Source organism: Buteo buteo, chromosome Z (genome assembly GCF_964188355.1).
Source record: "Buteo buteo chromosome Z, bButBut1.hap1.1, whole genome shotgun sequence".
In the NCBI taxonomy this organism is placed as follows: domain Eukaryota; kingdom Metazoa; phylum Chordata; class Aves; order Accipitriformes; family Accipitridae; genus Buteo; species Buteo buteo.
This window is the reverse complement of record NC_134204.1, coordinates 53,049,272-53,193,450: the sequence shown is the minus strand read 5'-3', so window position 1 is coordinate 53,193,450 and position 144,179 is coordinate 53,049,272. Positions and strand designations below refer to the sequence as shown.

Below are 144,179 nucleotides of genomic sequence, written 5' to 3'. Positions count from 1 at the left end.
CTTTATGAGAACCTATAGGAAGTACGTTATCTTTTAAAAAGGGTTTGTTATCAAAAACTGTTTTTCCCACTCACAGGCTACTACAAAGCATCACACCTTTTATTCATGAGGTAAGATTTCTGTCTACTAATTCTAAAATGTTATTTTATCAGTAAGACTATTAACTCACGTTCTTTTTCAGTACTCTTGTCCTCTTTGCAGCTCTTAACATTGTTTGCCATTTCAATAATGCTTCAAGAGAAATATACAGTATTTTCTTTTGCAGATGGGTGCAGAATCAATTAAGAGCCTTTTATAAAATCCTGTCCTCTGCTGAGCAGAGCAAATCCCATTAAAGTTGGAGTGGATGAGCAGTCATTTATTCCTAGATGGAATTTGGCCCTTTGTGAGATGCCATTTGGAATTAATACCCAAATCTCTTAAACCATGAGGAACTAAGCTTTAGGATTCCAAATATTCATGTGCAAGGCAGCCAATGGTGAGTGCAAAACAATTTTACAATGATCCAAGTAAAAATATTGCCCAGAAGAAAATTAACAGAGTACCTGAAACTTAGGAAGGTGTGACTGAAAAACACTGATTATCTCCTTGTCTTGCTTAGAGAAATTTCTAAAGGTAATGTAATTCTAAGTGTAATTTTTAGTGGTGATGTTGCCTCAAGCCTTCAAAAAAACTGATTAACAAGTAAGAAGGCCGTGATAGCTTAAAGAAAAAAAACCTAAAACATGAGAAGTGTGATATGCTTGCTATTCAAGGACTGTTTAGATTATGTGTACTTAAGGTAAAGCTTATCTAGTTTAAGATTCTGCTTGCAATAGAGGATGCTTAAGGAGTGTTTGGATAATAGTCAAGGCACCAGATAATGGACATTTCAGAGTCACAGACTTGCTAATTAAGGACCTACATCCTCCTTCGGCACTGAGAAATGAGGGGGTGGCAAGAGAAACAAAGACCCTGGTGTCCTCAGATGAGGCATGACCACAAAAGGACAAAAGGAGTAGGGGTATTCTTCCCCAAATGACCACCAAAGACCACCAGAGACCCCTACGCACGCGTAGAAGACTCTGGGATGATTGCTCAAGAGAACAACACGTCATGCTTGCTCAACATAATGAATACGCAATAGTTAGGTGGAACATACGTATTAGATAGGCGTGGTGTTTTAACTGCAGTGTATAAGTATGGACCGAAAACCTCAGTAGGTGTGCTCAATTTGTGGAAATCTTCCACCTTGCACCCTGCACAGAATAAAGCAATATCTCCTCTCCAAACATACTTTGTGAGTTTCAGGGGTTACTTTCTGATCAGGTACCAGTTAAGCAGGAAACACTGTTGTGGTACATGTAGGGTTTTTACATGCCACTAAGAACCACATGTACTCTCTGTGTACTCGGTCCAAAAACGAAACTGATTTGCAGAAATTAGTGCAAATGGTGCCTACACATTCGGGACTGCTACGGTCCAAATTCCCAATGAGACACACACACCAATCGTGATAGTCATAAATTCAGTGTTACTTGACAGAAAACAAAATACAGGAGCATGAATCTACAAGCATACATATAGGGCTCCTCGAAAACAGTTGCTGGTAAAAAAAAAAGTGATTCCCATTACTGAACAAACAATCCTATCCTCAATTTAGCAGCTGAGGGGAGTGGTGGATGGCTGCTTCTCCTGGGAACAAAGTGGAGGTTCCAGAGAGCCATTACCTTGGAAATCCGACCCAGAGCAGGAACATCAAGAGCTAACAGCTCTTCCTAGCTCTCTCCAAGTACTGGGAGTTGTCCACAGAGGAGACTGTATTGACCACGCCTGGAAGCAGATCTGCATGAAGATGCCTTTCCCTCCCGTGCCCACTGCAGGTATTGTGATCCCTGCGTTGGCATGGGAGAGTGTCCAGCTGATTCAGAAACATATGAAATTGACCAAGCTCATTCACTCTTCTTTCTTGCTAACAGCTCCTGCCCAACTAGGTATGGCTGCACAAACCTTACTGTTTAATCCCTGTGGCTTTGGATCTGACCTTCTGCTTCAGCCAGCATGGCTGCGAGTCAAGCCGATTGCCTGGACCCAAGCTGGGAGCTCTGCCTTACGGCAGGATCAGGCCCTGGGAGAAGGACACACGTGTGCGTAGGAGGATCAGATTTGTACTGTTGATTCTTGGTTTATTTCATCTTAATGCTTGTTCATGCTGGTGTAGTGAGCTGATTTTTCAGAGAACTTGCTTGCTGGATACTAGAGGCAAGAACAAAACATGATTTCAGTCACTGAAGCCAAATGGAAATAAACGATTCTTAATTTTCTGTAGTTAACTTTAGGCACTATTGCATCATTTAGTGTGGATGTCAATAAAGGGAAAACTTCAAGAAGGGTTATTTTATGAGCATCGTTATTCTGTGAAAGGCAGTTATTAACAAAAATTATAGGGTCAGATCACTCTTACTGAACTACAGAGGATCTGTACAATAAAGCTCTGTGTGCTAGTATAGGTCCTTCTTTCTGAATAATCTGTCCTGTACATACCAATGCAAACAAAGTGCATGTGGTTCTAGGAAGGTTCATCAGGAAGACGTTGCTGGTAAGAGACTCTTTATGTCCTCTTACTTTCTGCTGGCACACAAAAAAGACTGTTTTTAATGATGTTACTGGTAATTTCAAAGGTAGGAACCTGCTAGTAATTGCTGCACCTAGTTCAAGTTCTACTTCTATGCCCTTTCAATGCAAGAAGTAATTCTTAGTTCATAGTGAATTCTTGACCAGAAAGGTGTATTACCTATGTACACCTCAATACTAATTTTCTCAGCCAACAAAAATTGATATATTGTCATATATAATAATAGCCATTTATTACAACACATTTTTTGATGTACAACTCTTTGTTTGCATGTGGTGATAGATGTACACAGGGGTTCAGTGACTGCTAAAATCTCTACCAGCAATCCACTGGCTCACAGTAATGATTTCAGAGTGAGAAGGCCTACGTGGGCCCTGCTCCTGTGCTCCTGGGAAGATTGCCTCTTACCTCTGCTTCAGTACATGTAATGAAATTCATTGCAAACGGCTTCATACCCTGGTGAGGCACACCACCTCTACACTATTTAGAACCCACAACTCTGTGAATGAAAGGGTTTTCTGGAGTGCTGAGTTTGGCTTTGTTGTGTCAGCAACAGCGCTCCTCCGCTCCAAGTCCTCTGGCTCACGGACGTGTGCAGTCTTCACCGTTCAGACCTCTACATGCAGCTTAGCTGAGTGATGCAAGATACGCAGTCTTATGCGTCACTCTTCCACCAGCGCTTATCCAGAGGGTTAGAATCTGCATGCAGTTTGAGGTTTTTATTAGAATATAGCTCTGCCTATTAATTACCACTATGAGCCAGGTGAAATTAAACAATACTTCAAGTACTGGCAGAGTCTGCTTAGTAGAGTCAACATTTGACTTAAAGAATAATGAATAATAAAATAGTAAAATTTAGGAATATTTGTATCTGCGTTGCTTTCAGGAATTAAGCAGCGGCATGCCAAAATTAAATACAGCCGTAGTAAAAAAATAAAAACCTCTTAAACTTGCAGAGCTGAAATTCTTCTATACTCACTTGCAGTTACAGTGTGGTATTCATAGAGTCCCAGAACTAGAAACTTAGTAGCCAGAAAACATGCTGCAACTTCCTTCTGAAATTTTAGTGAATCTTTTATTTTGCTCTCAAAAGATTTTTTTTTAAATGGCTACTTAAGTGTTCATATAGTTTTCTTGGCATCCGTAATCCTTTCGGCTTCATAACTGAGGGCTACAAATAGCCGGGCTGTGAAAAGACACTGTTAAAACAGCTTTGAAGACTGCAATTTTTTCCTCTGCCAAGCAAGACTGGGAACAATTTGACAGATATAGCTAAAGCAACAGATAAAAACGGAAGCGGTAATCACTATCAACTTCAGGAGTCTAAAGCATGCCTCCCTTTTTCTGAATTTTCAGAAATATAAAAACCACATTGAATTTCCATTAGAGAGAGTACACTATCAGACAATATAACACAGCTAAGAAATTATGTTTATTTTGGATTCTGCTAGCTGCAATTATGACAGTGCAAGGAATCATAACTGGCAGAAGAATACTATTGCTGTTGTTGGATATATGTTTATGGATATATCTTGAAATCCTATATTTATCTCCCTCAATATCAGATCAGAAATACACAGTACTTCTCTGCACTTCCATGTATGCTAAAAAATATAGGACTTCAGATGAAATACTGAAAACTGTGTTTTCTATCGTAAATATGCGATTATCTGAGTGTAAGACAGTTTTAACATCACAATTTGTTGTCCTATGATTTGCAATATTTTTTTAGACTTTTGCCTGATACCAAGTTTTAATAGTCAAACGAACTAGTGCTCAGACTTACATTTTTCTAGCCTTGTATGTGAAATGAACACTGATTTTTTTCCATATTTTAATTATAATACTATTGCAGATTATAATAGTAATTCAATTGAGATTGTATCAATACACTAATTACACAAACACTAATAAAGCAAATCCAAAAACATTTCTGGGATAAGATTGTGATGTAACAATGCAATCTCTTTGTTATCCTGTTGGTCGGCCAGATTCTGCTGCTGTTGAACGTACTGGCTTCAACTGAAGAAAAAACGTGTTCTGGGGAAGAAAGAACTTACTATCTGATTTTATTTTCAGTGAATATCAAGTTTCTGTGTTGGATTTTTTTCCTTTGTATTGGGTTTTTGTGGCAAGGTGTCGCTAGCGGAGGGGTCAATATGGATAGCATATATGATAAGCTGCTAGAAGCTTCTCCTATGTCTGACGGAGCCAATGCCAGCCGGCTCCAAGATGGACACGCCGCTGGCCAAGGCTGAGCCCATCAGCGATGTGGTAGCACCTCTGGGATAACATATTTAAGAAGGGAAAAAAAAGTTGCTGTGGCACAGAAACTGCAGCCAGAGAGAGGAGTGAGAACATGGAAGAGAAACAAACCTGCAGACAGTGAGGTCAGTAAAGAAGGAAGGGGAGGAGGTGCTCTACACACTGGAGCAGAGATTCCCCTGCAGCCCGTGGTGAAGACCATGGTGAGGCAGGCTGTCCCCCTGCAGCCCATGGAGGACCCCACACCAGAGCAGGTCGATGCCCGAAGGAGGCTGTGATCCCATGGGAAGCCCACGCTGGAGCAGGGGACTGGCAGGACCTGCAGACCCATGGAGAGAGGAGCTCATGCTGGAGCAGGTTTGCTGGCAGGACTTGTGACCCTGTGGGCGACCCACGCTGGAGCAGTTCATGAAGGGCTGCAGCCCGTGGGAAGGAGTCACATTGGAGAATTTTGTGGAGGGCTGTCTCCTTTGGGAGTGACCCTGTGCTGGAGCAGAGGAAGAGTGAGGAGTCCTCCCCCAGAGGAGGGAGGAGCAGCAGAGACAAGGTGTGACGAACTGACCACAACCCCCATTCCCCGTCCTCCTGTGCCGCTGCGGGGGAGGAGGTAGAGAAAACTGGGAGTGAAGTTGAGCCCAGGAAGGATGGCTTCACATCCTTATAGAAAAATGCAAAATGCTTAGGAGGAAGACTAGCCAATTGCATTGAAATGGACTTGCAGTTCACCATATCTTCCCTATGCCAATACTCTATATTAGAAATCCCTTGACCTGTTAAGGTAATCACAGTGCCTAACTCTGAAACATAGTACAGTTTTTATAAGACTTCCTAATGAATAAGACTTTTAAAGAATAACTCTACAACCTAGGTGCCAAACTTTAAAATCATAATTACTACCTTGCTAATTTATTTTAAAAATTCTTAAGGCTTTCATATGCCTCTCTGTCCTCAAATGTATAGTGTGAAAACTGGTATTTCTAATACCTGTAACACCTTTAGAACAGATACTGACACTCCTCATCTTCCCAGCCACATAAAAGAGGCTACTGGTATAAAACTAAATATAAGGACATGTCTGCACCTGAAATCTGCTGCATGCTTATTATATTTGCACTGTCATCCACAGCAGCTACTGTAGGAGCAGGCAGACTGTCCATGTTCCAAGATTTCTGTATTTTCACTGAAGGTCTCAAAAAGCACTCTATTGTTACTCTATTGTTAGGGAGTCTGCAGCTAAGTTTCTGGTGGGAGCAAAGAAATCCTAATACTGTGCATCAGTCTGAGTCACTCTTCTTGATTAATCCCATCACCACTGTACATGGGTTTTGGTGTTTGGGTTTTCTTGTGGTTTTTTTTCTGTGAGCTAGCACTGTTGATCTTATGCTTAGGCGGTAAGGAGGAGCCAGTCTGGTGAGCAGGTGATTCATGGTGTCAGACATAGATATTTCTCCCATGGCTTTTCCAGGTGTTTATTCTCTTGAGGAAAAGAGCTCTGACTGGCAAGAGAGCAGTGTATGTGAGAGACAAATACGCTGTTAAAATCCAGTTTTCTGAAATTCTGTGCTAAACTTGCTTAGAGATATGGAGCACATCAACTACATAAGCACTCACCTTAATGCAGAGAAACGGGGAAACTCACTGTACCTAGTATTACCTGTCAGATACTAGTTTAGATTTAGAGGGAGTGTTTAATTTTCTTTAAGATGTTTAATTCTGCACTGACTCACACTTTCAACAATTTTTTTTTCTCTACATCTAAGGCGACAAGAATCTCTTAACTAAAACTTTGAGTTGTGATTAATCAGAGGAATTAATTTAATTAGTCTTTGGAAAAAAACACCTCAGCTTTTTAAAACCAATGACAAGGTCACAGAAGTTGGCAACAATTGATGTATTCTCTAACCATACCCTTACAAAGTGAAACAGAGGAGTTCTCTCACCAGCTACAGCAAAGCATTGTCATGTACTAGTAAGGTTAATACCTCTGTAATTTCTTGGCAAAAAGTTTTTCTCAAAACCTAGTACTTCTGTATAAGCTTAAGGCATCTGTGCTAATGATTGTATTCCTAGCAAGGAGATTCTGTATTTGTAATCTGGTTCATAGCCTGTTCTGCAGAAGTGCAATGTTTCTAGTTTTGCACAGTGGTTTTTGAAGTGAGCTTAATCAGATCTTCCTGTGGAGCCATATAATTATCTGTTCCTGCTTCCCCTATACCATCTGCAGTTTCTTTCCCTGTCCTTTGGGGTTTTGCAATCACTGTGGGAAGTGACTGTAACTACAACAAATTGTCGTATCGCTACATCTCCCCCTGTGGGTACCTCAGCACTGCGCGTAGACTATTCCCTGGACATTATCTCAGCCAAAATCAACCACCCACCCCCAAGTGTGCATGCATCCCCGCATAGTTTAGGATCTGCTTGAGCAAGGCAAACTGAAGAGCAGTGGTTTCAGTAATGAATACCGAGAAGCACTGCAGTTCTTGCGACGGTTCTTTTTGCTTCTGTCTTTCCTGCACTGCTTCTCCAGGCTACGTTCTCTTCTCCTCCCCCTGCTCTCATCCACCTTGCAGCCTGTCATAGACATGAGCCTACAGCGTGGCTGCATCCCAAATATGTTTATTCATCCTATTTTGGCTTCTGCTGGAGGAAGAGATCCCACAGAAACGAAATAAAGTTTTCTAAGAAAATTTTCAGTGTGAAAGATTCAGCAGAAGTGAAAAATTGAGTTTCTGTTGTACTTTAAACAGTAACTTAAAAGAAAAGCAGATTTTTTTTAAATTTCATTTGCATGCAGACAATATTGATAGCTCTGTTTGAATCCTGGTGAGATACAGTGTAGAATTAATATTTTTAAAGTATTTTTTAGGCATGGCTTCAAGTTATGCGTGAGGGTACCCATTAAGAGTAACGTAGTCATACTTGAGTTGCTACTATACAGAGCAGCAATTAGAAACACATGGATCATGCAGCACTTACAGTTATCTAACTGGCATTATTTTTGCATTCCTGAAGCCAAAAAACTACTATCCCATCTGCTCATGTGAGGACTCTCCAGGTTTTGCTGTCTTTCTAAGCAGCTGCAGACATGCCCGTGCTCTCCCCTCCTGCCATGGCAATACCTCAGGGGAAAAATAAAATAATAATCTATTTCCTAGCTGCTTTGTCCCCAGAAGTGGTCTCTAGTCAGCACTAGATAAGCACAGAAATTAACATTTTGGCTGACTTGCCAGAATTACATACTGTAGTATTTATGATGAACGAATGATAACACAGAAAAAAAGGGAATCTCCTGAAAGGGAGTTTTCTCAGCACTGAAGTGTAAACTTAATTGGACTTTAGATCAGGCCCTGGTATGGTGTCATGTATATGCAAGCTTGTTTCATGCTCTGACATTGTGAAAATACTGAAGTTTCACTTGTTTAACATTGAACATAGCTGACAGGAACGACAGCCCTGTTACATATTGCAGGACCGTAACTATTTTATCTGCAACTCTTGCTGTTACAGAAAAACATTTGCATTCATTTTTTGTTGTTTTGCTCTTCTTCTTGAAAGTGCAGATCACAGCATTTACTGTGACTCTTCTTTAGCAGACATTCCCCAAGCGGAAACAAACAGTATTTTCTGGTAAACAGATTAGGTAATATGAAGTTAAAATGTTTGTCCATTTCTTTTTTAGAAGAGTCATATTTGAATCCCTGACATAACTCTCAGAGTACTGACACATTTCCAGAATGTATTCACCGTGTTTCTTGTCCACTTTAAAAGTAAATATGGTATAAATACAAATTATTATATACCTTAAAAAAAAATAAATCTGTTTTAGCAATACAAAGTTGGCAACAGCAAGAATGGCCTATTTACCAGGAATTACACAATCTATGCCAATTTTCCACAAGCTTTTCCAGATTCTAGAAGTTTGTTTACTCAAATCCGTGTACAATGAAAACCTTTGCTGTTAAATGTTGGAAGGTTTGTCTTTAAAAATGGCTCAGTCAGTGAAATACCTTCCACATTCAGGGGAGGCGAGTCTAAATGTAGCATAGCCTGCTGTGTCTATAAGATGTGCACATGCCCATTATATGCAATTTATGCTGACTGTAAAGGTATTAAATTGTAGCTGTGGTGGTATTTTGAAGCTGTGCTGAAGTACTTGTGATGTACTTCAGACATCAGCTCTAAGAGCAGTAAAGTGTGTCAGAGTTATAAACTGAAAATGTTTTGAGTCAAGTTTGTCAGCCACATGGGTTAAACATCACATTCTTTTGTTTTGGTTTGGTTTTCTGAGGTAAAGAAAACATTCCTGGTTCCCTTGGGCAACAGACTGGAGGCATGGGAGTGTCAGTTCCCAGTCCTTCAGGGCTGCCTTGTGCCTCTGAGCAGTGACCTCTCTGGCTGATTTAATACTGGCACTTACAGGCTATCCTATACAGAGGAAGTATATCAGATGTGCATGCTGTATCAGGCCCAAGCTGCTAAGAGCAAAAACCAATGTTGACATTCAGTTTCACAAGTGTCTGACATCAGCTGAGGCACAGTTTGAAGGCCAATTCTTCTCTTACTTTCTTTTTCAGCCTAGTAGAGTAAGATGAATTCAATCACACAATTAGCAGCAAGAAATCTCAGCTGTAAGCAAATGGCAGGGAAATCTGATGGCATGATTACCGAAGATTAACTTGCTTTAATATGGAGGCTAATCTTGCCATTGAAACCACACAAAAGATTATCTTTTTAATAATGAGATTTTAATAGATTCAACTATCTTTTTTTAAAAAAATGTATATAGGAAATGCTACATCAATATTAACTTTTTAATTAGGTGGAAGCAACAACCTAAAAACACAGACTGGTGGAAAGTAAGCATGGAATTGGCAAGACATTTTGTTTTTCACTGGGCAATTAGAATAAGCAAACTCATCAGGCCAGCCCCTACTACTACAACACTTGTTTCTGCCTAATTTTTACTGTATTAGCAAACCTAGTCTGCTAAGTAAGCCCCATCTACTTTCATTTCATGTGATAGGCTGGGAAGCTAAAATGCAATAGTTTCAACAACAAAAAGTTAAAGCTTGAGGCTTCTAAGGAGAAAGGAAGGCCTCCTTACAAATAGTTTGGATTTTAAATACATCCTTTCAATTTGGGAGGTGAAATGAAACATATCCCACCCATAATTCTTTTGGCAAAAAAAAAATAAAAAATTAAAAATGCTTCGCTTCAAACACACTAACTGCAAAACTAATACTGGGGAGCAGGGAGGGAATAATGATATATATTTTTATAATGAAATGAAAACTCAGTGATTTAAAACCCAGCACTAAATTAAATCCTGGATGTAGACAGATTCAAAGTCAGCACTGAACACCTGCAGAAGGCTCAGTTTGTACAACAATAAAATCTCCCAAACTTTGTCTCTTGTACTGCCTCTGAATACAGATCAGTTCACTCTAGCACCAGCTGCAGTGTAAAACTACCTTGGGCTATAATCCTACTTTGTTGACAATATTCTGTTGCAGCAGGTGCTATAGAGTTGTTGGTTTTTTCCCCAGCTGCTACCACTCTTTTTAGCCAGCTTTGCGATTTTTCCAAAGAGCTGGAAAAGAGCAAACTGTAACAATGGGCAGAGAAGAAAAAAGGAGAAATGGCTTGTGTCAACAAAGGCACCGCATGGGAAAAAGCAGGAGCTCCCTGCTACGGCTAAATTACCTTTAGTTATACACACGCCTGTGACTGGAATACTTCTTTTTCTTCTTTGAGGGGATGCCACTTAACAGTGGAAATTTGCAAAAAATGTTGTCCTAAGCTAACTGAACAGAGAATGAACATCCAGGAACTGAGAAGGGGCACCCAGCTCCCATAGGGGCAATCTCATGTCCAGTGGAAAACTACTTGGTTTCTGGAATCTCATCATGGCTCATTTTAGAAGGAACCTTACTAAAAGACTGAGGAAATGTTAAGTAGGGGAAAATCTTAAGTGCCTTCCTGCTGACAAGCCCCCTCTACAGAAATTTCTGTGAGGACAGTTGGGTTTACAATCAAGACTTTGAACCATTCACTGTGTTCTCCTCTCCATTTTCTACTTTCTAACACCCAGCTAACAATGCCCAGTGGTCCTAATGTAAACCGACCTCCAGAAGATGCAGCCTACTTAATTGTTTGTGAAGGGATAGTGTTGATTTAAAAGCCATAAAAACCAGACCTTCAGCAGGTTCAGTTCCACACGGATGAATGTGGCTTTTTCGTCCTGCACTTGCAGCACCGAAGGATTCATGTTTTTCCTTGAAGTATTCAGGTTCAACTTGTAATTACAGACATGACATCTCACTCACAATAAACCTGCAGGAGCCAGACTAACATCAGATAAGGAATATTCAAACACTAACACCAAACCCGGGGCTGAGCTGAATCGGAATAATTGCGGTTTGCACACTGCAATGAGAGTACTCGTCTGCGGCAACTCGAAACCGGGTGCTCAGGCACTCCCCGGGTCGGGAGTCAAGCACAGCGTGCAGCCTACAGACGAGGGAAGAGTAAATTAGGGACAGAAAATGGCAGGCGCAGCAAAATCGCTTCTTTTCTCGCCGGCAGAAGCTGCACTGCCAAACGCGAGCATCTCCCCCGGGCCGGGCAGTGGCTGGCTGGCAGGCGGGCGGGCCGGCGGCGACGCCGGCGAGGCGAGGCGAGGGGACGCAAGCCGGCGGCCTTGGGGAACCCGCCCGGTACTGGAGGGGCTGCGGAGGGACGCCCGTCACTCCCCCACCCGCACCGACGCGGCTCCGGCTCCGGCTCCCTTTGTCCGCAGCCGGAGGCGGCAACAAAGGACGGGGCCGCGGCGCCCAGCCCGCCTCAGCCGCGCGGCGCGGGGCGGAGCGGCGGGGCGGGGCGGGGCGCGGCCTCCCCCCGCCTCGCGCGCCGGCTGACAGTTGCGGGCGGTGGCGGCGGGTTTTGAATTTAGTCTCCAGCCGGCGGCGGAGAGCGGCGCCCCGCCCTCCTCGGATCGCGATTGGCCGGCCGCCGGTCAGGTGGGCGGCGGAGCCGGAGGGTCGGGGGCGCCGGCCGGCGGGGCTGGGCGGGCGCCGGCCATATTGCATCGCGGCGCCGAGCCCGCCGGTGTCGGCGGAGGAGGTGTGGGTGTTGCACCGGGAGGCAGCAGCAGCGGCGGCGGCGACGGCTCGGGTCTCCTCCCCTCCCCTCCCGCCCCGCCGGTGCCGGCTTCGTTCTGCCGTTACTGCCGCGGCGTCTCCCGTCCGATCCCCCCTCCATCCCGCCCGCCTTTCTTTCCCCGTGGGTCGCGCTCGTCACTCCCGCTGCTCTGCCATGGCGGCCAGCATGTCGCTGGGGCCACGGAGCCGGAGCTGCGCGGCCGCCGCGGCGCACAGCACCAAGCGCCTCTCCCGGCTGCAGGAGAAGGAGGAGCTGCGGCAGCTGAACGACCGCCTGGCCGCCTACATCGACAAGGTGCGGAGCCTGGAGACGGAGAACAGCGCCCTGCAGCTGCAGGCCACCGAGCGGGAGGAGGTGCGCGGCCGCGAGGTCACCAGCCTGAAGTCGGTCTACGAGGCCGAGCTGGCCGACGCCCGCCGGACGCTGGACGACACGGCGCGGGAGCGGGCCAAGCTGCAGATCGAGCTGGGCAAGGTCCGCGCCGAGCACGAGCAGCTGCTGGGCAGGTGGGCGGCGACGCGGTCGGGGGCGCGCGGGACGCGGGCAGGCACGGATGGGGGGCGGAGGGGCCGGGACCCGTCGGGAGGGCGGCGAGAGGCCGGCGGCGGCCCCGGCGGCCCCGGTTTTGAATGAAGGAGCGCCAGGCAGCGGCGCTGCCCCGCCCCGCCCCGGCGGGAAGCGGCGGCCCGGCCCCCGCAGCGCCGCCCTGCGCCTGCCGCGCCGCTGCGGTCGTGGGGAGGGCGCCGGCGCGGGCTGGCGGCCCGTCGCTCCGCAGAGCAAGTGCGCTGGGGGATGCGGTGCTGGCGGCGCCCTCGAAGCTTCTCCCGAGCTCACCCTCGCATAAGTGAGTTTGGAGGGAGGGCTGCCGGGTTGGAGTCAGGATGCCCCTTCACCTCCCCCTTCTCCCCCCCCGCCCCGCTCCGTGCAGACAGATGACTCTGTCCGTGCGGCTTAAGCTGCTTCAGGATGAAAAATACAGAGTGATGACAGTTTGTATAGTGGCTGTTGCCGGTCTAGGCTTTCGATGTGTCCTTTCTGAAAGATGTTAACTCCATGATACGAAGCCACACGAGTGGATAGTAAGTAGGTTTACTTAACAAAAAAAAAAAACCAAAAAAACACCAACAACCCAAAAACTGGAATGCCTGTTCATTTTGTTGGATATTCAGATGTTATAAAAGGTAGATTTGTGACCAGATTCCCTCAAGATTGCAAACTTTATGGCATGGCGCCAAGGTCTCCCTCCCCTCTTGCAGCGAACTGATTTGTGCCACTAGATTTTGCAGCTTACACATTTGACTTGATTCAGTTGTTTATTTGCTTCCTTGTTTGTGTATATCTGGAATTTGATTTCTGACTGCTGTAGTCTTCCATTAGCAAAAAAGAATCTCCTGTTTGGGCTTTTTTTTGCTAGTTAGGCCCACTTACCATTCTAACTTCAGTCTTGGGATCACAAAGCTTGTCAGTGGATTGATGTTGGAAAAGAAGAAAGGGCAGAGTTGTTAATCTTGCTCTACCATTGTATAACCTGTTAATTTTGATTTTCAGTTAAATACACTTTCAGCCCTGATTTTTCATAATGAGAAAGATATTTCATGTGTGAACCAGCACATTGATGTTTTCATGTGTCTGCAGACAGCTCCAAGATCTTTCTGGCTCATGTTACTTAAAAAACAAAAACAAACCATGAGCTTGTAATTAGCAAGTCTAGTCATTCTTGTGGTTACTTCTTCGTGCCACATGAATGTCTTACATCAAAGAGATTATTGATAGTGACTGGGAAAGCAAGGTGTAGCTGCAGGTAGGCACCAAAATGACTTGAAAGTCAAACCAGGAATTTCCATCTCTTAGTGACTTTGTGGAGGAAGACGCACTCTTCTGTCAGCTTCTTAGAAGAGTGTATGTGGAGGATTGGGCTCAAGATGCAACTCGTAGCTGTTAATTTTAGGTAGAGTGCTCTTCCTACAACAGGGCGGCATGGCCTTGGCTGGGACTTCAGATTACTGCTGTCTATATGTTCTTTGAGAAAAGAACAGAACACACAATGCAGGCAAAGCAGTGAAAGATGTGATCCTTAGGCATTTCATAATGTCATCATTTAAGTAGCAGATAAAAGAGCAGAGCTCTGAATTGCTCCATCCCTCCAGCATCCTACAGACTGGATTAAGTTTCTGCTTTTGGGTGGAAGTGTATCATGCTTTCATCATTCGCAATAGCTGCAAACCAGGGAGAACTGTAGAGCCAAGATGGTGGAGGAAAAATCCTGATGTGTAACTTGAGCAATTAATGTAACAATGGTTTGCATTGTGAAGTTCGACACAATTGTGTTAACAGTGGTGTTGAACAAGGGCAGTTCAGTAAGTCAGGTTCACTGTTACTGTTGTGTTACTTGGTCTGCTTATGGATCAAGTTTGGGGATAGATTTCCACTGGTGGGGTGAATGTTCATTATGGAGACTTATTTAAGTGTACAGCAGGTCAAAATCCCTAGCTGGACTTGTCTGTATTCTGATTTGTCATGTGAGGTAATGATGTTGTTTAGGAAGCATGAGCTGGTGTTAATGTTAGTTCATTTAGGAAACTCCCTGTTTACACTTGTCTTTGGCAGGCTGAGATTTCACTGTGGCATTTTACCAATGCTGAAGTAACATCTGCTCTCCTGTAAAAGGAAACAATGTGGTAAAAGTTAACTTTGAAGGAAATTATGTGTTTTATTGAAGATATTGGTGAAGGATATAATGGTCATTAATTATCATCAAGTGTTACAGAGTGCAAGTGTTAGTAGTAAATGTAATTGTGGCAAGGAACTAGTGTTATGCATTTTTAATATATAAGAGATTATTTCTCTGGCTCTCTTGCTTTGTATCTTCAATTGGTCTTCTCATCTATATTATGAAATGAATTTCTGCAGTGAGATTAGGCAGTAAAATAAACATCAGTAATAGCTTGGTATCAGCCTACGGCTTGAATTACTGTGCAAGTGTGTGGCACCTTGCACTTGGTACCCTGAACAACTACTCAGAAGAACCAGGGTGTGTTGATGTGAGCAAAGTTTTAACAGCTGTTCCAGGGCTTCCCTGTGGTGCACATGTGGTGTGCTGTAATGAGCTAGAGGAAATGCTCTGAGGAAGCTGACTTGAAACTTTTCAAAGCATATTTTCATTATTGTAGCTGATCTCGGGAAGTGAGGTGAAGATTGGTGGCTGGGGAACTGCTGAGCTTTAATCTGAAAACTATCACTGTTGTGTACTGTAGAGAGACTACCCAGAGAAGTAAGGAAGGAAGTGATTAACTTGTTGCACAATAATTTAAATGATTGAAATGTAAGAATATAACTTAAGTTATCTAAGAGTATCTTCCATGCAGTGTAGGATGTAACAATGTAAGGAATGATTTGCTGTAGGGTTAAATGTGGTCTCAAATATATGTGGACATGTAAGGATAACACGGTAACAGGCAGTGACTTGACATGTATGCAGTGCATGGGTAAAGGTTCTGCCTAGATTGCTGGTTAGAGTTGTGGGATTCACATGGTTGACAGAGCTCTTGAGGAACAGCTGCTGTTAAGCAGTAAGTGGCTAGAGATGATGTATATTTAGGGTTGATTTCAAACACTCAGCAACTCTCTCCAGTTAAATAAAATGGGTGACATGAGACAAGTTGAAACCAAGTTACATATATTTATTTACAGGAAAGGCAAGCTTGTCCAATTATGCTTATTGTCAAAAACCTGAATGCTTTTAGACAGATGGTTCTTATCTTACTGTAAATCACTTCCTTGCAAAACATAGCCTTACTGTTGTGCCTGCCATAGGGTAAAATAATATGGACAACTGACTGCTAGCTAAACAAAACATAAATTGTTAATGACTATAGTTTTTTTTTATTTTCATATTTCTCTACAACTGGAGTGGAAAACCAGCTCAATGTGCAGTACCATGTAATTTTATATGGGTGTAAATATAGGCTGCATTATCATGAATTACAACACTTGCATAGCTGTGTCGTGAATTGGCTGAAAACCAATGTTTTTCAAGGAGGATTTGGCTAATGTTGGTAATGCTTAGCTTTGTGGTCTGACTCTAAGTACTGGCAGAAGGGAGTGGGTGGGTGTGAGAGGTGAAAAAAAATCACCTGTAGGGTGATTCACTTGGTCAGTTTCAAAGGAACTTTAAATTATACTTGAGATCTACCTACAGACTGAAAGGAGCAGTCTTCCTGCTTACCTTGCATTAGCTTTGTGGTTTGTCTGGCTCCGGAAGGCCAGTTCAACTTACTAAACTGGTAGAAAATTATTTTTATCTTTTCTCCTTTGTGGCTTTTCTACTACATTACCAAGAAATTTAACAAGATTGGTAAATTCTAGGTTATTTCATGAACCTCAGGGCTGAAGGAAGAAGGGTGATTGCTTGCACAACAGCATGAAGAAGGAGCCTGCCACTTTCAGTGGGCTATTTAGTGACTTGGCCATTTTACTTAACTGCAAACCAAGCAATCCGGGTAATGTCACCAAAGCAGTGACTGCCCCTTGATATCTGTATTTCAGAGCTTTGGATTAGCTTTAAGTGAGCTAGTGCAGGTAACCAGACACAACTTAACCACAGTACCTTATAGTTGTGTGTGAGTTGATTTACTCTGCTTTACAGGTTATTAAGTTTTGGGAATGGTGAGCAAGTTAACCTGCTTAGAAACCTGTGCCTCAGCTAGACTGCATCTGGTATGAGAAATTAGCTTGCTTAATGGTGAGCTGGCCATAGGTACTGCAGCTGTCAGGGTTATTTGTACTCCAGAGAGTGGCACTGTGGAATGCTTACTGCTGCCAGGTTGCTTGAGTGGTTGGAGTGTATTGGGGAAAACTGATTGCATTATTTTGTGTGTGCTGAGCTGTTTCTAAAGTATACATGGCTGCAACTCCTTTACTGAGAGCTGTGCTGGTTATATTAGGTAGGAGTGAGACCGAGTTCTTCATACTCGGTAGTGTCTATGGGAGTTAATTGTTGTGGGTTAAATTTCTGAAGTGCAAGTTTTCCTTGAAGTACGGTGAAAATTAATGGGAACTGGCTCTTTTCTGGGCAGATCCTACTTCCACACTATTTTAAAATAAATTACAGTTCCATAGATAAGAAGACCCACATGCTTTGAAGTCAAAAGAGAGAAAAACAAGCTGCTGCTTTGAAGAAGATGCAACTCAGCAACTATTTCTTTGCTTTTATTTTTCTTTCATGAGCCAAACAACTTGAAGGAGTACAGTTCTGGCTAATTTCTGAACACTACAACAGGAAGCTGTTTGAGATTTTTTTTATTTGTTGTTTTGAGATGTAGCTGTGGCTTTCTGTGGAGGAAAAAGCTAGCTATTGTTGAGAGGCTCAAGTTCTTCCCAGTAAAAATTACTAGGTGTAAGGATGAAGTGTATGTTGTATACATTTGGTGTATGTTTTTATAATTCACAGAGGTTTTTCTGATCTTGCTTCACTTCTTTCCCACATTCCTTTAGGGCTGCGATGACACTGCTGAGTTGCTGAGATTTCATCTGGCTTTCAGTGTTTGATTTGTTGAGCTCCAGTTTCTGTTTTCTTTCCAAGAATGTGTTCGGATGAGCTGTCTCCGACAACTCATAACACTAACAACTGAGAGTGCTTAATTTTAATTCTTTTTTTCCCCCCTTCTGTGACTTCAGTTGCACTAAATTATACGATGGCTTCACAGCCAATCTTGTTGCAAACAAGCAAGGAAGGTCCTTCAGGTATTACATCAGTCTTAGTTTAGTGGTACAGGTAGTGTATTGGGTTTTAATCATATTGTTGTTGCTAGTCCATGTTGTATATCTTTTTCTCTGCCGCTCCCAATTGCAAGAGCTCTCTTCTCAGCTGCCTTCCAATATGTAATTGGTAGAGGTATTTGCATTAAAAAATTAAAAAAACCAAAGTAACTTTAGGGTATGTGGGGAGTCTTCCTGTTTTCAGAGTCCAGGATAATTGAGGGTGGAGTAGGGGGCGGCACGCCATGGCCCTGTGTATGCGCAACTTTCAGGATCCAATTTGATAGGCTTGGTTTCAGCATGAAGTCTTGTGAGAGAGCCTGGGTGAAACAGTTTGTCCATGTTTTGAATAAAGCTTTCTCCAGCAATGATCAAACAACAGAGGCTTGGTGTAGGCCCTTATACTTCCCAATAGGTGATGGAGAGATTTTTATTACAGATGAACCATAGCAAGACACCTTTCCTTCCCTCTTTTTCCTTGTTTGCCATACAGCTTCCTTGCATGCTGAAGTTCCTATGGACCTGGATGGGAGGGGAGGGACGGGACAGGACAGAGGCCTCCAGTGAATAATGAAGAGAGCTGGAAGTAGGTACCTATGTGGCCAAAACCTAAATTCTGTGCTTTTGTCTGAGCTGTGGACCCAACTGCTGTGAACTGTTGAGTCTAAGAAATGGTATGTAAAATCCCAAGGAGGGACTGGATAGCGCTGAGCAGCAGAAATGAAAAAAATAGTTGAGTATAGAAGAGTCAGTGTGTGTCACAGGCTCTGGCAGTCTCCAACTTTGGTTAACTGTGGTGTTACCCAAAAGGAGCAGGATTAGCTAGTGTTAAGTCTGTTATGTAAAGCCTGCCATCTTCTGGCTGTAATGCTATGACATCCAAACATTAATGTTATTTCTACAGATTTTTTTTGCAAGCCTCTGTGCACACATCTCTTTTGAGCATGATGTTAACTGTATATGTCTGCATGTAATCTTGGAAAAGCATCTTTTAAATTTGAGAGTCTCTCCTTTTATAAGTGTGTGTTGATTTACGTTAGTCTCATTTTGCTGAGAAGCATTGCTATTGTTTCTTAGAAGCAGTACAGTAATTAAAAAGTAGTGAATGTATTAAGGCTTTAACACTTTTAAATCTTGTTCTTAAGAATCTTTATCCAGTTTTCAGTTTTCAGTCTCCTCAGTTTAGCGTTGTGAATTCTGATTTTTTCACTTTTGCAGAGAGAAGCATGAAAACTGAAGAACGTGCTAGCTGTTGTCTTACTGAGCCTGAATCTGTCCATTCCTGTAAAATGTTCATAGTTTGATTATAAACATCTAGAACTTCTCTAAGCTACTGCCCTTACTAGACAAATGTGGGTATCCCAGAAAGAAAAGGAATCAACTTGAAGGTGGAAGAGCTTGTGTTACACATTTAAACACAGATGCTTTTGCCAACTGAAAGTCAACAGTAATTTTGATTCCTGACTATGCTTTTCCTTTCCCCTATTTTTGATAGTGGCTTGTTGTAGCATTATTTGTGAGTAATTAATTTAGGCTGAAGAGTGTGGGTTTGTGTTTATGTGGCATTACTTTATTTTTCTCATTTGATGTCTTTGTTTGCATATGCCATTTTAGAGAATAAACCCCTAGAAACTGTTTGACCACTTGTGTAGACATAAAAACTAATTTGAGTGGTAACTTGAAAAGCTTGTGTGTTTGCTTTCATAAAGACAGACACCTGTACCTCTTCACCAGTGCAGTTTCAGTGGCAGCCCAGACTATTGTATAGACAGGATTTGAGTATCTTTCTTCAGATCTGTGGAAGTTTGCCATTATGTATGGTTAGAAGGGTGCTGCAAAGCGGTTCACTATGCTACAGCTTCTGCTTATGGAGGACTGGGTTATAGATAGTTGTCCTGGTTTCAGCTGGGATAGAGTTAATTGTCTTCTTAGTAGCTGGTACAGTGCTATGTTTTGAGTTCAGTATGAGAAGAATGTTGATAGTTGTTGCTAAGTAATATTTAGTCTAAAGTCAAGGATTTTTCAGCTGCTGATGCCCAGCCAGCGAGAAAGCTGGAGGGGCACAAGAAGTTGGGAGGGGACACAGCCAGGGCAGCTGACCCAAACTGGCCAAAGGGGTATTCCATAACATGCGACATCATATCTAGTATAGGAACTGGGGGGATCGCCACTCGGGGACTAACTGGGTGTCGATCGGCGGGTGGTGAGCAATTGCACTGTGCATCACTTGTACATTCCAGTCCTTTTATCATTACTGCTGTCACTTTATTAATGCTATTATTATCATAATTAGTTTCTTCTTTTCTGTTCTATTAAACCATTCTTATCTCAACCCATGAGTTTTACTTCTTTTCCCAATTTTGTCCCCCATCCCACTGAGGGGGGGAGGGGGCGGAGTGAGTGAGCCCCTGTGTGGTGCTTAGTTGCTGGCTGGGCAATAATACGACAATAGTAAACATCAATTTTCAATGAGAAGTTGGTCTGTTAATTGGAAATGGGCTGTCTGCAGCCCAGACAGTGGTTCTGCACAAGTTACTGAGTGGATAAAAGACAAGGAAGATAATTTACTTGTTTCCACCCTATGGAAAGAGCCTTCTGCTGGGAGAACTTACTTGTTCCTATTAAGATTCTGGTGAAGGTAGGACATTTTTACAGTGGCTAGCTAAAGAGAAAACAAGAGGTGCCTTTAATAAAGTTTTCCCTTTCCGTGTATGCCTCTCAGACTTGTTTGACACTCTGAGTTTCTCATATATTTAGGTTTCTATAGCCAAAGCAAAATATTAGGTTACTGTTATATCAGATGAGAAAGCAGAACTAAGGAGTTGATTTCAATTAGAGTAAATTAAGACAAAATATTTTTGTTGGGTGTCTCTCCAAGTTTAGGATTCAGATTGCACCTTGTTTTATTAGTCAGCAGTCTATGTTGGGGGCATTTCTAGACTTTCTTACCAGTTTTTCTGATTTATTCCAGCTATGCAAAAAAGGAATCTGATCTTAATAAAGCCCAAGTCAAACTTAGAGAGTTTGAAGCAGCCCTCAATTCTAAAGAAGTTGCACTGGCCAGAGCCCTTGGTGATAAGAAAAGTCTGGAGGCAGAAGTTGAGGATTTCAAAGATCAAATTGCACAGGTGAGAAGAAATGTTTAGCCATCAAACTTCTGTCAGTAAATGAGGTGGTTTCATATACAATACATCTATATAGTAAGAGCTGTCATTCTGGTGAAATGCAACTTTGTAGCCAAAAATGGTATACAAACCTGTCATCTAGTCACAACTAGAACAAACTGTGGTATACTGTCAACAGTGGAAGCAATACTGACTAGGTGTCTGTGTCCTGTACTGTTCAGTTTATTAATAAACATGAATGGCAGAATAGAGTGCTTTTAAAATTGCAGACTCTGTAAGGGATGGTATGTATGTTAAAGAAAGCAGGTCAAGAGTCAAAACAAATTGTAGAAATGTTTCTGAGGAGAGACTGACTTCACAGATACAGATAAATAATAACTGACAAGTAACAGATTTTGGTTCTCTCTGCCCTCTTTTTGGTTCTGCCTGTGGTTCTCCATCTTCCAGGCATCTGATAGAACAAAGAGGGAGAAAAAAAAAAAAAGTCTTGGGCTAGTTTTGTTAACCGTTTGAAACACATGAGTTGTGATCTTAAGCCACATCACCTCAAGAGGATGAGTTGAGGAGACTGGGAGACTGGTATTTGCCATGTAGAAAAACTGAGGTTTTGTAAGGAAAATTGATAAGTAGCATTTTAATGCTAGTTATCAATGTGAAATACCTAGAACTCACTCGTGCAAGCAATTGCAAAAGAGGAGGGGGGAACATGGTACTGGTGTAAATACTGGATTTGATTGTCAAGTTCAACCATAACATGTAGATAGCTGTACTTCTAGATAGCTGAGGTCATTGTGTTATGTGAGTTCTGTTACATAATCATTGTTGTGTTGATTCTTTTCTTTCTTTTTCTTAAAGCTTGAAACTTCTTTAGCTGCTGCCAAGGAACACCTTGCAACTGAAACCTTATTGAAGGTGGATCTTGAAAACCGTTGTCAGAGTCTCACTGAGGATTTGGAATTCCGTAAAAATATGTATGAGGAGGTAAATGCTTTAGTCTCATTCACGTTTTTAAGGGGAAGACGGCAACCGGAAGGTCATCCTAGAATACCAAGATAATTTAGGTTGGGAGGGACCTCAGGAAGTCATCTGTTCTGAACTCCCACTCGGAGCAGGGTTTACCTCCATTCTAGCTGGAAGATAACCAAGTTTTTTTATTCTAGGAAAAATTATGTTACCCAGAGCTCTTGTGATAAAATAGCTTCCTGAATCATGTTGTTTCATGTTCAGCTCTGCCCATGGTATTGCAATGTACACATCTCTTCATAGTAATGAGAAAGTAGGTTAGTAATGAGAAAGTAGGTTAGTAATTTCTTGCATAATCCCTTTATGAAAAATAAAGTGGAGAGGGACACTCAAACAGGTGCTATGGACTTACACTGCTCTTTAATGTCAGAACTTTCTAATAGGATGCTTTTGAATAATGGAAGAGAAGTTGATTTAGAGCTTTTTCTTGCCACCCTCCCTTTCACTTGTAGTATTTGAGACTTTCCAGGAGGAACCTTAGAGCAGTAACAAATGTACCTAACCATACTGTCTTTTGTTCTGTGTGCGCATTTCCTGCTAGTTGTATTTTCAGCTTTGTTCATGTTTGAATTCTTTTTTTCCAGAGACCATGGGCAAGCATACAAATAAATGGGGAAAATGCCATGAGTGAAAGTGACTGTTTAATTTCACAATACTTTCATTTTGTGCAAGCATAGAAGATGTATTTCTAAAATCTAATCATGTGGAGGTGTATTTGTTGAAAATGCGGACAACTCTCAGAAGGAAATGTGACTTTACATTCTGATGGTATCCTAGCTCTTATTTCAATGACTGACTATTGCAAAATAAGGTACCATGCAGATCAGACTGGGGAAATGGCCCTGTGTTTCTACTGAAGGTTTCAATGTCAAATAAACTAATCTAATGCTGATCCACAAGGCTAGCTAAAATCTGCGTTGCTGTCCGCTCAGCAGATAGTCTTCTAAAACTTGTTTTCTCTTTTATTTACTAAATGTTATTTTATTTTTCTGTTTTTCTTAGGAAATGAATGAAAGAAGAAAGAAACATGAAGCTCGCTTAGCTGAGATTGATTCTGGGCATCAAACTGAATATGAATATAAACTGGCCCAAGCCCTTCGTGAAATAAGAGAGCAGCATGACATACAAGTGAAACTGTACAAAGAAGAGCTTGAACAGACTTACCATGCCAAAGTAAGAATACCTTTTCATAGAGTTGTCTGATGTACTTTATTTTTGTTTTACTTAATGGAAAGATAGCCTAATTACTTGCATTTCAGAGGATTTTATTATGGAGCTTGGTTTAAAATTACCATGGTTTTGAATGTAAATTTGCATTTTCAGGTCTCACTTTGGGAGCAGGTTTAATCCTCAGGAAGTACAATAATAATAATAATAATACTAAGAGTAGGAAGCCCTGTGTGAAGCTGAACTGTGCAGAGGAAAGTGATTAGTACTGGGATTACTGTGAATTCAGGGAAAGTTTGTGTGTGTCCTGGTTTCGGCTGGGATAGTTAGTTTTCTTACTGGTAGCTGGTATAGTGTGTTTTGGATTTAGGATGAGAATAGTGTTGATAACACACTGATGTTTTAGTTGTTGCTAAGCAGTGTTTACACTGAAGGACCCTTCAGCTTCTCATACCACCCCACCAGTGAGTAGGCTGAGGGGGCACCAGAAGCTGGGAAGAGACACAGCCAGGACAGTGGACCCAAACTAGCCAAAGCGATGTTCTGTACCATATGATGTTGTACTCAGTATATAAACGAGGGGGAAAGCTTGCTGGGGTTTGCTGCTTGGGAACTGGCTGGGCATTGGTCGGTGGGTAGTAAGCAATTGCATTGTGCACCACTTGTTCTGTATATTACTTTTCTTACTCTTCTCCCGCTGCTGCTTCCCCTCCTGGGGGAGCGAATGAGCAGCTGTGTGGTGTTTAGCTGCCTTCTGGGTTAAACCACGACAGTGTGTAAATATGTATCAACTGTAACATAGTCTTGATGGTCAATAAGGTGTCCCATAATTTGTATAAAACTTACTTCATAATAGGGCTTGCTGAGAATACAGCATCTTGAGTCCTCTGACTCTGTATAAAATGTGTGGAAGTTTACCGTACCCAATGTGTTCTGCTTTTCACTCTTCTAGAGAGGAAGCATACTCAAGCTGAAATCAGTTTTACTTCATAATTTCCTTCCTCTGCTGTGATTCAGCATTTCTGTCAGGAGGGATCCTGATGTCTCAACTGAGCCTGGTTTCTGTGGTTATACTTATTGCAGACAGTATTTTTAAAAACAAGGTGGGATGTTACCGCAGAAAAGTTGGTACAAACTGAATTTATTAGTATAGTTTTCAGTCTTTACAGTCTTAACAGTGTGCTGTTGCTTATCTTCAGGGCTTCAATCTGACTTGGAAAAACTTATTTACAGTAAGATCCAGCCAAAAATTTTTTTTATATTTTTTAGTCTAAAAATCCTTTCACAACTGAGGCTTTCTTGTTCCCTCTCTTCAGGTATACTGTTTTTGTATTTTTTGGACTCTCTTATTTTAAAAAGTTTTTTTTAGGTTCCATTTCATCTGCAATTACAAGTTCAATAACAAGTCTGTGGTGCTGCTCAAGTGGATGTGGTAGTGTTCAGCAGGAATGATGTAGCCAGCTTAAATAAAATTATTTGAGCTTGAAGTTGTGATAGAATGAAGCAGGAGAGACTCATGGCACTGGTACTGTAATCTGAAAGCACATTACCAGTTTGCGTATGTTGGCTGAAAATTAACAAAAGTTTGCTTGTTTTTTGAGAATTGGTAAGTTTAGCTTCTTCTATTTAAGCCTACTCAAAAACAGTGCTACAGTAATTAAATATATAAAGCTAAACATTGGCCAGCGTGAAAACTGAACTTAACAGTCCAACTTCAGTAATGTCTACAAGGGAAGACATTTTTAATCCTAGAATAAATATTCAGAGGAGCTCTTCTATTTATTCTAGGATAGAGCTGCAGAGAGGAACTTTGCAGTTTAGTGTTGTGTGTGGTTTTTGGTAACTCATTTTTCTTTTAATAAAAATTACTTTGAAACTGATGCCTTAACTTGATTTACTGCAGCTTGAGAATGCTAAACTGTCCTCTGAGACGAGCAATTCTGCAGCCAACTCAGTAAGAGAAGAACTGCATGAAAGTCATGTGCGAATTGACAATCTGTCTTCCCATCTCGCAAACCTTCAGAAAGAGGTAACAAGCTGTTGTGGCTCTTCAGTCTTGCTAATTACTGTTGTTGATTTTTACGTTAAAGGACTTAGTAAAAAGTTAAGGGAAAGCATGAATTTGTCTTCTGTTCTGTACTTTTTCAAATTTCTTAATGTCTCCTTTCAACAAAGTTGAATTTTTGTGCAGTATCCTGCTACAGAGTGAGCATTTGAAAGGTGGTTCTGCTTTTGCAGAAGCTTTTGTGGACAGATGGGACAATTTTAGACAACAGCTCTGTATTAAAAGTTTTTAATGTTCTAAGCAATTTAGTTCTGTTCTGTAGTAATTGGACAGTCTAATATAGGATTCCACAAAGCAACATTTAAAGCCAGAGCTGGTATATGTAGTCTCTGTCCATTTGGTGTCTCTTTTCATCCCAGTCTGCACCTAGAACTCGGCGGGGGGGGGGGGGGGAGTCATCTTATCAGGATTAGGATGAAATGCGAGACTGAGAAAATACATCAAATAACTGTACTTGAGCATTTGTAGAGTAGGGTCTTGAGCAGAAACTAATTATGCTAATTATAATTATACTAATTATTATGTCAGATCACAGAGCACATAGATCACACCTGAAGAAGTATGACACAACCTATGACAAGCCATATGTTCAGTACTAGCTTATTTGATGGGAGTAACGTCATATGCACTGCAGTGGAAAATCTAGAGTGAAAATGAGAAATGTTAGGAGTTGGTTCTGAAGTGGGCTTTTGTAACTTAATAATCAGTTGAAAATGCAACAAAACAATTTTTTAAAATAAATATAAAATATTGGTCATACTTGGCTTTGATTCTTTCTGCACTACATTTTGAACTGTATTCCTCCTGTACAGTAGACTCTTCTAGGACTTCAAAATTCTGTGTATTTCAGGTGAAGAATATAAATGCAGGGGATGTTACTTCATAATTTTCCAAATAACTTGGCAGATACTAATATGAATCTTCCCAGTTTTCCTGTTATATAGGCAAGTTAGTCTCTGGAAAAGATCAGATGATGAGGTTACACAAGAATTGGATTGAGAGTTTGTCTACTTAGATCTTGCTTCTGCATTTAGATTACCATCATCTTGCTCTTGATGGGTCAGTCAACAGGTGTTTCTGAGGGTTTTTTCCTTCTTACTTCAGTTAATTACCTGTGTTCTGTTGCTTACTTGGGAGTGACAGATAGGTTCAGAGAACTTTATTCTGAATTTGCAGAGGTATTGGTTGTTAACTTCAGGGCTATCAAAATCAACTTCTGCTAGTTTGACTGTAATTATCCACCAAAACCCCCATTTTGCTGCTGTGGGTTTGCTGCTAGTGACGTCAACCAGTGAAGTTTTAGTTTTCCATTTGCTAGCACTAACTTTACCTTTGTTGTCTGGGAAGAAGACAACTCTCCCATCACTGATGCTGCTTTGGTTTGAGTTGGCAACACTGAGCTGTATAGTAGTTTTGACTGGGATCTTCCATGTGACACTCAACTCCTTCTATTAAATTCCTTATCTGACTCTTAACATTGACAAGCAATTACACTGGCTTTCTGCATCAGCCTTTTAGACTGCCTGTTTTCATTGTCTCCTTGATGATGACTTTCTAAGTAGAGTGTCTGCATAGAAAACTTGGTGGCTTAACCAGATGAGGTGATTGTAGGGCATTGTTTCCTGTGTCTGTCCTTTAAAAAATTCTCAAGAGACTATCAAACAGAAGAAAGCATGCTTAGGGAAGGTCAACCTTAAAGCTGTTGTCATTGGCCTTTCTTTGATAAACATTCCATTCTCTATGTACAATATTAAGTTCTACTGGCTTGATGTGATTTTTAAAGAATGTGACAAAGTGACTTTCTTCATGGAACACCACTGTACTTTCAGCAAGCCTTGAAGGCTTTGATAACAGGCAGACAAGCTTTCACTGACAACCCCTATTCCTTTAGAGGAACTTCTTCCTAGAATTCAGAATTGGCAGCAGTAAACTGAAGCAGGAAGTAGATGTCTGAAAGCTAAAGAACGATTACTTACCACAGGCTCTGAAGTCCACTGAGTGACACTTCGATTCTGTGTCCTGTCCGGCATGTCTTAAACAGTTTGACTCTTAAGCTCATCTTTTCTTGACTGAGTAAATAAAGATGTAGTAACATATCTTCAGGTCTTGGAATAATGGAGCAGTAGGTGTCTTTCAGAGTATGTTGTAAGTTTCACTGGAACTTAAGGTATTATGTTTGTAGTAGATGAGGTGGAGAACAGGAAGTTGAATATGGGTGAGTTTGAATTCAGAAAACAGGGAGGATGCTTACCTAATGTTTTGAATTCCATGTTGCCTGAAATAGCTGAGTGCAAGGAGGTTTGGGTGAGCTTTCCTTTGTACCACTTATGTTTTCAATGCTTTCTAGTCTAGAGCATGGCAAGATAGAGTGCAAGAGCTTGAGGACACTTTGTCCAAGGAACAGGACAACTGTCGCAAAGTACTGTTCGAGAAAGAGAAGGAAATAACAGAGATAAGAAATCTGATGCGGGACCAGCTGAGTAACTACGAACAACTACTGGATATTAAACTGGCACTTGATATGGAAATCAGTGCATACCGGCAATTGCTGGAGGGTGAGGAGAAGAGGTATGAAAGAATGTAGCACAAATGCTGGTATCTGTGTGTTTTCCTTATTTGTCTTATTTTCTCTTGAAAGGCAGTTCTTACTGTGAATGCATTCATTAGGTACTTTACTACAGTTTCCAAGGCACTGTTTGTTTTTGCCCCCTTCTGTCTGACACATTTATTTCTAAGTCTCCATGAGACCAAGCTGGTTGAGTGTATCACATCAATAGCTCTCAAGGGAACAAATACAATTCTTGTATTAAGACTCAGCACTGAGGACATAATGAATTGTCATTTGTAGGTCTGTTTGGTGCTGTGGTTAGTATTCTTTTTTGGAGTTAATTACAGGGTTATTTATTAGCCAAATTAAGTATAGATTAATTTTAATAATGTAATAGCTGTTATGATTGCCCAGCTTATCAGCTAGCTGCATTTTCCACATCTGACCCCAGAGTTCAGCAATACCAAGAATTTTTGCCTGATAAGTCACAGTTGTCATTTGAAGTACTTTAATACTTAACTGTTTTCTGAATGGCATCCTACTGGTCCAGGCTGATTCCTCTCATGTGTGGGGATGAAATAGCAAAAGCTCTTGTGCCATTGGGTTTTTGCATAAATTTCCTACAATAGCTTAAGTCCCCCTAAGTTTTTTCTTTACTGGTTCCATCTACCCAAGAACACAGTGTTTAACAAATGCAGGGAGGTGCTGTCATGATCTTAATGTAGTAGTCCATCAATATTCTATGATCCAAAAGCATTCATCACCTGTTTGACAACATTTTATTCAATTTCCCAAAAAGTACCTAAGGCTTCTTCTTCATCAAACATGCTTTGTTTACTTTTATTTCTTTACCTTTTTGCTCTATAATTTTAAGGGAAGAAGAGGAGAGAGGAAAAAAGTTTATAAAAAAGGTGGAAAAAGTAAAACCATGTGTCATGCATATTTCTTTCTCTCTTCAATATAGATTGAAGCTTTCGCCAAGCCCATCTTCCCGAGTGACAGTTTCACGGGCTTCGTCGAGCCGTACTGTGCGTGCAACTAAAGGGAAGAGGAAGAGGATTGATGTGGAGGAGTCTGAAGCCAGCAGTAGTGTTAGCATTTCCCACTCAGCTTTTGCCACTGGAAGTGTCTCTATTGAGGAGATAGACATTGATGGAAAATTCATCCGCTTGAAGAACACCTCTGAACAGGTTTGAAAATGCACATGTATCACGACTTCACAATGGGCTGATTAGAGGTAGAAGGCAGCCTCAGGACTCTTTCAGCCCTCAGGCTCATGTTGACCCTGGAGCTAAAGCATGCTGTATAAGAGATTGCACTTAAACTAATGTGTCACAAAGTAATCTTTCATACAGTATTCTGGATTGATGATGACTTCTTCCTAATGATTTTTAATGCTTTTCATAGTAATTGTTTTATTGCTAGGTTGCCACCCATCAAAGTGTTAGATCACTCTTCAGAGTTATGCCTTGCAAGCGATCTGTCTGTAAAGCTTTACAGATTACATTGTCACTGACAGGAAATAATGCAAGCAGACATTAAGCTACTTTAGAAGACTTTTAAGAACTTTCTCTGCCTTAAAAAGCCCTGGAAGAAATACATACTGATGCAAAATGGGTGTCTAAATCCAATTAATTGCCTGTGTCCCTTGTAGTTCCGTATAGCTTCTCTAAACCATAGTTCTTCCTTGGCTACATGCACAGTTTTTAGGAGCCTTCAGTTCCCATACCAAAGCTAGATTATTTCATTCTATAAATAGGCTGGAGTTTGTACTGGGAGGAATACACATATCTATTTATCAAAGGGTACTTCATTTGAGTAATAATGAAAACTTTTCCTTATGTTGCCCTCGGAATGATGCTGTTATATTGAGTACATTTACACCCTGCCCTCCCTTTCCCCCACAATGTTACTTGTAATTTCTGCTTAAGAAAAAAAAAGTCTTATGCTTTATACAGTTTTGTGAGTCATCACAGGAGGTGTTGGAGTCTGGGGACTACCATTTTTTAAATCTTTGTCTGGGAGAAGAGAGAATTGAGTGTTGTCTCATTAGAACACCAGAATTACAAGACCTGATTTCTTGCAGCCTTGATTTCAGAGAAGGTCTGAGTAATTCTTGCTGCCTTCTGTGCTGTCTGTGCCTCAGCTGTGTGTAGAAGTGTTAGCTGCATTTTTTGTTTTCAGTGACACATAGGTTTTGTCTAACATCATCAGATCCTTTACCTTCAGTAAAAGGCAGCTTGTCTTGATGTTTTAGATGACAAAGATCGGTCTGGTTCCAAGTGTCTCAGTCCACTCTAATCAATGAAGAGACAGACGGACAGACTCCTCCAAGTGGTGATACATAAGATGCTTAATTACTTGCCTGGGGTGTTGGCTGAAAGTGCTGACTTCATTTATTGAATAGAAGAAACCTTGACAACCGTCTTGGTCCAGACAGCTAAGCATTTAGATGACTAAATTCAGACGAATCAAAGACTACTTCTAGTGAGTTAGGACCTGCTGGTTTTTTTCCTTTTTGAGTTTTTCAAGCCTCTGGGATTTCTACCACACCCACCTCCCAGTTGGTGTACCACATGCGTTTCCCCCTGCTTTTATTTAATTTAGCTACACATTCATTGTTCTATGGGAGGTCCAATAGTTCTGTTACCACTAGCCATGGACAACTCATGGTTATAGCACTTTGCCAGGGTCTAGATTTGAGCAACTGTCTGTAGTGCAGTGTAATAAGCTGTACTTGGGGAATTTTCACAAGTGTTTGGCAGTTTATATATATAAAAGATAGAAAATACGTAAAATCCTTCTTAAGTGTGGTATGTTTTGTTGCAATGACCAACTGAATGTCAGCATCCATTAAGATAAATAAGATTGTTTATTTTAGATGATTTTAACTGGCTGTTTTCAGACTCCCATGGCAACTGTTTAATGTTTGGAAACAGGCGGTGGGAGAATTTAAAAAAAGAGCTACACTTGGTTTGAAATAGTAATTCTGTAATAATGACTTGTATATGTTTTTTTCTGTTAGATTTGCTAGTGCTTGTCAAGTAGCTGACAGGCAAAAAATAATTGAAAGGAAATAATGTAGGTCTTGCACAGGAGTATGTAGTGGGAAGTGGTGTGCATTTGTAGAAACACATTTTAAGAAGACTGACAGAAATATTTTGTTTTTTAAGAAGCCTGCTTGTTATCCTGTGCTTCAAAAAATGTATTGTATTTTTGTAAGAGGATTTTAGTTTTATTTATGTATTTTTCTGGATCAAGGTATAACAAAACTGATGCAAATTATAAACATTAGTTAATATAACATCAGAACTGAAAAGCAGGATGTATTAAACTTTAACTTGCAATAAGAGGTAATACAAATTTAAAATTATTCTAACTGCATGCTGAAGATCAAGTGATAATAAAACATTTTACTGAAAATTTTGTGTGTCTCATGGCCTTATATGTAAAATACCCTACACATGTAATAGAAAATGACTGCTGATGGAAAATTTTTTTTTTCTTCTTTTCATTAGGATCAACCTATGGGAGGTTGGGAGATAATCCTAAAAATAAGAGACACTTCTGCTAGTTACAGATATACCTCAAGATATATACTAAAGGCAGGCCAAACTGTTAAAGTAAGTTGTCAAGCTTCAGCTGTTCAGTTGAAATAGGCTTTAGGCCAACTTGTGTGTGTCAATAAGACACAGGTTTTTAGTTTTGTCCTTTCTACGTATATGTTCAGAAAATAATCACCTATATTTGTATTGGGCATTAGTTATATCAATTGCTGGGAAGAAGTTGGACAGAGACATGTTTTTCAGAAACTTACTTTCTATATGGAGGAATAATTTTGACCATGAACAGGTGCATTTACATATTCAAAAGTCTCTGCATTAAAAAATTGGGGTGTTTTATTGTAAGATACTTTGGAAGTAGGCAAGCAGAGACTTATGTTTTCTTAACTGGAGGAGATTCACCAGTGTCACTTAAGTGGAATACATTAACTCAATAAATAACATGGGAATCTATAAGACTAGCAAATAATGCTTGCATGTGACTTCTTTTAACAGATCTGGGCTGCAAATGCTGGAATAACTGCTAGCCCTCCCACTGACCTCATCTGGAAGAACCAGAATTCTTGGGGCACTGGTGTAGATATGAAAGTTGTACTGAAAAATTCTCAGGGAGAGGTAAAGTACCTCAGATGTGTTTAAATTTGTCTTTCTGTGGTGCCATCCCCTATAATGATGCAGGTAGAACCATCGTTAGGACTTTACACATGAATGTACACAAGTGTTTAGCAAGGTTTTCTTCTGCTTTCCAGCCAAGGCTATGGTACCCCTGTCTGTCTTAACTGCAATTTAGGAATGCAATCTATTGAAGTCTGTGAAATTTTTCCCTGTATTGAGTGTAAGTAGTAGAAGGATGACTTGTTCAGACACTGCCCTCATGCCAGGAATTGGGCAGTGCCTTAGAATATGTTTTGAGAAGGAAAGGTTTTAGTGAACTCTTTGATTTGTCTCTTAAATCAATTTTCCTTAAAACTGTGTGTTTATGAGGGATGGGGAATGTTACAGTGAAACTCACTTTAAGCAATGAGGCATTAATTCTGGTCAGGTGGGACTGTCAGGTGGGAGTTACAACTTCGGGTAGGACAGTTGCTATGACATCTTGCAACTGAAAGAAAATATTTAAATATATTAAAAAAACAAATTTGGAAGAACTTGATGAGTGTATTGTTAGACTCTTTTTAATCATTAAGAGATTTAAAACTAAGGTGTTACAAATGCTGTTTATGCATAGCAGTACATGAAAAGTACATAGTCAAAAATCAGTAGAAGTAGCTTTTCCAACAGCTGGAACTCCCATTTCTCAAAATCTAAGTAGATTAACAACAGATCTTTAGAGGAGTCAAGTCTTAAAATAAGACTCTGTTGCAGGAGGTTGCTCAGAGAAGCACTGTCTTTAAAACGATTACACATGAAGAGGAAGAGCAGGCAGTTGAGGAAGATGCAGCTGAAGCTGTGGAGGAAGGCCTTTACCAGCAGGTATCTTGTTTTACGTTAACAAGGTTATTTAGGTTGAAAAAATGGATATAAAAGTAATGAATTTTTGGAAAAATATCATACATGTTTGGGTGCAAGTTTTTTTTTGTTTTGTTTACTCTGTAATTTAATGAAAGCATGTGTTATTAAAACCAGTACAAAAAAAAATATTACTTCACATATTCCCTTGATGGAGACAAGTAGATTTTTCTTAAAACAAGGGTTTAAATCTTAAAGATTTGGGTTTGTGGTTTTTTTTTCTTAAACTCTGTTCCTGGTAAGATTTCCCCCAGCCCAATTGTTTATGGTAAAGTTTGGCTTAGGCAGGTACACCTAAATTTACCTAAAGTTTTGAGAACTTAAATCTCTCATTTTCTCTGACAGAGGGAATGAGAGATTTGAAGGCACTCTGAGAGAAAATGTCTCTTGCATGCTGAAGAAATGCAACTCTGAAGGCAGTGGAAAGGTGTGAGCTTGCAGTGACACTAAAATGTTTTGAAATATAAGGGAAAAGACTGAGATGAAACATACTTGATTGTTCATGTTCTTGGTTTTATCCACTGCCTTAGTGTTTTGACCAGTTCTTAAAAAAAAAAAAAAAAAAGTAAGGTAACAAACATAAGTTCCTGTAACGCAGTGTTCAAGTTTGCTAATTTGTCTAAAACTTTGCTGCATTTCAGTTAGTACATATCTTAAAGTCATCTGGAAAAGATAATATAGAACAGTAATTAAGTATGCATATGGAAACAGACAAAAAAATGGAGAGAGTTGGCTGTGTTGGAAATCATATTTTATGGCAACCATGGGGTTTGGCCTATAACTGAATCATAATTTTGTGGCATTTAATATAGAGTCAGGTTTTTATTGCTGTTATGCAAAAGTACTGAAGTGCATCCAGCAACCATCCTTGTGGTTTCTGGGATTGTATAGTTCATTCAGCTAAAGAGTGTGTCTTAGTAGCCTTACTTACAAAAACGTTATAGAGAGATTAGATTTCTTTAGATAAAAACTCAAGGTACTTGTATATGCTCCCTGCAGTATTCACCATGTGTCTAAACTCAGTGATGCTTTTTGACTTGAAATCAAATAAGATAATTATTTAAGCTGTGTTTTTTCTGGTACCTGTCCTCCATTATCTCTCATAAGAAAGGATATCTAGCATTCTTTTACTTACAGGGGACAACAGGTTGTACAGCTTTGCATGCTGACTCTTGCTTAGACCATGCCAGCCTAATAATTTCATATATAAAAAATGTACAGTATATTATTTTGAGTTGTTAAATCTTTTACTGCTGGATTTCTCTTTGAAGATGACTCTTTCTATTCATAACAGGCAGGCCCAGAGACATCTAATAGAAGTTGTGCGATCATGTAAACTTCCAGTCAGCCAGGTTCCTCAAATCATGGTAATCCTTGCCTACAGAACAGAGCCATCTCAGAAGCACAATGTATTTTTGTATTTTCTGTATGTAAATTTTTAAGCTGTGAGTCTGATGGCCTTAATTTCCTTTACCACTGAAAAGGAAGTTTTATAAAAGAAGTATCTGTAACTTTCTCACAGGATTTGAATTGTTGACTCTGAACAATGTACTGCTTGAAAAATTGTGTCTCTCTCCCACAGATTTATATGCCAGTCTTTTTTTATTGAAACCTTGTGGAATAGAAATATTCCACTGTGTTTTGGGGATCAATTTTCTAGATTACACCGCTCTAGACTAGCCAGTTGCTGTTGACCTCTTTGTATTTAGGTGCTGTTGGGGAAGGGGAAGGCATTTTCAACACTATGAATTCTTTTATACTGGAGACTTTTTTTTTTCCTACAGCACAATCAAGCCTATAAAATTTTTTTTATAGGCAAGAACAGCTTTGTTAAAAAAAAAAAAAAAAAACAACAACAACAAAAAACACTTAAAAAACCCAACCAAAACCAACTGAAAGCAAAAAAACCCACACACACATAAAAAAAAGAACATAGCCCAGCTATGTTCAGGTAAGAACTCAGAGGATGAAGGATGCAGTAAAACTCCTTATTGGTACTCTTTTCGTTTATTTAGATTTTTTTATTCTGGAGGTGGATTTGTGTTAAATGTGTTACCTGTGGTGTTAAGATAGTGTAACCAGCTTAAATTTTCTTAAATGATTTTTTAATAAATAGAAGGATGTTTTAATATGGTTTGTGTTGCTTGTTTACAATTTGTAGGAACAAAACTAAGTCTTCTATGGGTCTAGTCTACATTTGTATGGAAAACAGTTTTAACCTTGTCAATGTGGAGAGTTTTTCTGTCCTTCCTGCATTAATCTAATGTCTGAAAAAGTTTTGAATAAAGTATCTCTGTTTAAGATGTTATCAAGTAAAGCTTTTGGAATTTCTTCCTAGTGTTTCTTCCTAGAACTGAGTTAAAAGTTGAATGAGTGTTGAATATTTGGAACTGATAGGCTTTGAAGCTGGTGAAACGTAAGTGGAATGGTGGCAATTGACTTATAAAGACTTTTTCTGAATAATGGGTTACATAACCTCATGTTTGGAAAATTAATTCTTAAGAGCTTTATTCAAACTCTGTTGCATAACTATTTCTGCATCATCTTTGCTCATATGTTAATTCTTACAGAACTGGCTTTTACTACATCATACAAATACCAGACTGAGCAGTTTAAGCATTGCACAATAACATAAATAGAAATTTAGAAACACTGTAAATAGTATCTTTGTCTGGAATTATTTTCAAATGCATGGCTGGAATTTTGGAATTTGATTTGGGCTTTTTTCTAGCATTAGTCTCATGACAAATTTAAGACTTTTAACATGCCTTTTGTCTTGGATAAGTTCCCTTTTCTGGTGAACTACATGGTGATATCTCAACCTTGTGCCAGATGCAGATGGATGAAGATTAGGGGACTGCTTCTTTTGACAGTAATGCTGGCTTAAACAACTGCATGAAACCACAATGTAATACTTGATTTAATTTCCTGTTTATATTTGAATGTTTACATAGTATAAATATTTTCATGTCTTTTAAGCATGACTGTATCCTGTAACATTCTGAATACTCCTCAATTTGATCTGTAGGAATAATGGCTTTCTATTCATTGTAGTTTCAGATACCTGTAGGCATACACCATATAAATGAATACATATGTTTTAGGAAACAGTTAATTCCATTTCTTGTTTGTTTTCAAAACTAATAGCGCAGGCTAGCAATGTATTCCAGTAACGACTTGATTGGGCCGGTTAGATAGGACTGTTAATCTCTCCAATCAGTAGTAAAGAAAAATACTTTGCATGTAAGAATCGGATACCTAATTCATAGTAGGAACCTGCCAGTATAATCAAGCATTCTTGGTTATAGCTTTTGTAGAGCCTGTTTTTTGTCACCAGGATGATGAACAGGGCTGTAACTCTTACATGAATGTGTAGCTATGAGCTGCTACTTGAAACTAATGGGAGAAATGTTGATTTTAGAAAAATTATTTTGCTGTTGTATTTCTGTAAACTAGGATAAAGAGTGCTGGGAAACACAAATGACCCTTCTGGGGAGTGTGTGTGCGCATGTGTGTTCACTCTAACCTTCAGAGTGAAACATCCTACCACCAGGTGGAGATCTTACTATTCATATATTTTTAAGAAAAGTAAAAAATCCAAAACTGCTTACAGTTCCCTGTGAGTGCCATAATAATTTTTGAAAGTTTCTGCTTTGTCGAACAGAACAGCTTCTGTTTTCCTACCTCTTCCCCATCTTCCCACGCTGAAGTCCAGAAGTGCATTTTGTTTACTCCAAGGTAGGGTGGGCCTTTGGTGTACTGAAAAACACCAGCCTCAAGGTTGTGAAGGTGTATGTGTTGTGCTACTGTATACAGCAAAAGCAATACTAATTTTTTTCTCCTCTGTCACACAATGTCTATGAGAGCTCTTGTTCCAATTAGTCTGGAGCTGCATTCAATATACACTGCCTTGGCTGTTGTGTTTACTGCCATAGTCTACATCAGTCTCGGTGAGAGAAGGCACACTGGTGGATTTGGTAAAGGTAGCTGACCGCTGAAAAATGGCTATATGCAATGTTACATGAAATGTGTTCATGTTTTCTGGAGGTTGTTAGTCAGGTAATGAGCCAGAGAAGAAGCAAACAATACCCCACTTAGCTCTGTAGACGTGTTCTACTTGTCATTAAAATTTTGGCAGGTCTTTTTATTACTACTGTTATAGTAATATGTGAAGATTTATTTTTAGGTACATTCAGTCCTTTCTGGAATTGGCAACAGATACAGATTATCATTCTCTGATACTGACCTGTTACACAGTTGACAAGAGATAGAAATTTTATCATCCTGGAAGGTGAAAACTGTTTAGTAACTTACTGCTTGCAACTAGGCAAATACTTTATGAGAAATGTATCTGCTCAAGTACTCTGATTTTCACAGGAATGAATGTAAGAATCTGTTTAGGAAACAAGTGGTTTGACTTGTAGAGCACTAGTATTGTATGATGAACACTCTTGAGGCAACGTATGCATTCCTGTCAGCTGGTCCTATTTCTATAGTTGATTTTGGGGTCTGTTCACAGCAAAAGTAGCAAACCTGTAAACTGTATTCTTTGTTTATAGTGGACAAGTTCATTAATAAACCCCAGTGTAATCAATGGCAGCCCTGTGGTACAAATTACTTTGCACAGCATAGTCAACTGTAGCTCGATGCTACAAATTGTGTTATGCCTATGACTTCTTTATCCCTGCTGCATATACATACATCATATTTGCCCAAGCAGACAGCAAAATATAGAAAGAGAAATGTACATGTAAATAATGTAAATACCTTTTCTATTCAAGACCTGCTAATTATTAATTTGTCTGCTTCTGTAAAAAAAGCAATTTTAAATGTTGGTCTTAAATTTTCATGGAGAAATTTGAATGTCTTATCAGTGTATCATTTTGATACAAATCTGAGGGTTTCTGGAGTGAAAAAGATGTTTTATGGGGAAACTCCAAATCTGTGAAACAGTGCCCTTTATATTGGTACTGCACTGTAAGCAGTATAGGTACTTGCAGTAGAAAAAAGACTGCTGTTTTTGCAGAAATGGTTGCATTGTAATTGACTATGAAGTATTTTTCTCCAGGCAAAGAAAGTAAGTAGTTGATGGGGAATAAAAGCTCTTTAAAGCTCTTGTCCCAAACAGGACAACTAGTACTAACTGGTGATATTTATAAAGGGAAGGGAGGCTATGTCTGATGGATGTGAATGCTTATTTAGCCTTTCCTGGTATGATGGTTAACCTCAAGGAAACACTGGGGCACTTAATTATTTCTAATATTCAACTAGATCCATCATAGGATTATGTCAAAAGTTAGCTATTTTATCTCAGGTTTTGCTTGGTGTGCATTTATTGCTCTGAGTACTTTGCTGCTCTCCTCTGGTTTCCTTTTATGGGTTTGCGTAAATACAGGACTTGTTCTCTGATTAACCCTGAAGAAAGAAAAGTTAAATTTGGTGGCATCAATAAAGGCACATTTCAGCATAAGCTGATTGTTTGATAGGATTTTCCCACAGTTATCAATTAACTCTTGGATGTGAATTTTCATAGCTGGTTTGACTGTTGCATTTTATGAACAGAAAAGATTATTGGCAAGCAAGTCTGACATTCTCCATAATGTAAGTCATGGAATGAAACTGTGATGTTGGTTTTCTCTGCAACTGTAGCATTTTGTTTCTGAAGGTGGTGTGGTTTTGTTGTTTGTAATGGGATGTTGTAGATAGAATGTCAACATTGATTCTGTATTTTAACAAGCTTTATTGGAAAAGTATTTTGTACACTTAAGATTGAATTGAAAAAAAAAATCACAATGAGTTCTATAACCTTTCAACATCAAAGGGAGGAAAAACGTAGCATTGCTATGAGGTGTAAGAGGCTGTCAGTAAAAAATTTAAGAACTGAAAGCAATCACAAGTACTAACAGACATGGCAGCCGTCGAGAGGTATAACTCTTGATTTTTTGAAAAAGCTTTCTTATGTGGAAATGCATGTGGAAATTAAATTTGAAATGTGGAATAACAGCAATGATTTGGTATGCAGGTGGTGTCATCAGTTACATTACATACTATATACTCATACTGTAGGCTTGCTTGTTTTGTGGGCCTACTAGGTATTTATAAAGCTAGGGGCCTATGTTGTACATTTTGCATTGTCTAACAGTTTTTAAAGATACTTTTGAATACCCCAAACCAGTATTTGGCAGTAAATAGGCAATACTCAAATCTGCTTGCAAGGAAAATTCTTATTTGATTAACTAGCTGTGTGTTAAATGAAGCTAATAACAGATGAAGAGCTCAGTTATTAATGTGGGGTTTTTTAAGCTTACCTTCATTTGAGGGAGAGCTTTTTTAGCTCTCTTTTAGTGCATGTTTCTCCCAGTAGCTTTTTGTATCTCTTTCTGACAGCATCCATCGCATCAAAGGCTAGTTGTATCTACTGGCTCTGATTCCCTTTATGTACTAAGTTCTGACATTGCCCCATGTGACTTCCTACTCTGAAACTGATGCAAAGCTTTTTTTAATAAAAAATGTAAATGACAGTTTGATGTCTCAGTGTGGCAGAACTGTACAGTTGAGTAAAGAAAAAAAGCAAAAAAACCCAGCCTGAAGCATCTGTAATCCTACTTGTGCTGTGACTTACTTCCAGCTGAACAGAAGGCTATGTTATTTCTAAATCTTCAGTTACGTCCTTCTGTATCAGTTTCTTCTATCCATTGAATGTGGTTTTCCCTCTTCTTAATGGTTTATACTGCTGCTTCCTGTTTTATTCTCCTCACTACAATAGGAAGTGAGGAGTTGCATAGTTTCCTGCTGTTGAATTTCGTACCTTTTCAGCATTGTCATTTTGTCAAATACCACTGCTTAACCTTACCTAAATTTTGTCTTGTTTGTTGTTTTATGTAATGTGATAAGACTAGTCTTGCAGGGAGAAGGCTGTGTAGAGGTAAAACTTCCTCACTTTTCATTGCACTCATACTGAATTGTAGTGGACCCTGTGTGGGTTTAACTCTACACTTAGGATGGCAATCTCTATCATCAGCAAGCAGGATGTGAAAGGAAGGAACAAAACTGTATTATGTCTGTAGCTTCTTACAACATTCTTTTTGGGTGGCTTAACTTGCTGCTGCTTTTAACACTTGCAGCTCAAAATACTGATTTGAATACTGCTCCTTCTATATAATTTCTTAAAGGAAAAGGAATGTAAATGGCAAAGCCAGCTGCATGAGAAGAAAGCATAAGGTTGCTAAGAAGGAAATTGAGTGACATTATTTAAAAAAAGAAAAAAACCCTCCCCCATCCTTTCATTAGTTAACTTTTACTTTTGCTTAACTGGGAACTCTTTAAGGATAGCATAACAAATATATCATTGTACTGCCAGGAGCTTTGCTAGCTGTAGCTACTGCTGCAGTTAATTTTGTCTTTCACATCTATTCAGACAAAAATGAGTATTGCTGCTGTTGTAGAATATTTGCTGTAATGATCCAGTTTTAAAATTGTTAATTGAAATTTGGACTTGGTGTGGCAGCAACAGCCTCAACTAGCGGAAGAAAAAGCAATACTTGTCAGGAGGGGCCTTCTGTCTGCAACTCTTTAGTTCAGAACAGAAGTGGGAATAAGAATTAGTATCACCCACCTTCCTGTTCTTATGTTTTAGGAGAAACAAGGAAGAACATGAAGCATGCTTTTTTCCATGGGTTTAATGCAAAAGGGTAAGTGTGTGACTGGTTCTTTTCTGGCATTTTTTTCTCAAGAAAATGCATGGGAGACTATTGCTAGTGACTTCACCAGTCAGTTTTGCTCTACTTGTGCATCAAAGCAGAGAAAATGGAGTGGCAATGTATTTGCTAAACTGGACCATACTTTCTCTCTGGCTGCTTCAATATGCCTTCAGATTAAATAAGCTGCCTTTAAACAAAAAATGAAATCTGAAATAACACAGATGAGGTAGGCCAAGTCACTATGCTGATCCGTCTGCATATACCTTGCAGCTTGATTTCAGTAATTGTTTTCCTAGTTACTACTTAATTCCATATCATCCTAATTTTTTGTTTCATGAAACAAAACCAAGAATAAGTACTTAACACAAAGTAGGAACAAAATTCTGAAGAAAGCTTACCTAAAGCAAATATATAGGTATTAAAACACTGTCTGACAGTGTCCGGACCCAGCTAGACTTGTTTTATTTCCACACCCTTGGATAGCAGGTTTTCTTTTAACCCGGAACTCTGCTTACGTGCATGTTCAGTCTTCTATGCAGATAGCTGCTTTTGAGAAGATGGTTTTAAAAAAAGCACTACAGGTTTTAGGCCATCACAGAGATTGGGATAGCCATGTCTTCAGAATCTTGTGCAGTTTTCTCTGGAAGAGAAGCAGGTATTCACTGCCAAACATATAACCAATCCCAACCTTACTGTCAGACTAATGAATATAGATCTGCAGGTTCATGATTTTCTTACACATCTTGGCTTGTTGTGAAACAAAAGTTTTATGTTGGAATGAGGCTGCTGTTGCTTTATATAGGTAGTTGATTCTTTTATCCCCATGAAATTGACAGTTATAAACAATGTTGTTAAATAACATGACTACAGCTAGACTGGTTCAAAGACAGAATAAAAAAAGATAACAGATTTGGTTTTGTATACTAAGCTTCTTCTCCTATAGAGCACACACAACATCAGATAAGCTCTTGTCTGATGGTAAACACCCATAATACCTTGAACTATCTGAATTAAAATTACTAGCCTTTTGCTAGGTGTTCCTTTTTATTTTCAGTTCCTGCATAGTTTATAAAACAAAGCACATAGTGGCATTGCCGTCTACACACATTTCTAGAAAATTCATCTGTTCAAAAGGCTATATATCAATTTCTAATTCTAGCAGCATTTGTTAATGAAATTTTGTGTAGTTCTTTAACATAAAGTCTCTCTACATAAGTGTGTGTCTCTTCTGAGAGTGAAGAATTGCTGAATGAATTGGGCATAAAACCAAGGGGAAATAGATAATGCCACCCAGGAATAAAGTCTAGTCTTTACACTCCAAATTCAGTTTGGTCATCATGGCATTTTTAAAAAAGAGCCTTAGTTACAATGCTACACTGAGAAGTCAGGGTTTACATACACTGTGCTAAATCTACCTGTCAAGCTGAAAATTCTGCAGCTTTAACATAATGCTAATTTTTATGCAAGACAAGTTCCTACTTCCTAAAACATGTCTAATGATCTCATTCATTATGTATGCAGAGTTTTCCTTACAAAAATAAAGTCTTACAATTAGGGTTAAGTTCAGCTTGGTGTAAATGCAGAGTAAATTGGCTAAGTTTGAATTCACACCAGCAGAATGTGCACTTCAGTGCAGAATGTCATGCTTAATTTGTTGCTTCTGAGTGGAAAACGTACAATTTTTTTTCCTGAGTGCTACGTATTAGAATACTTTTGAGTAGGAAGATTACTGCAATTTGTGTCATTTCTTTGTTTTGCACATGCTAGATTTATTACTGAAGAGTTTTCCTATCAGAGCTTTCCTGCCAAATAGGAAACAGAGATAATTTTTTTAATCACTTTATAGCATTTAAATAATATGCCAATTTGTAGAACTCATTACACACAAATTTTAATAATCCAAAATATTGGTATAAAGGACCTTCAAATAAAATCAACTGGGGGAATGCCATTGCTGTGCTTTAGGAAAGAAAAAACAGCACTGGTTACTGTCTAGCTACCTAAAGAAATAACACTGTACAATCAGGAAATGATAAAAACAAAAGCACTTTTTAAACCTGTTTTGCATTGTTGATTATCAGAGTTTAATATTTTAAACAATAAAAAAGTTAGCATCACTTGATGATGCAAGTATTAACATGAGCTTGTAGAATTCCATACAGTATCTGCTAAATAAGTTTGGCAGCTTAGCAAATATCATATGATTGCAGCATCCATGATTTGAATTCAAACAGTGATTTATTACTCTGCAAAGAGCTTGTAAATCAGAATAGCACACTCCTGGGTTCTGGGCAGTGTGTGTCCCCAGTGAGTTTGAGGAAAATATTTTTAGTGCATGGCCCCTGTGTAGAACTGCCCAAATCAAACGATTGTCTCCTTTGAGTTCCTCTTGAGGGACTGCAGGCCCAGCAGGGACTGCTGGTTGGAGAGGATGTTGGCAGACTTTGGGGTTAGGAGCATCACCCGCTGATTGGTCTGACGCCATTCGTTGTATAATCTACAGTGATACCTAAAGGATACCTGGGGAGAGAAGAGAGATGCACTGTGTTTAGAGTCACTGGGGTCCTCCAAGGAATCAGTTGGGTTTTGGGGGGAAATGCCTTCTAGTGGAACAAAAAGCTGATAAGCAGCCTAATGGGGTGGGATAAAAATGAGCAAGAAGTGGTGGGCAAAGATGAGACCTACTACATAGATGGCTTGTTCCCTAAGTTGCCACAGGAGAGAAGAAAAGCAGCCTGTGCCCTACCTTGTCTGAAAAATCAGACATTCTGCCTCTGTCCTTCCCAAGAGCTAGAATCATTGGCAGCCACTTACAATGAGAATGAGTTTGGGGTACTATCATGCTGCAAGTTGTTAAACTGACAAATAATGTAACTGGCTGGATGGTGAAGGCTTGCAGGTAGCTTTAAGCTGTGTGCAAAAACTGACAGAGTTGTATGTTCTACCTTGTAATGCTTTATTGCTGAATGCATGAAATTCAAGATTGCGCAGATGCAACAAGGTGAGTGTGAGCCATCAGCCAACATGTGTGTATCTCAGTTTAGATTGTTTTCGAATTTTTTTTGTTGTTATCTGCTAACCAGTTTCAACCTTAGTGTGGTTCTGCTGATAGTGGAAGAGAAATGACTGACTGCTATAGCTATACAAGATAGCTTGGCCCTGTATTTTTTTGAAATAGTTTACTGCTTATTTTAGTGACAGCTAAGCGTAGTGAGAGTTATGTCTGTATAAGATGATGTACATGTGCAGTTTAAAAACAAACAAACAAAAAACCAACAAAAAAACCCCAACCTGTAAACTGGCTTGGGACCTTTGGGGTGAAATGTGCCACATGACAATTATTGTGTTCTGGAGCTGTGGGCAGGAGGGACCCATGCAGTGAGCACAGGAGGAACCTCTTCTTGTTAGCTGTTCTGTCTTCATGTGCAGCTGGTCATTTGTTACTGATTTTTATGCACCTGTGCCACTTCTGTAGGTCTGTGCTATTCAGATGGCAAAGGGTGCCATAAAGGCTAGAGGTAACGTGCTTGGTCTGCGCAAGTGGGTGTGAGACGCTGCTGACTCCGTAGAGAAGTGGCTGTGCGTGCTGCTGTCAAAAGGGGCTGTGCTGCTTACTTTGCTACCCCTACAGCAATGACAGGCTGGCTGCCAGTGAGGTATGGAGGGATATTAAGTAATATACATGCCTATGAATGTATCCTTCAGAACGCTTTCCTTATTGCAGAAAGAGTGCTTTTAACTAAATAAATTATTTACCCTTCTATAAAATCCTACTAGGGACAAAAAAAGACTTTCTGAGTTTTTTTACTGGATCTTTATACAGCTGTCTGCTATTAACGAGGGAAACTTATAGAGCTTTTGTTCACTAAGGAGTTGCCCAAAGACAGTTGTTCCAAGAGATGAATTCATTCCCCACCTTTCAATCTCCTCTGCTCTCCCTGAAGGTAAAGCAGTCTGCATCTTTGTTTCTGTGGAACATTGTATATGAAAGAACATGAGAAGTCCCTTTTAAAAAGGCACTGCAGCATCAGCAAAAATCATGGGGGCGGGGGGGGGAGAAAACCACCTTGCAAAAACGAATGCCATGCAAAATGCAGTGACTGCTTCAGAGGAGTGAGGTAGAGTTTAGGTTGAGTTTTCAAGTAGCACCACAGGAGATTCTTTGAGGAACTGCATTGTTAAGCCAGGCCTTAACTGCTTGTTTAAGGCATTTTCATAGGATATCCTAGTTAAGTTTGACAGCTTGTTTACAATGGGTTCTTGCCTGGAGGCAGTTTCCAAGTGATGTCAGCTACTGAATTTCAGTAGAGCCACAGTTACTCAACCTAAGCTGTTACACTGGATGCAAAACTCTTGCAATGCTGAGCAAAGGCCAGATTTAGATTGGTCCTTGGCACACTAAACTCCTTTGTTCCCCTCTTCAATAGGATAGCAAGGGGGGTGTCTATCTTTCTAACTCACTCTGAATTAATTTGGAACAGCCTTTGTTTTAAACCAGCAGTTATGTTATACTGGAAGCTATAGGGCCAAATCCTGTTGTACTCCAGCCTGCTACTTGATCTTACAGGAGTCAAGATTACCTGCATGCAAGAGAAAGCATGGCCCTGTATTCTTAGTTTAAATAGCAATCTCTATTTTGTGTCTGAAGGTTTCTTCTTGGGAGTAGCAGGCTTTTTGGTGTACATACATCAGTTACAGTGATAAAATGAAGACGAAAACCAATAGCATTTTATGGAGAACTTGGCTGTTTTAAGGGAAGGGATAAAATAGCTTCTTAGATGCTAAAAATAGCATCTCTCTGTTCTCTGCTCACTGGGGTAACTGTGGTATGTAAATAATCTGTATGCCAGCTTTTGCCTCCAGAGAAAATAAGCTGATTTATTGGAAGTAAAAGGAAGTTTTAGTTTTCTTAATTTTCCCAGGACCTAAAGGAGCATTATATCGCATGTTGTGTGTAGTTTACCCCACAGCACTCAGTATATTCCCTTGCATAACTAAGCAAGCAGTACAAGATTCTCCAATTTCTGAAAATTAAAAGGCAGGTGCTGCTGAAGCACTTAATGGGGTTAGCATTTCTGTGTTGGGTCCATTCCTTGCTGCATGGCAAGGGGAGGGTGGAGCCTCCCCAAGGCAAATGCAGGCTGGGGCTTTCCTGCATGACTGATGGGTCTCAGGCTGCTGAGCGGAGAGGGGGCATGTCTTCCACGTGTATGGTGCTCAGTGCCATTTGTAAAGTAGTTGCTTTAAATCTCTACCTCGACTTTGCAAATCTGCCCTGTGAGAAAGTGTGTGAAAACACTGTTGCTCAAGCCTATTGACTTAATCTGCAGATATACTTAAACCTCCTCAAAACTCTTCCATCCAGTACCAATACTGTGAGGACAATGAGGGCACCTTCTATGCTGTGAAGAAAGCCTGAGAGTCCTTCCCGTCATGTCTCTCTGCTCTGCGCACTGAATTAAGTCCATGCTGAACGGGAGGATTACTGTGCCCTGAAAGGCTGCCTGCCTTGCCCTTCCCTGATAAACATTAGCTTCATTAGCCCATCCACACCCTGCTGGTCTGAATAATAGATTAGAGTGGAATTACATCTTCCACAAATCAGTGGACACTAAAGGTACTGTATTTCAATTAAGTCAACCACGATATGCATTTACATCAGGCTCACTATCGCTGTATTCTTCAAGTGCCAGTAACACATTTCTCTGTATACTTTTGAAGGGGTAAAATTTATAAAGTGAATAGAACACGTTTACCGCTTACAATCCAAATGCAATAGATGGTGTTAGGGACTACAGCTGAGATGCTGTAGAAATCTTAATGAGCAAAGTCAGATATGTCCATGTGTCATGGGTAATTAAATCCAACTACTTAGCCAGACTACCCTTTCCAACTTCCAACTCTTTTGGTGCTTGTGAATTATGTATATTAGATAAATTGCACAGCATTTGGGTTTCTAAGACAGTCATACACAAAGGAAATTTGAACGACCTTTGCTTAAATACCTGACACACAGGTCTACACACAGTAGTGCAGGAAATAGAAGTGCCACCTCACTGCAGGAGTAAATGGCCATCCTGTCAAAGGGGAATGCTGCTGCTTCACAGAAAATGGAAGCAGAAACAACAGAAACTGCAGGAGGCTGAGGCAAAACTCTGAGCTTTCCCTACTGCTGTGTGCTACTAAAATTAGCCTGCATTATTCTATGGAAGAGGCAGGGTTTCACCATTATGAATGGAGTAAATGAGATGTCACCTTTCATAGCTTTCTTGGACCTAGTTGTTAAGTACTGTGGGGTTTTTGTGTTTCCCCTCACCTCCCCTTCTCCAAGCTTACTCTGGGCTCAGCATAGGGGTTTCTTGCTGTGGGCTAGCTCTACTAATGCAGTTATAAAAGTGCCACCTCAGCAGCTTACACTGGTCAAAAACTGCTGGAAGGGGTCAGCCATACAGTGAGTGGCCATACCCCCTGAGGGGGAGAGCTGGGCACTGGCCCTGTGGGATTAGTGGCTGTCCTAGCATGACAGGCATGGTGGTCTTGCCCCCACTCAGGGCAGCACACTTTAGATGAGCTCTTCCTCTCACAGCAGCACAGCCTTGCACGATTGCACAAGCATTACCCTGTTAGTGTGAATGCTCCATGTCTGCATCCACTGTTCTGTTCTCTTCCCCCACCAGAGCTAGAGGTGTGAAATGTCAAACTCAACAGTAACTTGGGGTTTTCAGTGAACTGCTAGACCACAAGTTGATAAGCACTTATTCTGGCAGCTGTCTTCTGAGTTCCCTTCATTTCTGCTGGGCTAACTCTTGGTGCGCTGGCTGGTGCGCTGTGGACTTCCCACAGTGCCACAAGCACAAGGAATGGGGAAAGCATGGGATGCACCCACATCCAAGGCTTTCAAATTGTAAAATTGGCCAGACGTTGGACTAGAATAAAATCTGAATCCTCTGTGGCAGCCAGGTTGTTCACTTAAAGCTTTTTTTGTGCACTGTCCCTTTACCCTTTGCACATTATCTTTGATTAAACTCCTTCCTGCAGCATCTGTCTTGAACTTCTCCATGTTACTTCCTTGTCTCCCTCTTGCTGTCCCTTCTGGTTGGGATTTGGGAATTACTGATCCCAAAGGCAAACTATCCTTCTGGTTTTCCAGAGGACTTGAGTGGTGTGGAACCAAGAGGTTTCTTGCAGATCTAACTTAAATTTATCAGTACAGAAGGTAAACATAAGCAATGCTTTGTACAGTTGTCCACCTGCTGTACAGCACTCTGTAACTAATTTTCTGATTTGTTCTTTCCCTTATTCCTGTGAGTTGAATAGAAAACCAATACTTACGAGGGTCCAAAAGAGGTAAATGGTGAAGAGTGCAACAGTGAGTGCAATGAGGCCAACAGCTTCGAGCCTGCTACTAAAGTGCAGATGGTCCACTGCTCCTCGTAGACACAACCAGCCAGAGATAGTTGCCAGCGGAGTGATAAACAAGAAGCACACCATGTCTCCAAAGAGAGTCCGTTTCTCGTGCTGGGGGCCTGGGTTCCTCAGCCACTGTAAGCAAAATATAGACAAATCAAGTGTCAGCCCAGGGAGGATGTTTTACCCGAGACAAGCTGCTCGCTTGCAAAATGCAGACCTGCCTCTTTGAGGAGGGAACGTGGACCACACGCAGTATGTGGCTTTGGCTGTCCCTAGAGAGCTCCCACATGAGCTTCTCCCCTGTGCTGCCTGCTGATGTGCACCTCTAGCCATGTATACCCACCACATCGTTTATACAGCTGTAATAAAAGCTGCCTTGAGAAGGGGAAGTGTTTTGCATAGTGCAGCCCCTGCATTCGGCTGCAGAACTGTTCAAGAAACTCCTTTCTTAATGTGGAAAAAAATCATATGCTGTCCTGACAACTTGAGAGTGCAGGAAATGTTAGTATTTTGTGTGCTATTTTAAGATTATTTTTTTTAATATTCTGCTTGTAATATTGGCAAAGCCATTTTCAACTTGCTTTCAGATACCCACATGCAATCCGCATTGAATGTCCACAAGGTTACTGTTATTAAGAGGATATAAGTCTTGCATAACAGAGTGCCTGAAAGTCAACTGCTGAAGTGAAGGTTGATTGAACAGCTGTTAGCCTGTCATGTTTCTCTAAACAGGATTTTAAGTAGCAGAGGTAAAAGAAGTTCAGCCTACAGCAATACACCGAGACCTTTTAATAAAAAACCCCTCATCACTCAAGTCAATATTTGAACAAGAAGACTACCATGCCATGCAATTTTTGCCAGTGTAAGCCACAGCATTTAGTCAAAACTGCTCTGCAGCACCCTTTTTTTGTTTTGTTTTGTTTGTTTTTTTTTACACACAGCACTACCGAGGATAGCAAATATTTCTTACTGTGGCACCTGGGAACCCCAGCCAGCCTGGGAGCTGTACATACTACCCTGGCCAGCGAGGGCAAACACACCACGTACCGCACAGGACCGTGTCTGCCCCAGAAAGTCCACGATCTAAGCAGAGGAGACAAGGCTGGGAATGGGCTGCAGAGGCGGGGTGAGCTCTCTCATAACCCCCGCTGCCTGCACGGCCAGAGGTGGGCGCAGGCAGGCTTCAGATTCCCCATCTGGCGCGTCCTTCCCAGGCTCCCCGCTCCGAGCGTCGAGGTCGTGCTGAAGGCAAGGGAAGTCACGCTCCTCCAGGGCGTTACTGCATTATCTGTCATCAGCGCAACAAGAAACCAAAACCACTGCAGCTCTGTGCCAGCAGATGGGGATAAAGCTCATGCATCCTTAAACTGTTTGGCCCTCTCATTCCTCCCAGAGTACGGGCGTTTTTTTCTTCCTCCCTATTACAGTGCTGCAGCAATGGCCCAGAGGAATAGCAGGACTCAAGAGTTTTGACAAGAGAGGGCAAGGCTACGAGCCTTGTGCAAGCTAATTAACATTTCTCATCTAGGTATCCTACCCCTCTATTATTTCCAGACCCTGCTTCATCTTTTCCCACTTTGCCCACAACATGAAAACAAATACAGCATTTACCTCTCCATCTTCATATGGGATAAAACAATAGTCAAGAAACTGAGTGCAACCAGGAACAGAAAGTCACTAATATGGCACTAACAGAAAGACACAAATCAGTAGACAAGTTTGCCTCAGCCTCAGCATCTCTCAGATGGAAGTAATAAATTATCTACTTCACAGGATTTTTGTGAGGTTTAACTGCAACACATTAATGCAGCAGCCTAAGATCTGTTTTTCACATATGACTCAGGAATTTAGGAGACCACAAAAACCTGTTCTTAAACATTTTTTTCAGGATGTAGGCTTTTAATTTGCTTCAATACTTTTAAAATCCTAAGGAAGCGGGAAGTGCTTCGTAGCTACTATGTACTACTATATGAAGTTGTAAGGGAAGACGCTAGTTAAAAAGGAAGGCTCAATATTAATTTTTTCCTTTTCAAGCAGTGTCTTAAGCTCAAGATTATTGAAAATACCAGAATTCTGGGTGTGGTGAGCTCACCCAAACCAGGAGCTGAGCACCCACACAGCTGCTTGCTCACCCCTGCACTCCCACCAGTATGGGGGAGAGAACAGGAAGAGGCTGCAAGCAGAGCTTGCTTCGGTAGAGCCTGTACAAAATAAGGAGACATGTTTATGTTTGAACAGCTTTTTATTTTATTGTAACTTTAAGAAGAATGCTATAAAAAGTAATGTGTGAAAAGCTCACACCACTTTCCTTGGAGCTTTCACTCCACTTACTTAAAAACACCCCCAAGGGTACATGCATAACAGTTACATTTGCTTGCTTCTAGACAGGACTGATTGCAACCTTTACCTTCCTCAGTTTCCACAAATCCCTGTAATGTGAAACCACCAGGAAAATGAGAGGAACTGAAAGCACCTGGCAGTGGAGATTCTGCTCTTAAAGGTAACTGTGAAAGGTTTTTGTGAAGAGTATTTGTTTAAAAGGTAAACCACAAGAGAATTGCTAAGCACCTGCACCTCTCCTTGATTTCAAAGGGAATTGCTGGTGTTCGCGATTTCCCCAGGGCAGACCTTAAAATGCCGGTATCTCCTTATCTCAGTGCTATACATTGACTGTCCCCCCTATAACTGGGCAATGAAGAATGTACTGCAACATTTCAGAGTCTGTTTAGTGGAGGCTGCATCCTCAAATCAGTCTGTTCATTGATCTGAGCAAGAAGGAAGAACGGCAAGAATACATATATGCAAGGAAGCACACACATTAAGGCATGTGTTGTCATCTCTGCCCTACGACTTTCATGACACACAGTACAAAGCACTTGAATTAAGACAGTATTTTATGATGTGCCATCTCACTTGATTGAAAGTTTGACAAAAATGGTGTGAGACTGCTTCAGAGGCTGATGGCTCCCCACACTCCTTATGTCTTGTCTGACCCATGTGAACAAAGAATCAAACCCAAACAATTCAAGTATTAGATGAGCCTAGGATAGACAAGAGTAGTTTTAAATAATAAATACCCACCACCACCACCATTCTCAGTCTAACCTTAAAAGCTGGAGAAATTTCATTAGCTAGTTCTGAAGTGGAAGTCAAAAGCAATGAATAAATAATTTCAATGGCTCTATGGATTTCAGTCACAGCACATATTTTTCTCCTTAAGTAGTGTACATGTGTTTCTAAATTTGCTTCCATCTAGATTCTAGGTGTCAGTCTTTTGTTTTGGAAATGTGCACTGTCAAGTTACTTCATAGCTAAAAAGCCAAGTCAGCAAATCCTTTTGTGAAACTGAAACCCACACAATGATCCCAATGAAGTCCAGAGCTGATTAGCATGGCAGTACAGTAGGGACTACCCTGCTGGCAAAGAACGAGATGTAAGGCCAGATGCAACTCTCGTATCTGCACTATGATACTCTGAAATCTGTCCTATTAAAATGTGTCAATGTGCTCAATAATTTCTGCAATAAATTGAGACTCTTGCAGTAATAATTTCCATTTTGGAAACAAACAAACAAAAGAGTTCATAAAAAGGGTCATGTTTGAAGCAAAATGCTGGCCTGCCTGGCAAAACACTACTTTTTCAAGTGCTATCTTGAAGTGAGCAGTGGTTCCTGTTCCTGATACACAGGTGTAAAGCCAGAGGAACGTGTCAAAGACACGAACTGAGTTTAGCAATGGCAGCAAGCAGTAATTCAAGAACAGGTAAGCGCAGCACCTGATGCACAACCCAATACTGGGTCATGACTGACACAAGCAAAGAAACCTGTGCCTGGAGAATAATATACACCTGATGAGGATCCAGCCCCTCGAAGAAACGTGGGGTCCCACCTCATCCCTCACAGTGACACAAACCAAATGAGGCCTGCTCAGAAGCGAAACACCCCGCAAACCCTGAGCTAATGCCTGTGGCCACACGATACCTCACTACTTGCCCAGCTGTCCATGCCATCCCTTTGGCACTGGGTGCTGCCACACTGCTCCAGCACAGGGGCTCTCTGCTCAGCCAAGCTCAGGGCAGGTGTTGCTGAAATGGGTGGAATACCCACACCGCAAGAGAGGACTTTAAAAGTTTGACTCGTTTATCCCAGCAAAGTCACGCTCTAAATGCATCTTGGTGTTGGCCAGAAGAAGGGAGAACTGAAGGGGGACATCGGTGATGGAGAAGTGCTACTTAAGCTAATGGACAATGTGGGCTTAAGAACAAATTGGTAATAGTTGGCCATAAATAAATTTAGGGTAAGAATCAGAAAAAAATTCCCAGCCTTCAGAGGATCCAGCTCTGGAACAGCCTCCCAAGAAGAGTGGTATAGGCTAAACCCCCCAAAGCTGACACAGTTTTAGGAAGGAACTTGCTTATGTTTTGAAAGGGATTTTTGATGTACTGCATTTGACATGAGAAAACACTGTTAACACACCCGAGGCTCCTTCACCTCACACGCTGACACGTGTAATACACATACAAGGATCTGTTGCAGTTACTTCACAAAGCAGAGTTGAATATAAATTATTATCTGCCCTAGAAAGATGAAATTGAGCTCTTGACCTTCATCTGAGGGTCTCCACACTTCCTTCAACTGAATGCAGACTCTAGTGCTCAGGAACTTAATGTGGATTTGCAACAGTCCCTGGGAGACTTTTGGTATATGAGCCCACTACTGGCTTTCAAAATTTTACCTGATATTTAAAACTGCATGTGAAACCAGATCTATGAAACTGTCCAAAATCCCCTTTCAGTGTGAATGTACAGAGATTTTTATCTGACATTGTCAAATAATCTGAAACTTCAGGCTCCCGAGATAAGCGAATGGGATCTGTTTCCTTTCCACTGCTTTACTTCATCCTGCCTAAGCAAACGTAACTTGAGGCTAGAGAACTGCTCATCTGAAAGGGAAGACAGGCTGAGGCATCTGCACCATGTGCCAGCAAAGTGAAGCCTTACATTTGGAGAAGGAAATCATCAGAACAACCAGCAACTGAGGACCAGAACACCCTGGAGCGGCTCAGACTGGTATTTTATCTAACCTGACCAAAATGAGTTGCCAGCAGAAAACTGCTGTAAAACACCTCCACAAGTTTGAGCTGCTTCACCATTGCCAAAGGCCAAATCCTAGAAGCACTCACCTCCATAGGTCTAACTTCAATAGATGACTCACAAACACTAAGTAAAGTATGTGCATAGTGTTTTCCAGATCAGATCCTAAGGCTAGAACCTGCTTCTACTGGGAAACCCTTTTTACTTCACTACATTTTCCTTGGAAAATTGATTTTACATAAATGTTGCTGCAGTTATACCAGCAGTGAAGAAGATACCAGAGAGTATGAAGAAAATCCATCACACTGCTTTTTAGCTAAAGGTACCTAAATAGTTATCACATATGAAGCTGGGGGGAGAAGACAGCAAGGAACTGTCTCCCTAAACGTGTTTCCCTTTGAACTAGAAATAGCTTATTACACATCAAACATATCAGTTCATTTTGTTCTTTTCACGCTGATAGCTCTGCAGTGAATCTTGATGAAAGCAGCCTGTACCCAAAACTGCTAGCAATTGTTGTCATTTCTCATTTCATGCCAGCAGTGACCAACGGGAACATTTTGTCTTCGGCTTTAAGAACAGACAGACTGATATTGCCTGGTTTTTTAGACTGTTTCTCTTAATGAAGGACATTTTTAAAGACCAGGAGGACCATTTATTGGCACACACACACACACCCCAAAAAAAAAATTACATCTGAACAGTTTTGTTCATATACTTTTTTACTCGAAAAAAATCTTTTAACTTTTTTCAATGAAATGTTTTGAAACTAAGCTTAACTACATGTAACTCAAAATAGTCTCCCTGACCAGAATGGTATGTATGTTTGTTTTCAGTGCAATGAAACATTTCGGGTGATGCAAAACTTTTCTAGGTTAATGTTTTGCCAAGGAAAACAAACATTTGACAGTTACTTTTCAGTTGAAAAAATATTTGTATTTCAGTTTTCGGGTTTCCTGCTTAGATCAAACATTCAGTTACTGGCACAGTGTTACTGTCTTCAGTGGGTGCTTTCAGAAAGGCTATGGTAACAGCTCACAGAGATGTTCCTTTGGTCCCAGAGACAGAGGCCTGTCTATTTGACAGCTAGAAACTAAATTGTTTGATCTCTGTAACTTTATTATGCTAATGTTACGGCCTCTTTGTAACTGAGTCTGCACTTACTTAAGTTTAACCCTTATTTTAACTCAAGTTCCAGGGAATATTTTAATTCTGGATGTCTGAATGAGCCAAAGCTACTTTTTGAAAGAGCAAATGACTTTCATTTGCACGTTATTGCAAGTAAAAGGAATACGTTATTCATGGTAAAGGTGGTGTATGATACACCTTTAATTTTTTCTGTTTTATAAAAAGAAGAAACCACAGTGCAGATGGGAACCAACCCTAGGTGGCAGCTAAGTGTAAGGAGAGTACAGCAGGCTGTTGCTATCACACCATAACTGAACCGGCAATCTAGACCTTGGGTATTTTGCTAGCTGAAAAACAAGAGTTTGACATGCAATGCTCCACCAGGTAGCAATAATACAGCGACCAGTAGATGTGGTGTTCAGTTTCTGGATTATACAACTTTAATGTCTAATAACAGGATTAGTAATTCTCTGATAGTGAAAACAAACAACAGAGCGTGCTAAGCTGCACTATAAAAATCAATTAAGTTTCTTACAGGTCCAATTAAACAATACTGTATTCTTTAACACTAGTCTGGCTTACTGCTATTCTGTTTTCCTACTATCCACTTTCAGTTTATATTTCAGGTGATGCTTGTATCAGGTAAAAGATTTCAAGATGTGTCAAGATTTTGTGGAACTCTGGGAGAAGCAGTATTTCCTTTTATCTGTATGTTTTTCAAAGCCCCCATTCTATTTTGGATGAATGCATTCCCAATTAGGCAGACAAATGTATGCATTCAAGAAGATCAACAAAAATCACATTTTGCATTTTAAATCAAAAGCAAAGCAGATTTGCTATTGGCAACACATACTTCAATACATTGCAAATGTCCTGATCTACAAGCTCAAGTATACGGAAACTAAAGACATGATAGATAATAAATGCTTGGTAACTCTCCAAAAAGACACATGCAAAAAAACCTTCTCATCTTAGCACTTTTTTTTTTCCCCTAGAAAAAGCAAAGTTTGACTCGCTTCTATTGGATGTAGGAAATGCTACCAGCAGGAGAGAGATGATAACCAGGCAGTTTAGAACTGTATTACAGAATCATGTGTCCAAAGAAAAGTCATCAATACCATCTAAAACAAAAATAGCTGTACCTTTGAAAACCCACAGCATCTTCCCTCATCTTGCTAGTCCTTAAAGAATAGCATTTGGCCTTTCCCAAAGCAGCTATTGCCTCTCTGATGTTCAGTTACTTTCTCCTGGGAATTTTCTTCAACATTTTTTGCCCTTGATCACTAGTCCTTTAAATTTAGGAAAGAGCAGTTACAGATGTGATGGTTTGAAGGCACGGTCTGTTCACTGACAAGTAATTTTTGCTTTTCTTTTTTTTGTTGTTTTTTTGTTTGTTTGTTTTGTTTTTGTTGGGTGTGGTGGGTTGATCTTGTTTGCATGCTTGCTGTCAGTACTATGAGAAAGATTTGTGCTTGGGAAAAGTCAGGCAATGTAGCAAAACTTTTCTGAAAAGAACATAAACCCCCTATTTCATTTCTCTTCACAGGAGGGAGTACAGCTTGTTTGGGTCTCTGGATTTTTCCCCATTAGAAATGAATAGAGTAGGGTATTCTAGGTGTAAAAAGTGCATCTTCAAGAGGTTATGTTTTTAAAACTGTATGAGTTGGGGAGTTTATTACTTATTTTTGTAATACTTTAACTCAGACATACTTCTACTGGAAATCTACATGGCTGCTTCAAATTCACCCTGTGTGACTTGGGTCTCAGGGTGGGGGGGGGTGCATTTTCACAGCTGAAGACAACTACATACAAAAGTATCTCCCCGTCACCTTGCCCTTCTTATTTTGCCCTTTTTGGGTCAAGAAGGGAGGGAGGATGTACATACTTAAGCTATCAGCTCCCAGCCCTAATGTGCTGTACTGACAGCTTTTTGACAGCTTTGACCTTAGATTCATGAAAGTTTTCCTTGTTGGTGACTACTCTGAGTCACCATTTTCCTTCTGGCTTTAAGAGTGATCCTTCTACAAACTACATGCAGCAAATCTGGTGTCTCTTCATTACAGTATTTTAATGCTAATGATTTGCTTCACTGAGCAGTGGAGATGAAAATAAGTAAAAAGAATCCCAACAGATAAAAACAGCATGACTCAAAGTGTTGCATAAAAAGTAAATTCATATTTCAGTGTAAGGCTTCTGGAAGTTTTAAATTACAATATAAGCTCATCTTAACTACTTTATGCATAGATGTAGGTTTTAGGGGGTTTTAAAATTTATTTTTCTCGTCTAGTATGAGCTCTACAGCCAGCAACAGATTGGGAAAAAATGAAGTTAATTTCTGCCCGATATTGTGATGATTATCCTGACTTTACTTTTTCCCTTAGTCATGCTGTTTTGCTTATGTGTTTTATATCGTTAATTAAGTGCTTTCTGTTTGCTTGCTTGCAAAAAATGAACCAATAGATAACAAATCCTGGCTGGTTTAAAACATGTAAATAACTTACAAGCAATACAAGCCTGACTTATGTGGTCACATAATATTCTTATACCATATTTATGTTGTAGCTGGTTGTTTTCTAACAACATTTTATTGCTTATAAATACATTTGTACTGCCATGTTTTGTTTCTGTTTCTGTACTAAGCCAAGCGGAAGCAACATAGATGCAATATGGAAATTGAAATGAAGATGATATACAATACACACATAAAGCTTGCCTAATCTTTATGCTGAAACGTAGCAAAAGCATCTACATGAATAATGTCACACATTTCTAGAGTGGATTTCTTTCTGTGGATTGGCTGCATTAAAAAAGCAGCTTATATAAAAGTGGAAGGTCTATAAAAGTGTCTAGGGTTTCTGCTGCTTAAGCCTGGGTCCTCTGTGTCAAATGTAGCCATACTCTCACTGGCAGTGGGGTGATCAAAACACGGGAAGATAAGTACCCATCTATAATTTCCAGCAGACTGTAAAGGGGTGCTGTGTATCTAGCACACGGTAGAAGAGGTGGGCTCAGACCTCGCATGTACTTGTTGAACTGAATTTTGGAGTATCATGAGCCCTGGGACTGAGTGGAATGTGCATGTACTCATGTAACGTGTAAATGGACAACTTTTGGATTACTGGCAAACAGCTCCTTTTAACTGACTGTAGGGCTGTGGATGTCTCCAAACAATCCCCTTATCTGAAGGAGGAGCTCTGAAATCAAGCAAAATGACTAAACTTGGTCTGCTGATGCCTGCCAAGTGCCTCAATAGCAACATGTTGTCTAGCAAAAATGTGACTTCAAATGGCAGCTCCAAAGGTGCTACAGAAAGCTTATGCTTCAGTAGATTATGTCTGATTGATGTTGGTGGTTTCAATTTTCTGTGCCAGAGCTTGCCGGGTGCCCTCCAGAAGGGAGATGAACAGAAGGACACAGCAATCTTCAGTAGGAAAAAACCTCTATTTCTATCATGATCCATCTCTTGCTCCTTTACATTAATATATTGTATTCTCTCCAGTGCAGCTGTTGTGAACAAGTTCACAAGTGACTGAGAAGTAAGGAAGTACCAGGTCCCAGTGGAGAGCTGAGGAGCATCAGCCTAGCCTCTGCGCAGAAGTCCCACCAGAAGCAGGGTCATCTGGAGGGAGTGCGGCAGTTCCCAGTTAGCTGAGTCCATAAGCAAGGCGGTGTAAGTGCTGAAAGTCAGGTAAGGCATGAGGAGGCTTTGCACTCACCAGCAGCACATTAGCCACTCATTTAACAAAATCTGTGAAGGCTCAACAGAAAGCCATTCTTACCAACAACTGTAAAATCACGCAGGGCACAATTGACAGATGTAGGCCAACAGTATGGAGACAAGGAACTGTAAAGAAGACCAGTCCTTTTGGCTGACCAACCTTTGACAAACACCTGTGGAGGAGGCAAAATATGTGCATTCCCTGGTGTGTGCTTCTTTGTCTTGATGAAAGACAAGTCACAGAGCTACTCCACCCAATGTAGCAGGAGGCAAAAGTCATAAATGGTGGATGGCAATGAACAAATCACTTGCCTTAAACACTGAAGGAGGGGTTAATCCCCACCATAATGCCCAATTCATGGTTCAGAAACACAGTTCTTCTAGGGAAAATAATCTGAGTTAAATAAAGAAGTGAACCAAGAATGTCTGAAGTTTCACAAATGCAATCTTGAGAGGATGGATCTGCCTGACAGACTGTACTACCACTTCCTGCCTCTCTCATTGGGTTTTGGGCATCAGTTAGCAGATCATACATTTCTTGGGAGATATTTCTCCCCCAGACACCAAAAACGTGTCCCATGGCATAGATAAAGGAATGTCTCCCTTGAGAAGTACCTAGTTTGAAACTCAGTTAACCAGAGAGAAGCTTATCATGGAGAAAAGACACGAACAATGAAAGAGGAAATGGAGGTCAAAATGAATGCTGGTTTTCCTTTGCTTTTTCTTGCAAGAGAAATCCAGGAAAAAACAGGCTGCTGTGCATAACATAAGTTGGGGAGAGAAAGCAAAGGTGAGCTCCTGGCATTTTTGCACTCTATGCATGATGTATGCAGGAGGCAGGATATAGCTGTAGGTATGTCCCTTGTATCTGAGCTAAATAGCTCCTGTTTGAGCACATGGGCCCACATCCTTAATGTGAACATGGGCAACTGCATTAAAGAAGGCAAAAAGACATCTTGCAACAAATTTTTATAGAGCACTTGCTTTCATTTCATAATGAACTAACGCAAACTAGCAACATGGCTGGGAGGCAGGACAAATGCTATGGGTTCACCAGCCCATTCTGATCAAATCATGAAGTGCAGCAAGAAATCCTCTGCTGCTTCCATAGTAATGTACACAGAGGAGGAAGGAATATGGCTTGAACAACCAGCCATACCATTTACTGCTCACTTCATTTCAAGCCCACTACTGCTGCAGCCTCTCCTAGGTGCTAATAGGAGGAATGAAGTCAGATATGACATTTCTAGAAAAAGGAAGTGAAGTATCTCAATTCTTTTCCATTGAGATTTCCTTCACACCCATGGTTAAGCCACTAAGAAGCAGTAATCAACCAAGTGAAGGGATGGGGAGAAAACATAATACCATCTTCTTTTCTCCCCCCCCCCCCCCCCCCTTTAAGAAAGTGAATAATATGTCTTTGAATAGTCAGAAGTACCATTTTTTTTCCTGATGGACAATCTCTAGGAGAAAAGCTGAATATGACGATTGATTGCCTCAAGCATTTTTATACTACCTGTCACTGACCAATGGACGGGATATATTCCCTGCATGAGATAAGGCCTGCTGAGAAGTTACTGGATAAGCTTCTATGGACTATGCTCTACAAATTACTTTATGAGTACAATAGTCCGTCCTGACCTCCTAAAATGCATTGGTAAACTCATCACTCACCTCCACTGACAGGCGCACGTACCATTTCCATTATCTAGTTCAGAGGAATCTTTGGAGAGCTAATTATCTCACTAAATGAAGAGAACTTTAACTCCCCACCCCAAACACACAAACAAAACCACAAACACAGATACACACACACAGATACACACACACACATACACACACACACATACACACACACGATGGAGCTAAAAGCAGGTGGCCACTCTGGCTTGTCACTTGTCCAACAATTACAGCATGTTTTTGTGAGAGGTGGTCCTACTATACCTAACATACCTCCCTCCATGCTCTCATACTCTAGATAATACAGGGAGACAGACAGGAAGGTGCTTTTAGGACACAGAAGATGGGGGAATCTGGCAACTTGCATCTGCTTTAGTCATGCGTTGAGAACTTCCAGATTTTCTGAAATTATTCGCATGGGGAGGTCTTTGGATTTCAAAGCACTGTGTATTAAATAAGTACAAACTTTAAGGACAAACTTAAATTATACTAACAGAATTCAAGAGGTTTGACTGCTATCTTTCTGCTTAATTTATCCCCTTCCATACCAGTCATCTTAATTACTCTTTGTCTCTCCTGCTTTCAATTTTAAAAGTATGGCTTCAATTCCCTTCTAAACTGAAAACATACTCGTTTGTATAAGATCACAAAGTACTTCAGAAAAGTAATTTGCTTTTTTTTAATGACCTTTTCTGCAACTGCACGTAATTGTTGTTTAATGCACTAAAATACTGTGGGCATGGCAGCTGAGAAGCAAGAAAAGATTAGGTAGTAAGGAGAAAAACACCAGTTAACAATGTGTACTATGTTTCAGAAATGCTCTTGCACTTGCTTCTCATTTGTCCTCAGCTGAGAAACAGAAGAGAGCTTTATCATTATTACTGTTATTGTTGCTATTATTTATTACTGCTTTTGGCAAAAAGAAGCCTCACTTCATCAGGGAATGATCAAGTGACTGGACTCCCCCAGCCTGGGCAGGGTTAGCTTTGCTTTCAATGTTTTCAATCATCATTAGCTCAGAACAATGTCATGTCACATTTGTGCAAAGCAAGCCTCACGAGCACCTGTTGCAAGGGAACAGCTTGAAGAAGCTGGACTCTAAAATCAAACTGTTTACTTTGTACTGCCTCAGCATTGCTCGTCTTTCTTTTCAGAAGGCAAATTCAGAGTGGCATCGTCCTCACGCCAAAACCGCAACCGAAAACTGCCTGGCGCAGGCTGAGAGCAGCTGGCCGAAAGATGTTATCATCTCCATTGGAGAATGCTCAGTCATAAAGATTTTGCTGCTCAGTCGCTGACAGCCTGAGAACACTGAACAGCAGCGTTTCTCAAACTGGGACCAGCTTCCTGGGAGAGGCTAGAGCCCTGCTAGAAGCACCAAACAACAAGCCAGAGGCAATCAAACACAGCTGGCCTAGGCTTGCTCTGGTTAAGGCCTGACAAGACTACAGGTCTTGTGCTAAATACCGTGTCATGTACCTCTTTTTTGCTGATCTTAAGGAAGAATGAAGAAATCGTCAGGCTTAGACACAAAATGCGCATGCCTAACTCAATCCAGCGTAAAGCAATTTTGGTAGTCTTCAATGAGAACTGCTCATCCCATCTCTGTACGGGCCCCTGATCAACTTCCCAGCAGTCAGTTTTATCCTTTATTGTTTCATCTGTGAATAAGAGCAAAACAAGATGTGCCCCCTCCCCCTTATTTTTAATACTGTATCTCTTCCAACCAGTTCTGCTACAGTTTACAGGAGCAATGAAGATGCACAGGAAAGACATTGTCCTGAACCCAAGCTTAGCATGTAAGCACCTAGCATGTGTCACCAGCTGGTACAGTAAGATGCTTCTCATTATTTTTGTAAAATACTATTATTTGTAATTCACTTTTAATTCCAACACAAACCATGACTTGTACTTTTTTTCCCAAATTAAAATAGGGGAGGAGAAAGATTATTAACAGTGTAAAGATAGTGATCTCGGCTTTTTTTTTGTTTTTTCTTTTCCGGAGGACAAAACCCCCCAAACCTGGCAAACTTCATGCAGCCACTAAACCATCTATAGTTGGCAAAAACTGAATTTTAAATGATAAGGGAGAAACAATTGTCCAATTCACTGCTGAGTCTGGTACACAGGCAAGAGAAGGCCAAAAGGTCACACACAAATGGCTAAACATGCCAGACACTGAACAAGAACAATTCCTTCTTGTGGGCTTGACATGAAAACTAGGTTTCTAAGGCTCCTCTGTTTGTCACCTCTCTCTCAAAAGCAAGAAAAGAAAATATTCTTGACCTATATTTAATATGCTGAATACCCACGCTTGTCTCACATTCCGCAGAAACTGTTACTTCTCTTCCATCCTCTCCAAGCTGGCTGGTATACTAGGAATTCACTGCACACTGTTCCCCAAATCTTCACTCACATTTACAGTGAAGCAAACCCATCGATCCCATTCTTCTTCTTGTTTTGATTTGGTTCAAAATAAGGGTTTTCTTACTCCTGCCCTTTCCCTGAGCTTCTGCCCTCATCTTGCCAAGCCCAAAACTGACAGCTTGCTTTGGCAGAGCTGCAAAGGCTTTGTGATGCCTACATTAAAACAAACATCATTTGCTCATTAATGCTAAGCTTTTGGGGACGTGCCCCATGTACTGACCTCCACCAATGGCCTGGGTTTGCGCTCCACTGCAAACCTGAAGTGGCAGAGTTCACAGTAGCTGGTGTTTGAAGACGACAGCCAGTGCTCCAGGCAGCTGCGGTGAATAGTCCCCAGGGTCCCTGTACATTCGCAGGGGGAAAGCAGGTCTTCCTGGCTGCTGCCCTCGTGGCAGATCCTGCATATCGGACGGTCATTGAAGGGGCTGCTGGAGGAGGAGAGAAAATTGCTGGTCAGGATACAGGGCTGTGATCTAGCCTCTCTGTCTCTCTGTATGTCACAAATTAACAATGTGGGAGACATTTGCAGCTGGCGTACTTTGCTCTGTAACTAGTACAAGCTAGTACCAAGCTGCTGGGCTAATGGCTGCAGGCACTTTGGTATTCTTGTTTTAAAATACCTCTTCTGTAGGGGGAAAAAAGTGGAGAATGAAAAACACATCAGAGTGGCAGATGAGAGACAAACAACCAAGTGCTTCTGGACCTTTGTATTTCCCACTTCTTCACAGTGCAGTGGAGCAGCCACTTCAAGAAATCTCTAAATGCATCAGGGAAGTTTTAAACCTGCCTCAGCTGGGCACCTCTTATGCTTTTGACCTACAGGGTAGCATCTCTTACACTAGTGATGATGCTCTGGCCTACAGGGTAACCTGTTTTCAGTGATCATCAGCAAAGGACTACTGGACCTGAAACAACAGCACCTTGCCCTGTAGTTGTGTGAAGAGGCAGGTGTGTGCAGGCTGGAAGCTCCGTCCCTGGGGAGGATTCCCCTCTCTTTGGGACAACACCCCATGAGCAGCTGGAGGAGTGATATTAATGGCACTGAAAAGAAGGACTCTGCCAAACACATCCCTCCCATATTGCTGCCTGTGGTTATTTCTCCTGCAGTGCCTTCTCCAAAGCACCCACCTTGCTGGTGCCGGGGTGCTAATGTGCAAAGGGGGACAGGTGCTCCTCCCACCAGTGAAAACCTAAAGGCTCTGATATTAACCATCAAGATTTTCTGTTTTACAGAGGAATCTCTCGGGGAAGAGAAAGGCAGTTGTGTGGCTTCCAGGGGTGCTCAGGCTTAGCGCAGCAGGAGGAAAGCAGAAGCAGGCTGCAAGCACCTGTGCTGCTGAACCATGGATCCACTTGACTGCATCTTCAACTCAGCCCCCCCAAATGCCAAAGCTGAGAAGGTCAATCTCTTAGCTGAGGTCTTGGAAACAAAAACTCTCCCTATCATAGGTGCCACCTCAGGTGATCTCCTCAGAAAAGCAAGTTTTGAGACTGCCACTGACAAAAGCTCGTTAGCAGATAGTGTACAGTGGCACATAGCTGTTCCCTCTGTCCCTCTTCTGGGTCTTTGCAGGCTGCCCTGGGTAAACCTCACTCAAGTTTAACAGCAGGAAAGTGTAAAGAAGCCAGCCCGCTCCTTTCAATCTGTCTGGTAAAACAGTATGAAGTTGTGCTTGATGCTCTACACACACATCTGAGCTGTGCAAAACGCACAAGGTTTAAAAAAGTTGCTACGAGTAAAGGGGGAAAGGCCCTTTCAGGCTTACACATCTCACATACAGCAGCAGTTAGTAATTTCACTCTTGACATGAATGCAGTGGATTGGATTACGTTTGCTGTTCTGTGAAAATCCAGGGCTACTTCAAGACCCATGCAGTCTTTCCAGCTTCACACTAGAGAAGTGGAACTTAATTTTGACCAAGTACCAAGTCTGGATATGGCCAAACCCTTAAGCATCCTCTTTCTTGCTTCTAACGAAAACAAAGCCAACCAAAAGCAGGGTAGTGTTTCAAAGGGTATAGTTTAAATATATATTTCACTACTAATCTGCCATTCTAAACCAACCGTAGAAAGAGGCACTCTCAATCACTTGAACAACGACTGAAGCAGCAACACTTGTGTGTGCACCTCTGCTAGAAATAGCTTGTCTGGCCGCTCAGCACGCTGGCTTGGGAAGCGTGAAGGAAACATGCTGCAGAAGTGCTGGTGGCAGCACGCAGACTAAACACGGCATCCCGTGCCAGACAGTGCCTGCCAAAGCCTCCCTCTACGTATCAGGGCAAATTATTGCAGCTGGCGCACTCGAGCAGCAGCAGCATCCCTAGACAGCTTGCTTCCCCCTTCTTCACAGAGTATAAATGGTGAGGGCTTAATTACATGTGTAGCATAGTCATTATAAAGTTAGGACCAGGGCTTAATTACAAGTGCACTGTGGTAAGCCTTCACAAAGCACACCACCACATCTTCCCTTCAAGCGCCCGCAGGGCTTGCGGGTGGCAGCTGGGGAGGGTGCACTCGAGCCCACGCAGGGAAGGGTCCCATCCCGTCCTGTCCCATCCTGCCACCCCCCACGTACCTCTGCGTGGCGAGCGTCCGCACGACGGAGGAGAGCAGCTGCCCATCTTTGGCTGACACCTGCATGACATACTGCGGGCAGCTGCCGGCTGGGCCACCGCTGCCGCTGCCACCGGGCAGGGTCTTGCTGCTGGGTGCTGGCGGGCGCTCCGGCGGGACTCCCGGCAGGTGACTGTGGTGGCTGGTCCTCATGGTGGTGGGCGGCGGGTCCCCATCTAGGGAGGAGGGAGGACAGGGCGGTGGGATGGGGGGAAGGGGCACGTCTCTCCCTGCCTGCAAGTCTGCCGCACCGAGCAGTACCAGGCGTGAGAAAAAACATCCCCCGCTCCCTGCCCCAGCCCTCCAAAACGTGCTCAGCAGGGAGAGGAAGCTTATAACATTACGTGTCACAGAAAAACAGTCTGTACGTCTCAGAAACGGCAAGCCAGGGCTCTGCGCCGCTTTTTTTCCTCTGCAGACTCCTAAAGTCGCGAGTGATAAAAGGAGAGACTGAACCTTTTTGTCTCTCCCCCCACAAATGCTGCAAAGGAATATACAATCTTTACCTTGTGAACTTTTAAACTTAAAGTCCTGCCTCTGCCCACCAATGGGAAAGTTATATATTGGAGGAGAAAGTGGCTGGTCAGCTCCAAATCCCCTGGGAAAACACTCCACTGCTGCTAAGTGCCTTCCATCACCAACCCGTGGCAGAGCATGGACCTGGCAAATAATCCTGTACAGGGCTTTTGTCAGACAGACCTGCTTAATAACGGCCTGAGTGCAGCAATATTTTATGCAACAAGGTGAGGCAGAAATCACAGCGTGCCTGTGTCTGTCTTCTCTGCTTTGCTTTTTCACCCATCACTTAGAGTGTATTTTGTATGATGCTTTCAAGTGTGGTAATTGGAAAGCAAGGGTTATGCTGGTAACAAAGAGCCTGGGAAAGTAAATTTGTGATACCTTCGTACGATGCTCCTTGCTGGGTGTGCTTATCGGTGAGCAAAGGCTGCGTGGTTCAGCAGGCAGAACACCAGGCTGTGCGCCTGCAGGTTTGCTCTCCAGGTCGGTCACCAACTGCATATGTATGGGGTGGGTTAATCCCTCTGCAAAAGGGGGGAAAGACTTCCTAGCATGCCTTGAGACACTTGGCTACAGTCACTGATTCAAAGAAATTAACTCAATAGCTTGATTAACTATTAAGTAGGTATTCTTTATTGGCAGCGCTGGATGCACGGGGGATCACTCCACCTATTGTGCACACCATCAGGTCTAATTGTGCAGGTTAAGTACATGTTCTACATACATATTCACTAGATTTCCGAGAAATGTTATACGTATTAATTAGTTTTCCGGGAAACTATTAGCATATGCAAATGTCCTTTACGCAGGCGCATTGAAGGTCTCTGGTGGTCTTCAGGAGTCCTCTGGTGGTCTTCCATAGTCTTCCTCACTTGTCCGCTGTTTGACCCTCCTCAGGTGATTCTGCGCAGTATGGTCTTTTACTTGTTTTGATACATCAGTGTCTGTTAGTGCTCTTATTATCTAAGTTTTCATTAGTGATGTAGAACCATATGGTTAGTTTAAGCTAATTATCTACAAGGACGAGAACAAAGGCAGGAGTTCTTATCTTTTCTGGCCCTATCTATTCAAGCAAGGCCTCTACTTGTGCCTTCTCGACAAGATCGTAAATTCATCAAACATTTAATTAAGTTTTGTGATGGTTCATGGTTCCTTCTTGCTCATCACTCCCAAGTACCAGTCTCTGACAGGCTTAATCCTTGACAAACACCAGTCTTTGGTATGTAAAGTTACAGAGAGACAATCATTAAGCAATTAGCAGTTCATTCTCTATATCATCACGTGTAAATGTTATGGGTTACTACTATGATATTCACATGTTGAAATCGGGCATGTTTGTCTGCACTGCATTCAATCCTCAAAAAACCCGTTGTGCATCAGACACCACTGTTACTTGTGTAGTATCAGCACTGCAGCAGAAAACATAGTCTTTAAAAATTAAACATTAACCCACTCTTTTAAAAAGAGGTATTTCTCTGTGTTTTAAAAGAAATCTTGTAATTTGATCTCATTGGATTTGAGCAAATGGCAGTGCTAACTTTCCGATGTCTCCTGAATGTTGTCTTTGGCAGTAAGACTTTGTAGCACATGAGGATGTGATGGGGGTGCTGGACCACTTGTACCATGCAAGTTTTCACGTAGGGACTTACATTCTTAGAAAGGCATCTAAAATAGGAAAATGCTTGGCAAAGTGTTTGTTTTACAGGATTATTTCAGCTATTTTCAGACCATGTATATCCAAGAGAGTGAACTGGAGGCTGATAAGACAGCTTACAGGGGATATAGTGTTCAGAGAATGGGGAAGGAAATCAGACTCTGGACCCCATTTACAATGAAAATTAAGCAAATGGCTGATTTCAAAACCATTAACACATAAAAGATGCAGATTTTTCAAGAGAATAAGAGCCACGGACTCTCCAAGGAGACCATGGTATCAGCAACTTTATATTTTTAAAATCCATGCTGAGACTGTTTAACAAGAATATTCAGCAGCTGAATGCCTGCTTCATTCAACTTAAAAAGCCTAGGAAATACCATGTTTACAGACCCATGCTACAGAATTATATATCTTTTTTCTTGTTGCTTCACTGACCTCATTAAGTACAATGGTGGGTTTATTGTTGCGTATAAAGTGACCATCCAAGCCTTTACAAACACATCCATCAGCCACTTGATGAGTTCAGAGCGTTTGCTGAAGCATCAGATGATCGAACTAAATTCAAAGCTTAAAAGCACACCAGAAATAATGTAGCTATATCCCAGCAATGATGTTAATTTAAATTTCTGCATACAGTACTGCATTGACATTCCACTTTGGCATAGCAAATACATGTAACCCTTTTCTACCTAACTCTTTTTTTTTAAAGGAAGTTGGAAGTTACAACATATTTTCCTGATTTCAGAAGAATAATTGTCACACAAAATCAGTGTATGTGCGTGAAAGTAATACAACTATAGAATTAAATAATATGTGCTTTAATACTGAGTCCTGTGGTAAATAATGAAGATTAACTGTCCTAAGAAGCACAGAGATCCTAAGCAAATCTGAAGTCAAAGCTGACGTTAAGGAATTGTAAATCTTAATATCCACAAAACCCCAAAGTCACTATTTACCCATACGTATGTATTATGTTCTGTCAGAATGTTTTTCACCTGAAAGAGGTGGAAATCTGTCACAAATATCTTAACAGAAGAGAAAGAATGAAGAACAAAAGCAGGAAGATGTGTTTAGATGTCATTAGGGAGAGATGCAATATTAAATGGGGGAAGCCAGAATATCAACATTTATTTCAGATGCCAGAAAATTCAGGGAGAAAAGTAGCTGAATTTGGCATGATGGGTGTATGTTTGAAGAAATCTAGTAATTCGCTCTTTTTTTCTTTTCTGTGTTACTACACCCACTCCTCTTGCACATCTCTTGTCTACCTAAAATCTATTTTAAGAGTACCTTACTACTGTAGTATTTAAGCCAGTTCTTTTCCCTGTTCTAGTTTTCCTGCTTTGCCTTTGGTACCAGTTTCTAACACCCTCTTCTCGCCTCCATGACATGAGATCTTCTGATGGGAGATGGCAAAGTCCAACTGTCTTTTAGAGCCACTCTCCAATTTCAGTACTATCTTCCAACCATCACTGGTAAGTCTGTAGTTCTTGGTATATTTCTTCTCTTCATTTTCTTGTGCAACTCCTTTAATCAACTATATAAAAATCCCATTTTCAGGGTTGTTTAATGATCACAAATTGAAAAATCCTGAGATAAGAAGGAATTCCTTTTTAGTGTCTTATATATATCCTGAGATATATATATATATATATATATACGGGTATCAAAGTAAAGATACTGCATGTATTTTCCTTGTACCATGGCGGGGGGGTGTGGTGGGGAAAGATGTTTAATTCTCATAGTTGTTCTGTGTCCTCAGAAATGTCGAATTCCTGGCTGGAAAGAGGAAAGAGGTCAGTACAGGTTTTCCTGGTCGGAGGCCATAGTGGAACAGCATTCTGTTAGTCACTGATTAGAGTGCCCTAGTTGTGATTTATTCCTTCCGCTTCTTTCACTGGCTTATGGAGTGAATATCCCTCAGCAAGCCCTGCAAGTGTCACATATGTTCCTGTTACTTTTGCATTCAGGGTTCTGCTTTACAGACATGAAAAGTGCAAGTCTCATAATAACAAGTCTACTCCCTTGTTCAATTTACACAGTTACAGATGCAGATGATCACAGTAGTTTGTTGTTATTTATGCTATTTCCTCAAACAAAGTGCAGGCACTATACATACAGTTAGTAAATTAAACCTAGCTGCCACTGTGAAGCAAGACACTAAAGAAGGTAATGAGATGCACTGTACTCATGCAAATTATTTGAGGTCATGTTGGAGCCGGGTTGAAGAGTCAAGTGCAGCCTACATCCTTCACTCCATAATAATTTATAGGATGTCATTCTAGCAAATGTTAGGGATAACTTACACTCTTTTTTCTCTCCTGATCTGCTGGCTGCTACCCCCAGTGTTAAAATGTAAGTCAGCATCTGATTATCTTGCCTCTCCCTGCCCTCTCCCCCCTGCTTCATTTTTTAAATCATTCCAAAGTCCAGACTGCTTTCTAGGGCTTCAGTAGTTATTAAGAGGCATCTGTAAGTATTTTTTCATCTTGACATTACATGAATGAATGCAAATATTTTGGAAAAGTAGTTCAGTCCCATAAAAAAAAAGCCACCAAACACTTGCCATCTTTGTTTCAGAGACAAGCTACTTCTGGGCTTAGTCAGCTCCTGATTACTGCTAACAATATGTCCCTGCTGAGCTCAACAAACATTTCTTTATATGCTGCAAGGTATTTATAGCATACATTCTTTCCCATGCTTATATTTCTTTTAAAAATATTTATAACTTCTATATCAAAAGAAACCATGAGACTCAACAAATACCAGTGAGCAAGGCACTGCTACTCTTACTGAATTACACTCAAATATGAGATGTTAAAAACTAGCATTACTGCCCTGAAAAGGAATTTAAAGAAGAAACCATCTGCATTCATAATAAGCACCTACAACTGGCATCCTTGTTGCACTCTTTGCTACTGTGTGTGAACTGACCTCATTTCTTAAACCCATAAAGCATTATCATGCTGATGAGTGAAATTATCACAGTAGACTTTTTTAAGCAGTGGTGCTTTTCTGCTGAGGCTGTGTGTGGCTTAGATTTGCATGAGACAAAAAGATCTTACACTTCAAGCAACGGGTTGCAAAAGTTAAACAAGTATTCCTGTAGAGATTGTGTGTGAATTGCTCACTTTTCCTTTTTTTCAGCATCTTTGCTAAGAATAGGACATATTGCATCTCCCGTAGTCATGCAGTTTCAATCTTGGAAATCCATTCACTTTTCTTATTCCATGTTCCCATGAGTCATCCTATTAGTTTCAAGGAATGCAATTCAAGCATGCCTCAATCAGCTTCAAGACTTAAAAACATACATGAAAACCCCTTACCTTCCCATCTGGAGACATATTCCCAAGAAATACTGCATTATTAAAAAACCACAGCCATTATTAAAAAAAAAATAGCTTTCTGAGATATACTTGTGTTTCCTATTTATGTACTTTCACATGCCAGAAGAATATTTCTCTTTCTACTCTATCCACAGCCCAGTGTTCAAGATTAAAATTACAATCCAGTATCAAGTAGAAATGGCAAACTAGTCCTGAAGGCCAGGAGTCAAACCTAGCCACATATTTACATAGTGTGACTTGATAGGGGGGTGTCTCCCACATGGGCTCACGACTGCCTCAGTCTACCCAACAGATTCTGCAGGTGCAAACCAATCTCTCTTGCACAGGTTACTCTAGCAGTTTGGCCCCCAGTGACTTACGTTCATGGACAGATTTTTACTTCAGGACAGGCCAGCAGACTTGGAGCACAGATAGAATTCTGCACGGTGCTGCAATCTCAAAGAATGGTACACCTCATGGAGAAACGTCTTGCACCTTTATTTCTTCTATCAATCCTAGTTCATTACTCAGAATGCAAATTGTTGCATTCTAAGTAATGAACAAATTACTGGCTTCAAAAGTTGTCTGTAATAGAGTTATCAGAGGCTGTGTGAAAAGGTGTTCTTCACTGGCTTCAAACCTATCAAATAAGTATTACACTGTATACTATGCTGTATACTATGTTTTTTGAAATGGAGAACAGGAACTCATCTTTCCATCACTGAGGTTTAGACAGTATTTTTATGCCATCTTGCCTCTTAAGACAGTCGCTTTTTTTCAGTAGTTTCTCAGTATAGAACATGTCCATCTTCCAGTTACCCTGACTTTGCGTGATCCTTATAGAGATCAACCCCTATGCACAAAAGACCTCTGCTTTAATTAAACTACTATTAGGGGTTTAGTTACAGCAGGACAGAAGCCAGGACTGGTTGGCAAACCTCTGTGAGAAGCTAAATACTTAGGCGGTTAACCTAGCTGTGACTAAGCCCAGTCCCACTGCAGCTAACTTAAGATGCTCCAGAGACTAAAACAGGCATTGCAATGACTGGATGGCTTGCTGCTTTGTCTCTCAGATTCACCTTCCCACTGAAAAACACAAAAGAAGAACCAAAAGTCTCAACTCAAGAGTACTGTGAAACTTCCTAATTTTTTACCTATTAAGAAACAATACAGTGTACCGTGAAGATGGCACGGCCAGAACCTTTCTAAAAGAGCAGAACACCCTGGGGCACCTGAAACTCTTATTTTAATAACTCTGACACTCATGAAGGAGTTTTTGGTACGTCATTTCTGAGGCATTCATAGCTGGAATTGTTTTAAATGTTTCTTGACTCTTCCCTCCACACTCCGCCACGCAGAGCTGCATGGATCCCCTCCTGGTTTCAATTCTACTGAGGCTACTGAGTAAAGAAACTAATGGAGTAACTGGCTGTTCCCGTTGTAGCCCTAGATGCTGTCTGCCAACATGGGGGACAGATCTGTACTTCTTTCCGGATGTTTCTTAGGTATCAGCTGGCAACTGTCAGCTGACAATTACAGCTTCAGAACCTTGTGCCATGGGAGATGCCTGAAGGGCTGGCACAACCCAGGCTCCCAACCTGCCTCTCCTGTCCCCTGTGGCATCCATCTGGCCATGCCCCATCCCTTCTGCATTTGCCTCCCTGGGACCCCAGCTTATCAGCTACTCTTCACTTTTTTCTCTGGACTCAGTTCCAGTCCTGTTGCATTATCTTGTGTGTGTACCAGGGTTGTTCTTTGAAGTAAGACTTTACAGCAGCTAAGCCCAGAATTCATAATAGGAAATGCCAGCTCTCCTACAGCCTTAGTAGACATAAGGATCAGTACATTTGGTACACTTGTTCTGTTTGTTAAAAAATAAAGAAAATAAAAAGGTACAGAAACTTTCAGGAAAGACATCTTACCACCACAGGAGGTATGTATAAGACCCTTAAGTCCTCCCGAGTAAAAAATTAATTTCTGCAACCTAAGAAGATGAAGTAACTCCTACATCTGACAGTCACATGTGGCTTAGTATACAGAAGGACATACAAGACGCTGCCTAACCTGTTCACTACAGAGGTGCAAAGCACTCAGTGGCATCAAGCCATGAGTGAACCACCGCCAGGGCACAGCAGTTCTGGGACACAACAACAGGAGAAGGATGTTGGAAAACATTTTCTTAAGAATCCATACAACCTGGTCAACAGCATTCAGTTTGTAGCAACTATAACACCACCACCAAACCCTCCCAAGGAGCTATGAGAGACAACTGAATGCTGCAAGGGGAGGATGTAATACTTGTTTACCAGTTCAGGAGGGCAGTAAACTTTACACTGCTTGCAAGGTTTCACTTTAAAGTTTGTCAACATATAGAAAGTAGTGCAATACCGAACCTCCCTGATATTAGGCAATTTTAGTTTGGTTGTTTCAGGCCACAGTTTACTAATTTTTCATGCTGTAGATAGCATTTTCTGCTCAGCTGGTCTGACTGCAAAGAGCTCCAGGGCCGCTTAAAAACTACTGAGCAGTAGGCTCCATGTAAAGTGTAATTTTACAAACAAGCACATCAAAGAACTGAGTGCTGGTCTGAGGCAGTAGCACAAAGCAGTACAGCATGAATAGTCCTTAAGAGTCTTCCCATGCACTTAAAAAATCACTGCCCACCCATAAATCAATGGTTTTTTGTTATGTACTGAACCTTGAACCACTTTTCTGAGAGCAATGGACTACCTTTTTGGCACTGTGGACTTTAATAAATTGCTTTGTATGTCTGCACAGACACTAACTTAAGTCTTTTGCTTAGATTTTTCTTCTTTTGTTGGTTGTCAAAATGGAGTATGTCACATGATAATACCATAAATACTTATGTTGGTGGCATTTTAGTCTTGCATTAATAATAAAAATCAGAAGATACAAATACACTTTACAATTGATCTGGAAATAGTAATGATAGTTTCTTTCAAAGCATAAAGAAAGGAATGAATTTTCTTTTCTAGTATTAGTCTTTTCTAGGGCAATGTCTTTCCTCACAGGAGTTGGAATGCAAGACCTGTCCGTCTCATTTTTCCTAGAAGACATTCTGAATTACTAGACAAACAGGAGGAAGTTATGATTCAGTTACCGAACAGTGCTGCCAACAGATTTTCCCTCCTGAGCTGAAAAAGCTGCTTCCAGGTTCTCTGGAGCAACAGGGGTTGCAGAAAACCAGAATTTCCACAACTGCCCTTTGTGTGAATGGGGTCCCTGTGCCTGCAGAAGCTGGTAGAACATAGGCATGAATAAAACAGCCTAATGTGCTTAATTGCACCCTTATTAAGCATAATCCAGGAAATACAACTAGTTTTTCTGTATATACCGCTAATTTTGCATTTGTAAGTTCCTGGCAATGGGTTGGTATTGCGAGCCAGACTCCCAGAATAGCCACTTAATCTACACTTGCCTGTTGCACACACCAGACATGCGCACAAACTCTGCTGAAGTCCGTCTTTCCCTCTGACTACCCAGCACTCCTTGTAATTCTGTTCCAGTTACCCCAGCCCAAACAACTGGCTGTTGCAGCTCCAAGTCCAGATGCCATTTGCTAAATGGGTTCTTCTGGTCTAAGAGTCCTGCCAGTGCTCAGCTTCCTGGAGTGGGGCATACACTGGCTTCCGAACGCTGGGCGACATCCCATGCCTGTGAGTTGTGCCTGTTGCATTAGGGAAGGTGGACAGGAGCGTGAGCAGTAAAGGTTACTCTGGAAGCGGGTGCTAAAGACAGGCTGCTTTGAGATAAGCATCCTTAGTGAGGAAGGATGTAGTAGTTTTGCTGACAATCCTGAGTGGGAGAGTCAAAATGGTTAAGTATTTTCCAGCTTCTTTCCCCAACCTCCTCTATGCTGCTTGCCACTATAAAAATCATTTTACTAGGCCTCCTTAACTGAGAAAGCTAAGAATACTCGGAACTGGAGGCTAAGGCTTGCCTGCACCTATTTCTGGGTGACTACGCTCAGGCTGAATCCCTGCCAGTGGAGGAAGGCACTCACCCTAACACATTCCTAAATTCCCTTTTTTCCATTGCCATGTCCTCTTCACACTCCCCCTCCCTTCTTTCCCCACTCCTGCCCACAAACTTTCTGCTTACCCTGGTCCCGCTTAGTGACAAATTTTGGAGGACTATGAGACAAAGCTTCCCCCAGGCAGCTCCTTTCCCTTATGCCAGGTGGGCAGTGGCTGTACCTGGGGAGCAGGGCTGATCCTGCACCAACCCTCTGCAGCCACAAGTGCATGAGTTACCCCTCTGGCAGAAACCAAAAGCTTCCTTTATTAAAGGACCAAGTTTAAGGCTGCAAAATGATTATCACTGCCAAAATTATGCCAAGTGCTGGGACAGTGCTTTTCTTCATTTCTTTTGATTAGTGGGTATGAGCTGGGAATCTGGCTTCCCACAGAAACAATGTGGCTTAATGAATAAAAACAGCTCCTGAGGTCTGACACAGAATAAATCTGAAGGGTGGCTTCCTCCAGGAGGGTGTGGGGATGGCATTGCCCTGAATCACTGTTTCCACATGATTTACTTACACTTTGTGTCATCCCAGGACATGGCTTAAAGCGCAGGTGTTTTCACACTTAAGCACAAAAATGCAGTGACAGAATTAGTATCTATTTATATGCTGAAAGCTTACAAGTTAAAGAGGCCTGGTAGCTCATTTTTGCACTAGAAAGTAAGTTCTAGATTCTTTTTCATTTTCCTAAATTAGGTCACTTTATACAGATGAGACAAACAGATTTTCTAACCAAATGCCAGATATGCATGTTTACTTCTTGGCCTAAGACCTTAAAGACGGGGCTTGCACCATGAGAATTTGATTTCCTTTCAACAAGAGCCAAAGGACAAGGAATCCCATGTCAGGACCTTAAAGGCAGGGTTCATCTCTAAAAATCACTAATTGCTTTGTTCTGAAGAGTGGCAATCTTTTTTGCACAATATGTATTACTGATACTGCACTTCCTCTAGCACAGGAACTGTAAAAGTCTCAGAAATCCCTTTCTCTGCAAGTACCTAGGATTTCATCAGAAAACCTGCCTTGTGCAATTTCCAACAGCAGCAGTTTTAACTGGATCAGTCAGCACCTCTGGACCCTGTTTGGCCTCTCTTCTATTTAGATCATTCATTTCTGGTGCTTGTTTTATCAGAAAAAGTGTAATCCAAGAGTGTGGGATGCTCCTTCCACACAGCACATGTCATCACGCCCTCTGGGACTCGCACTACAACTGCACGCTTCGGGGCAGCTAAGTGTCCCAAAGAAATGTAACAAAAATTATACCTACTACACTCTGATGTTTTATAGCTAATTATTTTTTCAGCAGACAGTGAGGACCAAGACAGTGTGATGTCCAATACCTCTGTCAAATACAAAATCTTAAAGTCTTTCTTAAATACAAAGTCTTAAGAGAGCAAGTCAAATCAGACCCGATCCAAATGTGCTGCATTTGATGGAAAAATTACTATTGACCTCCCCTAGCTTTACGTTGGACTTGAAGTTACTATTCAGCAGCCGTAGGATGAAGCTCAGGGGAAAATGCTCCAAGTTAACTCTTTATGTACTCCCAAGGCCATGTTTTCCCCAGGGAACATCCAAAACCAGCTCTCACCATTTCCACTGCAAGGCTAAAAGAAGGGCTGCTAACATCACATGAATTACAGCCCTGTCCCACATAATAAATCCCTAACTGTGCTTCATTTTCTACTCACACAGGTAAACATCAGCTGAATTCAACTATTACGCCTGAGCAGGTTAAGTCAAGCTAAAAATGACTCACTTAAACTGCAAATGGTGTAAATATTGCTTAACTTCATGCCTGGGGTTTAGTAATGAATTCCCGTTCATGTAGAACTTGTGTAAATCAATTCTTTGACAAACAGGAGGAGTTTGTAAACCTGTGGTTTTACATGGCTCACAGTGGTCTAGTCCACGTAAATCTTGAGCGGGACTATGACCTGAGCAACTTCTCTGTACAAGAGCTTGCATGACAGAGAACACAGGCAGCACTGGTTGGCAATGAAGGCAAGAGTCTGAAAACTGCAGGGCAAACAGAGCCAGGGGTGAAAAGCAAAAAGCAAAATGCTTTTAATTATTAAAGGAGAATACTTGGAGAAACATGGTCACAGTATTTCTACAGAAAGCTTAACTAAAATGCTAATTCTTTTGTTTATTGTTGCTAACTCAATTATTTGCCCACTTTTAGTATATTTGATTCTTCCAGCTCTTGCAGTCGAGACTGCATTCAAATATGATCTCATTAAAAATATCACATTTATAGTCCTCACCATTGATGGAAAAATAGTTGAATGTATGAAAGGTAAAAAAAATACACTAAAACCACTTTCAAATTAGAAGAAGTAGAAAATTAAAAACATTTCTCTCTTTAATAGCTTTATATTTTAATTCTAGAGTTTAGCAATATTGGCTACGTGAGCCATACACTTGCTAACAAAAACTTCATTAGCTCAATGAATATAACTTCTTTTTAGGATTTCAGTTTTGAAATAGAGAAACAAAGATTATTTTCTTACCCTGAATACCTCTGTTTTGATGCACTGTAATTTAACCTGAAATCATTCAGATTCCTTTGTATTAATTTCTTTTTTCTTAGTCTTCATCTGCCTAATATTTAATATTAATATTTACTTCCTGTACAGAGCGCTTCTCTGTTTTCTACATGAGGCATCTCAAATATCTTACCCTGTGAAGTAGTGCTCTATGCAAGATATCTGCATTAGTAAAAGCATCATCTGGTACTCTGTATTGAAGCCTACATGCCTTAAGTACAATGGAAACTTAAGCTGAAGGAAGGGAAGGCTTCTACCTCTTCTCCCCTAGATACTGTGTCAGTACTACGAGGCTGCAAACTCCTCAAGGTAGATTCGAGCCTTCTAATGTTTTATTCAGCAATGACTCAGCTGATGACACTTTGCAAATATGTGAAACTTAGCTTGTACGTGATGCTTTGCAAAACATGCCCCAAACAAACATATTTATTTGTAAAATATATGCTTTCTCTTATTCTAAGACTTTGTGATCACTCCCTGTAGAAACCTTCAGAAACGAAGGTGCCATCTAACAAGCCCTTCTCCCTCACTAAAGAGAATTTACTGTCTATTATTTTATCTTGTAGTGTTCTAGTTGCCAGTAGTTGAGCTTTTGATGTCTACTGAAGTAAATGGAATTAGTCTTCCAAAAATATTATTTAAAAAAATAGTTCTTAAAAGAAAAACAACTCAAAATTCAGCTCTTTTCCTTTTCCCTTTTCTCTTTTTACCCTTCAGACAAAAGCAGCTAAAAATATTCTCACTGCATTTTCCTCCACACAGGAAGATACACTAATATGAGAACAAAAAGAGTTTGTTTTTCTCAGCAGGAGCAAAATGTAGACTCTGTGGTTTTCTACAATGTTTACATAAAGATTTCCCTCCGAACTTGAATTCTGGGGGGAAAGAGTCTTTCATCAAACTCCAAGACTTGTGCTCTAGAGATCGCTCCAGATGTGACAAACACATGGGAGTACTGCAAGTTAGTTAAAAACAGTCATAGTTCCCTACACTAAATGGTTTTTCATGCATATCTGTTGTGCTGTGTAAAACTGTATGTTACAGGGACCAGACAGTCCCATTCCTTTTCCAGCAACAAGCACACCAAGAATGCTTTTAGTCATTGTCAAATGAACTTGGGACTGGTCAAACAAATCAGACCTGACATGCAGACATGGGAATGAAGAATAATTGCTGTAAACGAAGCATATAAAATCCAATTTCTATTCAGTAATTTTCAAGCACATTACTGAAATGTTGCACTAGTGAATCAAAACCATAAGACAGAACTAAATCAAAACAGCATAGGTAAAATTTGACTGGATGACATTATTCTCCTTATCCAAATCTAAGAGCAGTACCAACAAGAAAAATAGTAAGAACAGGGGTTAGAAGTGAACTGGGTCTTATCCTTAATACTATGAGAAATAAAGGCTATGGAAGTTTGGAGTAGGTGCTGATCTGAGCTGGGATTTCAATCTCTGTGTTATTGTGACTTCTGCATTGACATCAACCCTGAGGTGCAGATTTTCTTGCATGCCCATGATACACTTGGTACAGGACTGTGATAGTGAAACTGCTTGATAGTGACATCTTAGCTTGCTCCAGAGCTGTTAGAGCCTCACAGCAGTCTAATAACTGTTGTCTAAGTTTACCATCACTATCTGTATCTTCAGGGGCCACATGTACAGTATAGTTTACCTGATTTATACCACTAGATAGCTCTCTCAGCTGGTAAAATTCTTAGCTAGCCATCGCAGCCAGATTCTGGGCCCTATCACTAAGATGACATCAGTTGTGATCTTCATCTAATGTCTTCTACAGCTGCAGGAATTTTGAGTGTGGTCTTACTAGTCTAGGAAATAGCATCCAGCAGTAGCAAGTCCCAGATTCTTGAGCAAAATATCTTACTTATTTGCATCGTGGACAATTCTAAAGAACAAAATAAGAAATATGCAGTTGTCCATTTTGAATGGCCTTGAAATAACTCTTTCAATGGCTCTTAGATCAGGCTTCATGCTCATACTTCACAGGAATACACCCCAGTTCACAATCATGAAACAATTTACTTAAGTTATTTTGGCCAGAACAAGTTTAAAAAATCAACACATACCCATATCTAAACCAGACATCATTCATCAACTCACAGCAAATACTCAGTCCCATAACCAATGTATACTGAATGTGAATTCTTTTGAAGTTTATTGCTTGAAAGGTAACTTTCCCCTTTTCAAAGAGGAAGCATGTCTGTCAAGCCTTAATACACGTAGGGACAGAGAATAGTATTAGAGGGAAGTGGACCATTACCTCACCACCAACATGCTCTGGTTTGGAGTTCATCCTACATGTATGGATATGATGAAGGGACTCTGGCCAAATTCCATAAGAAGGCCAAATCCCATTAGGTCTGAGGATGTGATGATTATCATTCCTCCAGCCACCCTTTTAAAGCAGTATCTTATTACCAACTCACTTATGTCTCATCAAAACGTATGCACACATACCACTTTGCATATCATAAAGCATCACTGACGGCACAGGAAGCATCCAGGGGGGTGGAAACACTAGAACTTGGCTGAGCACATTGGCTCAGTTGTAGGCGAACCTACATGAAGTTAATTGTTGCCAAAGGGCAAAATAACTAAAGAGCTCAAACTTTTGCCTCAGGGGCTGCAAAATTCTGGGGTTTCTGGAGAAGTTGTGAACAGCCAGAAGTAAAAGCTAAGATAAAATCATTATCTGCCTTCATCAATGCCTTATGTCAACCTACTTCACCCTCCAAAATATTATCCATTCTTAGAAAACAAGTAATTAAAAATTTTCTTCTGTACCTCCCAAGCAGGACAAGGCTTGCCCTCCTGTTATTGCTTGCTGGTGAGGAAGGTGAGGAACAGTCTGACAGAGGTTGAGGATGTATTATTTCCATAACATGTTGATTAACTTCCACCTTCCACAACACAGGATTTTGTGGATGTCTGTCCCCTCCACTACTCTAAACAACTTGTTTTTAGCAAGTCCTACCCAACATTAAGACTGTGGAAATTTCTAGAGTCCATTCGGTGACTATCTTCCGTTGTGACATCTATCATCCAGTGACTATACACAGCAGTTGAGGAGAGTGTAGAGATGATTACCAATGAAACCTAAAAATGGAAACCTTAAAAGTCCTAAATGATAGCCCTAGCTAGGTACTCTAGTTCTGTCTCTTAATCAAGACCCATTTATAGTTGCATAGCCCATGAAATGTGAAGTTTGAGGATCTGGCTTCAAAGGGGTTGCATAAAACTGGACACCATTTAAAAGAATAAACAAGTATACCACATTTTCTATAAAGAGCACTTTCCTTGGTTCAGTTAACGCTCAGGCTTAAGCTTTTAAAGCACATTTAACAATAATACAAACAAGGAGAGCAAACCAACAGGATAAAATGACTAGTTTCCAATTCTATCTGCTTATTTAGTACATGATGAGCACTGAACTCTGCTCTGAGCGACAGAGACAATTCTTGTCCCAGGAGGATTCCACACAGAGATGTCTCAAACTCAGTAGTAAATTGATTGCACAGATGATTCTGCTGGTTCTGGCAACCAGAAAAAAAGCAGACAGACTATTTTTAGCATGGCACTTCATTATCAGTTTAATGGCATCCCAAGGTTTATCAGACTGTCAAGTCAGAAAGAAAGTACACCTTGTTATAGGGAAGCACTGAAACAAATTTCCTCATTAAGCACCATGTCTCCTAGTTTTTCCCTATTGCTAGAAGTATCATTTTTCACCCTCTAAGTTGGATAACTAAGAGTCAATAATTTTCTGTTTTTCGTTAGGCTATCTCCATCACTTTCACCTTTCTTATCTTTAGCTACTGCATTTTTAAGTGGTTGCTTCTGGGTCTTGATATGTTTTCCATCTGTATTTTATAATAACATTGATACTAAAGTAGAAAAACTGATCACTTTACATATGAACATCTTAGTAGACTAGTGAATCTTAATGAATTTTTGTCTCATAGTTTTGAGACTGCTGTATTGCCAAAGGTTAATTACATTTCCCATACCATCTGGGCATTGTTCTCAGTCATACTTGTCCTTAAATTTGTTCAATTTTCCATCAAAAGCATCCCCAGTGTTTTTGTTAGGAAGCTTACATCCTCCAACAACTCTCCTTCTGTTCTGCCTCCTAATTTATCTCTTACCACAGCTGTGGATGCAGAATTAATTCCTGATATCACATCATTCCATAAAATGTATCTTAATGCTCTTGACATACTTGTGTATGTAATAACCTCCAGGCATAAAATTTATTTGTAACCCTAATGAACAACACTGATTCAAAAGAGTGACAAAATTAGTTGAAAGTAAGCTAAAGTCTTGGTCAAACTCCTACTTGGTGCACCTCTTCTCCAAAGCTGAACAGTCTCATCCTTGCAATAACTAAAACACATACGTGTAGTCCAGGTAATAAATTTATATAGTTTAGCATTAAGAGTATTTTATGTGGAAATGCTGCTGAATAGTTGTACAATACGATTTTGCAGTCTGATTTTAGCTAAAATGTTAATGCCTAGATCATAGTGACACTGCTTAATTTAGAATGACCATTAATCAGTATCTTCATTGTGTAGGCCTGATTACTTTGTATAAACAATGCATGTTTTCCTAATGACTATACCCTTGAAGAGAAACTAAAGACTGATAAAAAGGAAACATCCTGCTCCAGAAGGCATAAAGGATGATTGCCAAAGTAGCACAAACTCAGGAAAAGGTAAGGGTGGCAGGGGGAGGTCGCGACCACCAACTCAATTCAAGACCAAAAAGACTTACCCCCCCACACCTATAAGGAGCATGTGTGCCAATTTACATAGCAAGCAAGACTAATTTAAATATAACTAACCAATAACAGAAAGGATGGTGATTACTAATCAATGAGTGTAAATTTAAGCACATTTTTACTAATCATGTAACAAGATAAATACGTTGTAGTTCTCTGGTGTGGTGTGCAAGCTTTGTGGAATTACCACCTAGCACCCATATTTGCGCAAACATGAAATAAATAAATACCTTGGCTCTGTGTGTAAGATTGGCTTATTGCACACTGGGTATCAGACCCCTCTTGTGGGACAACATATGTGCATCTGATGTTTGTGAGATCTGCCCTTTCTGACAGTCAGTATCTACTTCACACACATGACATTCCTGGCTGCTGATACAGCCAGTGGATGGACTAATTATGGGTAGGTATTTTTGAGCAAGTGTTCCCAGAAACTAAACTGAGATTATATGTCTCATTGCATATATCCATCAGCTCATAACTGCCAAGCAGAGCTGAAAAAAGCAAAACAGAGGTAGAAAATTCCCTGTCTCAGCCCCAAAACACTGAACAACCTTGGCCCCCACCAGAGCTCAGGTGTCTTGTTGAAAGCAAAACAACAGGAGTCTAATGCTCAATGAACGCAACTAATTGCAACAGGCCAGTGCAGGAGAAGGTGAGGGAGTCCAGATGGTGGCAAATTTCACCTGTTTTAAATTTTTTGTGCAAATGGAAGGCAGTAACTGACTCATTGCCATTTGAGTCCTTAGGGGGGGGAAAAAAGACCTACCTGCTTATATTCCTAAACATGTTGTGCTCCTAACCAAGTGTGGACAAGCAAATGGTGAAGGTCTGTCAGCTACTACCCAAATGAGCTTGGATGAAGATGTCCTTGTATCATCTGGCTTTAACACACAGACATATACAAAACTCAATTCCTGTGGCAAAACTTGAACCATAGTCCCCTGAGTTTGTCATTTTTCATTATTCCACTTCGATTTAGTTAATAGAAGCTTTCAAATCAAACTAACCAGATCAAACTCTGTCTGAAACCTGTAAAATAACCTAGAAAATGAACAAGTGGGTGAGAAAACAAGGGCAAGCAAGCAAGAGCAACATGGACAAGTATAAAATATCTCAAAGGACTGAGAGAGGTGTCTGTTAGTTTCTAAACCTTAATGGCAGCAGAGCATGATTACAACACTAATGTCCAGTGAAGTACCTCCAGTTGTTCTTCCCCGCTGCACTTTTTCTTGTTCTTGTAAAATGCTGGCTGTTCATATGGGCAACACATAAATGACAGTCAGTCAAACAGCACTTAGGAATTAACTCTATGTTGTAGGTCACTGCTGAAAGCCCACACTAGCCTTGTAGCTGCCAATTACTTTCAGCCCAAGATGTGTCCTTAAAAGCAGGATTATCGTACCTATGCAACACAACCCTATAGTCACAATCAGTGACTGACCCACCATTCCTGTGCAATGAAGTCAGCTTACAGCTACAAAGTTAGCTTTAAGGGCTTTATTATGGATGAGTTCCTCCGGTGCTATTGAACATACTTTGATCTCTTGGGTTTTAGCACAGCCTAAATTTAAAATAAGCTGCTATAAGGGAAACTATCCTTTTATGCTGCAATTGAGCTGCATGGATTGAAAGGTTGCAGGCACAAGTGGGAGGAAAGTAGGAATGGGAAGATTAGCTACCACATTCATCTTCCTGCCTGCCTTGGCACAGACCCATGCAGTAAGTCAAAGAAACTACAAATTCAGCAGTCATTAAAAAGTGGCTCTGCATTTTGCTGGGAGAGGAAAAGAAAGAGATAGGATTCAATTCATAACTTCTTAAGATTTGATCATCTTCAGGGGCTGGTTCTAGAAAACAAAGCCTATACTCTGTCTTATTAATAAGCCCATTAACACTAAGTAATTCTCCCCCCCCCCCCCCCCCCCCCGGCCAGTTTCCCTCAGACATGATATAAGCTGTCACACTACAAACTGTTATTTCTTGTGCATGCTTTAGAAATGGAGGTCATAAACAACACGCTAGGTGATGGCCCCAAGTCTGCCCCAAAGTCAAGCTCTCTGAGCTTGCCGGGCTCTGAGCTGACTTCTAAGCTCTAGTCAGCAGCCTGGGCAGACACCTGTGGTCCAGCCAATGCCCAGCAAGGCTCCTCATGAAGCATCCAGAAAAATAACCCCCTGCAAGCTTTGTGGTCCAGATGCCCACTCAAGCTTTAGCCACATTCAGCTGCCACTGCCCACCGGATTTACAGGACCTGCAATGCCCAGGTAAGTGCCTTGTGCAAGATGGGCTCCAGTGGCTGAGGACCCGCACCAGCAGCTTCTTCAGCCCCCACAGCCCTTGCACGGTTCACCTTAGGAAGAGTCAGTCTCAGGATCTCTGTAACAGTGCATAAGGTCTCCAGTGGCAACCACAGAAGTTATTTTATTCTGTTTCACAGAGACGTGAGTTCAAAGGGAATCAGACCTTAAAGATTAATTTGACGGTTCAATCAGCCCAAAGGATGACGCTGTAAGGCTGTCCTCATGTGAAGATACTACAATGATTCTGTCAATATTGAGAGCTTAAACAAGCCATGTATATTTACTAATTCCAGCTACAACCATGAACTGCTACAGCATTTTATTTCCAAACATTTTAGAGAGAAATGCATTTGATGTTTCTCACAAACAGCCTAGAGCAACTAACACTGACCTTGTGTCAGATTTACAATTTTATTTTATTTTTTAAGCCCTCAGAAAACCACTTACCTAAACCCTAAGCTAGTTAGGAGAAAACTAATCTTCCAGTCTCCAGGCCAGTGAGGCTTGTAACGCATCTGGCTGAGGGGAACACAAGACTGCCCTTGAGTATGATGATGTGCCAGCCACAGAACAAGCTCTTTCTGGTTTTGTCACTCCAGCCCCAGCAAAGGACAACTGCCAAAGTCCACCAAAAAAATCTTCACCAGTCAATCAGATCTGCTACTGGAGTATTATGGAAGAGCAGGAACACGCAGCAGTTATGCATTTTCAAAGGATTACCCAAGCGCTAATGAACGATGGGTCAGATCCTCAATTTACAAGATCAATATTACTCAACTTCAGCCAAGGACCATTTTCTCTGGCTAAGGAAATGAGGGGGGAAAAAAAAAAACCTTCAAAAAGGCCTCAAAATGATGCCAAGGCAATGCCAAGGCAAGTTCTCATGCAGCTCACACACTGATACGAAGAACCACATGGATAAGAAAGGATTGCAGACTATTGCAGCTTTGACCTCTCCTCATGCTGCTCTCTCTCCTGAGATAAAGCACTGGTCAACTACAATGAGAACTGGGATACCAGAGTTCAGTTTTGATGACAAAAGAAGAGGAAGGTCTATTGCACTTCATCTGCAATCCAAACATCTTGAATTATTTCCTCTTCCTTCACATCACTGATGGCTGCTTAATGGAAGAACTAAGCATCAGTGAGGAACACCAGGCTACAGGTAGGCACTACACACTGACCATCCCAAAGCAGCAGTCTCCATTTCTGAGCGTGAAACTTTAAACCCTTATTAGGTTCTAACTCTCTGAATTGCACATTGACCTGTAAGAATCCCTGATTAGATGTCTACTAAAATAATGAAAAGAAGACCTGAACAACTGCATCCATCTCTGCAGCTGCATCATACCTCCTGACTGTCCTCAGAGTTTAACCCCAGCTGCTGCTGTCCCCAGAAGTTTCTACCCCACTGCTCATGCAGATGTTTGGTTACCCAGCACCAACAGCATTAGCTGTTAGTATTGCCTCTCCAGAGGGACTTAAGAGAGAAATAAAAGGAACAATGAAGACAGTCCCAATGAAGACTGGCAGTCACTACATGGTGCTACAAACTGATCATTGGATAAAAGTTAAAATGTAGGATGAAATCCCATTGCAAGGCTGGAATATGGTACACTTTTTGCTATACCAGCTTCTTATAAAATACCAAAACTAAAATGCTTCAGACCGCCTATGCTGTAACAGCTTCACAACACTATTCATTTGTGTTTACTGTCACATCCTAATAAATATCACAGTCAATAAAATTTTTATGCCAGTTGCCTGTACCCTTTGGCTCACCCTCTGTGATGCTTGGCTATTCATCATGACTGTTGTCATTAAGCCAGTAAGAAGTCTCTTTTGCTTACTTTTTCACCATGGGTATTTCTATGCAGAAACCACATTTACAATTTTTATGTGCTAATTTTTTAATACATGCCTAGTGGACTTAAAACAGTTGTTGCAAAGTTTGGGCAGACTAATAAAAATGCAACAGAATATTAAAAAAAGCATTGGTCAACAGTATCTAATGGAGGTCTTCTCCCAACTCTCACAGGGGGATCTGTGCATGGCCATTTCAAAGGTCATGAGCTTAAAAGCTGGGCCAAGTGATACCAGTGGCCATCTCCATTCCCACCTTCCACCAGGAAGGAAAGCACAGCTTCTACTTTTTTAACGGTTCCTTCTAAAAAGATACATATCTGAGCAGCAGCTTATCAAGGTCCTCTGGCAAGCTGCATGACCCATAGATTTATTTCATGGCTTTGACTATTTTTGCACACTCTAGCAATCGTCAATCTTGCAGGGATTGTCCAGGGCATGACATGTCTCCACATCTCCCACAGAACAGCCAAGATAAAAAAATCAGTAAAATTGAACAGGAGTAAAAGAGCCCATCAGAGTCAGTGCGCCCTATTCAAGCCACTGTGCTTCTCCGCATGTAGCCATGATAGTTAGACAAGGATATTTCATTCTCAAAACTCAGCAGTTTTGTGTAACAAATCAAACCAGATTCATTCAATCTTAAAAAGAAAAATAAATTTTAAAACGGGGGAAAAGAAGATGCTCACTCCGCTTCCACAGCTCAGTCCAAATTACATGAACATAGAAAAAATACAAAAGTGTTCACATAACTATCCTGAAAGTGGTTTGTGGGTTTGAGAGTCATTCAGTCTGGAGCAGAAGTAACTAGAGCAACGTTAAGTAGCTGGCAGTTCCATGGGACAAGCCATGAGTATTCATGGCAAGAGCTGTAGGAAAAAGCATGCGGACATGCCACAGGCAGAAAGATCATTACATAAATCATTCAGTGCATTATTTTGAAAAACAAATATGATAGTGAAAAGTTATGGATGAGACTAATGCATAATGACAGGACAATATCACAGCTGATTTCTCTTGGACACAAGTGGTTGAGTTTCTGACTTTGTTAGGAATGTTGATAGGTAAGAAAAAACTTAGTGAAGATCTGCAAGAATCAAAGAAAAAGGATCAAAGATCTGACTTGAGCATTTAGGGATTTTTTTCTTTGCTTTGGTAATGCCAGCAATGATTAATCACTACTAAATACTGTCAAAAATTAAAATCAGATGATATTTCTATCCTGTTTTAGTAACATTATTTTCTCTTCCTCATCTTTTTTCTTTAAAACACATGTCTACCAGTCAGTTAATTAACACTCATTTTTCTAGGATCCATTCAGAAGAGGAATACACTAACTCTTCAGGTGAAAGTAACTTACACACTACATTATCCTAAGTTATTTTCTATTATTTTATCCTTGGCAGAGCAGTGCTGCAATGACAACCAGCAACTCAGAGCAGGACATATTAACAAGATTGTTCACCTCCTGAGTTCTGCTAACAAAATACCTCACCACTCTGTTAAATGAAAATAGATGGCAACTATTACCAATTTCATTATTCTTCCACAACAAAAACACACTACTGATAACCAAATCCTCAGTTCAGTGAGCTGTTAATTACTCCAAAGAATAAATCCCAGATCCATGAAACCTCTTACTCTCTATATTGTGTTTCTTCTAATGATGTTGCTGTGAAAAGAACTTGATTCTGAACAACCCCGAGGGGGCATCTCGGACATTCATGAAGGAGCTTCTTTGTCACGTAACCATGGAGAAGCATTTACAGAGGAATGGGTTGGGTCCCTCCCATAAAACTTAACGTTTGGGCATAAACTGACGCAGTCTTTTATTCATTTCATGGGTGAGTCCAGGGATCAGTACACTTTGTTGAAGCTGCACATGCGCATTATCCCACTGCTTATAGGGCTGCTGTGTGCAATGACCTACAGATAGGGCTTCTCTACAGCCAGTGGGATTTTCACACAGCCCCCCTGAACCTGTTTTTACAACACAGTAACATTTGCTTCCTTACATACTAATTGGTGGAAATTAACACTGTATTTCAATTAAAAGAGTAATAGGGGAAGAAAGGCAGTTTTATCAAGCCAAATTCGAGTTTTATGCTTCATTTTCAGTACTTTTTAAAAGCACTTCCTGTTAAATTGTAAGGAAAAATGTGACACAAAACTAGGACTTCTGGTCACATTAAAGCGATGCCTATATTAATGCAATTTTTTCAGAAAACAGGCTTTCCTGGAAAACACAGGATAATGTAGAGAGCTGGAGACATGACTGTTGCATCAAGTTACTAATTCACTTCAATTTTAGAAGACCTTCCTGGAATCTCTGTATGCTAAGTTTTATGAAAGCATAAATCATTTCACGTTTGCATACCTCTGTGCATGCTTAAAAAGCAGACAAAACAGTTAATTTAACTTGGACCGTAACTTATCACATACAGCTTTTCCTTTAATATCTGATAAGGAGGTATAAACTTTAGTCCATCACTGGCAAGCCTTGTAGGTTAGTACTTAACTTAAGAAGTATTATATATTTTCGGAGACAAATTTACTTCCTCCCATTTTGGGAGGCTTTCAATATTCTGTATGAGAAGTTCAGTGTTTGTTAGAGTGTGTTGGAAGTAACCTTGGCTGTGGCCAAAGGCTTGGTGTTGTGCATGATTTTTGCCCCTTTTGCCCTAAATGCTTGGTATGGTTTGGGGGGGGGGGGGCTAGTCTTAATGCTGTATCTACCAGTATTGTATTCTTAAACTGGTGTCTGGTGTAATCCAGTGTTTCTGTCCTTCTGCCAAGCACAAATTTTTAATGTCTTTTACTTTATTTTATTCTCTTTAAAAAAAGAGATCTATGTATTCTCAGGAACAGTATTTGACCTGATTGCATATGTAAGTATTTATTTATTTTCCACAAGGGCTGAAGTTAACAAAAATAATGCTATTTTTAATTTCAGACTTTAAATTTTTAAATAATTGCATCCCTAGGCACCACACAATAATATATGATACAGAACAACAGACATGTTTGCTTCCAAAGTTTATTGCAACTGAATGGTGCCCAGCAGCTTGGTCCTGTGACATGCTGTTGGACTGGCCCAAGAACAGCATCAGCCACATAACACCTGAAAACAACGACAGTCTTTTTTTTAAAGCTCCAGACCAGGACAAACACAGATTTTTGTAAAGTGTGTGACAGGAACAAAGCACAGCAGCAGACAGTGAGGCACGCTCAGCAGGAGAGAGTTTAGTCAGGTGCAAATCCAATAAAGTAACAAGAACAGAAGAACGAAACAAAGAAAACCATCCTTTCCTGGTGACTGGCTCAGCATACAAAGTCTAGGTGTTTCACCAGGAGCTTTCCATATACTTTCAGCAACTCCCAGGGCTGGTTTTTTCTGTAGGGATGTAGTCTGAGCACCACAGCAGGAAGCTGTTTGCCATTTGCTTTCCTAATTTAAGAAGCACAGGTATAAAGCCCCGGTATTACTCTTCAGCACATGTGCCATCACAAGCATTTGAAATGGTAAGTCTTCTAGCAAACACATTTGCTGTCACTAAGGCCTATAATTAAAGTGACGGATTCAACACTGCCCCTACTCTGGACCAGGTGTGAGGGACCCAGTGAGACATTCAGGCATCTTTTGTGCACCACACATTAACATGTGCCTTAAACATTACCCAAAAGTAACAAACAAAAAAAAAGTTTTCACCATTACTGCATTAATTCAGTTTCCACACACTCACACAGCTCTGCCCCATAGGACATGACCCTGCATCCAGATTGCAGGGGGTCAGCTCCCCACCCATCCTCTAGATCCAGCCACCAAGGTGGTATCCAATTTTCACTGGCTTTTTTCTGTGCAACATCTCTTTTTCCTAAAACTCTTGCTGAAGTCTCATCATCTTACATTATTAACTTCCCTTCTCCTGGAATAGGTAGAAAATACCAGCTCTGATCCAGCACCTACAGCTGACTTCTGAATCTACTGACTTTAAGGAGAGCTTGCCATGGACTTCAATAGGGCCAAGATTTCTTTGCTGTTACGTGAGGCCCCACTGAATTGGACATCATCATCTCACTGCTTCCTAACAGGGCCATCTCTGTAGGCTCTTGGCAAGATCAAATATTCTGCCTGCTTGCAGAATAGGCTTGGAAACCCAGTTTACAAAATTGTTAATTAGAAATGCTAATAATCCTAACAAATAGAATTTACACCAATTAAACTTAGTTCCTTTGTGCCAGCTGACAAAATTAATATCAAGCTATTTCTCTCTGATTCTTCACTTGGTATTCAGCTATTTTATGTTAAATATGTGGTGGCTAATTTTATTTTCACTATTTCAAACCTCAGAAATTCCAAGTCAGCCAGAAGTGGCTCATACCAGTCTTGAAGCAGAATGAACAGGTTTTTTAACAGTTCAGGTGAGATTACAGAATGCGAAAATTAAAGTTATGCTGTACCCACACCACAGATTAGTTGCCACAGCTCTACAGCAGGACAGAGATTTGCAGCAACAAAAATTTAGCTAACCATCCAGTCAATCTTTAAAAAGTTAGTTAAATTCATTTTTCTGCTTCTTTTTTGCTCTGTAATTGTTTCAGTGGCATTTGCATACAACAGGGATGGGTGCTTTAGAGACAGTGGAAGTGCTGTCTGCAAATGCATCTGATCAGTGAAGTAATCAAGAAACACCTGGAAAGTCAGGAATGTAAATGCTGTTTGCAAGCAAGGAAGGAAGTCAGGCAGGAAGTCAGCACTTATGACACTGACATTTCTACACTTGATAATGAAAAGGAATTTATCATTGCTTCAACTATGTATCTGCACAAATACAGAACTGCACACATTCCCAAAATGCTGGCAGTTATTAATCATAAATGCTTCTAAGACTGATAAAGCTGAAACTTACTATGTAGAAAGTATGTCTGTGACATTGTCCTAGCTGTGGAATTAATAAGTATCCAGGCCACCCATTTCAAGGTGAGGCACTTAAAACCCTAGATAGATAGAGATCAATGGAAGTGAACCAAGTGCTGTTACTCAGCATTACTGGCAGTACTCCACCCTCAGAGAGGACAGCGCAACTGCTTTCTAGAAGGTCTTAAAAAACAAAAGCACCTTGCACCTCTGTGAGCTTAAAATGAGAGCATCTGTTTTGTGTGCCCAGTCATCTTCATCCTCTCAGCAGACACTGTCTCTGCTTGGGACACAACAGGTAGAAACAGCTCTCGCTGGAGTCAGAGCAGCCTACACAGAGGCACAATGACCCATGAAGAGAGATGGCAAAGGTCTGGTTACTCTTTGAGGACCTCAAAGTGGGTTTAGTTAGATGTTGTCAAGAAACAAAACTGCTGAGGAAAAGATGGGTTGTATTATTGCAGTAGTGGGTGAAGAACTTCTTGCAGAGACTTGTTTCTGACCCTGGTCTTGCTTGGGGCGGCTTAAGTCTTTGCGGGGAGGAAAGAAAGCTTACTTTAGAAAATGCCATGACCTGGAGGGAAAAACAATGTTTACAGAGAGATACCTGCAGTTAGGAGCTCTTCAGCAGTTCAGACAAGGACATAGCAAGACACATCGACTCCTAGCTAAAGAAAGAAAACACTCGAACTCAGAATGAGAGGCGTTTTGAAGAGGAAGGATCACCAGTGAATTATTATCAAGCAGTTTTATTTTCCTCCATCACTCTGAGGATGGGATCTCTCAGATCCAAAAGCAAAATCTGCTTTAGTGTAATGTCTTGACATTCACTTACATAGTTGGGGAAAAACAATTTCTTCCACTGGCTAAGGCTTTATGGCATGAACTTCTGTAGGTACTTAAAACAATGTCCATTCTCAGAGGACCAATTCAGCACCCTTTGCTCTGTAATACTGGAAGGAAAAGGAAAGGAAGGAAACCAAAGGAAGAAAAGCCTGAAAAACCCCACAAGGAAAAGACCCTGAAACATCACGGTCTCGCTGCCATTTCACAAAATTACAGATTGCTAAAACAGCTCTGACTGAATGCATGAAGGAAGTAGATCATGAGGTCAGTGATACAGGGCACAAGATTTCAAGGCCTTGGGAATGAATGTTTTGTTATAACTTAACATATCATTAGACCAGCAGAGGGAAGAACAGACATCTGTGTGATGCATTACTTTGGCACACTCAGAGTGACTATTTAAACATGAAGCTGTAGAGACTGATTTTTTTAATCAGCTGGCTACCCTTTTTCTATTAAAGTTTTAATACAAGAAAAGCTGACATACAGTGCTATGATATCTGATTTTGTTTAGAAATTATAATGTAGTTCCAGAATAGCATTGGAAACTATGAAGAGCATTGTTGCTTGACCACAGCCTGTTTAACAGGACAGAGGTGACTTAAACTTATCAGTATCTCTCCTTCTGAATGCATTGCTTCACTAGAACATCCCAAGTCAATTCTGCAGAAGCAGAAGTGCATTCCGTTGTGTGATGCAAAAGAAAGCACCAAGTACTCGTATTCCATTTACTTATTCTCATCCTTGATAAACAGCTTCTCTGAACACATGGTAGTAAAATCAAAAGATTATTTGTTTAGCTGTTCCCAAAAAACTGCAGAGATATCTTGTTGGCTAAACACAGCCAGGTTACTTGAGAAATCCTTGTGGACAAGAGCTGCCTTCTGGGGGCTTCTTCCACTAACTGAATTCCAAGCACTCACACAAAGCTTTAAGTGGTTCAGTATTGCAGCATGTATTTATTTAACAAAACTGAGTACAATGTATCCAGAAGACATTTCTGACAATCTCAAACTCAGAAGCACTGAGTTTGTATCTGCGAACCAGTAAACAGACATATGCCCACACTAACATCGCACAAAACCCTCCTTTACTTAGTTTTGTATAACTTTGCACCCCCTAAATATTGTTTTCTCAAGAGCATTATAGGGCCAAATAAAGAGTTCCTATTTACATTGTGAACACCTAGGTAACTGCTCCCTTAAAAAATTCAAACGCATCCTCTCCTACCTAGAGGTACCATTTTCTACTAGGAGAGGATCTAATACTCTCATCTGTCTGATACTCTGGTCATGTGTCTTCTCCAGTCCTTTCACATGAGCTTCAGGAACGTGCCCATGTGGGAGCTCTTTATAATTCTGAGCAGAGGAGGTGGTTACCAAATACCAGATGACAAAGGACACCTCAAAACTGAAGAAGCATCTTGAGAAGTTTAGTTTAAGTTCTTCATTAATGCCTACAGGAAAAGTGTATCCCACCCATACTAAATAGAATCAAGAGGAGACCATGTACAACTCCATGGAGACTCTGAACTAAAAAAATCAGCATGCCAAGTTTGTTTCCCTATCCATCCTCCCAAATTTTGAGCATTTAAGAAATGTGCTTTTGCAATTATGCATATTGCATGAGCAGACATAGTGTAATGGAGCCTTTACTCTAACAAAACACAGACAATAATTAGATGATACATAGGTCAAATTTACATAGGCTTATACATCACTACTATTTCTCTGGTCTTCAGCTTTGAACTTTCAAATGCTGCAGCTATCAGTAATTGTGATTTCTGTCATGTTAAGCTACTACATTTACTTTCACAGAATCTTGTCACAATTAGGATGAAAACCTCACAAGGAGATTTCAAAGCTTAGCATGCCTAAAAAAAGAGCACTCTGAGAAACAGCTTCCTGTTCTCTCCCAGATATCTTGGTAGACTGCATATAACCCATTTTCTTTCATATAGTGAAGGTTTAAAAGAACAAATACAAATCCTGTGTACAAATCCTTTGCTCTCCAAACCACAGTCACATACTTCAATATCTGAAAAGCAATATATGCAAAGAAAAATCAAAAAGCAGACATCACCCTGGATTTATTTTCCTTCCTTTCCTCTAAACCCAAAATGACAATTCCTATGCTATAACTCCCTGTATACCTTTGGATGCTAGCAGTTCAAAAACAAACATATACTTCCCTGGTAACTTTTTTTTTTTTTTTTTTAACTTTCTCCATGCTGCTTTATAAATTAGGTACCTTAAAAACTTGGGAAAATGTACCTGTCCTCTACAATGACTAATTGTGCATATAAACTGTATAGCATGCAAACTTACTCCCACAGAGGTATTAAAAAGGTGAAAAATTAATTCATTGTAAATTGCATCACTCTTCCAAATACATCAGGATTTTGAAACAGCTTACTACTATATAACTTTTTCTACCTCTTCTAGCTCACAGATGTCTTAACTAACAGCTCAATGGTTATAAGGTGACCCAGAAAGGACAGAACTGATGAAACAATGGAGTACACTCTTCCAGCTGGGAGCACTTCTATGCTCTTTTTGGATCCTTAGCTTGTGTTAGTATTTACAAAAAAAACCAAAAAACAAAAAACAAAACAAAACAAAACAAAAACAACAAAAAAACCCAAAAAAACCCCCACCAAAACCCCCCCAAACAAACAAACAAACAAAACCAAAAAAACCAACCAAACAAAAAACCCCCACCCACATCTCTTTGCTGTGCCCACATATACGTTAAAGGGAGCAGAATTTGTTTTATTCTGCAATCTTGTTCTATTTCATTAAACATTTCAAAATTTTGTTACCCTTTTCCATTTTTACAGACTTCTCATCATTTTAGTAGAGCCACAATCACCTGAGCATTTACAGCTGGCTTCCACAATATTCTTAAGGCACTCATTTGTGCAGGCAAAACCCTATCTCCCTGTTAGTCATTAAAGCCGCAATTTTTCTTTCAGCTGAAAGTATTACATGTGTGACTTCATTAAGAAAATTGCATGGCTAGAAAGAGTGCTATAAAAAGGCAAAAGACAAATGTAGCATTCTCTGTCCTAGAGAATAAGTGCACCTCTTACAGCACTGTCTGTAGAGCTTGGTTATTTTCCCTCCTACCAAGGAAGAGAAAAATGAAAAAAAGTCCCCCCTTCACCACTAGATACTTTGCACAGTCATACCATACCCAAAGTGTTACACCAGAGCTGTTTATGTCATACCACCCCAACAGAACAAGCCATGTTAGCCAGTCTGAACAGCAAATTAAAACCGGTCCTCCCTGCTTTCTCTCAGCCTCTTCACAGCGTCTCTTACCTGTCCATAATTCACCCCCAAAGCTTTACAGCACATTTTGGAGCCTACTGTGCACCCAGCAGCAATCAAGGTGATCTATTGAGCTAAGGACTGTGCATATCACACAGATGACTGCATGACCTCTCCAAGTTACAAAATTAAAAGAAATTTAAAGTTAACATCTTTTTCTGAAAAAGATTGCAAAACCTTTTAACTGAGGCCATAGAATATGCATTCCAGCAAAACGAGAGACTCCCCTGCTGTACAGAGCTCACATACTGTACATGCTTGTCAGTATAACTTTCAGTAGCAGAAAATTACTGAATGCGTTAGGACTTAATTTACTGTCTCATCTTCTGCCTTCCTTATAACCTAGCCACTGAGCCAGCACACACAGCAGCAACTTACATAGAGAATGACTTAGTGGCCAAGCCCAGAAGTGTATTTTCCAGCAACTGAATAAATCTGTGCTGTCTCATGCACTGTGACCACATCCCAAAAGCACTGGAAACACACATAGCTTCAGCTGTTAAAAGCCTGATTTTAAATGTTTTCATATATTTTAAGACACAAGAGGTGCTGTACGGTGGAGAGAATGATGGGAATTTAACCAGAAGAACTCACTTTGCCAGGTCACTCAACAACAAACACACAAGGCAGTGAGTTGTTACTACTGATGGCCAAAGACTTTTTCATAAGAATGGGTTGTTAACCTTCATACTATTTGTAATTTAGACAGCAATTTTCACTTGCCATAAGCTACCTTTAGAACTACAGCAGGCATAGCACTCTTAATCATTTCCTACCCTGCAATGTTAAGCATCACAAAAGCTACTGAACAGCAAGTAGCAATGGTTTACTCTGAGGTGGCTATTTATTAAAAAAACCCAAAAAGTTCAGATGAAAAGTTGCTATGCATACTTATACCATAAGTATATAAGACTATACTATAAAACAAGCTGTAATCCTTATCAATGTCATCCTTTACTTTTCACTTCTTTGAAAGAAGTAGGGAAAAATCCCAGATAAAAGATAAAAAAATTTGTTCTTTTGAAGTATACTACACATGCGCAGCATCACCTCCCCTGATTTTGATAGGCCAGCACCTGGTAAGCATCTAATTGAAAGGGACACTTGCTCCATGCAATATTGCTACCCAGCAGACAAGCAAAAATGAAGCGATGAAGTTTCATCTCATGGAGAGGAGCACTACCACACCTCACCTTTCCCCTACAGCACACAGAAGGGGGAAGGTACTTAAAAACAACCCAAAGTACTATCAACAATACAATACTCAGGACTGGGGGGCACTAGGACTAGTGAACAGGAAGACTAGGACTAGTGATTGACTTGGGGACTCATGACCCCAGTTCTATGCACCTGGAAAATAATCTCATGAAGCAGCTGGAATTGTCTCTGCTGCCATTGCTATCAATATCTTCCCTGCTCTTCACTTAATGGACAAATATCCTTAAAACAATTCCAAGTTTGAAGGCTTCTTTGTAAATTCTTAAACAACAGAGTGTAAATCACTTCTTTCTTTAAAATAGAAAGAAAGAAGTAATTTACTCTACCACCTTGGCATTTCTCACTCCCACTCCTGGCTTTACTTTTTTTTTGGGGGGGGGGTGGGGAGGTGGGGGGAGGTGGCTTTTCCTCAGTTGAATTCAGTGTGGTTCCTCTCTTCCTTTTAGATATGCATGATTTTTGTACCTTCTCTTTTCCCTGTTCATTCTTGCATCTCAAGCTTAAACTTTGTCTCTGTGTGCTATAATTTTCTTTTGCAGGACATCTCTTCTCCTCTTACCTTCAACCAGCTATTCCCTCCTCCCGTTTCCCATAAATGCTGTACACAGAAGAGCTACAAATGGCAGTGTCTAAGAATGAGGGAGCTCAATCAACTCAACTAATGAGAAAACATAGTAGTTTGCCAACATTTGTAAAGCTAAGTCTCTTTCCCACCATCTAGTTCTAGAAAAAGAGCAAGATACTAGGTTTTCAGTTCACACTGAATCCATGGTTTTTTTGCTGTAGAAATCTCTTTCCCATAAGCCTCCAGCTAGGAAGGAAAACTTCCTAGGAAAAATTAAACCTCTAACATTGTGACTATTGCAACACAGACCATTTCCTTCCTTCTCCCCCCCTGCTCCCCTCTTCCATCATGAAAACTTCTGGTTGCCCCAGGAGTGGGAGGACAGGTCTCCACCATGCTGCCTTTTCCCAGGCTGGTTTTAATCATTCTCCCTCTGAATGATTAAAACCAGCCAGAAACTTGCAGCTCCTGCATCTTCTGCTGATCTTATTTCGGCTTAATGGTAGCTCCATACTGGTTGGGTTTGAGGAGGACACAATTAGCTGGAGGAACAGGCAGGGGAACAACTGGCCTCTTACCAGGCTTGCTGCTGCCATCATGTTTCTAACATGTAACTCCTGTAAATCTTCATTGTTGCTCAGTTAATATCTTACAGAGATGTTGGGAAGGAATGAGCTGGGCTCAGAAAGGAGTAACTGCCTGACCTCATCACACAAGAAAAGCAGTCTCTGCAAAGACAGAAAGCATTCTAACAAATCTTTCTACATTAAAAAGTTATCCCCCCCTCTTTTCTTTTCTGAAAGCTACAAGTGAAAGTCAGAAGACTTCTAACACAACTGAAAGATTCTACCCCTTGCTACAGTATATACTATGTTAATGCTTCCAGGGAAAACAGAATTAAGGCAAGACTGAAATTACCCAGACTTAGGGCTGACATGCAAGGCTGCCAGTATGGATTTCAGCCCATTAAAAAGATGCACAAATGACAGGAAAATGTGTTGATGTACTCAGTCTCTTTTTCACATAGAAGGACCCAGCTTTATCACCATGCAAGTATTTATCTCTGCCTTTAGAAATATTAGTTGACTTCTCTGTTTCTGAATCAGAAAACCTCAGCAAGCTAAAAGACCTACTTTGACTGTAACATTCTGAGCTGAAATCCAAACAAATAAGAAGCCAAGGATCTTAAACACTGAGTTTGGACTTCTTAAACCTCAATAGCTTCTAATAAAAAATAAAGGGCACAAAGAACTCTATGAAAGACACTCCTCCCTGTTCTTGCAAACAGAGGCTGACAAACCTCTTACTCTAAGAGTATTTCAATGAATCTTCAGTGAGAATAAAGAACAGAAGAGGAGACTGAAAAGAAATACCCCATCTACACCCCAGATGCTTAATAAAAATACTCTCAGGCATTGAAGGTGAGGAGACACAAAATGCATCCTTTTTCCTTCTTTAAGCACTGTGTCTGCATGTAGGGAGAATTTCACTTTTTTTTGGTAGCATGTACTAAAAGTCTGCAGTTATCTCCTGCCAAGCTACTCCCCTCCATCCACACTCCCCCTGAAAAAAAAGCTGAATGAGGACCAGGACTTTGTGGGAAATCAAGAATATTCCCATTTCTGTTGCACAGTTCTGCTTTTTCAATACAGTGAGTCATCTTGTAAATCAGCTTAAAGTATTTTAGTGTATGGTTTAAAGATAAGTATGTGTGTACATATATATACACACCACAGCTTCTGGCAGGACCCTAGAAAACTGGCAGAAATCAGGTTACTGACTCTTCCTTCAACCTAGTGAAAACAGAAACAACCCTTCCGAAAGATGCTCCTAAAAATAAGCTATTCCATCTAAAAAAAATAGTCCTCCACACTTGGTTTCATTCCACCTACTGTACTGGGATGCAGGAATATCACATTACTTCCAGATTTAAGATAAACTATTTTACAGTGTAAACAGTGTAAAAAGATGAAGCACTGAACATTGTTGGCTTTGATTAGTTATTTCATTCTTTATCTAAGGTTATACACTTAAAAATAAAAAGGAGGGGAATAAACAACACAGAAAATCAGCATTAATTTACAATTTTAGTATTGACTAGTGGTTAAAAAGAAAATTAATTCACGCTGCTTGAAGGTGGAGTTTTTTATTATTCATATACATATTGCTACTTTCTTTAGGAACAAATACTGGTCTAGAGCCACCATTGACACTGTGAAAAGTAGGTATAACACACTGCCATTTAGCACTTGTCAAGAGTGATTACAAAGATGAAGACAGTCTGTGAATTAAGTGTCATACTTTTATTTAGAGGTACTTTTTTCAATCCCATGTATCTGTTTTTAACATGTTTCTACCCTTCCCTAAATTAGACCAGACAGCTTTGTATAAATAAAATACAATAATCCACAGATACTAAATGCTCAAATGTGAATGTACAAATACTGTGATTAGCTTCTCAAACTCTGACAAAACCTGTCAGTGTGTTTCTTAAAGAAATATTTTTAGTATTAAAAATAACAAAAAGAATTTACTGCCTTTGATCCACGTTCCCATCCTACTTATTTTTTGACAGCAGCAGGGCAATGGATACATGAGGGGGAACACAAGATATTGCTTAAGGGAGCAATATTTTTTCCCCCAAAGTAACAAGTGACACCATCTTACCAAGAACAAGAAAAATGAGCTTTTGAAAGGAGTCTGGTAAAAAAAAATAATTCAAACTCTCTCTTGCCTTACAAAAGCAAAACAGACCCAAAATCATGGGGTAGATTCAGGTTCAGATCATATCTAAGACATGGGTAGTACTAAAGTGCAAGACTTTGCTTTGGGCCTTCTCTGATGTTTTGTTTGGTTTGTTTTTTTTTTTTTTTATTTCAGCATCTACACTGAGAAACTCAGCCACTGCTGTGAATGTCAGTGAATGACTGCTTGCTAAATACTGTAAATTGTACCTGTAAGAAAACAGAACAAACCCACACTGCATTAGTTGTGGTCTGGCACAGCTTCACTTTGGCTGCTGCTTCTGGATGGAGCACAGGGTTTGGAGAGCTGCCAGTAGCACTGATAAAGTGAACCAAACCATAAACCATAACACACAGGGGAAGAAAAAAATTCTTTTGCCAAGAAAATGCTGTCAGCAACAGCACAGCATCCTCACGTACGCTTTTAAACACCCCTATTATTATTGCATAACACTTTAAAAATCTTTAATATGGTATAAACTTGTCTTTCTTAAATAACAAAAATTAACAGCTGACAGCTACTTCCATTATTGCTTCCCCCCGCAATCATTAGTGCTGTCTTATGCTCCTTGTTAAATACATTCCCCAGAGTGACAAATGTGCCTAGCAGAGTGTAGGCTTAACACACCGAGCTAACATAACTCTCCTTAGATTTTCCCATGTACTAATGACCATTCAGAACTGATTTATAGCTTCTACCAGTGGTATTTTATTCACGCCATGTGGAATATGGAGAAGCCATGTACTTAACTTACTGTGAAAACACTAACAGTTCTAGAAAAAACTGCTTACTCAGCAGAAAAGATGAGCATTAGTTCCTCATCCAACACCTACAGTGTAATGAAATGGCTCTATTCCTGCTACTGAGCCAGAACAGTCAATACAAGCATGCAGTTATTTTTACCTCTGCATATGGTGCAAGGCTAATTACTCCACTTTTGGCTCTTTACAGATCTACTACAGACTTCCAGTCAGAGATCCATAACCAGATGTAACCAAACACCATTACATGCATGCTATCGCTTATTTACAATTCTAAAGCCTAGAACTTATAAGTTATTCTTGTTCCCATAAATAACTCAAAACAACTCAAGACCCCTTCCAAACAGTATTCTTATCTCCCTTTTGGTACTCAGTCGTATAATTCAACAATTTGTGCTGAATGACCATTAGTCAAGCTGCATCAGAGTAGAGTACTACCCAAAATACTTTTGGTCACACCTGCTAGAGCAGGAGACTCTGTTCAGGTGCCCTCTGTACTGAAGTATGCATCATGACAGTGACACAAGACAAGAGGAGAGGCATAGAAGGTTGAGATTCAGGAATTGGGTCACTACTTTAAAAGTCATCTTTTACAAATTTATATTCAAAAGGCAATAAGAAAATAATTGGCCTTAAAAACATGCCAGATACTGCACCAATCTTTCCATTTGCTTGCTGTAATGGGATAAAATGAATTTAATAACATGTCCATCTGGAGTTCACCTTGCATATGTGCTGAGAGGAAATAATTAAACCTACAAACCAAAAGCCTAACTCTCCCATATAAAGATTCAGTGCATGCATGCTCACAACAGCCTTAAAAGAATATCACTGCTTCCCTACCTGCAACGTTCCTCCCTCTTCAAGCAAAAAGGCCCAAATATCAAACTGTAGTTCTGGAGCCCACCAGCAGTTCAGGGCAGAGGTAGTATATCAAGCAGCTGTCCAGGACCATGTCTCGCTTGACAAAAAGCAGGTCTGCTGGAAGAGTTTTCCTTTATCTACAGGCTTCCTCTCTAGCTGACCAAATCCCTACCCTGTGATGACACAGTCTTATCTGTTGTCACCATGAACAGACCTACTGCAGATGGCTGGACTTTTACATACGTAACAGTGAATTCTCTACAGAGGGTAGCCTGGATCCATGACCACATTAAATGAAGCAGACATTGTTTTTATATTTCTACTCCTCAATCTGGAAAGGTCCACAGATCCATAACTGGGTTTTATCAGAAGCAGACAGCTATAGAGGACAATTTTTTTCCCCAATGGATAATGAAATAAATTCTGCTCACTGCACTGTTTCTAATAAGATGAGGCACTAGTATATACTACAAAAAAGGTTTACTCATCAGCCTCAAAATTTTCCGAGTAGGTTTCCATCTTCCCAGTCTGTTCTCACAGCGTGTATACATCAAACCCCACAAACACATCAATACCTTTTGTAAGCATCTTGAGTGCTTAAAGAGGCAGACCATTAGCATCAGCTACCTTGGATATTCACCATCATATCTTCCTCAAACTTCAAAGACTTCTTGTCTCATTTCAGCTTAAAAACAGAGATAAATGATAAGCTCTTTCGACTTGCATATATTTATTTTTCGAGGTGTAATTTAACAGCCTTTGTATACTGCTACAGAGCTCTTCTTACAAGAGTCCAAGACGTTAAGACCACAGTGCTATCTCCTGTTATTTACTGTATATGCATTTGACTTTACAAGTGAGTGCCACATTCATGTGAAGAACATCTTTGTCAGCATGAAAAACGCAGTGTGAAGGCTCTGCAGACAGCCTTTGATTCTAGTACTCGCCTACCCAACAGGAATTACTAGAGTTACAAGTGAGAGATGCTGGGAGGAGCTGATGCTAAGAAGCCCTAAAGAGTGTGGATGGGGAGACCACCAAGGATGGGAGAGAAGAGGAAGACAAGAAGAAGCAGTAGAGAAAGCAGGTAACAAAGCAAGGCAGATACAGAGAGAAAAGGAAGACAATGAAATGGTAATCAACCAGAGGTAACTCATCAATTACAAAAGTTAAACCAGAATTTGGGGGGTGGGGGGAAGCAAAGCTTTTTCTGGAAGGGAGAATACATTTGTAAGACTATGAAAACAAACTGAGGGCTGGCAAAGTTTAAAAACCAAGAAACGCTATTCTGTCCTTATTAATGACCTTTTCAAACTCCTTTCTGAAGTGAAGCTTTGATCACAATCATTTTACGGAGAAGACTAAAGCAACCTTGAAGCAGAATGAACTCTGCAACTGCTTCAGCATAAGAAAGTAAAATGCAAAGCTAGAGAAAAAACAAATCACTATTCCCTTTGGCTATCATTAAGGAAAATCTAGTGATTGGTGATCACTGCCAAAAGGGATGAAATTCTACCAACAGATGTATCATGCAGGCTACCTGAAGTAAATCATCATACCTGGTATGACTTTAGAAGATATCCTAAAGGAGTTTAGTCCTTCAACCATCACAGCCAAACAACACTGCTATTGTCAGTTTACTGAAGTTATATGTAGCATGCAAACCTACCACGCCTTTCTAGCAAAGGATAGTAGTACTAAAATATTACTCAAATCATCATTTTAAGGCAGTCATTTTCATTTTACAAATAATTAAACCGAGGTGGAAAGAAGTACTGCCTAGCTTTCTCCTGCTTGCACACAGAATGAACAGCAATGGCAGGAATAGGAAGCCCTGGCTGCCAAGTTTCCCCTCTTAACTGCTAGGCTGAACTTCCTCTCTCCAGAGGCTATGCCACCACAGCAGCAATATTCAGTACAACTGAAGTGTAAAAGTAAGTTAGTCTAAACACTAGCAGGGCTCTGTTAACTTACAAGGACAATTTGGCATCCCTTTCATTGGTTGCACCTCAGAGCACCAAGTACCACACACCCCCTACACTATGCTCAAAACACCATAACCAAATGTTAGCATAGCATCCCATTAAGATCAGTTGTGAAACAAATATTACACAGTCAAATCCAAAGCATCTCTAAACAGAGCCTAGCCTTCCACCTGAAATTTTGCTGAGCACAGTTCACGTTCGCTGCTGCAAATCTTAAACTCCAGTTTCCATGCCACCCTGCCTGTACATGCTTCCTCAGATTCCTTTTGGGATGAAACCACACCTGTCTGATCTGAAGCCCTTTTGTGTATTAAAAAGAAATTTGCAAAGGCTTAGATTCAGTCCTGGCAATTTCCTTTGCCATCGAGAGAGGAAGCGAGAGAGGGCTGAGAATATTTATACACGACAGGTTAGGGGAGAATTGCCTACCTTCTGCTGTTTCCCACAACATGTCTATAAAGCCACAACAAATTGTGGGGAAGACCAGAGAGAATCAGAACTTAACTCTTCCTTATGGAATAGGGCAGTTTTGTTCACAGGATCTCTTCCTATACTAATTAACAGTTTTCTGAAAGACTACTTCTGATCAAAATTTTCTATCCCACTTTAAAAGTCCGCATCGTCACTAGTGTTAGACTCTCTGGTGGCTGCTCCAACACAATGCACAAAAATGACATGAAAGGGGAGGAGTTTCAGGTTTTGCTTAATAGACCACCTGGATCACACAACACACAAAACTGCTTCTAATTTAATGAGGTGGGACATATTGGTCTATTTGTATTGTAACTTGCAGCTGCTGTTACAGTAAATTCAATGTAACTGTAACGCTGGTCACAAATTGGTCTTTATACAAGTGCAAAGATGCTGCAGAAAAGGCTTGTTGCTGAAATTCTTAGAGATTTTTCACTTATGGCTCCATTGCACACTGCTTAGGTAAGATGAAAGAGCACTCTCTTCTGCCCTATTTACAAATGCCCAGAAAACCCTGGATCTCTGCTTGACAACACTGATTATGTGCTGATAAAGGCACAGCTCTAGAAATTGTCTGGGATCCACAGATCAAACTGAAATCAAGGGATATTGCAAGTATTCTTTAGCATTACACTTGCGACTGAGAAATATATTAAATCCTAAGACCAGTACTAACATTTTGTTCATAAGGGTTGCCCTTCAAAAATTAACGTAGTCACAAACCACACCAAGTCAAAACTGGTTTTAGTATTACTGGTTAGTACAGAAAGGAAGGAAAACAGATAATGATTTTACCTTTTTATTATAGTAAGCAAGTGAGCAAGAAAAGAAAAACTGTGTTCACATGTTTACAGATCACTATATATATTATAGCAAATATGTGCAGAATAGAAAATATTCATATTACAATTGATTACCTATAGACACCATCAGGCTACAAATTCCCTCAGTGAACAAACCTTAACTGTTCTCAGCTTTTTGCAGTACAGTTACTGAATGGAGGCTGCTGGGAAGTCAACAGAACAGCCTTGAAAATTGTATTTCTAAGCAACGTTATGCTTCTGCTGTTAAATGTTACTGCTTAACCATCTCAAATATTAAACAGACTAATCAGCAGTTCAGAGGGAATTCAATCATCCTTCTTTCAGGTTAAATGCCTGCTGTTTTTACTATGCAAAGCATTAGGCACCTAGGGTAGGACACATACATTAATATGAAGTCATTCTTCCCAAACCATGTTCTCGTTTTCCTCAGCGACTTTTCAAATTTCTAGACAGTAAGAGGAAATTACCACTTGCAGAAGTGCATATCAGACTTTGTTAGCTTTGGCGTTCTTCTTGGTAACATATGAAGTCAGACCCTCAAAATACCTCATTGGTTCAAATCAGTTTGTTATCTGGCAGCATGATGGGTAACAGTGCATGTGCAGACCTGCAGCCTTGATTAAGTCTGAAGCTGCAGTTTTGTTTTGGCTTTCCAGAATCTGGCTGCATGTGCTAACAAGGACACCACATGCAAAATTACAGCAAAACCCCCTCTGGAATGCCACAGCTACTTAGTCTGTATTGACAGTGACATCACAGTCAAAGATGATTTGCTGCTTGGTTATTAATGGTTGTGCTAATATATGAAGTACTTTCCAAACAGGAAAAATAGGTGAACTCCTTGGCCTAAACCATTTATAATCCAAATACAAAAAAGCAACAGAGTGTAAATTAGAGGAGAATAAGAAAAGTTATTTAAGTAAAAGGTGCTCACATCTACATAATTCACCTTTTATAGTGCTACAGTGATTACTTACAAGATAGGGCTGTTGCTTAAATAAGATGGACTGTCAGCTCTAACTATATATAGCTAATATTGAAAACTACTGGACAAGTGGTCAAGGATAGCTCTTCCAAATGGAATCACAGAATCACAGAAGGGACCTCTGGAGGTTGGAAGGACCTCTGGAGGTCATCTTGTCTGTCCTCCCTGCTCCAGCAGGAATATATGAACTATTTGCAGCTACACTTCATGTGTCAGTATTGGTCAGCAAGTTTCCTTGTAGGCATTGTGGCAGGCATTTATCTTCCAGAAGGCTCTGGAGAAAGAGAGAGACAAGAACCTCCTGAGGAGAAAGTCATGAACAGCTTCCCACATAAGGGAGCACAAATGAGAACACAGACATGATCACCAGAGACTCAGTCAAATGATGTAATAAGGCAGGCCTGAATGGTCAAACAGATGATAGTAGTAGCTATAACATACTACAGAAGACAGGTATCAAGGAGATAAAGTTATGTGGGACTTTGAAGAGGATTTTAATTTGGTTCTGTGGAGGCATCCAAAGAGGAGATGACAAATCCGTGTCAAGGATTGCTGTGGCCATCAGAAAGAACAAGGTTAGCGCAATCTACAGTTACGAAAGAAAATGAACAGCCACAGATAACATAGAAGAAGAATTAAATACACTGTTCTCGGTATGCAGTACAATTGAGCAGGAGACTACAGTATGATTGTGCAGGAGATTCTGGGTCTTGGTTAAGAGTCTGACAAGTTAGACTGAGAACAAGGAGAAGCAAAAATAATAGCCAAATTCACGTACAAGGGAAAAGATAAGCAGTCTAATTTTTTGTGCGCAAGTTTTTGGAGACCCTCATTCAGAAAGCCTCAGAGGTATGGGCTAATGAGGAAATAACAGACTGATAAATGCTAAGAAAGAAGAGACAGGTTTAATTGTTACTTATTAGTGACAACTGCAGGGGTCATCTAAAATAAGATGGTGGAGGGCAAGGGATGGGACCACAAAGGACTCAAAACAGACTGTGTCTGCAGAGCAGGGCAGAACTGATCTTCCCTGTCCTCTGCAGTTTTAGTCTCTGTGCACGCACCAGTGCATCCTGATGGTGACACAGGTACTACCCATAGTCCAGCCATGCTGGCCATTCACCCCAGGGCATCTCTAGGAGCTCACTGCAGTACCCCTCCTGTCTGCAGACAAAGCTTTCTTTCAAAAGAAACCAGGTCTGTCCCTGACTGCTGTCAAATATGTAGAGCCAAGGGAAAAAGAAAGATGATAGTCTGTTAAAAAAGACGACACTGGGATGTCCAGGGAGGACTCAAGAGACTCATACTAATATGATGAGGAACATAAATATCATTCAATGAAGCAGGAAGAACCAAAGGGTGAGAGTTGCCTAGAAAATGCATTTAAGACCTTGGTTTAAAATGGAGTGACTTCCATTAGGCTTTGGTGACACCAATGTCAGAAAGTCAAGTTTGGTGGCTCCTTCCCTGTGATCTAACCAAACTGTTATCTCCTGGTTTAGTATATTCTTAAAGGAAAAAGCACACAAGGCTTCAACTTCTAAGTCTTCCCTTATCTGAGGAAGCAGATCCTATTCAGTCATTTTTAACTAGTTTTCCTACTTTGCTATCTTCATCTACTGTGGCACAAATTTTTCAGCATGAAATGACTCTGGTTAACGATAGCAACTCTGTTTTTAGGACTGGGGACAATGTCAAATGCTTTAGGAGGTCAGAACAACCAAACTAGCTAAGGTGAAATTTCCCATTGAAAAACTGGGGAAAAATGAAGGCACTGTTGTAGCTTAAAGAGATCACTAATGCAACACAAGCCACCAATCCAATTATCACTCCTTCACTGCAGCCTCATATTAGGTACACGAGTTAAGGCTCTGCTTTTGCCTTCTGAGCAAATTTGTAATAGGGGAATAAAAAAATGAGTTGATTAAATAGCCACAGTTACTCAAAATTGCTGCATCATTTATAAATAATAAGTGTGACTGCAGTATACACAAAAGGGAGAACTTAGTTATCCCTCATTAGGAGACACATATTTACACTATGTAGGACAGCATTCAAATTAACTTGTCTATTTAACTACTTGTCATCCATTACCTCACTTCACAGAACAGAAACAAGTTTTAGCTTGTGTTTACTGGTAGCACTTAGAGCAAAGAAAATCAAAGCTTTGTTTTGCCTCCATGTTCCCAGGGTTACTCCCAGGTGCTGCCAAGGCCAGCAAGATCCTAGACTGCACTGGATCACAGGACAGGACTCAAAAAAATTCCGCATGTTCTTCCTATCCCCCAGCTAATGACTTGCACATCTGCATTCAAGGAGGAACTATAAGCCTTCTACATTACACAAATTAAATCATCATCCATACTGCTTTCTGTCCCATTAAGAAAAAAACATCAGCAAAGAGAGAAGCATCCTCCTGGGAGATCAATCTTATAACCTGCCCAATGCTGCTGTTCTCAGTTCCTTTGTACAGCGCTGTGGTGGGCTGATCCTGCCCAGCAGCCAAGCGCCCATACAGCTTCGCTCTCTCCCCACCCCACCTGCCCCCAGTGGGATGGGAGAGGACATGAAGAGCAAAAGCAAGAAAACTCATGGGTAGACATAAAGACAAGTATAACAGGTGAAGGAAAGAGGAAAGAAAAAAAAGAAGTGATGCAAAGGCAGTCGGTCACCACTTCCCATAGGCAGATGGATGCCCAGCAATAGCCACCTTGGAGGACAACACCCCCACTCCATTCTCCCCTACCCCAGGTTTTATTGCTGGGCATGACACTATATGCTATGGAAAATCCCTTTGGCCAGCTCAGGTCAGCTGTCCCCCAAAAACCAACAACCTACTCGCTGTGGGAGTGGGGGAGGGCAGGGAGGGGAAGGGAGTGAAAGCCTTGACAACGCTGGCCTAGCCACAAGCCCAAAACACAGCACATTACAGGCTGCTATGAAGAAAGTTACCTCCACCCCAGCCAGACCCAGTACAAACATGAAAAGCAGTACAAGCTAGCATACGACCCCACTGCAGCTGACTGGCCAGCCACAGACATGCTTACAGTAGCCCAATCCCAGCTTAGGGTGATTTTGTCCAGAGAGCACTGCTGTATCACACACTGCTGTTCTGCACCGCACAGGGAGCCGTGCAATGCAGTGGCAGTCCACATATGAGTTTCATGGGCAGAACACCATTGACCCGCTTCGTATTTTCTCTGAAAGAAGCCTGATTACTACAGACATGCAGCAAAATCCCACTGCTGCTCAGTGACCTGTACCAGCATCTTGCACAACACTGGTTTCTGTCACACCTCAAACTCCCTCTAACAGTTCTAAAGCAAATGTTTTGGTTGGGGAGGGAGTGAATTCCAGGTCACGCCTATAGACATGACAAAGATCATGGATCTGAAACTTAGCTAAAAGGTCACATCCTGTTGGAAACTCCCCAACAAGAAAAATGTCCCCTGCATGCTCCTTTCAAAAGGCAATGAGAGACTGATTTGAATCCTGTTCCCTAAAGTTAAAAGTGTTTAATGCAGGGAACTGTACGTGAAAATGTGAGCCTGAAAGTTCCTGCATGTTACTGCAGCAGCCTTCTGCGTGATGTACCCTGTATTTATAAGCTTAGGTTATTTCTGCTCAGGACTTTGAGTGAGTCAGTGAATACTTGTTCTCATAACAGATTCAAATTCAATCATCGCTGCATGACTCTGTGTACTCATCCAAATAACTGCAGGCTTTTCGGGCATGTATTCAACTGCTTAATCTAGCATGAGGGGATGGTTCCTATCAGTAACCAAAGCCAGGTCTCAGTCTGGCACCAGCAAATGCACTCCTGTAAGCAGACAGGATACAGAAAAGCTTTCTGTTCTGTTCCAAAATTCTGCTTAAGTTAATATCAAGCTTGCTTTTTTCTTTTCTTTTTTTTTTTTTTTCTTTTAAGGATTACAGTTTTCAAAGATAAACTGGGTTGGGTTTTTTGCCCTTCCTACAGAAGCTTGAGGATTCTCCTATAGAAGGTTGAGGTTTCACATGGATCCATGAAAGTATGTGTCTCTCGCCTCTCCCTTTTCTGGCTCACAGGTCAATTTGTAATTCATTGTGGAAATCAGATATAAAAATATTTTTTTGCAAGGATTTCCATCTAAGAGGTTCATACATCTTAAAGAAAAAAAACAGCTGAATAGTCATGGGATTCTCTGATTAAGCAGTGAGCAAACAAAACACTGACAAATTATATATAGTCATCATGTTCAACTTAAACATGAGCCATATATTTGGGGTGGGCAATAGAAGACCAACAGCTAAGATCAGCTAAGTAAAACAGTAGTCAGGCAACCTGGGCATTTAAGTAAAAGAAGCTACATAAGTTTTACCTGATTGGATGTAAGTATTTTTTCCCTTTATATCATATTCCACACTTTTCATAATGAGTGGATTAAATTAAAAACCATTCCTAACAGGGGCACAGAATTATTTCAGATGATAAGGCTATGCATTTCAATAGTGTCTTGACTTGCATGCCTTAACTAATCCTTTCTAAATGTATTCTCAGATAGGAATACTAAGCCTCAGCTATTTCACAAGGAAACACAGGCAGACACAAGAAGACTTAAAATCAGATAAGGCCCAATGAAGATTCTGCTGTAGAGAGTTGGTCAGCAGCAGACAAACCTACGCAACTCTTACTCTTTCTCATCATGGAGATGAGATGTCTGGAGACAATGGAGAATGACCCAAAAAAAAGTTCTTCCTAAAGCTGTTCCTAAAGTTCTTCCCAAACTGAGAAATTCAGCCCACACAGTCTTTGAGATACGCACAATGGACAACAGTGAGGATGGCAAGATGCATTGGTTTGGCTTCTAAATGTTGTGACATTTCCCATCTCATGTTACACTACTGAGTAACCTCCTTGTTCTGTTCACACATGGGATTTTCAAAGTTTAAAGCTCAGATCTGAAATTTGAAAACTGTATTTTACATCTCTACTATGTAAATGAATAATATCAGCAAAATGATGCTGATACGACTAATATCAGCAAAATCTTCATCTGAGGTACCGGAAGTGCTCTTGTAATTTGCTTTTGCATCACTGAAACTTTGGGAATATAAATGATGCTCAATAATCACATCGTTTCTTATTTCCATTGTTTACAGTTTTTTAAAAAATTATAATGAATTATCTTTGCCACTATGAAAAGTCTTATAGAATGGGAGAGGAAAATAACTCTTTCGTGACAAAGTTTCTCAACAGCAGGAAAAAAACTTACGAAAACACAATTTCTTCAACTTATTATTCTAATTTTTACAGTGGCTTACATAGAAACCAATTAGTTTTAATCTCCATTCAATTTTATGGAATGCTTCCACAAGAGCTCTTAATACAAAGCTAAGACTCAAGTAAGCACAGCGTAAAGATGATGAGAACTCTGCTAATATTATCCTCACAGAGACAGCAGAATTGCAATTTTCCTGCGTTTCTGATAACAAGTATTATGGGCACAATGTTCAAAACTGTCTTAAAATTGCTCCTTGGGTTTACATTAGCCATGGCTGCACAAAACCAAACTTCCTTGTGCAGTCACTGGAAGTACACACAGCAAAATTCAATCCAAAGGGGCAGAAGTACAAAGAAAAGGAACAGTTACAAGCCTGGAAAGCAAAATGAAATATTAAAAACTAATTTTAATTAATCACTAGGATTAAAAGACTGCATTAAATGCTAATACTTTTTATCAGAGATATTTGAAGAACTATAGTTTAGAAATCTTCCTCCCCTTCCTGGTTGAATGCAAATTACCTTTCTGCAAACTTGCTGAAGTTCTATTGATTACTTATCTGGTGAAGCCTACTCAAAATTTGGAGGTTTGGTTTTGTTTTTAACTTCACTATGAATGAGTAACAATACTGTACATCCCATGCCACTGCTGCCAGTGCACAAATGCATTCCCAAGACTCCACTCTCCCAAACCTTCAAAACACAACAGAAGTAGCTTGCAATACACCTGTTTAAATGTATTTCAGAAACTCTAGGGCAACTTCTGCCATGAAGCAGCTGCCTTTGCAGATCACAAAAGAGCTTTCAAAGCACACAGAAAAGTACATGCTGAGCTCTGGCTCCAGCAGAGTAGACTCACTCAGATTCCTTCTAACTGCAACTGCTTCTGCTACACATTTTCCATAAGCCCCTGCTGCTTCCTACCCACACAGGCTGCGAAGTAAGAATGCCTTCCTGTCAAACGTTACAGGGTCATCTTACCAGATACAGAAATGCAGACATGTATGTAGAGGCTGGAACCATCTTCAGAAAATTTTTTTTCTTACAAGTGCTCCAGTATCTGTCTTTTCTAACAAAACTCAGTGGGAGATGGTGTTTTAAAACTGTTTACATAATATATTTAATGACTAGAAATTCTGATCAGGAAGCTATACAAATTAAACCAAGTTCTAATACCCTCTGGTTAAACTGGCTCTGATGTGATAGCTGGATATAAAACAAACCATGGTAAGGAAAAAATTTTCCTTAAACAGAATGCAAAATATGTGTGGTTGAGATACTCTGCTCTAACTCTTCCTCCCATGTTCAGTGTTCCCAGAATTATGACTTTAATGAAGAAGAGGATGTTCCTTAAACAGCTCTGACAGGCACGGTAAGAAACACAGACAATTGTTTTTGGCAGCACACTCAAGAACCTGGGGAGAAGTGAAAATACTCCACTTGTCAAGATCTGGAAAAATGCATTTGCTGTTCTCCGTCACAAAAAATGGTTTCAGTCTCCTAGCTATTGTGGAACAAAAGGGTAAAAAACTAAATTTACCTGCCTAGAAGACTAATGTTCCCAGAAGAATAATTTCCATTTGCAAAAAATGGTTGTTAGCCTGTTAAAATAAATGGAGATATTCTTAAAATTAATACAGAAACCTTATGCTGATAGTTTCACTGTTCAGGCCTGAATAAGATTTTACCAAAAAACAGAAGAACATTAAAAATGAGCCAAAAGACTTATCGGTATTCATGCATATTACTACATGGCAGCTATCAGGGACAGATTTGTTCATAACCTCCATTTATGGAAATACTGAATTTAAAGACTGATGAACTGTCCGCACTTTTGCCATCACCTCTTTCAAGTATGCCTTGTTTTCTTTGTCAGTCCATACTGGCTACAAATTTTTTGGCTATAATCTATTTCATAAATAGACCCCTCAGCCTTTCTGTTTATTTTGAGATACCGTGATGTTAAGCACTGTGTTTCGCCAGCAGGAATAAATCTGATACTGTTAATGATTATCTGTGGCATAAGGAAATCAAATTGCGTGACAACTAGAAGAGAAAGTTGGTTGTTCAGGAAACAAGCATGCTAGTAATCAGCACTTCTCAGAACAAAACATGACAAATGCATTGCTGTTAGATGGGAATTCGTTACAACACCCATATATCAAATAACGTTTACACTATTGTGACCTCTTTTTAAAAAATCAACTTAGAAGAATCTGATTGGCAGCAGCAAACCAACAATAACAGGGTGAAATAATCCGAGGAAAAGGGCAACAACAGAAAAACTTACGTGCACTGGGGCAGGGCCCAGAAAAGCAATTCAGACTGACTTACGGCTTTGTCCAGTCTTGCTGTCCTAGGTGCAGAGACACACCTACTTGTGCATTCCTGCAAGGGAACCCTCTCCAAATACTTAGATGGCTGCTCTGACAACTGTAAAACTCTCTCTACATATTTCAATATTATGTCCCCATGTACACATTGCTGAGCATGCCGTGGATCTTGTTTTATAGATCGGGGATGTGAAGATTACATATTGGTTACAGTTAAAATGGTCACTTCTCCTGCCTATGGCCAGGGCTGTCTTTTGCCCCATCCCTTTACTGTATGTTTCATTAGACCAGTCAGATGTGACAACACACATTACCAGATGTAGGGTTTCATGCTCTCCAAAGGGTACATGTCCTACACCTTGCGACTGTAGGCTGGTCTTCACAGGCATATGCATACCTGCTTGTCACACTGGTGCTGCTGGAGCCTGGAAAAGCTCCAGTCCAGGGTCAGCCTGGGACACTGCAGCAGGGATGATGCCAAAGGAGGGTATGTTTACACAAGCTTTTGCAGTCAAAGAGGAACCTTCATCTACCTAATGCTCCCAGCCAAGCCAGAACTGTATGACTGTTTTTTGGCATGTGGGCAAATATGAGATAATAACTCTAATGCAGCCTGGAGTAGAGGCAGAACAATTTTGCCCCTGCCTGCAAAAAGCTCCTTACGTGTACCCTGAGGACCTATTACATGTGGCTGGGTTGCATGCTAGCAGAGCTATACAGCTTCTGAAACAGAGCCTGGCTTCTCTCTGCAGCTCTGAGCATGGGGCAAGTGAGCAGACGCCTGCCTGTACCCAGGGATGTACCCATACCCACCGGTCATAGAGGCACACTGTACTTGCAGAAGACCTTAAGCACGTTGTGGTTTTCACCAGCAAATAAACACTATTTCCACTCTTATTTAGATAAAATCTAACCGGCCTGAGGAGTAATTCAAGAGCTCATGTACACACCACAGTTGCTTCCCACCTAACCCCAACCCAGGGCCTAAGCTTGTTCAACTTTATTAAATAGCTGCTGTTCACAGAGCTGAGTGACCTCTACATAGGAGCTGTCACCTTTCAGTCTTGCTTTCTATAGCTAATGGGAAATAGCAAGGCTCGTTAAGCTTCAGCAGCCAGGTTTTTAGTTGCCTTATCCATGAACACCGTATGGATGATGTTATTAGCTATCACTCTGCATTGGGCAATATAAATTTGCAAACAGACTTTCTATTTGTTGGCATGCGTCAACTCAACTCTAAATAACACCACTGCTGAGAGGAAAAAAAATAAGAATAGGAAGGTGCAGCTAGTGATTAAAGCGCCATGGTCCCAGGAGACAGAAATTTTCTAGGCGACATTCAGCAAACCACACGGGCTACAGTTCCCCCATTTAAGCCACATTACAACAGTGTCCCGTTCCCCCTTTAACCCTGGTGCTGCTTCTTGTTCCCTCTCTTCCATTGCTCACTTACAGCGATCCAAATCTGGGTGCTGAATTATCCGCAAATTAGTCCTACTAGAAAATAAACAAGCACTTTTCTGCTGGTGTACCTCCCTGAGCCAGCTTACCACTGAGCCAGCTGAGCACCAGCCCCAGCCCACTTCTCCAGATTGGCTTCTTTGACAAGGCTCCTTCCCACTTTTAAGGGGCCAGCTTGCTTCTTGCAAGCAATGCTGTGAGCCCTCTGGCCTCTGCAAAGCCTCAGGCACAGCAGGTTTGTTTCAGCTCGACTGAGCACCCAACAGAAAGGAAGGAGGGTCTGCTTCTAGGCAGCTGTGGTGAAGGTGTCCTGGAGCAGGAGGATGTCTGAAGGCTCCCTTGGCTCACAGGTTGAGGAGACAAACTCAAGAGCATAGAGCTGAAGTTTGGCATACCTCCCAATTCAAACTCCCTCAAAGCTTCAGGACTGGCTCCATCACAGCAAGATAAGGGAGTTTTCAGGGAACAGATTAAGGAACAGCCCTAGTGTGCTCTTGTAGTATAAATATCTTCCACCAATTTCTCCATCAGTTTATATCCTGTGTATGTTTCCCTACAACAGGGAAAGGCATTCCCCACATAGGCAGCTCAGGAAGCCTGTTTCCTACCCCCAGAAACCCACCTCTGTTGCAATGTAGAAAATACATCAGTCAGCTCATGATGCTTAGCCAAATTGTTTCGTTCCTGTTTTTGTATCTTACAAGTACAAATTTCTTGGGCATTGAAAATCTCTCTGTGTGATTCAACAGTCCCAAGCACAACATGCTCTGTGTTTGCCATTTCTGCACATAAAAGTTTTTGTTTGTTTGTTTTTCATGTCAAACACACTGCTGAGAAGGGGACACAATTCAAGATAAACTGTAAATGAGGGGAAATAACAGTGAACACACAAGGAACATGGAAGTTTATCTCCTCTAGTGATCTCCCTGACATAATCAAAGAGGTATCACCATGATAGGTAACATTACAGTGGGGGTCTGCTACAGGCCACCTGACCAGGAAGACCAAGTAGATGAGGCCGTCTATAGACAGATAGGAGCAGCCTCATGTTCACAAGCCCTGGTCCTCATGGGGGACTTCAACCACCCCGATAACTGTTAGAGGGACAACACTGCAGGGTGTAAGCAATCCAGGAGGTTCCTGGAATGTGTTGATGACAACTTCCTTCTCCAAGTGATGGAGGAGCCAATGAGGAGAGGTGCTGTGCTGGACCTTGTGCTCACCAACAAGGAGGGGCTGGTGGGGAATGTGAAGCTCAAGGGCAGCCTTGGCTGCACTGACCATGAAATGCTGGAGTTCAAGATCCTTAGGGCAGTGAAGAGAGCACACAGCAAGCTCACTACCCTGGACTTCAGGAGACCAGATTTTGGCCTCTTCAGGGATCTGCTTGGTAGAGTACCATGAAATAAAGCCCCGGAGGGAAGAGGGGCCCAAGAAAGATGGGATCCCTATTCAGGGATCACCTCCTCCAAGCTCAGGAGTGATGCATCCCAACAAAGAGGAAGTCAGGCAAAAATGCCAGGAGGCCTGCGTGGATGAACGAGGAGCTCCTGGACAAATTCAAACACAAAAAGGAAGCCCACAGAGGGTGGAAACAAGGACAGGTAACCTGGGAGGAATAAACAGAGAAATTGTCTGAGCAGCCAGGGATCAGGTTAGGAAATCTCAAGTCCTGATAGAATTAAATCTGCCCAGGGATTTCAAGGGCAACAAGAAAAGCTTGTATAGGTACATCAGTGATAAAAGGAAGAGCAGGGAAAATGTGGGCCCTCTCTGGAAGGAAATGGGAGACCTAGTTACCCTGGACATGGAGAAGGCTGAGGTACTCAGAGAGTTTTTTGGCTCAGTCTTCACCTGCAAGTGCTCCAGCCACACCACCGAATTCTTAGAAGGCAAAGGCAGGGACTGGGAGAATGAAGAACCACCCACTGTAGGAGAAGATCAGGTTCAAGACCATCTAAGGACCCTCAAGGTGCACAAGTTCATGGAACCTGATGAGGTCCATCTGCGAGTCCTGAGGGAATGGGCAGATGAAGTGGCTAAGCCACTATCCACCATATTTGAGAAGTTGTGGCAGTCCAGGGAAGTTGCCACTGACTGGAAAAGGGGAAACAAAAACCCCACTTTTAAAATGGAGAAAAAGGAAGACCCAGGGAACTACAGGCTGGTCAGTCTCACCTCTGTGCCCAGCAAGATCATGGAGCAGATCCTCACAGAAACTATGCTAGGGCACATGGATCGGTGACAGCCAACATGGTTTCACTAAGGGCAAATCATGCCTGACAAATCTGGTGGCCTTCTATGACTGGGTAGGGATAAGGGACGAGCAATGAATGTCATCTACCTGGAGCTGTGCAAAGCATTTGACACTGTCCCTCACAACACCCTTGTTTCTAAATTGGAGAGACACAGATTTGATGGATGGACCACTCAGTGGATAAGGAATTGGCTGGATGGTTGCACTCAAAAAGTTGCGGTCAATAGCTGGATGTCCAAGTGGAGACCAGTGACAAGTGGTCCTCAGGGGCCAGTACTGGGACCGGCGCTGTTTAACATCTTTGTCAGCAACATGGACAGTGGGATCGAGTGCACCCCCAGCAAGTTTGCCGATGACACCAAGCTGTATGTGCGGTCAACACACTGGAGGGAAGGGATGCCATCCAGAAGGACCTTGACAGGCTTGAGAGGTGGGCCCGTGAGAACTTCATGAAGTTCATCAAGGCCAAGTGCAAGGTTCTGCACATGGGTCGGAGCAATCCCAAGCACAAATACAGGCTGGGTGATGACTGGATTGACAGCAGCCCTAAGGAGAAGGACTTGGGGGTATTAGTGAATGAAAAACTGAATATGAGCCAGCAACGTGTGCTTGCAGCCCAGAAAGCCAACCGTATCCTGGGCTGAATCATAAGAAGTGTGGCCAGCAGCCTAGGAGGTGATTCTCCCCCTCTACTCTGCTCTCCTGAGACCCCACCTGGAGTACTGTGTTCAGATCTGGGGCCCCCAGTGTAAGAAAGACTGCTCGGGTGGGTCCAGAGGAGGGGGATGAAGCACCTCCCCATCAGGATAGGCTGAGAGAGTTGAGGCTGTTTAGAGTGGAGACAAGAAGGCTCCAGGGACACCTTACAGCAGCATTCCAGTCCTTAAAGGGGGCTACAAGAAAGCCAGAGAGGGACTTTTTACAAGGACATGTACTGATAGGACAAGGGGTAATGGCTTCAAACTGAAAGAAGGTAGATTTAGATTAGGTATTAGGAAGAAATTCTTTACTGTGAGGGTGGTGAGGCACTGGAACAGGTTGCCCAGAGAGGCTGTGGATGCCACATCCCTGGAAGTGTTCAAGGCCAGGTTGGATGGGGCTTTGAGCAACCTGGTCTGGTGGAAGGTGTCCCTGCCCATGGCACAGGGAGCTGAAATAGATGATCTTTCAGCTCCCTTCCAACCCAAACCATTCTATGAGTCATACAGCAATGCACGCTGATGTCCAAGCATGGAGACCTACTGCACCAGGCACTGTACAAACACAGAAGGGTGACTGAAATCCTTGAATTTTAGAGCGCACAGGCTAACACTGAGCAGAGAAAAGGAAAACATAAAAGCATAATGATGTTGGCAAATATACTGGTTCTACCACCTACATTTTAGAAAGGGAAGGCTAGCAAGGAAAGAAAAGGTATGAGGTAAATACTAGCAAAATGGAAAAACAGGAAAGCGCAAGAGCTCAAAACAGAAAAAAGGTGAAGACATGTAAGTGTGGAAGGATGCTAAAGTGCCAAGACTGGGGATGTAGACATACTCCAGGTCAGAAACAGACACACCCGAGACAGATTTAACATGTGGTTTTGTTACTATTAAGTGTTGTGTGGATGTTACCATTTTAAATCCCATCTTAAAATGCTGTTCCTCAGATTTTTCAATGGGAATGAACAAGGCCTGGTATAAAACTATTTTGAATGAATAAGTCTCACATCAAAATCGGAGGTTTTTCAACATGAAGTCCGCCCACAAGATACCACATCCTTATATTGGGAAAAACTTATTATAGCATTTCGTCTCAGGTCTTAACGTGAATCTAAGCATTGATTTTCTGGGAGCCATCAATCTGTGAGTACCTCTGAGACCCCAGTGTCCCATGGGAGAGGCAACCCTGCTCAGGAGCTCTACCAGGACGGGACACCAAGGGTACTCAAGAGACTGAGAACCACCCTGTTGGGCTGAGATTGAGTTGTGCTGGGATTAGTGCTGACCTCAAACACAAAGTTTGGAAACTAAACATCTCACCTTTGAAACACCAAAACAAAATGTTCTGATACTTCCGAGGGGATTTTTTTTTTTAATTTTGCACTAAAGACTTTAATTTGAGGATGGAAGCAAGTACCAAGATACCAGAATTTTTAACATAACAAGAATCTCCACTTTGAGAATTTACCCAGGAGAGCTGTGGCAGAGGCGTGCTAGTCTTCAGCAATAAATAGCTCCTCCCTCAAAACCCAACAAAACCACAACAATTTAGACTGCCGTCAGGCCAGTGCGAATTTTATATTAAATGATGGCTCTCGGCCACCCTGGGCCATTCAGATGAATTAAGTCAAAGGGACTGCTGGCAAGCTTTAAAAACAGGCATGTGTTTAAGAGCTTTGCTGGCTTTGTTGCTGCAATTTAAAAAAAAAGGAAGTTGGAGAGGCATCAATCTGAAATTGAAAGTATCATCAATATCTTCAAGACACAAAATATAATTGGAATTAATAATTAATTCTGGTCTACAGTGCCTTGCATGAAGCTTAACTGAGAGCAAAGTGAGAGATACGAGCTCCTTTTCCCTTCTTGTTATTTTATATTCATGTAAAAAGAGGTTCAGTAATCTGAAGAAGGAGTATAAGACACTGTGCTGTGGGAAGGGGTGTATCATAGTAAGGAAACTGAGAAATAACTACAGCACAGCACCAAGCAGACTGACACAGTGAGGATGACATATGGGTAAGGTAAGAAATCCTTGGTAAGCATTCTAGTTTGTATTATCACTTTGGTGATTTTCAGTACTTCAATTTTGTGACAAGCCTTCCTGCACAGTGTCATTAATATTTTTCCTCCCTTTAAGACTGTGGCTCTAAGCAGTAGCAGTATTTCTTCCTGTCAGCTTCCAGAAGGAAAGGAAGACATCCCCCTCAGCAGTGGAAATCTGCTGTGCCTACCTTTGTAATGCTTTCACATACTTTTCCTCGGTCTGTAATCTATGCTCTATTTTAAACGAAAGATGCCCACAATGGCTCTTCTGGGCTTGCTCTAGTTAGCTGGAGTCAGCTTTAGGGTAGTATGTCATTCGATCAATGATGGTCTGAGGGTGAATCCATTCAGAAGGCTGGAAAAAACAACCCCTCTAAAATTTGAATCAAGGGACCTGGAAAAAAAACTAATTGCAAAGAACAAGCTATGCAGATGCTAGCTGTGTTTTCAAATGTAGATCAAGTTTCTAATACTATGCACATCTCTGAAAGAGTTTGTATCTACTGCAGAGAAGGAACAAGTAATACTCTATACAAATTCAGGAAGGTGTTGGAAGAGAGAGAGCAAACATATGTCAATTTTCCTTTTAGCTAAGCCGCATATTTCAGCAGCAACAAGCCAGATTTCCTGTCCTCCTCGCTGTCTTTGTTGTTTTCTCTTTCTCTCATACTTTTCCTTCTGATGTTCTCCAGTGCAACCCTGCAGGTTATGAACATACATACACATTACAACTAGTGTTACAGGCATCAGCTGAGGCACCAGAAACAGTGTAGGCACGTTAATTCAGAAGATAAACTAGCATTTGTGAAGACCATGGTAAAAACACAGCCAGTACCTGAGCTTGGCCATCTCTACCTAGTGCTGCAGCCAGAGGTTTGATGAAGCAGGACTGGCTTTTTTCTCTCCATGAGGTCCTACTTCACCCACATGCCACACCAGCCCCCAACTGTGGGGAAGAGCAACTGAGCAAGCTAGAAAATTGTCTCCCTGATTTCCCCCTTATTTTCCATGTTTTCTCCTCCTGTCTTTCACACAGTCAGGGCTGCTCCCCTGCAACAGCATGACACTAGGCTGTGATATTTGTTTGGCAGGACTCTGCCAGAGGGCTGTGTTATATAGCTGTTGTTACCTCTTTAATCTTCAACCCCATATGAAACATTTGAAGCTAACCCAACTCCAGTAGTGTCAAAGGAAGATGGAAAATAAACAGCATTCCTCTCTACTGTCCAGCCACTGCAGACAGACTAGTCTCCGGCAGAATCCTGAAGGTCAGTATCCACAGTATCTGCAGCTATCCAGTGGTGGAATGAGGAATTTTAGAAGAAAATTGGCAGCTACAATGCAGAACGTGCTATCATACCTACATTAATTAGCTGTGCTGTCTTTGGAGGAGCTCTCCTGGGTACGGTAATACCCATTGCCCTATGCCATTTCAACATGCTCCAAAAGTCTTAACTATCTGCTCACACAGAGGTGGTGTTACATCATGCTGGCTGCTTTGATCAATGTTCTACAGCAAGGTTCATCCAAGGGGGAAAAATAGTGGGAACCATCTTAGGAGCCACATCTACCGGGATGCCACAATGGTGATCAGCACGCCATGGGATAGCAGAGGCAGCCCACCTTCCCAAACCTAACCAGGGCTGGGAAGTCTAGATGGGACCCAAAGCATTTTCTCCTCTTTCTGTAGAAAGTCACAGCAGGGTAAGGCAGAAAGCCCCACCAGAATCTGTTGCATGACAGGCAAATTCAGGGAAGCAGAAGAAACCAGCAGAAACCAGGGTATCATTTTGCACCACAGCTCAGAGGGACTAAAGAACTTTCAAGCAGCAAGTCCACAGTCACTTTGAGGAGCCCCCAACAGCATTTCATCCTCATGCAAAAAGGAGAAGGCAGCTCTGCCAGTACATATGCCACAAGGACTATAATTATCCTGATGTGTTTTAATAAGCATTATATGCAAAATCATATCTTGGTAGACCAAAATCACTCTCATCTTAACTACAGACATTTGAAGCAGTAGATATTACTCATTCATTTAAAGCTCAAGCCTGTGATCCGCTAGGCAGTTTGAAACTTGCTTGAACTCCTGCTGTGGATGGAGCCTGTCTTTAACAGCAAGTGAAGACCACACGGAACTCATGGGCTTGATACAGAATTTACTTCTGAAATCCCGTGGCCTATAATAAGCAAGAGATCAGAACAGACGATAGACAGGGTCCCTTCTGGCTGGGAAATCTGGCAACCAGCTAATATGTATGTTCCTAGATGAGTCTATTACCTGAGTAAGCCTGAAACTACTCCACACAAGTACTCCATCATCTGGAATTTTCAAAACAGGCATCGTACACCCCGAGGTACTGTCACAACATTAACATTTCATTAACATGAAAAGACAAGTTGCAAGTCGGCTGCTTCATCAGCCTAACAAACAGCAACAGACTGCGCCATTAGCAATTAAAGGTGAATGACAATTAAAACCCTAAAAAATGCACATCCCAGACTATTTATAATTGGCAAACACACTTACATAAAGCAAGCCATAATTGCACTAGTTGTTGTCTTCCACTGCTCTCCACCTAATCCCCTTCCCTTTACAAACCGTGGGGACCATAGGAGCGTTACCTACAGGAGTGCTCTGCTTGGGATTGGTACCAGACGGTTTCCGACACCATGCACTGGCAGCTTGGTCTGAAGCCCATGGACTATGAGTCATCATCAGTGAGAGTTTTTCTGTTTATCTCAATAAGCACTGGATGGGCTGTAAATATTCTTGCCAAAACCAGTCATTTGTAATAGATCCTCTGCTTTCACTGATTTTGAAATGGCTAGATTACTCTGTACAGTCAGAGTTGAGGCATTACTTGGCACACCTCCTGCACACACTATCAACAGCCCACATCCAAAGATGAGTGCAACACAGGGTTAAAATTAAGTTTAAAAATTTGTTAACATTGAAAGTTAAACTCCTCTAACATATGCTGGCATTATTCCTGAGCAGTGTCATAATCCCTTGTATCTGCAAAGAGCCATCCAATCCCTGGCTCTTGAAAAGGAAAAAAAAAAAAAAGGCAAAAGGATATGAAATTCCAAGACCGAATCTCAGAAATGGCTAGGATTTGTCACAACCTCTGTAACAGAAAAAAAAACCTGTTTCTTGTCCTTTTTTTTTTTCTTCACCCTCCCAGAAAGTCCTGAAGGTAATTCTGGCTGAAAGAGTCATCAGCTAGATCACTTTATCTGGACATTTTACTGTTGGTACTCGGGTTTGATTTTTTTTTTTTTTTTTTTGCTGATAGAGTTAAAAATCAAGCCTCAGCCATCCTACCAAACAAACAAACAAACAAACAAAAGTAGCAGTTCATCTCTGTATAGATAAGGCACCCCTCCCAGCGCCAGGCATTTTTATTTGCGTGTGTCCAATGACATTTGCGTCCTCCACCCGGACCCTCAACCGACCTCCCCAAGCACAAACTAAACAGCCACGCAAACAACAAAAAAAGCCACGACCGGAAGCCGCGCCAGCCCCACAGCGAGCGACCCACGTACCGTCCGTCCGGCTGGGCTGGCGCCGCAGGACTTCGCAGCCATCAATCCACGCGCGGGCAGGCGCTCACGCACAGACGACCTCCACCACCACCTCCTCCTCCTCCTCCTCCTCGCGGGGACGGGACGCCTCCTTCCCTGCTGCTTCCCCTGGCCTGGACGCGGTGTATTTCCACAGGCGGGCTGTAAAGCAGCGGCGGGGACGGGCGCTGAGGCGAGCGCTGGCGAAGTTCAGGGAGGCAGCCGGGCTCTCGCAGGCGCCGGTGGCGGCGGCGGCGGCGGCCGCCGCCCCTCGGGAAACCGGCGAGGGGCGCGGGCGGCCGCCGCCCCGGGGGGCCGCTGCCGCGAGGCGCGGCAGGTCCGCGGGCAGAAGCGCGGAGAGCGGCGCTGCCGCGGACCCCGCGGTGCCCCCACGGTCGCGCCGCCGGCGGACAGGGCCGCCGCGCCTCCCGGGCGCGGGCGGGCGCGCGGCCCCGGTACCCCCGCCCCGGGAGGGACCCGGCGCCTCCCGCGCTTCGTCCCGCCGCCGTTACTTGCCGCGGCCACCCGCAAACGCGGGACGCCCGAGCGGCACCCGCTGGCCCCGCCGGCCGCCTGTCCCGCCGCCCCGCTCCCGCCGGCCACCGCCGGCGCCGTGGGCAGACCCGCGCCCGCCCGCCCGCTCTCTCGCGCTCACCCGCTCACGCTCGGCCGCGCAGCGCGGAGCCGGGAGGGAGGGAGGGAGGGAGGGAGGCTGCAGCGCGGCGCCGCCGCCTCTCACAACCCGTTGACCCGGGCGGCGGAGGCGGCGCGGTCCCGGTCCCGGTCCCGGTCCCGGTCCCGGTCCCGCCTCCGCCAGGCAGCGCCGCCGTCCCCACGGCCCGGCCCGGTCCAGCTCGGCGGCAGCGGGACAAAGGCCCGGTGCCCAACGGCCCCGCGGGCGCTCACCCCGCCGGGGCTTCCCCTGGCTGACGGTCGGCACCCCCGCCAGCCCCGAACGGGGGCTCGCCCGTGCTCAGCGGCAGGCGGGGCGGGAGCCGCCTGTAAGCATCGGTGTTAACGAGAACGGTGCGGGACCCAAGCCTAGGCTAAAAAACCCAAACAAACAAACAAACAAAAACCCCACAGCCAAAAAAACAACAAAAAACAAACGTGGAAACACAATTCGTCAGTTTCTTGTCATGAAGCCAGAACCTCAATATGCCTCTTTCTAGGTTGTCTGAGAGAAAAAGATTTTCTGAAGCCTGCTGCACCTCTGCGCCTGTGAAGCTCGTGTTGATGTCAATGCAAATGTCCAAGTCGCTGAAACTCTGCTAAAGCGGTATCTAAAATGACAGCTCCAATTTCCTAAGGTAACAATGAATAACCTAAAGGAAACCTGAAGGCTCATATTTTTGCTTGCTTAATTATAGCTCTCCATTGCATGGCCTTTCTCAAGCAACCTTGCTTTCTTTGTCCAAAAATAAATTAGCATTGCAGGGCTGAATTAGTATCTATTTTGCTGTATTTTCTGTAAAACTTCTGTGTTGTCTCAATACAACTGCACATTAAAACACTAAGATACACTTAAATCTTGCAAGCCTAATCGTGTGGGAGTTTTGCCTTTGGTCTGCTTTCCCATCAGTGGCAAAAAAAACACCCCACCTGTCTTTGCACCTGGCTGTGTGTTCATCCCCAGTGACAAAGGTGCTCTTCCAGGTGGAAGAGGAAGCTGCACACAGGTGCCACCTGTGTATTAAAATAAAAGGAGAGAGCCCAACACTGGTTGTTGAAGTCACTCAGTAAACCTTGGCAGAGGGCAGGTGAGTTAAATTAAATGGAAGTGAAAATGTTAATGTTCACTGGAGTGGGAACATTATTAATAAAGTCACTTGGAACCCAGCATTGCAAACTGGTCTTCAGTGACAGCCCTTACTGCCATGGAGGCCTCATTGCAATGGGTGCCTCACTTTTTAGAGTAGAAGCTTAAATATACATCTAGACACAGATCAGATCTATGTGTACAAATGTGGTTTCTGACCACTTTTTTGTCTTTTAGTGTCTGAATTTTGCCGTGATGCTTTTCAAGCACTTGTCTCCAACTAATCAACTGTTTTGTGAGAAAGAAAATGAATGAGCCTGGTTACCAGTGGATTGGTGTCCTTTTTCCAATAAACTTCCTTCCACTGTGGGAATGTGACTCCTTGGCATATTTGCTGTGATATACCTTCTGGATGAGAGATGTTAAATGTCACAGTCAGTACAGAGCTACCCTTCTGCTGTTTGCTTGGGAGCAGCCAGCTGGCCAAAATGCATAGTGGCATCATTCAGCATGCTTTTCCCCCACTGGGGGACATGGATGGAGAGATCTCTGTCACCTTCCTGGGAGCAGATCTTCAGGAAACTTCTAGGAATATAATAGTCAGGGGAAAAACAAACAAACAAACAAACAAAACCACCACCACCACCACCACCACCACCCCCCCCCAAAAAAAAAAACCCAAACCCCCAGCTGGATCACTTTCTTGAACTGGTCCCTGGTTTAAACGTTTCTGGGAAGGGGTCAGAGAGGAAAGGGAGAAGGTGTTATGACCCAGACTGGACAGACCAGGGAGTCGTGTTTAATTCGGAATTCCCTCAGGCTAAATCAAGGTGAAATGACACCAAATGATCAGTTAAACATTTTATTTAAGACAGAAGCAAACAGAACTGGGGAGGCATGGTAATAAGTGACAAGGTTTCTCACAACAGGAATTGGCATAAGACTACTTCTGTAAACCATGTAACCATATACATCAACTCAGGGAATAAGGAGATCCCTCCCTTTGAGTCACGAGTTTCAGAGCAGACGCCCTTGCTTTCCAGACTCCTCCTCAGAGAAGGGCCCAGGGGTGGCTGGATCCACTCTTAGTTTCAGTCTTGGCCAATGGTTTATATCTTGAAATGGATCAGGTGTAGGGATTGTGCAAAAGGAAAGAGAGAAGAAGACAGAGAGAGAAAAAGGAAGAGAGAAAGATTTCACCGGTCCTGGGCCCAGCGTTGTTCAGTCAGCTAAGGTGTCCAGTCCCAGTGGGCTTGTGCACCTGGGGCTTCAGTTTGTGTCCTTTTATCATCCTTGCCCCTCCTTCGGGTGGGCACCTGAACTCCTCAGGTTAATGAGCAGTTTGTGAGCCTTTGGGCTTGGGGGTCATTTGTGGAGTAATTTCTCCTTCCCTGCAGACATGGCCATTGTTTGATCTTTGTATCAGAACAGCTTATCAGAACAGGGAGCTGTGCACCCTCCAGCATGCCCTCCTCCTCCTTTTGCTGATGTCTGAGCTGATGGGCTTCTCACCTTGGTTCCTTGCTGTGCAAGGGTTTGTCTTTAAGCAGAACTTGCCTCACCATAATGTTTGAGACATTAACTCTTTCAGTCTCTCACAGAAGGGAAGGAAGAGAATTGGACTGATATACAATTTTATGGTCCAAGTCTAATTTCTTTAGCAGGCAGGCTAAAAGTATATGGCCTATAGTAATGCCCTGAATTAGAGCTGACAGTTTTATATGCCCTGATCTCCATAGCATCTAGGTGCATTCCAGTAATGCATGTCACATGTTCTTTCACCCTCTCCCCAGGAGAAGTGGGTGTAGTTGTGTCTCATTCCAGTAAGATTTGTGTGTCTGTATGATTGGGGGGGATTTATTGTATATTCTATGCATAAAGTTTTGATCAACCATATACACTACAGAAGGCAACAACATCAAGGGAAAAAGTGGAAGGTCTGGAGTGCCCTCAGTCCCTGCAGTTCATCCCACAGACAAGACAGACACCTGAGAGTATTTGTCTCCTGGAGGAACTCATTTTACCCTTTGGTTATCCAGGCATGTGTCATGCATCACCTGAAGATAAAGACCAAGAACCAGACTTTGATCTGAAATGCTATGAGAGGTGAGGGTAGAGGACAGAGGGTGGTTTTGTCGTTCTTATCATGACTTTTGCCAAGGCAGCACAAGTCAATATTCAGCTGGAGTCCCCTAATTACTGAAGCTTTCCTATTCAGGTGTGTCTCACAGCTCCAGTCCTGCCCTGCAAGAACTCAGGTTTGGGTATCCAAGGTCCAGCAACTTCACAAGAATGGGATGGAGCCTTCTTGTCATCAGGACATGATAGACAACAGACATTATATTGGTACGGTATAGAGCAAAGCTGACTGGAAAGTGATGCTGTCACTGAGCAAAAAAATGAGCTATAATCCTGCAAACTGTGAGGGACTGAGAGACTGTCCTGAGCCCACCAAGTGGGAAGGGACACAAACACTTGTACATGTGGCTTTGTTTACTTCCACGTGTTGCTGCACTTGTAGTTAATCCAGATGGCCGTGTGGTTAAAGATGAATCAGAATCTTTACCAATGAAAGTCAGCCAATACTTTCAGAATTGGCTAAGCCTACAAGCAGATTTTTTTATTTTGGAGAGTTAGATGCTGATAAGAGAGATAAAAAATACAATGTAAATGAGAACCATACTTGATGAAAAGAGCTTTCTTTAAGGAGCTAGGAGGGAATCTTGAGATTATGTATCACAGGCCAGTTTGGATGGGAAGACACTGTGCTAGGAGCGCTGTGCTTAAAGAAATGAGACAATCCCTTCTATGTACTGTGTGTAATTTAAAGACACAAATAAAGAGTCAGAGAAGTAGAACATATAAGCAAGTAAGCCCGGTGGTTATTTGTTATTTATAGTTACTGGAAGAAGATAGGACATTGTGTATGTGCTTTTTAATTGGCCAGAAATAGGAAATAAGTTCATCTTGTATTCAAGCTCTTTTTACATTACAGGGATAGTACATTATGGAGCTTTACACTCCTGCCAACGTTCACTGTCAAAAGAGTAAATTGCCAGTTTTCACAAAGTTGCATATGCCTCCATAAATATATATTCAGCAGCGGCATATGTCTTCTCATTTTAAGGTTATACTTTAACACATTAGATTAGAGGGATGCATGTTCTGGGAGTAGTCTGCTGCATTTATTATATTCAAAAAGAAGAAAAACCCCTCAAATTTATGTATGATACATCCTTTCTTGTTTTTGGACAATGAAGGTGACAGACCTGCTAGTCAGGCCAAGCCACGCAAGCAACTTGTTCAGTCTCCCTACATGTCAAAGGAAATGGAAAGCAGTAAACTATTTCAGGTAAAATTCTGGTCCCGTTGAGGTTAACAAATTATTTTGCCTATGGGATCAAAAAAACACATGATTATTTTTAGGACTGATAATGGCAGGGAAATGGAAAATGACACTGAAATGCTTCTCTGGCCAATCTACTACTTAGAAGATTATGAACTCTTAGTGTTCACATGTGAAGACAGTCATTGAATGCCTTATTATTCCACTGAGCTGGGCTGCTGGCTTCAGAAGAGAAGGTGGCCTCCTGGAGTTTTTACTTCAGTATTTTGTATTCCTCAGAGAAGGTAACAGAGAAGGGAATAACATCTTCAGCAACATTGACACAACCTAATTTTGCTATGAGAAACCTGCAGTAGCACCCATGGTCCAAAATGAACTGTCAGCCTCTTGCTCATCACCTTGTCCTGCAGTGCTTTTACCTGGAAACAATTATAGCACAGATTCTTTTTTGAGATATGCCACCAACACTCTGTATTGATGTTTTCACCTTCTATCTTTTTGTCCAGACTGATAAGAACAGGGCTTCTACTCCTTTAAAACAGTAGAACAGTCACATCTTCTCAGATGCCACTGGGAGATTTTGGCTGCATATCCCATATTTTGGCTTTGGAAGGACAGGGTAGTGTTTGGAGAGGAGTGGCTGGCAGTGATCTTTCCATACCATAGAACATTCACCCTGGAGTCCAGGCATGTTGCTTGCACATGGGTCTACAATGACGTTTCTCATACATCTGAATCTGCTACTTGTGTTGACAAGGAAAATGGGATTTAGGCATGCACAACACAGGGTTGTGTTTGATTGTACACCAGAAGAAGAGTTGGAAGAAGTAGCCACCCCTTCTCTGTACATTATATGCAACTAGCACCTACAGCCAGAACTAATGGAAAACCTCCACGTCACTGATAAAGGCCACGCCATCAACAAAAGCTGTTACCATTCTCTTTACAAAATAAAGGGGTGGGGTGGGGGAGGGGGGGGGGAGAAATCTGGCACTGGCTGCAGAAGAAAACTTCCACAGTCTGAATGAATAAGGAGCAAGGAATTCATCATCTGCTATATGATTAAGAAGTTTGCTTTTAGCTTCCATTTTTTTCCTTCCCAAAACAGACCTTATTAAAAATAAAACAAAGGCAAATTGCTCTCTGATTCCTATTCCAGCCTCTGTCAGTGATGTGTATTGGGAAATAGGGCAAGTCCACATGACCTCTTTCCTCCATATCTTTGAGATAATAATTTTGTATTTTAGAAAAGTGCTTGAACTACGGTTAAGTGCTATATGCCAGTTTTCCTTTACAAAACCTTAGTAAAGAAAAACCTGGGTCCTCTGAAACCATCTCAGCTTACAGAAGGAAAGCAAATGGCACTTGCTTGCTGATACAGAGGTAATTCAGACCTATTATTTAACAGTAACTTGTGGTACACTTAGAAGTTTGACTGTAGCATTATGAACTGCAGAAAGTATAGAAGTTTGTGTCTCTAGGGTCCTGTTCTTCTGTCAATGGTGCCAAAAGCACTGTGGATAGGGCAAAGCTATGCTGCAACATACAATTCAAGAAGCATCTTGCTATTTCAAGTTTTGCCTGGTTTTTTTTCCTCTCGGGCTGGGGAAAGCATTACACTTAACACTTTGCCGAGTTACTAAGTTCAGTCACTTCTGAGAATTTTCAGCTTGTTTTTTTTTAATAATCTCCTCAACTTACTCTTCCTCTACAGTGTAAATGACCACATCAGGGTGAAGAGCAGGCTCTAAAGGTGAGGTAAGGCTACAAAAAGAATAAACTGGTTACTTAAAGTCAGGATGAGTATTTTCCTTTAGAAGCAACAGTTGGCTGTAATTTCAGGTTTGGATCAAACAGTTACAGAATTGCTGATAAAAGGCCTTAAACAGGTTTAAGGAGATGCTTAAACTTCTGAGCTTCTCTTTAGTTCTTGCAAATCTAGTAAATCCATCCTATTTGATGACACTCTCTTTCTGCAGGCCTCTTGAGGAGTGTGAAATGCTATCAAATGTAAGTATCCAAAGTCCTACAAATCTCAGGGTATAGTTAGATGATGAGGCTGAACTTACCTAAAGCTCTCTTCTATAAAAAGGGCACACTTCTCTGTCCTGGGAACTCCTGGATACTTTCAGAACCCTTTCTGAGTGGACTCAAGTTGCTGAACTGGAAGAAAGTTTTAATTTCTCACCTCCCACTGCCCAGAAATTTTTCATCTTGCAGAATACATCAGAGTTGGGTGGCAAATGATCTGTCAAACGCTAAACATGCTGTAGGATGGGGCCATATAGGAGCTGCACAATTTCACCATACCAGATCAGCTGGCTTCTTATTGAACCATACTCCAAAAGCTAAAGTCCCTAACGAATCCTAGTGAATTTCAGTTTGCTGTTCTAACTGGGTATTGTGGCTGGATTCCACCCCCTGTGAAGACACATCTGTCAAGTGTCCCTGTTTAAATTCCTGGTGATGAGGGAAGACTGAATACCACTGTGGTAGAAAGAACAGAAATGCAGCACGCAGGGATTAGTTTCTATGCTAAAGGATCTATTAAGCAGGTCAAAAATACCGACAACTTTCTCCAGTGCTTATTACAGATTATTCAACTTAAAAGAGTTGACTTTTTCTTAATCTTTCTTCTCCTCCTGAAAATATATTTAACTTAGGCATTCTATCTGTTTACCGCACATCCCTACATTGTCAATGATGCACTAGTAGAACTGCAGTAACCCTTGATAAATGGTATTCTTGCCATATGGTGAATGGATTTGCAATTGTGTTGCAGCCAGAACTGAAATGTGATTCTTTTCTGTCAGAAAGCATAACGACTGGACTCAATTACGACAGAACTCTAGTCCATAGGACCAAGCACTGTTCCCATCATGTCAGAAAAAAGTGTTTTTTCTGTTCACTGGATTTGTAATGATGGAGAATTATGCCACAAGCATCCCCAAGCAGGGCAGAAGACTATACATTAGCATGAATTTTTTTAAGAAAATAACTGGAGTCTAAGGGAGAAGTCCCATATCTTACACGAGGAAATTTTTGAAGACACTCCTAGGGTTTCTTACTTTCATTTTATTCTCTGAAATTAGTAGCATTCAGAGACACATAATTGGAGTTAATAAATGCTGTTTTCATTACAGATTTTATTCTTTCAGCTCAGTTATAGGTCACTCTATTTTTATTTTTTCTTGTGACTGGGAGTAACTTAAGTACTGAGGAGCTCAAATCTTGCTGTAATAGATAAAATAGGCATAAGTGCAACATATCCTCATCCCATTAGAAAAAAAATAAACTACTCAGTGTTCATGTGTTAGTAACAGCTGTATCAAATTGTGATGATTGTTCTGTAGATATGACTGCTTCAGTGAGAGCGTGCTGTCTTTAATCAAGTGTCCTTTGCATTTACAGTAAGTACCACCTTCTCCATTTCAAATGAGCACTTAGGATAGACTCTCAGACTTCTTCCAGGAAGTCTCTTACAGATCTACAGCTTACATGTACCAACAATCTTGAAACACTGTGGTAGGTTCACCCTGGCTGCATGCCAGGTGCCCACGAAAGCTGCTCTATCAGTCCCCCCCTCAGCTGGACAGAGAGAAAATATAACGAAAGGCTTGTGGGTCGAGATAAGGGCAGGGAGAGATCACTCACCAATTACCATCATGGGCAAAACAGAGCTGACTTGGGGAAAAAATTAATTTATTACCAATCAAATCTGAGTGGGATAATGACAAAAAAAACCAAACCTTAAAAAATCACACACCCCCCTTCCCTTCTTCCCAGGCTCAACTTCACTCCTGATTTTTCTCTCCCTCCTCCTCCCCAGCAGCACAGGGGGACACGAATGGGCATTGCAGTCAGCTCATCACACCTTGTCTCTGCCATTCCTTCCTCCTCAGGGGGAGGACTCCTCACTCTTCCCCTGCGCCAGCATGGGGTCCCTCCCACAGGAGACAGCTGTCCACAAACTTCTCCAATGTGAGTCTTTCCTACAGGCTCCAGTTCTTCATGAACTGCTCCAGCATGGGTCCCTTCTACTGGCTGCAGTCCTTCAGGAGCACACTGCTCCAGTGTGGGTCCCCCATGGGGTCCCAAGTCCTGCCAGCAAACCTGCTCCAGTGTGGGCTCCTCCATGGACTGCAGGTGGATATCTGCTCCATCATGGACCTCCATGGGCTGCAGGGGGACAGCCTGCCTCACCATGGTCTTCCCCACGGGCTGCAGGGGAATCTCTGCTCTGGCGCCTGGAGCATCTCCTCCCCTTCCTTCTTCACTGACCTTGCTGTCTGCAGGGCTGTTTCTCTCACATATTCTCACTCCTCTCTGGCCACAATTGCCTCTGTGTGTGTGTGTGTGTGTGTGTTCCCTTTCTTAAATATGTTATCACAGAGGTGCTATAACTGTCACTGATGGGCTCGGCCTTGGCCAGCAGCGGGTCTGTCTTGGAGCCAGCTGGCATTGGCACTATTGGCCATAGGGGAAACTTCTAGCAGTTTCTCAGAGAAGCCACCTCTGTAGACACGCCCACTATGAAGCCTTGCCACACAAACCCAATACAAAATACATCTCATTTTATTTGCTGTTATGGAGCAGCATTTATTCTGTCACTGAAAAGCCAGCCTAGGACAGCAGCAAAGGAATGGTACAGAAAACATTGCTACTGGTGCAGCTGGGCTGGATGATTAATGCAAAACAGAATACAAGTCACTCAAGTTTTTTAGGACACTGGTACCATACATTCTAAGAAACATAAGGCCAGATAATGAATACCGCTTTTTCACAGAATTTATGTTGCACAGTCCTTTCAGATCCACACCAGAGCAGCTGCAGTTTTTTCACTGGTTCCCATCATTTTGTAGCTCCAGCTTCACAAGTTGGTCCTCAAACTTTTGAATGTCCACTCGATGCTTCATTAGGAACTTTCCATTTAAATGAAAAACAGGTATGTCATACTTGTATTTATCATACCACACTGAATTCTCTGGAAGGGTAATATCCACCTCCTGCAAAATAAACTGTGACAGAAAAGAAATGTGTTAGTACCTGCTGGACACTGAAAAAAATGCCTACTTGTCTTTTGATCAATCTTTTTTTCAGAAATGCGAGGCTGTTTTCTTAGTGCTTTTGGATTTATTCTTCCATATTGTAGGCAATTGCCCATTTTGTGGGGTACAAAATGTATGTAGCCAAAATCCTTGGCTGCGTGTCCACAAAGGACTCTCTCCCTAGTCCAGAATTATATTCTTGACACTCTGTGCAGAACCACTCTCCTGTGAGCACCAACCACAACAAATATGCAGCTGGCAATATAACAGCTGTGTGTTAGGCAGTGGAGTGCAAGATCTCTTAATGCTTCTGTTAACGGTTTCTTCCTTCAAGGAAGAGTTTGAAACCTGGTTGAAGAATGGCAAAAACTGCAATGACATATAGCTCAAATATTTGAAGTCCTACTTACTAACATCCTTCCCAAACGATATCACTACCTGCGTTATAAAAGTTGCAAACTCCGCTATCAGACAAGGCAATAGTATTTAAAAAACAGTGGGTTTAAAAACTAATGTGACAAGGTGTATATTGGTTTAGTTTACCAATACTTATTTGAGTAGCATTGTTGCAAAATGCTTTTGGATAATGAGTTTTATGGATATCAGTGCTGAAATTGTCTTGAAGAGTCACCCATGAAAGAATAATGGATGCAAATAAATCCAAGCAATTTCATTTACAAAGAAAGAATCCTGATTAACTCTTCTTGCTATATAGAAAATGCATACAGTATTGCAATACATTACCCTTCTTTTATATGGCTCAAGCTCTTCTCTTGCTTCATCACATAGAGGGCATGGTTTCTAAAGTAAAATATTCAGACCAACTTAAAGCATACAGTAAAATACACAGATCATTTGTACTGTAAAGTAACATACATAGACAGGAGTGATCGTTACTGTAAATGTGGGTTCCCTCCCCTGTACCACCCTGTCTTACTGCTTTCTAAATCTTTTTCTGCAGCATGGATTAAAAGAAAATAAACTATTCAGCCACAGAATTTAATTTTTTCTTATTTGCTATTATTTTTCTTATAGTGCAAATTAACAGTTTAAAATGGTACTTGTAAAGGCTGATTCAAGGGCGTGGTTTGGAAGGTCACACACAGACCCCTTCTTTTGGTCAGCAGGAAAGAATATTCAAAGCATTGCCATCACCAGCTGAAAACAAATGTGGGTTCCACTCTTGACAGAAGAATTTCCCTTGATAAAAGGGGAATGAGGAAGTCACATGAGTAATTTCTAATGTTTCAGATCGAGTCACTTGAGTCAGTTCAAAGAGCAAAAGAAGGTGACTTAAGATAACCTGGCTGACTTTGTCTGAAAGGAATTAAACATGATCCTTCAACCTGCAGAGCTGGGAGGACAGTAACCTCCAGCAGGGAGAACTGGCAAACAGCTGCAGTGTTTTGACCTGCAATGGGGTCAAACTACAGTTATACAGCTGACTTCTGCTGATCATGCATCATGATCATTAAAGCAGTGTGTACCTGAAGAAGTGACTCACATGATGGCACATTGCTTCAGTATTTGCAATGGCAGAATTTGGCCTGTAATTCACATAGCAAAGTATACAGTGGTGAAAGTGATGGCTCTGTTCCTCTGCCATGAAATTCCTCTCACAGCCAGAAAAGACCTTCTTCTCTCCCTCCCACTTAAAGTCTTCCTAGGGCTTGTTTAAATTTTGAGTTAATCTGAAACAGCTACATCTTATTTCCTGTGTGTGAATTAATTTGGATTAAATACTCTACTAGGCCTGTGGAAAGCTTTCTAACATAACAGTCACATAAAAGCATTTGACAGACTAAGTTGACTCTTAGCAAAGAATATGTTTTTACACCTGCTCTGATGGCAAGCTTAAGCACTACGTAGTACCAATAAGATTGGAACAAGTTTAAAATCAGATAGTGAACTATTTCAACTGACAGTGAAATCTCTTTAAATGGTCAATTTATATTAGTACATATTTTTCAGTAGAACAGTGCAACAGTAGGTCTCTGCCATCACTTGCTTTATATTAATTTGTAATAGGTCTGCCTGGATAAAGCTGTCTCGGACAACCTTCTCTTTCAGATGGCAAAAGGGACTCCTACTGCTGAGACAGTAAAAATCCCTTTCCAAAGTGACATATGCTGTGTTGATAGCTAGATCTGTTAGAAAATACACACGGTGGAAGGGAGAGTTTTATTTCTACAGATAATTGTCATTTATACTGCATACTTAGACTGCAGTTTTGTGGTCATTTTAAGCTGGCACTGATGCTGAAGGAAGCAGACCCGTCTTCCTCCCACTGTTTCTTTTGTGCTGGCATAAGCACTCAAACAGTTGCACAGTAGACCTAGACAGGAGAATTGATCTGAGTTAATAGTAATCTTGCAAAAAAAAAGGGGGGTTTAATCTGAAGCAGCTGTTGGACAATGTCCTGGTTTCGGCTGGGATAATTTCCCTCCTAGTAGCTGGTGTAATGTTGTGGTTTAGGATTAGTACGAGAATAATTTTGATAACACTGATGCTTTCAGTTGTTGTCAAGTGGTTTTCATACTAAGTCAAGGATTTTTCAGCTTCTCATGCCCAGCCAGCAAGAAGGCTGGAGGGGCACAAGGAATTGGGAGGGGACACAGCCAGGACAGATGACCCAAACTGGCCAAAGGAACATTCCATACCATGCAACATCCTGTCCAGTATATAAACTGGGGGGACCTGGCTGGGAGGGGTGGATCACTGCTCCTGGCTGGGTATCAGTCAGCAGGTGGCAAGTAATTGTATTGTGCATCACTTGTCTTTCTTGGATTATATTTCACTTGCTTTTGTTATCTTCCTTTTCTTTGCAATTATTATTATATTTTTTATTTTGTTTCAGTTATTAAACTGTTCATATCTCAACCCACAAGTTTTACTTGGTTTTGACTCTCCTCTCCATCCCACCGGGGTGGGGAAGGAGTGAGTGAGTGGCTGCTTGGTGCTTAGTTGCTGGCTGGGTTTAAACTATGGCATACAAATGCTTGTGTTGTCATAAAAGGAGCCTGTGAGGAGAAAACCATTTGGCAGTGCTAGCTTCTATCAGTCTGAATTGGCTGCAGAAGTCAAAGCTCCCTCCTGCCTTCTTCTCCTCTTTTCTCCTTATTCTTAAAAATAGGAAGGAGGGGAAAAGGAGTTAATTAGCATAAACTAAGAGTGCAGATTTGATTTCTTTTAAAGTAATCTGCATTTTGCTTTGCAATTGCCAGAGACATGAAAAACATTTTAAGTTAAAAACACATTCAATAAGAGGCCACTTTACAGAACTACTTGAACTCTGCTATTAGGAAATTTGATTTCATACAGTGTCTTACTAGTTAGAAATTTTAAGATACAAAAATCATACAAAGAGCTTTGTTCCAATTATTAACCCCAAAGTAAGCTCATTATTCCCTCCCTTATCACATTTGGATTATGAATGAGTTGATGCTGAATCAAGCAAGGGGAGAGAGAGCTGTAATATTAAAGTATAGTTCTTCTTATAGCATGCATTGCTCTGATTAATAAACAGATCGTGACCTTTTATTTTTTTAACCTATTTGTATGCTACACAGTTTAAACACTCCTTTATGGCTAGGGATGGAATTAACACTGTGCAGGCAGAAGTTATTTTAATTGCATCAGTCTCCAAAAAATACAGCAATACTGATGTCAACATTCTCAGTGCTTTGCATTTCTAGTTATTCTCCTCTTAAAGGCTACATCAACTACATAAATGCAGTGTAGCCCACCACGTGCCATCCTATCTAAAAGTACAGACCTCAGCAGGTAACACAGGCTCTTGACAACGATTCATGGAAGGTGACAGTTCACAAATGACCATTCCTGCTCATCACATCTGTTCTCTAAATATGCTTAAGAATCCTATCTCTTCACGCCACAGACAAACCTTTCCCTGCATTTTATTCCTGTTAGCATTACACAGCCAATAAAGCAAAAAGAGGGTAAAGCACAATCTACTTTTTCCTCATGTGCTACCAACACTAGTTGCATGTATTTTCAGTCTCACAGGTAGTGCTGAAATAAAACTCAAGTGCTTTGAAGAGCCTACTTTGGCTGTTAATGCTTGTCCTGGGCAGATTATATGTAACACCTCATCTTTGTTATCCATTTCCAGGATGAAACACTGGCAGTTAGAGAACAATTTTCAGCTAGTAAATGGACCATAGTGTCACTGAGACACAACTATCTTGAAATCTTTGTTTGTTGGTTGTAACTACTTGCTTGCTACAATGAGAGTAGGACCATGCTCTAAAACCTGGTGTAAAAAACACTCTCAAAGTAAAATGCCCAATAGTACACAAATTTGAAGGGGACAAAAAGCATGGCCAAGATATTTTGTCTGGGATTCATGTATATCAAAGCTGATAAATACACAGTCTTGCCTAGCTTTATTCTGTAAACAACTTTTACCTTGGTGAATAAAGTTAGCACTGGCTTATTTGCACTGGCCGAACAGAGTTGTCTCCCCAGTGGACTGGATGAATGTCTGGCTAGTTGCAGTGTTCTGCTCAGAAAACAAAGCACCATCATCCTGTTAAGGCAAAAATAAAGTGTTCAATTGTTTTGTGGCAAGTTATAGCTCATGAAATTTCATGTTAAGATAAATGTGATACTTCAATTGCAGCTCTAAAATACACACAATCAAACAATTTTCCCAGGATTTTTATGTTCACAGTTTCAACACATTAATCAGAAAAATGGTTTACTATGCAGCAGGCCAGAAACATTGCGTAGCTCAAAAAGTGTAGTTCTATTTAAAAAAAAAACACCTATGTTTTCTTGCTGAAATGCCTCTTTTAAATTCCCTAACACAAATGCTGACATAAATGCATTATGCTGTTTCAACTGCTTAGATGCCAGTAAGAATTATGTGAAATTAACGAAATGCAAAGTGCTGTGCTTTCAACCTCAGTAATCTTGCTGCTGTTTGACATATTCTACTTACTTAAAATTATTCCATCAAAAAATTAATCTGTACCTAATCAGAATATTAATATAATGCTTTCTGCAGTGAATAGAAAGCTGCAGCCAAGATGATTTAACTTGGTAATATTAAAAGCATGCACACTGCCCTGAGTCCTTCCTGCAACAGCAAACTAATTTATGAAAGGTGTTGATGGGTTTGTGAATTCTTTGGGAAAGTTTAAGTAAATTTAGTGTTGTTGAGGGGTGCCGTATTGGATTCTTGAAGCCACCTATTCATAATAACACTAATAACAACAGTGCTTCCTCCAAACTTGTGTCTTAATGTGACCTTTACAAGGCATTTTAGGTCTGAAAGGCAAAAAAACAGAAGCAAAAGGGAGTCTGCACAGAGACTATTGGCAGACATGACACTTGGAATTTACACTGGGAAAAACAAGTCACTTTTACATAAAGCCTAACTGCTTCTATTCAGTTTCTGTTCAGGCACAACTTACCCGTAGTTCTACTAACTACAGCTAACTACAAATACACAATGTAATGGCACAAGTTTAAACACCTAAAGTGTAGCAGGACTACGTTGCAACTGATAAGCATGTTTTAGGATGTTCAGTAAAAAAGAGCCTAGTGCATTCACTGAATCTTGCAGTACTAATATTATATAGTTTTGTTTTAAGAGAGACAGTTTAGCCAGCATAACCTCTAAGGAAGAGCAAAACATTGCAGTGGACTCTAAACTTAAGGCTACTTAACTGCTATGTTTCTAAGCAACAACCACAAGAAAAAACAAATGAGTGACATGATACTGCTCCACCAGCCTTACTGTACTGTCAAAGACACCCTGTTTTTCCAGAGGACTTTGGTAAGGGTAACTCACCATGTTTCCAGAAGTTTCAACAGAACAGATACAAGGAAAAGGTATTACTCTTTGAAAATTATAGCCTGAATTATCAAATTTCAGATGCTAGGAAAGAATCAGATTTTTTTTCTTTGACCACATAAAAATAAAGCTGTCTAAAATAGAGTATTCTGCAACAAATGGGCTTTGGGTTTACTGTTTATTTTGGGACAGAAAGGGTTCTTCATCTGTATGTGTCAGGCTTGATACCAGTAAGAGTCAGCTGCAGGGGCAGAGTGGTATGCTTGCTGTCCCTGCAAATTTGCAGGTGACTGGCACAGCACACACTGCCATTGGTCATAGGCTTTGGCAGCTACTGCATTTGTTTTACTTAGCCAGGTGGAAATTTAATTATCTGGAATTTTACATGATAAATACAAAAAAGAAGCTTGGAACCTTTTGGAAAAATGCAAATCTGAATGATAGTAAATAGCTTCAGTCATACTTAGAAATCTTTATGTCCACAGTAAATGAGTGCCCAGAATGGATGTGGTTTTGGCATTAAAAGTTGCAGTATGCGAGCCTGCTCACATGCACGATAAAAATGCCAATATAAATGGTTTGCATTCTGGCAAGTTTTTAAAAGAGTGCTTTTGTTGCTGGCCTAGCAAGCCAGATTTTGTGCATTCAAAACAAGGAAAATGCCCCCAAATTGTTCTGTGAACAGCAGAATGAATGAAGCCTAGACTTCCATGTATCTTAATCCCCATATATACACATATGTGTATAAAATGCCTCGGGTTCAGTCCTTTATACCACCTTTTTTGATCCCTCCACCCTCTGGTAAATTTGAGTCCAGTGGACAACTCCTACCAAAACATCAGCTGAAGGGGAATGAATAAGACAATATCAGTACCTGAGCTTCAAGATGTCACAAAAAGAAATAAGTTAGCACGCTGTCTTAATTCCTTAACAATTTTAAATAATTATGAGAAACACTCTCTTTGGAATTCAGGAGCAAACTTGCATTGACCTGTACTACTACTGAAGCAAGAGTCTGCTGTTTCCAGAGTTAGCATAAGACTGGCTGAATGTTTTTATAAATAACCTAAGGAAAACAGAGTCCTGGCTGTCAATTTATTCACCTATGTAGAATGGTAGTAAGGCCAAACTGTAACACCAGTTACAAAAAGACTCAAAGGACTAATCCTGATTTACAAAATGATGCTAGTCTCCATCCAGACCCCAGTCGTGCTCTGCTTTTCCATCAGCAAAAAGCAGTCTGAGACATCTAGCCTTGACGGAGGGTGAGATACTGTCAGATGGCATCATGTTCCCACAGTACAGATGATAGAGCTTGACTTCCCTATGCTTCTGAAACCCACAGTTGCTAGACAGCATCACTAAGAAGGAGAGCAGCCAGACCTGCTGCATTTAACCTGAACTAAAGCATGGTGCAAATTCAGCTTCACAGGACCGCAACTAAGGCTCTGCCCCCATAGAAATTTTCTTTTAAATCAGTAGACTTTACTAATCTTATTTTATTGGATTACATAAAAGGGTCATGGATAAAACCAAATAGCAGTGGTTTTGCGCAAACACTGAAAGGTTCTAATATTGCAAAGGGTTAGGTATAGTTCTTATTGATCAGGAGCTGATGAAAGCGAATATCCAATCACTCATCAGGCAAATCTACTTCAGCAGCTCAATTTGTCTGAACAGCGTCCCAGAGCCACATGGGTGTTTAGTGCATGCATGCCACCATTGTGTGAACAAGTGGGTTCCCAACACTGGCCTGCACTAAGCTGAGCAACATTTCAGGAATGCAGAGCTCCAACCTCAGAGGTCACTTCCATGCCTGTTTCATTACTGACAAAAAGAAAGGAAAGTGTCACACAGAAGCCCCATGGCGTTCATGTCCAGCTCACAATCTGTATCGTATCTGTCTTTTGTTATAAAGAAGCTAAAACAATAAAAGCACACAAAAAATCTTTCAACATGATTATTCTGGAGCTCTCTTTAGCCTACCCCCAAGTAATTATAAAGATTTCTTTGAGGAACAAAGTTAGTATGTAAATGTAGAGCAGGATGCTTGCAAACTTCAGAACTTACCCTCCCCTATACTACAATGCTACAGAATGATTTAACAAATGATGCTTGTAAGTCTGGACTTGGCCTATGCTGCATTTTGCAAAGCCAGATTGGATTCATTTCCTGTTAATAGAATTTCAATCACCTAATAAATCTTCATCTGCTGGAAAAATAAAAAGTGACACTAAAACCAGCCATTATTTAAATGAGATAATTATCTGTATAAACCTTATCTTAGCATCAATCAAGGAAAGACAAGCATGGCTGAGTCTTTCCTCCAACTATGTACCTTTTAATGATGCTATATACTCTTAAATAATGTCAGCTTCAAGTCACTAATATACTCTTGCTCTGTGGTTCTGAATATTTTATAGGCATAGTTATCAACATATTTGGACAGGATCATGTCCTGTTTTCCATGGTTTTGTATACATATATATGAGGATGAAATTATTATGAACTTGCAAGCATTTATTTTTATACACTTTACATTCATGTGCTATTTCATTGTGGAACCCTAACCTGGGTTTGACAGAAGATGGGGATTGCCTAGGCAAATCACACCTCTTTCTGCAAGGTAACAGTAACATAGAAAATGTTACATTGAAACCGTCATAGACATTTTCTAGCTATTTGTCCTAAAGAAACTTTGTAACTGCCTATTACACTGACTCCAGCCCTCCGTTTACACCTCAGTCTAGTGTTACAGAGGAATATCGACTGAAAGAGAATGGGGCAAGCAAGCAGACGCAAATCTAAGAATACCTGCTGATGGCTCAAGTCAGTGGTGGTTTAAAACAGCTGCCTTCTGTCGTTCCTCATTCAAAACCAGCTACGGTCATCAAGGGAAGCAAACTTCCAGTAGTCTGCTGTTGTCAGTTTGATTTCATAGCAGGGAGGTGCTGAACAAGAAAATACGGTGCCACAGCGAGAGAGAAAGGAGCATGCATGAGCAGGGACACCAAATCCTGTAGTTGCCAAGATCCCCACAAGGCTTTTAACCCCTCCAGCCTTTCAGAGGAGGCATGCAAAATATATGAAAATCTTGAACTTCTTTTTGCAAACGCATGTGACTCTAAAAGTCTTTAGGGAAGAAGCAGGTTTCTACATCAACTCAAAACTCAGAAATGTCATCAGTAATACCACTTGCTTCTGTGAGGTGATGTTATATATCAATCATTGCATATTTCTACACATTTTCTCCTCCGAACTACAGTAATCTGGTGTAAATGCCACAAGGCCTTTGCATCCCACCCCAGCAAAGATTAAAAGTATAATGTGCAACAAATTTTTCTTAGTGATCCCTCCGGAAGAATCCGTTCTAGACTCTGCTCTGAGGCCTGTACTCCAAATTTCAAACAGTCTAAAAAACATACAACAGGTTGCTGTTATGGCCACAAGACCATTTCTGAAGACTAAACTTAGAACTGGCATGTACAACGGACCATTACTATAAAGGAAAACTACAGTCGAGTTTAAAAGCCTGTTTACACATCTCAATTTGAAAACTTTCCAGCCAAAAGATGCCCCCCCCGCCAAGGGCAGGGGGCCAGCCAAATCGGGCGGGGGGTGTACGCAGGGGTCTTCCCGTTGTGTCCCGTAACGAGACACCCCGACTTCTTCCGATGCTCCGTTCCGAACCAGTAATGCCCTCTACAGACAGACCGAGTCAAAGCCCATCAAAAACCACCAGAGCGACGGAGACCCGCCGGTGCCGGCTCTCCGGGGCTCAGCCCGCTCGCCCCTCTCGCCCCGGCGCCCGCCACCCTGCCTCGCTCCGCCCGGCCTCCGACCTCCAGGGCGGCCTCCTCAGCCCCGCTGCCGGCGGGGGACCGCGTCCCCGGCCCGCCGCAAGGCCCAGGCCCGCGCCCGCCGCGCTCGCACCCCCGGCGCCGGGGAGGCCCCTGCGGCCGCGGCCCAGGCCCGGCCCCGGCCCGGCCCGGCCCTGCCCTGCCCGGCGCTCGGCACCGGTCGGGGTTAAGCCGGGCGGGCCGGGGGCGCTGACGGGGCCCCGCGCGCCGGCCTAGGCTTGCGGCAAGGGCCGCGGCTGCGGACACCCACCTCGCCGCGGCTGCCCTCCGGGAACGCGGCGCGGGCTCCCGGCGAACGGCGCGGCGGGCGAGGCTCGGCCCGGGAAGGACTCGCGGCCTCGGCGGGCCTGGCGCGGCCCGGCCCGGCCCGGCCCGGCGGGAGACGGCGCCCGCCGGCGCCCCCCGCCCCCGCCCTCTCCCTCTCCCCGGGGCTTCCCCTTGGGACCTGCGGCGAAGGCCCGCGGGCGCCCGCAGCCCCTTCTCGAGGGCTCCCAGCTGCCCCCGACGCCCCTGCCCCTCCAGACGTGCCTCCTTTCTGCAAGAGGCAACTCTTGGCCGGCGGGAGGCGCTTGCCCCGGTGCTTGCGGAAGGCCTCCCCGGGCCGGAGGGGCCGCGGCAGCCGGCGCTGCCTGGCTTTCCAGGAGCTGGGAGCTCAGCCAGAGCTGAGCACACACCCCCCACCCCCACCCCCCCTTTTTTTTTTTTTTTTCCCTGCTGGAGAAGGTTTCTGGCTTGCAGCCTCAACCCTGTGCTTCACTGAGCTCCCCTGCGTCTCTTACTCCGTGCCTTCCGCTGTGGGTCGAAAAGCAGCCAGCTGCCTCGTCATCTCCGTCCTGGACGGATATGCAGGACCTGGATTTTGGCTGCCCACTCAGGCTGGCAAAGAAATACCTCCAGACATAATGGAACCCCCCCACACACACACTGTTCGTGTGTTTCATTAAAGCACAAAGGGTCACAATAATGAAAGCACATAGGGATCGTAAGAGAAAGTGTGGATAAAAATACACTGAGAAGTAGGCAGCATAGCCAGAAAGGCAAAAACTTCCAATAAGAAAAGGGCCAGTCCTGCAGTTCTTTTGCTCATGCTGCTTCTGTTGGCTTCAAATGGAGAAAGTGGGCTTTAATTTAATTTCTTTCCTTTGAAATTGCAATAATGTTACTGTAATAAAAGAAAGACCCAGACTGTCTTTTTGACAGTGAGAATTTCAGTTTTAGTGAGGCTTTCCACTTTCCTGTGACTCCAGAGGCAGCAATGTAGATAAAATAGTTTTTTATTAAAGATGTGTTATGTTGCTTTTCAAATGTTTACCTTTTAGATTTAATGCAGGCAGCGAGTATAGTCAGGACTGAGTGTAACATTGGAGAAAAGAGTGGGAGAGTACAGACATTCGTTCTAAACATGATACTCAACAGCTTGAAGCATTACATGGTATGTATGCTAGGCAAATTAGTGGGTGATATGAAGCCAGGATCAAACAAGAATATTTCAGAGTATATGAATAAATCCAAATTAAATTGGAAATAGGCTCAAATTAACACAATGGGATTCAATAAAAGCAAGAAAGAGATTAATT

General features: G+C 41.4%; 3 protein-coding genes and 1 long non-coding RNA gene across 13 annotated transcripts; 2 read left to right on the top strand and 2 right to left on the bottom strand.

Moving 5' to 3' along the window:
- Positions 1-11,955: 11,955 nt before the first annotated feature.
- Positions 11,956-34,728, top strand: LMNB1 (lamin B1). Its single transcript, XM_075020194.1, has 11 exons — positions 11,956-12,546; positions 20,769-20,925; positions 21,778-21,903; positions 22,948-23,118; positions 25,016-25,141; positions 27,525-27,745; positions 28,690-28,915; positions 31,244-31,348; positions 31,784-31,903; positions 32,654-32,761; positions 34,092-34,728. Exons 1-11 carry the CDS (start codon positions 12,194-12,196, stop codon positions 34,131-34,133), a joined length of 1,755 nt encoding a protein of 584 aa, XP_074876295.1. The 5' UTR covers positions 11,956-12,193; the 3' UTR covers positions 34,134-34,728.
- A 3,515-nt stretch (positions 34,729-38,243) lies between these two features.
- Positions 38,244-122,886, bottom strand: MARCHF3 (membrane associated ring-CH-type finger 3). 3 transcript variants are annotated; one of them, XM_075020369.1, is made up of 6 exons: positions 122,751-122,886; positions 65,465-65,607; positions 64,527-64,740; positions 62,172-62,376; positions 47,830-48,039; positions 38,244-43,017 (listed from the first exon to the last, which is right to left on the bottom strand). In XM_075020369.1, the coding sequence occupies exons 3-6, from the start codon at positions 64,715-64,717 to the stop codon at positions 42,859-42,861; spliced, it is 765 nt and encodes a 254-aa protein (XP_074876470.1). In that variant the 5' UTR covers positions 64,718-64,740; positions 65,465-65,607; positions 122,751-122,886; the 3' UTR covers positions 38,244-42,858. The 3 variants fall into 3 exon arrangements, with proteins under 3 accessions (XP_074876470.1, XP_074876468.1, XP_074876469.1); XM_075020367.1 differs by having other exon boundaries at positions 38,247-43,017; positions 62,172-62,379; XM_075020368.1 differs by lacking the exon at positions 65,465-65,607 and having other exon boundaries at positions 38,247-43,017; positions 62,172-62,379.
- Positions 122,874-124,897, top strand: LOC142026910 (uncharacterized). The gene is made up of 4 exons (XR_012648949.1): positions 122,874-122,961; positions 123,941-124,078; positions 124,425-124,528; positions 124,765-124,897. It is a non-coding gene; the product is annotated as an uncharacterized LOC142026910 (long non-coding RNA).
- Positions 124,898-132,430: 7,533 nt separating this feature from the next.
- On the bottom strand, positions 132,431-143,525 carry CZH5orf63 (chromosome Z C5orf63 homolog). 8 transcript variants are annotated; one of them, XM_075020047.1, is made up of 5 exons: positions 143,382-143,444; positions 141,557-141,693; positions 137,350-137,470; positions 133,666-133,722; positions 132,431-132,891 (listed from the first exon to the last, which is right to left on the bottom strand). In XM_075020047.1, exons 3-5 carry the CDS (start codon positions 137,467-137,469, stop codon positions 132,712-132,714), a joined length of 357 nt encoding a protein of 118 aa, XP_074876148.1. In that variant the 5' UTR covers position 137,470; positions 141,557-141,693; positions 143,382-143,444; the 3' UTR covers positions 132,431-132,711. The 8 variants fall into 8 exon arrangements, with proteins under 8 accessions (XP_074876148.1, XP_074876146.1, XP_074876149.1 ...); XM_075020045.1 differs by lacking the exon at positions 143,382-143,444 and adding an exon at positions 143,131-143,263; XM_075020048.1 differs by lacking the exon at positions 143,382-143,444 and adding an exon at positions 143,048-143,166.
- Positions 143,526-144,179: the final 654 nt, after the last annotated feature.

Excerpts from the sequence above, each read along its gene's own strand:
- MARCHF3 (XM_075020367.1), bottom strand. The coding sequence starts at position 64,717 with ATGAGGACCAGCCACCACAGTCACCTGCCGGGAGTCCCGCCGGAGCGC. Across the intron at positions 62,380-64,526 it reads CGGACGCTCGCCACGCAGAG|CAGCCCCTTCAATGACCGTC; the intron begins GTACGTGGGGGG and ends CTCCTCCTCCAG. Across the intron at positions 48,040-62,171 it reads AACCCAGGCCATTGGTGGAG|TGGCTGAGGAACCCAGGCCC; the intron begins GTCAGTACATGG and ends TTTTGCTTACAG.
- LMNB1 (XM_075020194.1), top strand. The coding sequence starts at position 12,194 with ATGGCGGCCAGCATGTCGCTGGGGCCACGGAGCCGGAGCTGCGCGGCC. Across the intron at positions 23,119-25,015 it reads AACAGACTTACCATGCCAAA|CTTGAGAATGCTAAACTGTC; the intron begins GTAAGAATACCT and ends GATTTACTGCAG. Across the intron at positions 32,762-34,091 it reads AGGAAGGCCTTTACCAGCAG|GCAGGCCCAGAGACATCTAA; the intron begins GTATCTTGTTTT and ends TATTCATAACAG.
- CZH5orf63 (XM_075020043.1), bottom strand. The coding sequence starts at position 143,428 with ATGACGAGGCAGCTGGCTGCTTTTCGACCCACAGCGGAAGGCACGGA. Across the intron at positions 133,723-137,349 it reads TGCTAACTTTATTCACCAAG|AAACCATGCCCTCTATGTGA; the intron begins GTAAAAGTTGTT and ends ATTTTACTTTAG. Across the intron at positions 132,892-133,665 it reads TTGAGCCATATAAAAGAAGG|TTTATTTTGCAGGAGGTGGA; the intron begins GTAATGTATTGC and ends TTTCTGTCACAG.